Source organism: Falco rusticolus, chromosome 10, assembly GCF_015220075.1.
Source record: "Falco rusticolus isolate bFalRus1 chromosome 10, bFalRus1.pri, whole genome shotgun sequence".
NCBI lineage: Eukaryota > Metazoa > Chordata > Aves > Falconiformes > Falconidae > Falco > Falco rusticolus.
In genome coordinates, this window is record NC_051196.1 from 7,614,455 (window position 1) to 7,758,633 (window position 144,179).

The following is a 144,179-nucleotide window of genomic DNA, read 5'->3' on the forward strand; positions in this document are numbered from 1 at the left end:
TAAATAGCATGGCTGAGCCAAAGCTTCCCACCTACATGTGTATGCCCCTGTGACAACCAAATAGAAGATGAAGAATCCTCGCCACTGCCACAGCCCTGCTTTCCTCTTTCCCATCTCAATAGAAACCCAGTGCTACTCAACACAGCTACTCTCCACCTCATCTAAAGGAGTCTATATTAGAGCCATGCGTCAGGCCAGACCTGACAAGGCACAGTGCTGTGTCCTGCAGAAGTACTTGAGCTAGCCTGCAAGGACTGCCCTGCAGTAGGTGACAGCGTATGGCCAGGGCACTGGGCACCTCTGCATGCCCCGCACCGCCTGTGCAGGCAGACATTGTGATGCTTACAGACCAGTGACACTAGCACTCCCCAGGCGCACACCAGGGTGCCCACACCTGACTTACACAGTGGGAGGTGGTGCCCCGCACGGAACTCCTCCTGGGTGCTGCTGTGCCACTGCAAGGTGCAGAAGCATGCAGCTTTGTGGTGGGTGTAAGTTCTGTACCACATTGCTTTGCATCAGGACAAGGCTTTGGATCCACACGAAGAAATCATAGCAAGAGAGTCCTGGTGTGCTGGTGAGGAATACAACCTGCCCTTGGGGTGGCAGACAGAAGCAAAGAGAGCCCCACAATTCAAACAGAGCCAGTGGTAACCTCAGGAGTCACTGTAAAGGTACTTCAGCTTCTCAAAGGGGGCAAAAGTTGTGCACCTAAGCATGAATCAAAATGACTATCTTGAGAAAAATCTCAAATTACCACTTTTTATTCATTCCAAACATGAATGAAGAGTCAGAAATATGAATTTTCCCTAAGACAGGAATTTTTTGAAAATTCCTCTTTGGAGAACACCATGGGGAGTGTGTCACACACATGAGCACATGGGGATTGTGGCAGAGAGCAGGCGGCAGCCCAGCCCTCACTGTGGCTAGGAAGCCAAGGTGGCTCGTAGCCCACCAGCCAGGTGGCTGAAGGTCGTGGGGAGCTTGGTGAGCCCAAGGATACATGCAGCCCCACAACACGGAGAAGGCAAAGTGCCAGTTGCTCCAGCAGCCTGTGGAGGTCAGCAAGCCTCCAGGCAGCCTTATCAGTGACTCTGGGATCTTGCCAGTGGCTGCCCACAGGGTCAGACCTGGGCAAAGTGGGGTGAGGATGTTTCTGAACCAGGGCTTTTGTTCCCCAGAAATAACCTTTCCTAAACAAACCCCCTCTCTATTGGCAAGCTGCAAGGGCACAGCCCTTCTCTGAGACCCCAGGCCCACAAACACCCTGCTGTAATCATAGTTTTCTGAGCATTCTGCATTATCTTCTGACCTTCCTCTTGTGCTTGAAAGGGGAGCTTTTCAGATGGGCTTGATGAGGGCACAGGAGTGTGCCACACCAGCCACGATGCAGTCAGTATCTCTACACATCCGCTGCCAGGGCACCCAGCAGCATGTGGCTGCTCCTGCCGCACGTGTGCCCTGTCCTGGGCAACCTCAGCGTGGGTCTCTTGTACCGCACTGAATGGTCCAGGTTTCACAGCCTGGCCCTCATCATGCAGCAGTACTTTCTGTCAGTTTAGCAAACTCCAGTAAAAGTAAACATTTCCCAAAATGCGCCATATAAAAATCTAAAATGAAACCTCTACAGCATCACTGCCTGTAGCATCCATATCACTAGATACAGTCCAGACAATTCCTACAATTAATGAACTGGGAAAATTACAGGTAAAAGAAAAATGACTGTGTGAAAAAGACCTTGAAAGGCATGAAACAGACAATGGCTTTTTCTACTTTTTATTTCTTTTTCCCTCCCTTCTCTCACTACAATGTTATGCATAATTGTTTGGTCAGTTTGTTCTTCCCTGAAACTTTTACTGAAATGGATTAGGTAAACCATGCTCTGAAACAGATTGAAAATGGAAAGTATGTAAATATATAGCATATAACTTATAAAATTGTATATATATGTGTGTGGGTGGGTGCTGGAATAAAAAAGCTACTGTTACTTGCTGGTAGAACAACATATCAACAACTGTTGGAGCTGACTTGAAGGTTAAATATTAGGAAGGAATCCAATTTCTCTTGTCTATTCAGCTCAGCGGTGTGTTAGATTGCGGTTGGAGTGTGCTTATGGAGTGTGGGATATGAAGTAGGCTAATCAATCCCTGCTGCTTCATTCTCAGGTTCTTCTTATATCAGGTCCCTGCCCTCAGGCAGCCTTCAGCTTTCCAAAAGCCAATTCCATACAAATAAAAATTGTGACCTGCAGCTAGAGGGTGAAGCTGAGTTTCCCCCTCGTGATTAATCTCTTCTTGGGTGGCTTTCAGAAAAAAAAAAAGGAAAGAAAAAAAAAAAGGGGGGGGGGGGGGAAGGAAAGAGAAAAACCATGCATGTTGCAGCCCTCTGAAAGAGTTTTCCTATTGAATGAGCCCAGTGCTCTGGAGCCAGCTTATCAAATGAAAGAATTCATTTTTTTTAACAGTGCCTTGTGTTGACATTGAGAAAATGAGCTATCAAACACTATGATTAAACTTCAGCTGCCATAATTGTCGTCCGAACAACTGCATGGTGGAACTGAAAAGCATTTTTTTAACCAGCTCTATATGGTTCACCAGTAATACTCAGTTTAAAAGGTTGTTGCTGCTAGCAAGAGAAACAAGGCTTGAAATTAACTTTTTCCAATCCATAGACAAAATTAAACATAGGTATTTGAGTCACACAAACAACAGGTAAATCAGATGTGCTTTAAATTTCATTTTAGTCATTTTATCTGCCAAGAGGTAGCTCCAGGGTATTAAAATATCTGAGCATTTTCTTGTTTCACTGCATTTGAGTGGATGGGTCCTGTCTTTTATTTTGAGAGAGAGAGACAGACAGACAAAAAGAATTGCAAGGAAGGATGGTTTAAATACTCAATTTGATGCAAGTGGGGGTGGAGGGAGGGGAATCTAGAGATTTGTGGAGTATTTTCCCTGCAACTAGAACTAAAGATTTGATATAAACAGGGGACAATCTAAAACACAATTGTCACACTGCATGCAGTTATTGCTCAGTCTCCTTTCTGGCCTGGATTAGTGCATTCATTCATTTGAGGCTTACAGGGATACTAAGTATTTTATATTACTAAGTAATGATATTTATTCTCAGCAACCTTTTTACATACATCCTCAAGAGACTACGGCTCATCAAGGAGGCTGGAGAAGTCCTTCAGGGAGGGTGGTTAGAGGCATGATAGGTGACACCCCCAGTGACCGCAGCCCTCTGGCCAAAAGTAATAGTTCGGGAAATGAGCTGTTGCACAATTAAATCTCTGCTTAAGATTATTTAAAAAAAAATCACGTTACAGGACAGATGACAGTGCAGTGAACATGAATGAAATAATGGTGGGGAATAACGGAGGGCAAGCTTAGGAGCATATAAACAGTTTAAATTGGAATATTTCCCTGCCATTTTCCTGAGCTTCCTGGGCATGAGTCTCTGCCCTCCTTCCTGAAGGAAAGGTGGCCAAGATGGGGTGGGGGAGGCACGTGTGCTGCAGCTGGGTCACAGGGGTGCAAATCAGGATGCAGATGAGCCTGTGCACATTTATCTTGGCTGAGGATCAGGCTTCAGCCTGGAAGGAAGAGCTTTCCCCAGGTAGACCTCAAACCCCTGTAACCAGCAGTGCCTAGCCCTAGCCCCAAGGGTCCATGGCACTGCACTGCCCCATCAAAACACCTCCATTCAGAAGTTCAGATTTCTTTTGTCAGTCCTTCCATCAAATTAACACTGCATTATTTTTTGAACCTAAATGTTTTTTTTCCCTGTTTCCACCCTACTCTACCTACTCAAGCAGGTGTTTTTGCAAAGTCAGTTACATAACCTGATCATCGTTCTGTTTCCTGAACATATGGGAATAACATTTTGACATAACAATAACATTTTCATCATTTTTAGACTCTCTCACACTCTGAGCTTTACTTTACCCCTTTCCAAGAGTAAAGCTGACAATGTCTAGGGCTTGTTCAGGATACTCAGGGGTTTAGGCTGTTGCTTGCAAACAGATTTCATGATCTGAGCTGAGCACCTGGAGAAGCAATGAGGTGCAAGATGTCTTAGGCATGGGTAAGAGTTAGGAGCTGAACTGGAGAAGCAGGGACAGCTTCCAGAAAAACAAGTTTAGCGGCAGATCGGATGCTGTTGAGAAAAATAACACAGGTCTGCAAATCTAGGGAATGGTATCTACTCAATAAAAGAGAATTTGCACATGTAAAACTAATCCAAAGTCACCCAGATCTGTTACTCCCATGACTCACAACCCCTTATTTAGCAATCTAGTTCTAGGATTGTTCCCACCTGCCAGACTGCACACACTAAGTTATTATTGTAGGGTTGCTTATGCATGCTGAGCTGCATTCCCATGTTCACTGCTGTGGGGTCACTCAGACACGCTGGCTGGATCACGACTATTTTCAAGCATCCTGAGCTGCTGGAAATTATTCATTTATCATAAGCAACAGCAAAGATATTTGTGTGAGAAACAAAGACATGAAAAAGGTACTCCAAGCCAAATTTTGGGCCATGCTGCAAAGGCACTGGACAACCTATTATTCATTCATCATAAGCTTTGCAATATGAGGATGGTATAGTTATAATCAATTAAGAAAACAGAGTCTGACATTGCAATACTCTTAGCTTAAGAAAACCAAATAAAATATCACAGCTTGTTCAAAAAGCTTATTCTGAAATCTCAGTATAAATAAGATGTATAAACAGCCATTCTTTCAGGTAGCTTTTGGGTGAATTGTCTGATATATTTGCTGCTGCGCAGAAAGCTAAATTAGCTTTTAAGATGAGTCTTTCATAAAAGGCCTCGGAATTCTCTCTTATTCCTCATCTCCTACATTTGAAATGTTTTCATTTAAAGAATCCAGTCTACTGTTCCTATAATAAACTTAACATTAATCCTAAGATGAGCCTAATAGGATCACCTTTAGAAAAGGATGCAATTTTGATCTTATTCTCAGGAAATCTTATTGAGCACCATTGCAAATGAATTCCAGGCAGTATTGGAGATGTGGGGAAACATTGAGGCGATACACCTGAAAGTTGTTTTGGCTTTAGGTTGTTTTTTTGGCTAGACAAAAAATGTGAAGTTTGGACTAGCTGGGGAGGAGAAAGGGAACTCCTGGCCTCTCTGCACTTGGAAACTGTTCCTGAGGACATCAGCCTGCCAGGCTTTTCTCTAGGTGACAGAAGTGCTGGGCTTTAACTTGTACGCATTGTGCTAAAGCAGCAATAAAACTGTGACAAGCTGACAAAAGCAGGTCAATTCACAGCTCAGGCTGACACCACTTTTTCAGCTCATATTGGTCGATTACCAGTCAAATTTCAGGTACAGGAGAAAGAGTGGAAGAAAAAGGCAGTATTGAGACACATCAAGATATGGCCATCACAGCTCACTTAGGGACCCAGGCAGTTCCACCCCTTCTGCTCTCTTTTTTGGCAGCCCTCACCGCTGCAGGTATGCATGTGACAGCTCGTGGGAGAAGCCCCTGCAGACATCCACAAACCAGACACCTAAGTAACCCCCAAACCAGACATGAGCAGGAGCCTGCAGAGGAGACCCCCGGCAGACGATGTGCGGCTGGGAATACCAGGACCAGCTTCCCAAGATGGGGCTGTGGAGGGCCCGGTGCTCACAGCCTACCCAGGCACTGGTTAGGCTAAGGGTAATTAACATGTTCCCATGTATGTCAGTGCCTGAGGATCTCTCACATGTGGAGTTTCTTTGCTTTCATCCTTCCCCACAATCCCAAAGGAAGGCAACCATTCATATAACATAATATCTCTGCTTTTAAGCTGGCGTGTTCATCCACTGATGCTTCTTTTTTCACCGTGTTCAAACTTCGGTTAAATTAATATTTTACAGTAAAAAACAAAAGCTAATCATATCATTACTGCATGAGAATAGCTGTGACTGACAACCCTTCTAAAAACACAAGCCCATGACTCAGTGCACACAGCACAATTTGTGAAGGGCAAAATGAAAACTGCCTGGAAAATAACTTCAAAGTAGAAGAGAAAAAAATGATACACAGTATAAGCGTTTAAGAGACAAGCAAAAACTTGCTAAACCCCCAAATACCATCTACTTCCCTGCTACAGGTTATTCAAAGGAAAGGAGGACACTGCATCCTCGCATTCAGATTTAACTACATTCCTATCTGTATCTTTACCTTTTTATCCAAATTTGTTTGCCCCACTTTTGCCATGCTGCCTACAGAGAAATTACTTGTATTCAGAGAGTATTTTTTCTTCTTTTGCATTATCAGAATCACCTGCTTGCCACAGCCTTATGAGCCCCCTCTTCTCAGAACTTCAGGGGTGATGGTGTTCAGGACCAGCCTTGGACGTCCGAGTCCTGCCTGGGTATTGCAGGCTTAACATCACAGAACCCCTTTCATAAATACACTTTCTGACTGGGAAACGTCTCACATACTATGGCTGCTGCTATAAAGTAATAACAAGTAAATCCAAGGAGCCTTTTGCCTTTTTAAGGGAAAAATATAACAAAACTCGCCTCAATTAAACAATGACTAAAACGCATAGTAGCTTCCTTCAGACAAGCCCAAAGCAAAGTTCAGAAAAGTAGCTTGCTTCATCCAAGGGACAAGAAATACTTACTCTTTCCCTGACTCATGCCATCAGTTCGATCATCAAACCTCTTTCTTTCACAATGAACAGGGGTTCAGGGATGGTTGTGGGAAATAAACCTTTGTATTAACCTGTTTTCTATACCAGGTATCTGCACTGGCAGCAACAATAGTAAGAGAAAGGATTAACCTGCTTCCCACAAAGCTTTCAGTGGTGCTTATGCTGATGTTTCTACCACAATACCAAGCAAAATTAATCTCATCATTACAAAGAAAAGAGATAATCAGCACTTACATTGTCTTCTATCCCTTTCAGGAAAGCTGAAACAGGTCGAGTCACAGTCCTAGCAGGAGAGCCCAAGATATCTGGGAAGTACCTGAAATAAAATAGATGAAAAGTTCTCAGGAAGGCAGTTCAGGCTCCTTCTGGAGCTCCAGAGGCTGGGCAGAGAGAGAGCAAGCAACAGGTGCATCTGTCAAGAGAAAATATAGTGATGGAGATACTGTGAGCTGGACATACAACTGAATCAGTGATACTTATTTTCTGAGTTCTGGGGATGAATTGCGATCACAAACAGTCCTTTCAATCCTACTTCGCAGGTACAAATGTAAGGTGAATCAGGTTTTATCTCATAGCTGAACAAACAGCTGAAACAGAGGAAAGTACTACAGACTTGGGTCCAAGTGCTGTGACGGTGTATGTAATTGCAGCTGTACTGGTTTTAACAGAATTCCACCTGTTTACATGAGCTGTTGTGTGTAGCTGTGCTTCTCCAAGTGGTTTTCCACGGTCAGGAGCTTATTAGGCATTCATAGTAATTGCAGCTGGTAGCATCGCCAACTCCTAATGCTGCCTGACACTCCCCAGTGATTCCAGTTGCTCTTAATTTCCCTAGATATTACTAATATTCAGGCTGCAATTGGTATCCTGGATATGTACCCCTTTGCTGAAATTGTCACCAAAACCAGATGCCCCTTCAAAGGATGAAATTAGAGAAAAATACACTGCTTTGCCTTTGTTCAATACATATATATCTTTCTTCTTCTTCTTTTTTTTTATTTCAGTATATGTTTTTGTTTGGTTTCTACCACCTACTCGCAGTGTTACACTCTTTCCACTACAGAAATTTCGCAATTTAGCAGAAGGAGAAAAAGAGGGGATGTCCCACTGTTAAGACTGTGGGCCTTGCTGCCCACTGAAGAGGATCATGTATCGATCTGCTCCTTATCAATTCTCCTCACACTGGAAGGAGTCTGGGTCTTATCTTTCCAGTTGGGCTGGGTTCCCTCTCATTTGATCACTGGAGGAAAACCTAAATATGGCCAAGGGGTGGGACAAGAACATCTTGTCCAGGATTGTTGAGGACTGTGCAGTAAGGCACATCTCAACAGCAACAGGGTGTCAGGTTATGGCCCTTAGTAAATTATTCATCACCAATGATTCACTAAGCTGTGTTAATCAACAGACATTACAATATGTCTGTAAAAAGATTCTTGTGACTGGTTAGGTAGGAGCACTCCCCTAGCTTTGCAAAAGTGTTCTACAGTTCCTATATATTTGACTTCATCTTCAAGAGGAGAGGGTAAAAATAGACAGTCTGCTAAAACAGATTTTATTATAAATTATTATTCTATAAAGTAATTGGAGAGATTATTAGAGATGATGATTACTTTGTGATTCTATCTAGAGAAATTATACTCAAGGCCTGCCAGCCTGTTTGATGGGACTGCATTTATTCCCTCTTTTGGGAACCACCCAGTATAGTGTGTGTTTCAAGTCCCGAGGAAGATGGTAGGCAGATATATGCCTCACTAGCCACAAAACAGCCTGAACACCTTTTTATTTTGGACCAGACTTTCATGGTGTAAACTGACATAGCTCCACCGATGCAGAATTTCAGGCAGATTTGAAAAAGTGCCAGTTCCTGTCCCTTTATTCCAGTGGGGCTGTGCTTACATCCACCAAAGCTGTGGTGATTTGCTTTTAAACATGCATGAAGCATTATTTCCCAGAAATAGTTCCCTTTGACTTTGGGCCTTTCAAAATAAAGTATCCAAAACCCTCAAAAGGTAAAAGAAAACAGAAGGCTAGAAGACAAATGACTTAATTCAGTGATATTAGAGATAGACATAGTGATAAAAGGAAACTTCAAAAAGGCTTGAGTGGAATTTAAGATAAATACATTAATTAAGATATAGTTAACACAGTAATCTAAAATTTCCTGGAGACTTAATGAGTTTGGAGCCACTAAAGCTGCACTAAGCACAGGAGACATAATCAGAATCAGAACTGACACACAGCTCAAAACCATTTCAATTATCTCTTTCACTTACATTAGCCAAAAAGACAGTAAACAGTCAATAGGATATAAGAAGCATAGTCAGGCAATATCAATGGGCACCGACAAAGGCCAGGTCATACAGTATACTGAGACGAGAGCTTGACCTTTGGAATTGAAATACAGGCATTTTAAGCTCCAGTGGAATATATCAGAATGGCCTTTTTCAACTGAAATGCATAAAAGGTCAAGGGGAGGTCATAGTTGGCTTTGGGTTCATCAGCACGGAGCATATCCCAGCCCTTTCTTTATTTATTCTCATTTAAAAAAAGGTTTTTCAAACCTCTCTGGCATGGCATAAATATTCATTCTCCAGAGCCAGATTTTCAGTTGGTGTAAAACAGGATAACTGCATTGAAATAAGGAACGTCTGCCAATTTATACCATCTCAGAATCTGGCCATCCTGTTCACATTCTTCTAAGATACAGAAATGGCAATTTTGAAACTTTTTCCTGGAGCAAATGCTTCCAACAATAATGATGCATGTTGAAATTTGAGACTTTGACATTTAAATTGTCTGGGGTTTTCTTTGAAAGGCATGGCAGGAGGTATCCTCCAGAAGAGCCAAGGAGAGAGTAAATACTGCAACAATCCAGTTTACTGTTTCTCTATGTGTTCACCCTTCAATAGCAGTTTTATGTCTTTTTCAATATTCCCACAATTCTTTTTAGACAGGCAAGAACTTTTCTGTTCCCTTATAAATTGCTTTGAAAATGGAGAAAGACGAAAAATAAAAGGGCCACTCACAAAGGACATTGCCACATTAACACAGCGAGGAGAGACCCCGTAGCCTGCAATAGGACTATGCATCCATAACAGGGCACCATTTTGCCTACCACACCTCACCAATTAATTACACAGAAACTAGATGAATATAGGGTGATCATCCAAAGTCAAATGAGAAGCCATCTTAATGAAACAAATATCCACAGTTACTTTATTTGAGGGTCAGTTAGTCTTTCTGAGGGAAAGAATGACATCACGTCCGACACTGTTCAGTGACTCTTTCCAAAGGATCACAAATTGCGTGCCTCACTGCCCAAACCCGGGTATTTCACATCCTACTTAGTGCACTAAGGTAATTTCTAAGATACTGGGAAAGAAAAAGTGCCTCCCTTTTTTAGGATAGAGAATTCATTTGAAAAAACAGAATAATATCAAATTTCTGCTGCCTTGGGTAACTATTTTTATCCTAAAATGGATAATAAAGAGGAGTTTTTATTTCTGTTTATTTTGTTTATGAAGAGTTTCAGATGACAGTATTAAACAATTTTCAGAGACTCTTGGGAAAAACAGCTCACCCCAGGTGGCATCGGTTTTCATGTGGCATTTCTTAGTCTTTATCCAATTTCACTTCTGTCCCTCAGCATGCAGGACAATCCACACAAAACAGTCAATATTTCTCCATATTGAGAGTCAATTCCAAGGAAGAAAATCTAATTTTATTTTTTATTTTATTTGTCTGTAATATGCTTATCCTTAAATGAACATTTTAGACACAGATTCCAAATTATGCATTCATTGGAAAGATTAACTCTGATTAACAAATTCATGCTAAACAACTGTGTTTAATTGGATTTTTTAAAGTAGCTAAATGTGAATGCTTCTCAGTACTTCTATGTGGAAAACAAAACAAAAAGTAATTTTAAAATATTTAATGAGGAACAAACTCTGTGCTGATGACCTATCGTCATTGGTGATGTAGCCTTCTTCCCTACATTCCCCTGCATGTAAAGTTCCCCTAATCTAGTCCTAATAATGGTTAAAGTTATCTGTCTAATCAAACTAATTAGCACTGGTGAACGGAGACATAATCATAATAGAAAGCAAATGCCAGTTTTACAAAACGAAAACGCCATATGTGCAGTAATTAGTGAACCACAGGCACTTTTTATAAATCATATTTATTAGTTCGTAAACAAATCAAATCCTAAATGAAATGAAAGTTACCATTAACAAACACCAATGAATAAACAGATACAATGACTAGCCCTGCTGGGTGCATTGTTCAAGAAGTTGTGTATGGGCACCTCCCTCTTCTGAAAGCTCCTTCAGAGGTGTCCAAGGTGGTTTACAGAGTACTTTGTGTCATCTTCTTTAAGTCACAGCATGGATGTATTAGCTGATCTAGGGAAGCTCCGGTTTGATCGGATGGGCTGTACTTGTCTGGAGACCAGATGGTCATAAATTAGGATATTCAGGTTACATCCATGACGAAAAAAATAGTACTGATAAGTACTCCACCGTGTTCTACAGTAGACCAGGTTTCACCAGAAATTTATTGTAGATTTTGTCACCTCACATAAATAATGATACAGTATGAAATACATTTAATGGCAATCCCCTCCACCCCACTCCAAAAATTGCCAAAACACATGAACCTGTGCTTGGCTTTAAAACCCAAATCACCTTCCTTTTACTGATGGTGGTCAGGTCATTCCTTAAAGGCAATTATAAGAAAAGACAAAAAAGGATTTGTAATGAGAACATTTTTGCAGGTTATAAATTCTCCTAAAACTCAGCTTAAAGGAGTTTCAATTACACACTGATCACTTCTTTCTCACTAAGCAGCTCAGTATGCGGCTGATAAAACCTAGCCAGCAGAGGTACACTTTCAGCTGGCTTCAGGCTGAACATACGTAGAGATATTTTACACCTCAGACACAGAGCTTAAATATATAGTATTGGAGAGACACGCAGCCCAAATATGTAGTATTGGAGGCTCAGATTGAAAAATCTGACTCGATACTCATAGGAAGACTTAGTGAAAATTAAGAAGGTTTGTAATAAATAGCACATATCATTACATATCTGATCACAATTTTCATGGCTTTCCTCTCCTGCAGAAAATACTGGCAGCAGAAAAATGTTGAATAGAGATATTTTTGGAGGTACAAAACCTCCTTCATTCCTCTAGCTGTTAAAATAATCTATAGGCTGAGACCTCTTCTTACATTAAGTGCTCTTGGATTTAACACATCTTGGCTATTTCCAAGCTTGGGGCAGAGACCAGCTTTCCTTTCTATGGTTTTGCTTGAAACACTGCAGAACTTGATCTTCTGGGTGTTCTTGAACCTTTTTGCTCTTGAGAAAATGGAGCCTTTGACTCCTACAGCTTCTGCCGACCAGATCGGACCATGAATTTTCCTAAGTCTGCAGATACTCAGATTTGAGTCTTAGCTTAGTCGCATCCTTCTTTTCGAGTTGATAGTATAATCTGGTGTGCAGCCTGTTTCTAAGCATTGCTTCACATGTACTCTGAGGTCATGGCATGATACGCGCTCAAATCCCCACTTTTCGAGGTGAGAACACAGCGTGAACTTGGGAAGTAGAAGTACAAACTGACTTTTCTGTAAGTGGTAAGTCATACTATTCCCTTTGGTGCTCATTTTGAAAACATTAATTAGAGTGGGTATTTAATATGACTCTCCTGTAGTATGTACGTAAATAGCTCAAACTAATCTTACCCCGCCCCAGCAATTCCAATGTATGCTGTAACAATGTCTGAGACATTAACAGTGAATTAATTATAATTGTGCAGTGGCGCCTGGCCACTTTGCTTTCTGTCTAGTTTATCTTTATTCTAGACTAAAGAAAACAACAATGAAAGAACAAACATGCAGTAAAATCTGTGCAAGAGATAGAAAGCAGAGTATCCCCATTTTGGTTCTCCTTTTGGCTATACCCCCTATCCGGGCGGGAAGCATGCTTTTTACATTAAAAAGTGTAACACCGAGAAAACAGACCCAAAGCTGCAAGCATGCTGTGCATTTAAATTTGATCCCTTTTTTGTTTGTTTATTTTCCTGTACTTCTTTGGATTGGAAAGGAAGCTTAAGAATTGCAGTGCAGAAACAAAGGCCATTTTCATTGTATATTTGGCCTGGTCAAGACTAAGAGGTAATATCAATACTGTGAAAAAGCCTAAGCAGGCACGTGTTTTTCCCAAAACAGCTGAAATGAATCCACACAAATCATCTGAATACCTGTGGATTTTCCAAAACAGAGCATTACCAACCATACATGGTCCAAAATAGCCACTCAATATTCCAAAAAAACCTATGCCATTGCCTTTAAAATTATTATATTTTAAAATAACAATAACACAGCATTCTTCCTTTGTTTTTCATCATCTGAGCTCTTTGGGCACTTTCATTTATTTACACATTCAAGCAAAGGCTTTCAGGAAATCTCTTCTTTCCAAGACCTGGAGCTGTAGAACCCTTCCCCAGTCTCCATCACAGGCTCTGGAATAAAATCACGAAAGGTTGACTACTGCAGAGCGCACTGATGCCTCCCAGCTCGGCTGGATGGCTGCGGTTGGCAGAATTGCCATGGTAGACAGCCCGCAGGGCCTCACAGGTTTTATCAATCTGGGGTGGGATTTTCACACTAGCTGGTAACAGCCAGAGCTAAGGTTAGTCCTAGCTGCATTGGAAGAACATGATTTCAAAACCCTTGCTCTCCCTTAAATAGGTGCGTTGAATCTGTTTGTCATGGAGCACAGGAGGGAGAGAAAGATCTCTGACATGCCAGAGAAAAGGAGGTGTGGGGAACCTTTGTGGAGAAAGTAGAAAAAAAGGGTAAGTCACTTGCACAAACACTCACTGGTTCTAGCCAGTCAAGCCCCTCCCTCCACAGCACTCAAATGTTATCAGCTCTCTATTTTACTGTTTCTGGAGAACAGTTTTAGCCTCTTTTCTGTGCAGAAGGTATAAAAAGCAACCTGAACTCCCACTGGAAGTGCAATTCCAGAAAAAAATTACAGGATACCCACCCAGTACTGCAATGCTAAAGGAGGACCAGCCCTGTTCCCGCTGAAGATTCAAGGGGGATTTGTTAGTGACTAACATGAGCTGGAACAGGGGAGATACCTGACTCTGCAATGACTACCAGAGGCAGTGAAAAAAACCCTGTTGATTTAAATAGCCATTAACTGTTTAACTAACTAAATAGGCTTTATGGCTGCTTCGCATTAAAGCTGGTAGATATGTGATCTGACCCCAGCATTGTAAACAGCAAGACAGAGCTTTAATTTGCTTATTCTTTGAAGACTGGCCTTTTAGTGTTCTAATAAAGCAGTAGTCTAATCTACACAGGATAAACTACAGTACGTTTTAAATAATGATACTGCATGGTTAAACAGCCATTGCTGTAGGAGGACAAAGACCAAAAAGATTAGTTCATACTAAATATTTCTCTTAAGCCATGCTGTTTTCCCCTCCTAATTTGGTTTCCTTACAACAAACTTTGCCTTCACAATTATTCCCTTGATTACTGTAAGAGTGCCAACATAATTTAGTATTTGGGGCTTGTACACAGAGTCTGGCAAAAACCTGACTCAAGCAAGTTTTGCTGCAGATTGGAGATTCGGCTTACTGCACAGAAAGCAGTTTTCTATTTGAAAACTATTAAAGTATATGAAGAGTAATTAAAAGCATCAATTAAGAATGTGAAATACAAATAATTTTATATTAGCCAGAAAACTTATTCTGACATACTAAAATGGATGCTTAAAAGAAACTGCAATGTAGGCTGCCACTTCTTCAGAGCTCTAAAATACTGCCAAGTGATGTCTAAATGTATCATTTGATGTGGTATTTATAGGAAATTAGTTTATTCTTACACTTTATATTAGTGTTATACACTGTCATAATGTTCATCTGTATGAAGATATCCAGAAGTGCCGCTGCTATGCTAACAGTTACACTTAATTCTGCAAACTAACTTGTCTTTCTATGTGTGTGAAAAAGATACAACCTGACATACCCTACACTCCAGTTTTCCCATGCCAAAAAAAAAAAAAGGGCAACAGCGATATCAGTTGCCCCCATGCTTTGACACATTTTTCTGAAATAATTGATTTTCACTGTGAAACAGTAACCATTTAACTGGTATTTCATCTTGAAGTTAATCTGTGAGAATTATGAATATATTTAATGGCTCTATGGCAGGAATTTCCTGTTTTACAAATGGTTGTGTAGCATTTTCCTATGAAGAGTCATTGCAGAGGGCTGGACTCCCTCGTTCTGCACAATTGCATTCAAAGAACACCAGATACACTTTGCACTGGTCTTTGGCAGAATGCAGCAAAGCACACAGTTCCTGCCATCTCACACACAATTGCTCAATAAGGCTATGAATGACGTTTTCATGGAAAATGAGAGTTAGAATAAACTTCAGTCAAACTAACCTTGCTCTTCTTTGCAAGTTGCTGCTATTAGTCTCAAATCTGATGCTCCATGTCAAGATGTTCTCTATTCATCACATTGCTGGCACCAACACACAATTCTGGGGAGGAGGAGGCACAAAAGAAAATTCTGGATCACTTCAGGCCAAAATGAGAATAACTTCTCCTAGCATGTGTGCACACACATATGCAGCATTGAGAGACAGAGCGAGCTGGTGTTGGGAAACGCAGGATACCAGTTGCCTTCTGGCACTCACCCTTTGTTAAGGTTCTGCTCAGCAAAATAAGTACTCTTCTGTTTGTCTTCAAAAACAAAGAATTCTTTATGGAAATGAAGTGGAGCAATTTCTTTTGTACCAAAAGACAAAACGGCAGTAGCCTGAACTATACATCAAAAAAGGAAGGTCACAATACAAAAAACGGACGCACTGAAGGATTGGCCCTGCAACATATGGCATCACATCCATGGAATAGTTCTAAGGATTTATCACCAACCGATATATAAAAGGGACAGTGAAGCTTTCCCTAAAGTTGTTAACAGTTGATCTTTCTCAGGGTAAGCTTTTTTGGTCCTCATGAATTAAGAAATTACTCAAGGAGGAAATATATACAAAGTGATCCCTCATATTGATGTGGCAGAACAAATGCTGGGGACTGCGTATCTCACCTACGAATGTTATATGAATACTTATATCCATGTTATATGGATACTATACAAGGAAAAATAATAAGTACTGTCTTTGCTTTTTAAGATAAAGGTACAATTTTTCAAGAACAAGAAGATGACATATAGCCCTGTCATCTGATCTAGTAACTGCACGATAACACCTTGTCCCAAGAAGACCTTGGGAACAGACTCAGGTTCAAAAGGCTGACTGTTCTTCAGACCCTTTCAGGAAGACACCAACACACACATCCCCTTGCCATGTGTCATGCCCTGCCCTCCACCCACAGTCAGCCATCTCAGAGGCTCAGGCCAAGGCAGGGGCTCTTGCCTGGGAGTGCAACCTCTCAGATGCCAGATAAAACACAATAAGCAGGAACGAGCAGCTGGTATGTACTCATTGGTGACTTGTTGAATCCAAGCAGGGGCATGAAAAGAGGAATTAGGGATAAGAATGGCCTGAGAAAAGTAGTATCTTCAGAACTCCAGTAGAACTGAGGAGTACAGCTGACTTGGAATACTGTATTTTGGGCACCAAGAGATTTGGGGTCTTCACCAAAGAAATATGCCATTGCATCGAGGCAGACCAATAATTTCAGGTAAGTTACAGCAAACACATCCTGAAAAGCCAGTTGGATAAGCCTCAATTCAAAGATACTGTAACATGCTTCTTTATAGCTCACTTTCCCTCTGCACCTACCTGTGCAGGTAGGCACCTACCTATTCCTCATTTTTGATTACATGATCATGCTCACCTTGAAAAGCCTTATTCTCACTTGCTGAGTTTAACCCTTTATGATTCCTGCTGTAGCTATGTAACAAGATAATGTGACATATCTTTCTGGAAGAAAATGGAGCTATAAAAAGGGATGGTTTATCCCTTTGTAAGCTCACAAAGTGAACAATCTAAATTGTGAACCCAAATCCTAACCCACCCCTACTCAAAGTGTGGTAGCAGCAGGTAAAGTCCTCATCTACCTCCCTTGCAAATTACAGTCAATTGTATTAAAATACATTTTAGAAACACATACGCTGGATCACCTGAAGAACAGCAGTCTCAGCTCACTTGTATTTTTAAGCAAGATACGACCGTAAATCTTCCATCCAGAAGAGTAATGTGTTAACCCACTGTGCCACCTAATCCCTAAGAGTCTCATTTTGATTGTACAAAAATAATTTAGGGATCTAACAGTTTAAAACTGTCTTTTCTGGTGCCTAAGTGCTTCATTTTAATAGATATTAGCTGTTAAAGATACTCATTTTAACAAGGACATTTACTGCTTTAACCATTCTATCATAGAGCACAAGTGCATCACTTTGCAGGATAGTACTGTTTAAAAAATAATCTACCTGCTTTAATGCATATTGGAGTGTATTAGTTGATGTTGAATTAGGTCATTTTAACCCTTCAGCTTTTTTCAGGAGCATGAATACATTTCAGACCTTTTTAGTTCTGAATGTTGAATTAGAAGATTTTTCCACACAATTATAATATTCACTTACATCTCCCCTTCCATTTAAATTTCTTTCCATTAATTCCTTTCAATTAATTAAGCCTCACAACATCACCACAAAGAGTTTAAGAGCTACCATTCCCCAATTTGGGGTTGCAGGCATAATCCATTCGAGATGGATGGAAAAACTCCTACTGTTTTGAAGCAGGCCGAAGAACTAGGCTTTTTCATAACACAGAAAAGACTCCCATCAATTTACAAGGGAACTGGGTTGGGAAACAGGTGACTGAATCAAAGCCACATACCGCCACACGGAATCATAAACCTTCTGAGAGATCCCAGATGCACAGATTCCTGTGCATCTGTAACCACAGACCCACCCTTCTTTTGAAACAAAATCATGAGACAGCAGATGATGAAGAAAGTGTCAACGGGCTGTATAAACATGCACTGGAAATCTAAGAAGCTGATTCCTCCTTTGCTGCTGAAGGCAGAAGAATTGCCATGCTAGATCAAACAGCAAATCCAATTAACACAGTATCTCCTCTTTCATAGTGGCCAGCTCTTAGGAAAGAATATAAGAATTACGTTACGCCATCCACTCTTCTCAAAACTAAAAATTTAAACACCTTCCTGAGCCAGATCTCGTATCCAGACCAAGTACCTTTAAACAACCTTGCAGCCTTTTCTGTTTTGTCTCCACTACAGCTTGAAATGGAGGGTTTGGAAAACAAATGAGGGTACGGGGCTCCCTGAGCAAGGTGGAGCCTCGGCCCTACATAGAAGTGAGCACTGTCCATCAGTGACTGGAGGTCAGCCTCTCCCTACATGCTGTAGAGATAATCCATGGGGATTGATGCTGTCTCTCTGGGAGCGACTGGCGCAGGGCATTATGCTTCTGTGCGAGGCTGTGCCTCTCCATTTCCCACTGAATTCTTGCAGGTAGGGGAGTCGCTGCCATCCCCAGTGGCAGAAGTCCAGCCCAGTGAGAGACCTCAAGGAAGCTTGTGGAAGCTGAAAGGTTGTCTTCGCCCAAAAGCCCAATGGTACCCACACACTGAAGCAGGTTGCTGTTGAGCTGCTGACTGGAGGCATCTCACATGACTTCAAAGCAGTGGAGCTCACCACTATTTGCAGACAAGTTGGGCAGCCATTCGCCAATAACGTGTCCAGAGGGGCCTGGATGAAACAAGGAAGAGGCAGCACGCAGGGCTGCATGCGTTCCAGACTTCTGCTTGCATCTCTTTGAGATGAGTGACGAAAACTACTTCAGAGAGGTCCTGAAACCTGGTTATGTCACCAATTTACACAGTGGAATAAATATTTTCTGTTTACTACTCTTTGCTTGATAATTTGTACAATTCTCCTTGCTTTCCCAGCTGCCGCTGAGCAATAAGTAGCTATTTTTAGAGAACTAATCACTGTGACTCCACACTATTTCTTTTGAGTTGTAAAAACTCATTTACCCTTGCTTAATTTTACACAGTGTGTTGTGTATATATTGTCAGAGATCTTATTTTCCAGTGGGCATTACTTTGATCATATTGCCATTGAATTTCTCTGCCATTTTAGTTACCCACTAATGGGAATGTCACACTCATTAGGTAACAGGACATCATCCTTCCACAGCTTCTCGTAGCTTGTACTTGACTCTCTTCCTATATGATCACATTCTGTAGATTTTAATGGCTGCAGTGTTCGAGATTTTACTGCATTGCTTAGGACTCAGGAGAAAGACATCTCTCTGGATGGGGTGTATTCTCTGCAGGTGTAAAGTTTGATAAAGGTGTCCGTGTTTTTTGAATATTGCATGTTATGTCTGAACTACCTTATGAGGAACACAGCATAAATGGTGATTTAAATACAGGTGTCTGAAAACTATCAGATTAATAGCTAAAACCAGTCTTCTATCAGTCTGTCTAGCACATTGAGTTTCTTCAGAGATTGTTATGCTTTTTCAGGGGAGCAAGAGAAAGTAGGCAGGACCACAGAGCACATCAGATATATTATTGCTTAGTAACTAGAGGTTAATAAAGCCATTTTCCAGATACAGAATTAAGAAGAGATTAAAAAGTCATCTTCTTATCCTGAAAATGATGTAACACTGTGTGCAAAATTCAAGGTTTGACACAAGGGTACAATAACACATGAAAAGATAATATGTCAAGACCACCTCAGGAAAGAGTTTCTTGTTATAGGAGCACATGCTTCATTTTATCACTTGCTAAAGCACCTCTTCTTTTCTGAATAGCAACAGATTTAAGTGTCTGATGTAGTCTCCTGAATAAGACGTTCTAATGCCAATTTAGTTCAATTCATTGGGTCTGAGGCTGCTTACCTGAAACAAGATACCGACACATTTGCATGTAATAAATGACAGCTTGAGCGTCTGCAGAGTAAAATGCTGGCCTGCTGATAGGATGCAATTAAGACAAAAAGAACCCGGGGATACTTCTTCCTCCAGCAGACCATGCAAAACTAAACAGGAAATGGGCTCAGATTTCCACCAGAAAGCTGAGTATCGCACCAGCTAACATCCATTAGTATTCACAGGGGTTTAGCAAGCTCAGAGCTCTCTGCAAGGGGTGCTGGGCACCCACGGGTGAAGCTGGATAAAAGAGGTAGTATCCTCCTATGGAGCACAGAAGAGTTGCTCCTAGGAGCCACCATTTCCTTTGTGAACTGGAATTAATTATCCAAATGGGTCACGTAGGACAACAATAAAACCATGAACAAAATAACATGCAAACAAATGGAAAATTAAAAACTAGAAATGTACCATCATAGAGTTCTCTGGGTGTGTTTGTGAATATGTTATGTATGAAGTTCTGAAGACTAGATATAAAATTTGTTAGGTAATTAAAACAGGCTATAATTGAAAGAACTTTATGCTACAAAAAATAGCACATGCTACAAAAATTGCAGGGCCATCACTCTGGGTGTATTAAACTATTGACAAAGTGCCTGAAGCACCAGCTTTTGGATTAATAACTTTGCGTAGGCTTGTTTCAGACACAAGGTGTGACGGCTGGGTTGTTGTCCTAAGGAGCTGATAACAGGCAACACACTTTGAATTTCCCTGTACTTCATCAGGGCAAGACGTGAAAAACAAAGCCATCCTAAGACTGACCTGTCATAGGGTTTCTGAAGTGTTTACTATGGTCAGGCCACACAATTTCCAACCTTATATGAGAAGGAATGTCCAGGTGACAAAAATAACCCTCTCGATAGCCTGTATCATGTCACAAAACAGAAGAGTTAAGCTCAAAGTGAAACTGCCCAACTTCGACTTTTGTTTCCCATCTGGGTTTTTGAGAAAGAAAGAAAATCAAAAGCCTGACAACTGACCACAAGGGATGTCCATATATCTCTGCTGAGGGAATGGCAGGGTTTCAGGGACAGGACATTTCACCCATCTAACCAGCAGACCTAAATCTAAACCTTACTAATAGCAATTTGGGGTCAGTCACTGTGCTGTGGGTTTTTTTGTCCCTTGTCTACCTAAGTAACAAAACATGAACACAATGAGACCTCAAACTGCTGATGTTTTTGGTGATTATGAACAAAAGTAAACCATGTGATTTGCCCTCAAAACTCAACTAATGACTCAGAGTCTCCGCTTCCTTCAACAGGGACTTCTTGCATCCAGGGATGCAACAGCCACTGGAGATACTTGGCTATATGAATGTATCTCGCTCTTGCTAGGACCACTTTCCACCAAAAACATGCTAAACTTTTCTTTTTACAGTTCCCTGGACCAGAACTGTCTTTCACCATAGCCCTTCAGCTCGCAAGCTTTTTGGTGCCAGGATCCTGTAACACTTTCTGTGAGCAAAAGCCAGTGTCAGCCAGGTATGTGTGAATATACAGCACAGATTTTCAAATTCCTTGACAATGGTATCCACAGTGCTATTGCCTTGTGTCCCTCCAGTTATGACACTGAGGTTGCTAATGTGGTCGTTCCTGTAGAACTCATACCCGATTAGCTGGAAGAACAGATGAGCTGCTTCTAAAATTTGCATTACCCATTTCCACCTGTGAGAATAATACCATCAGCTCGTCAATTACTCATGGAGATCCAAGTTTGAACTCCAGATCCAAATCTTTTTACAAGCAGTACGTTTAGCAAATCAGTAGGGCACCCTGCAAAAATGCAAGTAAACTGGAGTTGGAGAAAACATCTGTCTCTGATGTGCACAATTGTGATGCTTTATGTCAGTTTGCATCAGTCAAGCTTGCAGTTTAACTCTGTTTCAGGGGTTTTTTTTACATGCATCAAAAGGTTTGTCATTTTTCTATGATTTAGGTAAAGCTAGGTTAGGTAGTAAAATTCTGTGGGCTGGCAAGCACTGAAGCAAACCTCAGCTTTTAGCTTTATGTTCCCAGCTGCCTGTGTTTCCAGTGGGTAGTGTGTCATATGTCTAAAGAAAATGAATGCTAATGAAATAGAAAGTGGTGAAAAGCTGCTATAATGGTAGAAAGTTACTCAGCTAATAGAACAGGTTCTGATAGAGGCAACTCATATAGCTTTCCCAGAGCTCTGAAAAATAGTTATTTAAATATTTATATGAGCAAAGAGCGGAGAACTGGGGGTGGAAACAGGGGATCCATTTGCAAGTCTGCTGTACAAGGGATCTTCTGGAGGCTACCTAACGCACACTTCCACTGCCTTGTAGGTACAAGGGGAAAACTCCTCCACTATTCCCTAGCTCAGAAAACAGCTTGCTGAAACACACTTCTGTATTATATTAGTGGCCCAGTAATGGATTTTGAACTATGTCTCTTCGACGGAAATCGTTCTTTTCCTCCAGCTGGAAGGCAAAAGTATTATGCCTGCTTCAGCCCAGAACTGTCATCACATAGGAACTGACCCCAGACTTTTCAGAAAATTCATAGATTCCATCAGCTTTTTTATTAAAATGTCACATTCTTCCACTCTTAAACATTTCACTAAATGCAAGAGCCACAGGGGGCAAAATGTTTGCCTCGGCAAAGCCAAGACAGGATTAAAACCCTAGAGCCTGTTCAAATCAACAGAACTGTTTTCATTTCACTAAGGGGATGGCAATGGGGAGGTAAAATTGCAACTATTTTGCCAATGCTTTTCCTAAGGATTTTTTTTAATTGAAAACTTGAAAATCTGACTCATTTTCATAACTGACATACACATGAGCATACGGTTAAGCGAGAGTCAACTTTCCAGTCAACTCTCTAGGTCTCCAGAGGTCTGCCACCTTCAGCCAGTAGTTTTTGGAGGATGATGTTTCATTAGTGGATCAAATCCAGACTTGAACTTGAATCCAGCTGGCACACATGAGGCCCTTCAAGCTGACAAGCTGTTCCTTGGAGCGTTAGCAATTCTTTCTTCTCCTGCACTAGCTTTAAAGCCAAACACTGGCAGTATGATGGACTATTTCATCACGGTATTTCACAATGATGTTATAACACCCACATTTCTGAACAGGAACGCATGGAGCTCCAGGAAATTCTGCATCAAAGCTCAGCCTGAGCAGTTATTGATAAGCATCTTCCCACATGAGTCAGGCCCGCTTGTCCTCTGAGAGCTCAGGAAAACTGCTCTATCCACCCCTGTCTCGCTATGCAGTCTGGCTGAGCCCCCCTCTCCTCCCCTGTGAACACCAGCTCAGACTTTTCTCGGCTCCTTGTGCAGTTTCATTCTGAAGAGCCACTGTAATCTGGTGCCAAAGTTCATGGGCAGATACTGCCCCAGGCTGCTAATAGCTGTAAAGTTTCTTCTCACACCCTTCTCAAGAGCTTATTTATGACTAAGCAAATCTTACTTTCAGGAGAGAGATATGTCATACTTCATTGCTTGTGTAGCTCCCCACCACTACCTTCAGTGAGGAATACAACAGACTAAAAAAACCCCAAACCTCATCCCATTTTTTCTATGTGTTTGGGTTTACAAACCACAAAAATCCTTGCTTTTAAGTACAACATATTATATAAAGAAGTAGGTAATGATGGCCTGTCCTCAAGGTGCAGTACTCCACATGCATCGATTACAAAGAAAGGCTTATTCTAACAAAGTGACCCCTTGCATGCTTGTATTTTTTCTGTCTTAAAATGGTGGCACAGCACTTCCTGCACATCGATAACTAAAATGACAGATTAGAGCTGAGATTCAGTTTCTGGTGATAATTGTCCAGCGCCAACTGCCTTCTAGGTCAGCAGCAGCCTTCACACTCAAAAAACAATTCACACAAATACTGGGTTGCTCACTGGTAGTGAAGAAGCATTTCATGAACTTTGAAAGTAAAGACAGAGCTTCAGGGTTTCAGTCCAGGTCCAAAATTTATGATGTTTTCTGTGCATCACAGTGCAAGGGTGTGTAAGCCAGTCTTAATGGAAAAGCTTTGGTGGCATTCTAGTTAGCTTTGATTTAAAGCTTAATTTAGGTCCTGAAAAGGGTTAGTGCATCTTTACAGCCATCTTGTAATTCTCCAAGAGTCCTGCCATGAAGTTAGCCAAGTCTACATTTCAACACGGCAGGGTCACTTTCAGATCAAAGAGGTACTCAGACAACTACCAAAATCCACTGAGAAAAGGCTTACACCCTGTCCAAAAATCTACCAAAATGGAGACAGGCAATTCACGTTACTATTTAAGCGCATTCAAAGGAGATGTAATGAAAATAATGTGTCGTATATATGTATGTATATATAGTCCCTCACGATATTAAATGAAAACTGAAATTCTAGGTTGAAAGCGGATCTAACTAAATATTTAAAATTGAATATTAGAGCTGAGAGAATAATTGGAAGCAAATAATTCACCCAAAGAATTTAGCTTCTTTTTTGGCCTGTGGAGTGTCTGCATACAGATTGCCATTTCCTCAGATCTGCTCATTACTTTAAATAAGTCTCAATTTTATAGTGTAATTCTTTCCCTGTATAGGTTGATGGTAAGGAGTCTCCAGTGCTTTCCTGACACTTTGTATCTGAAGTTTGTTCTGTGAGTGTAGGCTGTGAGCAGCTACACACCCAACACAATGCTGCTCTGACCCACAGTTTGATATGCATGTCCTGTTTGAAAATTCCAGCATGCCAGCTCAGCACTCGCTTTTTACAAGCACTTGTGTGGGTGAAAGCTGACCGCTAAAGTATCAGGGAAAAAACCAACAAATAAGCAGAAAGTATTGCAGCAAGATGCTCACTTTTAAATATTAACAAATCCTCAGCAATAACACAAAGGGTGGCTTTTCACCTCTCCTCAATATGAGCACATTGAACGATATAGCTCTTAATTAGTTTGAAGTAGAGGATACAATGTTACTAGAATCAATACCAAAACCCCAGGTATTTCTGCAGCTGGGATGGAGCAAGCCCACATACCTGACAGGCCGGGGGGGCAACAGGCCAGGAAACAGCTTTGTAGAAAAAGCAGCTGAGGGCCTGGCAGGCAACATGGTGCACAGGCACGAGCCGCGTCCCTTGCAGCCAAGGTGGCCAGTTGCACACAGGGCTGCATTTACAGCCAGGGCAGCCAGCCGCACGCCGGGCGGCACTTGCAGCGGCATAGCCAGCAGGACAAGGGAGGTGACGACCCCTCCCTCATTCAGTGCTGGTAAGACCGTACCTGGAGTGTAGTATCCAGTTCTTTGTTCCCCTGCACAGAAAATAAAGACACTGACATACTGAAGCAAGTAAAGCAGAAGGGCCACCAATATGATGAGCGAGCTGGGATAATGTAACATGCGGAGCAGCTGAAGCAACTGGGTTTGTTCAGTCCAAAGAAGAGAAAGTGAGAGAGGGATGTCACTCCTGACTACTGCAACCTAGTAAGAAGATGCAAAGAAATGGAGTCAGACTCTTCTTGGAGGTGCACAGGGATGAGACAAGAGGCTATGGACACAAGTCACAACTTGGGAAAATCCTGTTGGATATTAGGAAAAGCTTTTTCACTGTAAGGGTGGAAGATATAGAAGCAGGTTGCACAGACAGTCTGGGGAGTGTCCACCCTTGGAGACAGTGAAAACCCACCAGATATGGCTCTGAGCAGCCTGCTCTCAACAGACATGCTCAGAGTAGGAGGTGGTACTGTATGACCTTTGGAGGTCCCTTCCAATCTATGTGCTTCTATGATTCCCTAATACTTTAATAAATATTTCTCCAGTGCTTGGAGCAACTCCAAAATATTTTTACATCCCTGATCTGTATTTCTGTAAGAATGTAAAGATTTTTATAGTAATTTCTGCCTGTGGAGGGATTCTGAATGTTAAAATCCAGCCCACCAGAGCTAGGTTAGTAGCAAAATGAAGGCAACAAAACCAAAGGTACAAAATTCCTTAACGGTTGGGTTCTCTGTGAGCATATCTCAGCTCAGCACGACTGACTTACGGCCACCCTGATTTACACAAGCAGGGAATTCTTCATTGAATCTTAAGACTGCATAAATGAATGTGTTTCACAGTTAACATAACCTCATATATAGTACAGCTATTCTGAAGACATCCAAAAAGTGCTGTCTTTCTCAGTGTTGTACCATAGTAGGAACCTATGTGCACCTCCTGTGATCTGTGGCTTGCAATATTATTGTGTCTGATGCAGCATTATTAGGTAGTGAAATAAACTTCAGTTTTTAATGACTAAATGTCATGCAAGAGGATGCTGGACTTGAAAGCCAGCAGAAAAGCCGTAGGCTGTTTCAGAATTCAGATTCAAATTATTCAGTTATCTGTACTTCTCTTAGATATCTATAAATATCTACACTCCACGGGGTGCTCATGCAATTTCTGATGGTTTACCAGACTGAAGCCACCTCCTCAACTGTAGGTTAGAGTTGTAACTCCTTGATATCAATGAAAAAGCAAGGGACTTAGTTATGAAGGTCATTTTTCAACTGAACAGTTAACTGGAGGGCACCACAGAATGAGTTTAGCTCTCTTTTGTCTCACAAATTTTGCAATCAAAGAATATAAACAGGAACAAAGCCGTTAAGGAGACCTCTTCTTGCTGAATGCTCTGGAAAAAAATTTAACTAACTTAATAAGGTAAAAAAATTAGAACATTTTCATTAACAGAAAATGTTCTTTTTAATTAGGATTTTGCAAGCTAAGTCTCCTAATGAATGAAGGAATGGAACTTCAAAATGATTTGAATTGCTTAATTTTTTTTCCTCTCTCTGAGAAGAACAAATGTAACTTTTTGCAAAATAAATTCAGCTGGTAATTGGAGACTTTCTAATTAACTGTTTCATGGCTTGAGTTTTCATAGGCCTATAAAAATGAATTGCTATGAGATGGCTGCTCTCCTAACTAATCCTCAAGAGCTGAGCGCTCTAAGAACGCAGCCAGTGCACACTGCACTGAGACACATGCGGTGGGCACAGGTATAGGTGATTCACTCCTACACAAAGTGGGTGCAAAATAGGTCCAGGGGATAGTTGTCCTCTTGTTAAGGAAGCAGTTACAGGGCGCAGATGCTAATGAGTATAGGGACACATTTATCAGAGGAACCAACATAACTAGCACTCCACTAGCACCGCTATGGGTGCTGTGGCAGGAGGTACCCGATGTTGCTCTGGTGTGGCTGCTGTGCCAGCATCGGTGCTGGGCACACATTGTATAAGGTGCTAAGGAGAGGAAAGACAGCTTTTATAGGTATGTGAAGGAAGGCTCCCAGGTGACAAGCTATAGCAGCCAGAGAACCAGCACACACTGACTGTGCCACACAATAAAGCCCTGTCTGAGGCCACATGACCAAGACTAGCATGACAGACCATCAGCAAATGTGAAGCAAATGTACCCAGTTGAACACGTCACATCTGGTAGGACCTGGCCACAACACAGGAATTGTGGAGGTTGTCATCAGCTGGTGCCTGCCGCTACGCACACGGAGCAACTGCAGAAGTCTCTGCACTGGAGCCAAGCTGAACTGATCAGTTCACAGGTGTTGCACAGCACTGCATGAGCCCGTTCTGCGGACACCAGAGACAGGTGTTCAGCACCACCAACTCATAAGGATGAGCTCAGGTGAGTGCAACACCTTCCCCAGTACTTCTAGCCCTCATGATCACAAGCAAGCCTCTCTGTCCGTGATACACCCATACCCAGCAGGCTGCCTTCCGAGGAAACGCATGAGGGAACTGACACTGCTAGAAAACATCATCCCAAAATGCCAACAGAAAAAGCATAAGCTTTGGGTCTTCAGTAAAAAGACAAAAGTAGTCTAAAGCTGGCAGACTTGGTAGATCCCAGTACAACAGGGATGGAATGCTGCTTTTGACCTAAAGCTCTGGCTCCCTTGTTGCAGCAGCTTCAGAGACCTTTTATAGGGGCTACTATGACCACACGACTAACATGCTATGCCAGAACAGGCTATAAAATCAATTGCCAGATGACACTGTTAACCAGAGAAATGCACTTGATCAACAGAGATTGGAAGCTTGAGCCGATGGGCTACGACAGACAGAACACTGTAAAATACAAGACAGGTCAAGGCAAAGTTGCGGGAATAGGTCTGGATATTTGCAGAATTAGTAAAATCTGTTTTTCCTAAAAGAATACATACCAAGCTGTAAGAGAATGAGACACAGTTGATTATAAATGTGTATTATAAATGGGTAGCTGCTTGCTACTGCTCACTGCTCATAGACTGAAGCCCAACTCTAAGCTTTCAGGCTTCTAACTCTTACCGTGTTTTAGTATGCTTTAAAATCTCAGTGGTAGTCCTCCAGCTCACCATTTGCAGAAACCTGGACTCTGGGTTTGAAGGCTAGGGTAGTACCTCCATTAATGCCATCAAAACACAAGTGAAGTCTGTTTAACCTTTTTGTTCTTCCATGAGAAAGGATCAGGTTTGTTTGCAGTGTAGAAGCACACACATGCCCACGTTCAGCAAAGGGGTACAAGTGATAAGGTGGCAGTGACCCTTCACTAAATGAGTCATCCTAGGGACAATACATGAGGGGAGAATAAAACTGTAAAGTATCCTAATAAAATAATGGAAAGCAAAGGTATAGTGAAGGCAAAGGTTATGACATAAGAGAGATCTTGGTCAGGTATCTTAATCTGTTTACACAGCGGGAGGTTTTCAACAAATGCATTGCAAGATTAGAAGCAAATTAGCACATTCTGAAAACAGACATTCAAGTCCTGGAACAAAGCGCAAACACACACATCATTTGTACCAAGTACCCAGCACTAAAAGCAAAACAAGTGTTATTTGATGTCATGGTGGCCACACACTAATACAGAATAACACAGAACAGTTCCAGCTGGAAGGGACCTACAACAACCATCTAGTCCAACTGTCCCTATACAACACAAGTAAGACACGAAATTGTGGGATGGAAAGGCCCATATAAGGTCTGTCTGAAACAGAAAATACAGATGTCTTAAAATGGTGTCAAATTTATCAAATAAACCCAATGTAGTACATATTAAAGAACTTCACAAGATGTTTAACAAATTGGAATTACTTAAGTATATATCATACATACTGGTATTCAGCCAAAGATACATGCACATGCATAACATTTCATTAGACAATTAGAAAAGACATTAAATCTGAACTTTCCAGGAAGGCAGTCAGATCATAGTGTTTGCAGATACAATCTATTTGAGAGTGCAATCACTTAAGTGACTGGAGAAGTAAAAGATTCAGATCTGGAAGACAGTAATGCTGATTGCAGTCCCAGAAAAAACATTCTATTTTCCTGCAGAGAAGAAGACTGGGCAGATCCTCATGCTAGACTTGTATTTAGAAAAAAAAAACCCTGCAGGTATTTTTTCAGACAGTTTTCTTCCTGGATGCCCACTGTTTTACACGATCAGCTTCAGACTAGAGGTGAATGCGATAGTATCACACACAGGGCACTGTGGATGTGATCAAGTTACCCCAGACAGACTTTTTTCTGTTTGTACTGGGAAGGATACATGAGACTCAGCAGAGGTTGGCCCCATTCCTTTTTGCACCGCAAAGATATATATGAGCAGCTCAAACTGTTTTCAGTGGATCTTTACAGCAGCTGAAAATCTGTTCCAGGTACCCTGCAGGCGAGGAGAACCTGCCCCACCCATGCGGGACTCACACAGCTCTGGGGTGCTGGAAAGCCAGCTGCAGGAAACTGCACTGGCCTTAGGCTGTAGGTGCTCCTGGGTGGCAGGGAGTATTTCTGTTTGTTTTCTCTCATTCTGTCCTTTGTTTACTTTTGTGCATAGGCTGATGGCTGGGTGCTTTTCAAAAACACAAACACCTCTCCCCAGAGAGCACACATCCCATAGCACAGTACAGCACGGTGCTGGCTGCAGAACCCTTTTTGTATTCCTTGTGCACTGGGCAGGGATTTTTTCATTTCATGCATCACCCATAACTTGCCGCAGCAATTCCAAAAATCTCTACCACGCTCACATGAATACGAATAATTTAAATTCACATTTTTGCTTTTGGAAATTTATCATCATAGAAGTTGGGCTCATAAAGCAACTGTATTTCTGAAATTTCTCATAGAATAATCAAGTGATGGCACTGCCCAACAAAGCAGCCTAATCGCATTGGTATCGTACAGGGACTTTGAGCTATGACTCCATCTCACAAGAACATCAGCTACTGACAAATCTGTCACTCTACTGCTTTTTTCCTTTGATGCTTCATTATATAGACTAATTTAATAAGCAATTAAAAAACAAAGGGGGTGATGCTCAGAGTATAGGTAGGTATCTTTTCTCTGCCAATGGCCAGTAGCAAATATTTTGGAGGAGCTTACATGAAATGCTGCTGTGGACAGTTATGGAAGAATTGGCTTGGAGTGGTTGCTACTCCTTAGCCCCCAGCAGTGTCTGCTGGGTTTTGGTCAAAGAAAAAGATACTGCATTTCATAAACATAATTGTCAATATAGGTGTTTAATCCTCCCTGACCTCAGAGAAACCATTAGCTTTCAGAAAAATCAAAGCAAATTATAACTTTGCCATAAGCAATGAGTTCCAGAGTTTCTCAATTTTAAATGCATTGACCTTTGAGAACCAAATGTCACACTCATCCCCTCCCACAGGGGCAAGGGCAGCTGACAGCAATGCCCAGGTCACAAGCCACCTCTCACAAAACCCACCTTGAGCCTGCTGCTTCACAAGCCAGTGCTTCCCCAAACCCTGTGTGCACTTGCTAACTCTAGCTGTGTGTGTGTCTTAAGGTTCTGCACCTGCCACTGCCTCTATGATTGCTCCATAGTGCAAGATTTGCACAAGAAGAATTAGGTCTATGTTTTGCACTGTAAAAAAATTTTTTGTAACTGAGATTACTCCCTTTCACAGCATGTGTATCTGTATTTCGTTCAACTGAGTGCTTCCACACCCAGCAATGCTTACAGGAAAAAACTGCAAGCCAGAAAAGAGCAGAAGGGAAGAAATGAACTGCAGTGGTTTTCCTGTTGAGCTCACACCTGGCAGAGGGCCTGCTTGGGATTCCAGAAACTGGGCATGCCAGCTCCTCAAAAGATGCCAAAGAAGTTTGCCCAAACAGTTAAACCAATCTTTTAATTACTCACAGAGTGTTTAAGACAACCATCCTAAATTTGTCATTCAAGCAACAAAGTCTCCACTGGAAAAAAAGATAAGCACTTAAAAGCTTTTCAGGAAGACAGGCAACATTATTTAGCACTTACCCAGCTGAAAACTTAAAACAAGTTTGAACCCTATTATTTCTCTCTTCTTTAGTAGAACAAAAACCTCGTTTTTCCTGTTACCAACCTGCTGATGGAAGTGGTGGGGTATCCTCAGCTACCATTCCGGCTGCCCATGTGGTGTGCCCCAAAAGGGTTTGTCACAAAGCATACTGTAACTCCTGCCAGCCAGGCACCAATGCTGCCTGCTGCCTCAAGGAATTTTATCTAAAAATAGAAGCCACTTAAGAAAAATGACCACTTCTTTAGAAGAACAGTCAGTTCCTCTGTGAATCAATTTAAGCCCGAGCACATCAATGAGATAGAGCTTGACCTAAAGAGCTCCACAGAAATCAAGACCTAAGGTAAAGGTGTGCCAGTAATATGGAAGAAGATAAGGAGACTATGGGCCTGATCCCAAGGCCATTAGGTCAGTGGCAAGCTTTAATGTATGTAAATTGGCTATGGAACAGGCCGTGTTAGAGAAAAGAGCACTCCTTATTATAAAAATAAGCAGCCATTAGAAATGGACTAGAAGTTAAGGAATTTTTTTTGCAGGCAAAACTTCCTTCCTTTTTTTCCATCATCTCAGCAAAGGATTGGGACATTTGGCCCCATAAATGAGCAGGCACCAGGTTGCCACCTCATCCCGAGTGAGTGCCCAGAGGTCAGAAGACTCCAGTTCCTGCACCAGGAGCTGCAGTTCACCGCAGCACATGGGTACAGTTTGCATAAGCTGTCGCCACAGCTAAAACATGGTCAGACTCTATGGTCTGTGTGTGCTTGCTGCACCTTTAGGTGCTACATAGCATAGCTGGGCACCCAGTCAGCAGCAGTGCCCACCTGAATCACTGCATACATCCATTTTGCATGAGTGACTGCAGGAATCCATTTCCCAGCTCACCAGGAAGCGGTGATGGTTCGAACGATGACAGAGGAGCTAGGTGGTGGTAGTGAATGTTAAACCTTCACCCAGTCCACCCTGAGCTGCTCTTTGCCAGTGGGTGACAGGCATTTTTTGACGCAGGCATAATAGTCACTAAGTTGGGGAGTGAATGCAAATGTTTACTCCTTTGTGATGAGACAAAAAACACAACCATAATTCTCACCCTCTCTGGCCCATGCCGAATATTCCTTGCTGAAGCCGTTAAACTGACCAAGTTGTTTCATTGACAAGATATGAAAGAGAAAATATTCTGTAATTGAACACTGTGTGCCCCACCACAAACTGAAATAACACAGTTCTCTCAGAGATAAAATAAAAGATCTAAGAGAGTACTGTTAAAGTAGCTTACTACAGTAAAACTAAAATGAGGAGAGAGGGAACATTCAAGTCACCCTGTTGGCTACAATAGGATTGACTTGGTAGGGAAATGTTTACACGCAGACACATGTGAAGGAAACAGGAGATCACAAAACACTGAGACCTGCAGAACAGCACGGACTTCATGCACAGCTTACAGACACTGCTGTCTAAATGCAGGATTTGATGATGGGACAGAAAAAAACAGTGCACGTAGCTGTATCCAACTAGCCCTGCAGCTTGCAATTCAGGTTCTCTTGTGCGTGCCTTCCCCCGTGCCAGGTGAGGGGCACAATTCCTCTGTGACCACGGCAGGAATCGTGCCTAGCCACGAGATAGCTGCACCATGCTCTCTGGCTCAGGAGCTGCCAGTTTGCTTTGAAGTATTAGAGCAGCATTATATTGATTACTGCTTGATATTTGCAGGTCTACAAAATGTCCAAGGAGACACAGGAAAGTTTAGAGACTTTTAATTTGTTGTACCAAAGCTTTTCTGATGGTCCCAGAAGATTACACATTTATGAAGAAGGTCAGCAACTATAAAAGCTTATTGTTTGCACTCAGCCAAACTTCATGGATTTTTTAAGTATGACAAAAGAGAAAATGAGTTACACAGATTTTCAATAACTTGAACACCAATCTCTGCTGTCCAAAGGGAATTACCCCAGTGTTCTTTCTTTGTCTACCTTGGCCTGGCTTTAAGGGTTTATCCTTGTAAACGACATCAGTAGTTACAGTTAACAGGTCCAAATGAAGCTGTGGGGCTGAGATCCCTCTTGTCCTGATGTGCTAGATGCTCTAGGGAGAAGACTAAAGATAGCAAGAGAAACTTTGTCAAGGTAGACTCACCACAGAAGATAGGAGCAAGTAGTGCACATAGCCCTTCCCTTCGCTTCAATGACAAATCAGAGGTACCAAGAGGATTCTCTCATCAGAGGGCAATGGCACGAAGTGAGATTAAGGTAGCAAGCCATTTTGCTTTTATGTGTTCAGCTAAAGAACAAGGTCAAAGACATAAGGTCTTAAAACTTTTAATTAAGTGACAGTAGAATTATTCACTTGCTCCTGGATTACATTGATGCAATCCAGCATGAAAACTGCTATTTGACATTTTCCTTGATTTCTGCTCCTCTTTGATGGGGGTACACAGTAAATTGTTTTCAGGTACCAACTTGCCGTAGCTACTGACAGGGACACAAGATGCTTCTAAAATCTTCCCCACTCGATTTTACTGAAACAGCAGAAAGGCACTAAAGGAAGAAAAAAGCAGCACTACTGCAATAGCAGCTACTGTGGCTACGGAAAAGTACGTCGCAAATTGGGGGTGAGGGATAAACATAAGGCGAGTACAGATATTTTCTTCAAGAGCCATGCATGAGAAGTCTCATGTCACTGGAAAACAATGGGTTGTAAAAGGACCCTACACAGTCCCTATGCAATAGACATCAGGTAGCACCTTATCTGGCAGTACTGATGCATGCACGAGTACATCAGGTGGCTCTGAAGGATCAGACAGGTCCCTAGGCATGCAGCCCTGGGAGCATCCAGCCTCCGAATGCAAGTGGTGCAGCAGAAGCAGGCCCCACAGCCAGGAAACAGAGCATAAAACGGATGGCCGTGGTAAGAATCAAACTGAAACATGATTTTAAAAAAGAGCAGTGTTTTGGTTTCTGAGCCCTCTACTTTATTTTTATTTGTTTTTATGCTGCTGTAAGTAAAATCAACAACTTTTTTCCCCCAATAAACTGAAATTTTGCAGACCATTAATCCATAATATGGACAAAAGCCTTCGGGTGCATGTGAAACAAAATGAAAAATGGTCAGTCTAGTTCTTCCAGGAAAGCTGATACTTCGCATGAGCAGTAAAGATTTTCCAACAGGCAGCAGTATACATGTATCAGTGCAGACCCACAGTGACTGCATTAGCATGGTAGAGGGTAATGGCTCTGAGTATCATTTATGCACACTTAACTACCATTTAGTTAATGTTTATGCAGCATTTTGAAAATGTAAAGCGCTATAAAGATGCCAAATGTTATGATTATTAATAATCCAAGTGATAAATATGACTCAAAATTCTATACTCTATCCTTGTCCTTCATGTCAAAGGATGTTTGCACATATAATGAGGACTGCAGTTCAGCAGGACACTTACAGTGTATGCGTTACTTACACTTCATGAGTTTTACACATAAGGGAATAAAGGACTAACTGTTTTCTCCCCAAGTTTACTGAGTGTTACAAAAATACAAATGAAGATGGAAGATTACATTAAAATCTTGCTTTTAAAAATACTGGGTCAGAGCTCTGCTGTAACATTTAAAAGCCTATTTAGTAAGCCTCGCAGGTCAACATGTTTTAATAAAATGTGTTTTCTTTTCAATGAAAGTAAAAGAGGGCACAGAAAAGGACTCGAAGCCAGCAATATATGAGTATCTGCTGTCTGCTCTTTCCACTGCATCCACCACTTACAGCAGCCAGCTGTCCCTATGTAGACCATCCAAGCCTTCACAGATCTATACCTCCTCACTCACATCTTCACTTCATCCCTCAGAGGAGGACTACCCACCACAGAGCCCACTGTCACAGAAAAAAATATTCCCTCGATGATGCTCCTATTTCTCTAAACCACTTCTCTTTTATTTGCCACTCCAGCATCACATCAAACAGGCAGATAGCAAGCACCCAACAAGTCACTAAGGCTCCAAGACACAGGTCTACCCTAAGTGTTTGCCATTGCAGTGGATTACACTTACTGCATTAGACCTCACCAGGGAAGATAAACTGTGAGCCAAGGCCTTTGGTGTCTCCTTTTACATTCACCAAGAAACCATCTGATGCTCTCAGAGAAGTGGCTGTTACTTCAAGGAGGTGATCAGCTTGTGAGGAATTGCTAAGTAAAGACAGGGAAATTTTTTTCCATAGGTTCTTCTGAGGTTTGGAGCAGGCTTTGTGATTGCAGTGGTTTCACCAATGAGACTGAATGTGAAGTTACTTCTCTGAGAGAAACATCTGCCATTCCCCTGACTGGAAAACCAAAATGAAAAAAACAGTTTTCTAAAAGAAGATTTTTAAAAATACCTCCACTCACTTCACTAAACTGGATTTTCCAGAGGGTTCAGCTCCCATTTTGGCATTCTGTTGCCACGGTTGGATGCTGAGCTCTTGGACACTTGGTGCAGCCCTTGAGATTGGGGACACAGGTAGAGAACATGTGGCTAAATCCTCCCTTTGAAGGCTTTCTCCAAGACTTAAAAAACTATCTTAGTTTAAAAAAGGAAAATGAGGGGAAAAAATCCCACAGAGACAGCCTGATCCTCTACTTGCTCAGACTGGTATAAATCAAGAATAACCCCGCGGACTTTCTAGGACTTACACAAGTATAAAACTGCTAGAAATGAAAGGTTCGCATTTCCTAACTTCAGCAGTTGGTTTGGTTTTCTTTAAATAGCTTCATTAATAAATACTTTTTTAAAAGGAAAAAAAAAAAAAGGCACTCTTCCTCCCCCCGTACTAATTGCTAGTGCTCAGATTTAATCTTCAGCATTTATTGTGCTTCACCAAATCCCTAATAATCACCCCAGAAGACTCCTTAACATTGTTGTATAATGGGAAACAAGGGCAGGGTATTACTTTTTCATGTACAAAGATGTTTCATCAGGAGGCCAGATTTCTTCTATGCAGCTAAAGTACATAGAGCCTGACACTTTTAATTTCTTCCGTAATTGTGTCACGAGAGGGGTTTATGTCACTGTGCCTCTTTGCTGAATTCCAAGAGGCTCAATGCTATTCCCATGGTCATCACCTCCTGCCTCTACTTTAAAATAATGAAGATTTGGGCTGAAATAAATTTGAAGATATCAAATAAGGACCCCTTGAGTTCCAGGGAAAGAAAATAAAGCAGCTTTTATTAAACTTGTTATGAGACCTTTCATGACCACTATTCTCGCTGTTCTCTTTGCTCAAAGCCTTTAGAGAATGGTCTCACTTTAGCCTAAACTCAGCTCTTTCTCAGCTCTCTAAGCCTCTGTAAAATTGAAGGACATTCACTCCAACACACGTCTTTAATAACTCAGTATGATTTAAACTTTCAATCTGCATTCCTGATTTCTGTAATAATTGAAAGGAATGCATTAGCAGCAGAAAAAAACCCCCACTTTTGCTTCATAAACTTTACCTTCATTGCCTCAGATTTTCAGTAGTTCTCAATATGTAAGTTTAATGGCGTGACCCTAACAAGAAACGATCAGCAAATGAAACGAACCAGTGTGTAGCTGCTCCACACGGCTACAAGTGTCAGCTGTGGCCTGCCTGCCATTAATTTTATTGTAACTCATTTCTTCAGGTTGAGTACAGCACGATTTAATGTTCCCATTCTCCCATTCCTGTTCTGCATGACAAATTGTTTTAATAAACATAAACCGGGTAATAATAAAGTAATAATAAGCCTAGCACTCACCTTATATCACTGCAGTTAAATTCTCCCACAAGCCAACGCTGGTTACAGTGACAATTACAGTCGGGCCAATCCGCAGCCAGGCAAGCACAATGGACAGATTTAATATCGTTTGTAAATATGATTAGTGTGCTGTCATGTTATTGCAGCCTGGTATTTACATTTCTCTCTGGGGTTATTCACTACACCAAATCAACATTAAATAGTGCTCCCTTCTCTTCCCCTTAAATCAAATATACCTTTCTTTGTGCTCCACTCAGAAGTTAATGAAGAAAATGGCATCGATTGTTAATATTCAGGGATCAATCAGTGCTTTACATGCCTCTTTTTTTAAACAGATGTACATCTGTCTGTATACCCCTGGAAGATTTCTTTCAAAATTCATAATCTCCCCCCTTCCTCCTCCCCTTCCACACACACCCTTTAACATCAACACTCGTCTGCTTAGTCTCTTATGAAAAATGTTCAAATAATGAATGGCTGTTGTTTACAGAAGTAATTTCATGCTACATTTCCATTATTGCCTGGATTTGTTTAGCTTCTCAAGCTTCCCCATTTCCCTGCAATGAACTTTTAAGGAAATATAACCAGCTTTCACTGTTTATGCCATTATGTTTATAATAGAAGCCGCTCTCATTTGTGACATATTGCAACACTTCATAACTGTGTGCAAATAAGCATCCTTAAACTTGTTAAGGTCAATTAATCATTGTACAAAAGCTTTTTTAGCTAGGACTTCCACCAGCATAAATCCAGCCACATAGCAGTGTAATGAAAGGGCTCTAGCGTGGACTCAGGTCCTACATGGCACAATTGTGTGCTTCAGATGTTAATAAAACTGCCTGCAGATGACACAGGTCTTTTTCTCCAAAGTTACTTGGTTCCTGTGGTCAGGCAGCACAGGCTGAATACCTGCAGTCCAAGTCAAGGGAGACAGACAAAAATTTGTAATTACTTTAGTGATGAATTCTCACCAACCTAGCAATTTTAAAAGCCACTTTTTCAACAAGGAATGCAAGGAACGAAGCTGGAAGACAGCCTGCTGAATTTGGGCCCACGGCATTTCACTGGACAGGAATCAACACATGAAATACCATGTAACAAGTACCTACATCAAGACATCATGGAGGACACCATCAAAGGAGCGTGCTGTGCTGGCAGAGTTAAGCCATGGCTCTTCAGGTGCATGTATGGTTTGACAGCATGGAGCTGGCCTCTTCCTACTGCTGTGCTAATGGCTCTGGGAGGTAGGGGTCTCTGGGGGGTGAGGCAGTGATGGCACCGACTGCCTGAGAGCTGCCAGGCACAAACAGTGTTGATGGAAAGAGCCCTTATCAATTAGTATCGATCTTCCCCATACAGAGCCATGGCACATGCAAAGACTTACTCTTGCTCTTCACGCAGCTAAGAAAGAGGAAATATTCATGCTGTTTATATTTATGCTTCCATTTTCAACAAACAGGTCCTCATCTCCTGCACTTTGAACTCAATCAAGACCTACATCTGAAATTTAAGATATACCTTAATTAGACTCAATAGATTTTCTGGATGCCCCAGGCTTAGTGATGTCATGGTGCCTGGGTGCCTATAAAATAAGCCTGGTCTGTGTCACTGGACTTTGCCTGACGTGTAAAAACAATGAAAATAAACCACCCCCACCCCACCCTCAATTAAATTGTAATAGCAAAATTCAGTGAAATCTTTAATACGAATAGAAAATTAAAATGTATAGGATACTGCACTTTCTGAGGATGCCCATATGCATCCAAGTACTTCATGCATTCACTAGTATTTTACTTGCACTTACTTTTTCATACAAATTGCAGTATAAAGAGATGCCCCATTTTAGAAATCTAGCCCCTGATCAACACCAAAATGCATGGCAAAGACTGATAATCAGGTACTCATAATCATTAAAGAGCCGACGCATGCTTTGTCATTTACTGTAAGTTAACTTTCCCATACTACGAGTCTGAGTTAGGAGAAGGGGAAAGAAACATGATTTAAAGAAAGCATTAGCAGTCAGTCAGAGAGTGTAGCTATTTTGTGGGGGATGTAGATAATCTGGAGACAAAAGCAGGACATTTTAAAGACCTATCTCTAGTTGTGGCTTTATTGAAAATGATAGATTTAAGAATGTGATTCATATGGTCACCCAGGGAGAATGGATCTGACTTACTGCGACTTGCTGATATTATTTATTTAGAAGAGTCAAATGTCAAGGCAAAATATTTCTGCTAAAATGTGTATTTACTGAATTTTCCTTTCAGAGCTCAGCAAGGTGACAGCTGGAGAGGGGTGTCTGTGCATGTGCGGAAAAAAAAGAGGGGGAAGAACTGGTGTGTTACTAAACACAAGATCACAGTACTCGAAACATCCTACTGAGATCAGAAGAATTGTGAAGCATACCGAGGTGGTACTCTAGCTATTCATTAGCTGCCTGTATCAGCCGGCCCGGAGATTAGAGCTTAATGCAATGGTGAAGTAAGTGTCCATATCACAGTAGCCATGGAGGAATAGCGAGATGTAATGAAACTGAATAGCTAGCCATTGAAAGTTGAAAAATATATTGATTTTTCAGTGCTTGATCACCCAGGAGGCTTTATCAGGTATGAATACTTGGGAACCATCTGCTAACTCTGTAATGGTATTTTAGGATTTGTGACAGACACCAGCAAAAATAAAACTGCATGTTAGAAAATAACACAAAGTGAAGCCTGCTTCTCTGTAATAGATTCCACTGCTCCACATCTGGTTTCCTCATTCCTCTCTTTTAATTGTTTTCAAATTAGCTATAGCTAATGTGTGAATACAAATTAAAATTAGTACACGGATTCAATTTCTTCCCACCTTTCATACCAAAGATAGCTCAGACATTTATAGCCGCATTTATCTCTACATCAGATTGCATGACTTATGTGGTAAAAATTTCTTTCCTCCCAAAAGGAAGCCAGCAGGACCCCGGTTATTGTATTTAGCTATTGAACCTCGTTGTCAACATTTCTTAAAATTCATTTGTGTAAGTCAAAGAACAAAACCAAACAGGAACAAGCTTGGAGGCACAGTATCTACATATTGTCTGATGTAAATAACACTCCTAGACATGACTGGCATTCTCCAAACAACAATCATTGTTATTGAAATGTGCCTCTATTCCCCTTGTTTTAATACTGAGAATGATTATGAAATCTCTTTGGGTACGATAAATCAGCTGAAAGATGTAATAACATGTTTCAGCTGTTGGAATGGATGTTTGATTACAGCTCTGAGGGTTTTTTCCTCATCTTGTTTCTAGCTTAATTCTTAAACCATTCTGTGATTTAACAAAAAATATATTCCACACATCAACAGCAAATACCCATTCTTGTTTACAGAGTGTGCATAGCTGAGCAGGAACTGAGTTGATTTTAACAATGCAGGAAAATATTTTTCTATTACAGTTTTGGTTAAAATAGTAAGTTAAACTGTCATTTGAAATTATATTCAGTGAACACTTAACTTTAGCACCTAAGTAAAAATAGAAAAGATTAAAAAAAAGGGGGGACAGGGAGTGGAAAGAGAAAAGGAGACCTCGGTCAGACCATGCTTTTTCCAGACACACAAAAAAAACTACCTCTCCTCCCCTGCCTCCCTCCGTAATTCTGCAAGTCACTCTTCAAGTAAGTGGTAGTAGAATTAATTTGCCCCAAAATGGTCAAGTGCAAATGGAGGTAAATTATTTCCCTCTGATTTTACACTGGAGCAGCAACACACAAAAGATGAAGGAAGTCTGACCACACCACGCAGCGGCAGAGAGAGCGAGACAGCTGGACAGAGGCTTTTGAAGGATCTGAGAATCTGTGTACAGCAAAAGCAGCACAGCTTCTCCAGCTCACTCTCCCAGAAAAGATTCTGGCAAATAATGCCTTTCCCTTAAGTGTATTTTGTGAGGGAGAAAAAGTGAAGAAAATATAACTACAGGAAACAAAAAGATTAGTACGTGGGTGGTTTCTTTCTCCAGTCAACTTTCCTTCCTATCCCAAGGGACTGCCCCTGTGCTGACGAGTACTACGGTGGCTGCAAGCACATTCCTTGATGTTCTCCCAAAGTTTGCAAGGCCAGAGAGGCAACTACATTCAAGGCCAGGGGTGGGAAAATTCAGAGAAATCTGGGTCTTCCTGAGGTCTTTAGAACTACTCAGTGACGTGCTGCCAACATTTCAACAAGAGGCTCCTAAGAGAATTCCCTCTTTGGCCTGCGATAAACCCAGTGCCCCAACGGTGCATTTGCTTGCCAAGAGGAGGGGCAAGGGATGAGAAAACCATTGAAGCATTTTCCTCTTTAAATGAAACACTTTCTCATCATCGTAATCAAGCAAAGAGGCTATCCTGCTGGGAGAGCAACCCTACACCACCCATTTGGGTAGAACTGCATATAGTCTATATCCCTGCAACAAAGAGAGTACGTGTTTGTATTGAAGAAATCATACTCGGGATAACAAGACATCCACCCGGAAGGAGTATGCAAGGTCCCCACCATTCCTCCCAGGGGTCCAGAAACCGGTAACCTACAAAACGGTCAGAGACAGCTATTAAGGGCAACTCTAAGGTAACGCTCACACAAGCAGAGCTCCCCTGGGCCTGATCTGCAGCGTGCTACAATCGGACACATGCTGACAACCCAGCTCGCACCTAGGCAGCGACAGAGGCAGGTTTCCTATTCCCCTTCCCTCCTTCATTTATTGTTTGCCTGCCTCCACTTTTGAAACAGGCGGGCTTTTAAATTAGGACACAAAAGTCACTCTTCCCTACAGTCACTAGCACAATGAAGAAAATATGTCTAATGTTCCATGGAATTATAGAATACCTTTAAAAAGGTATTCATCAGTTAATTCACCCCCCTCTTTTTGACCTTTATTCAAGGGGAAAACTGCCAACTGCACAAAACCCTGCCAACTCCAAGAAGCTTAATTGTGCAGATTACAGTCTGTTTGTAACACAGATTATTAAAAGTACACTTGGACCCTTCGTGTCCCCACGTTTGATTCAGTAATAGGTTCTGCATTAGATAAAGGAGATTTGTTTTGATCCCCTCCTCGCAGAGTGCCCTATACCTTTTGTATTCCAGACTCCATCATCCGTGACCTCTTTGCATAAGTGACGGAGCCACAATAGGCTGCTCTGTACTGTAATGCCCAGCTCCCCACTTTTGGGGGTGGAAGAAAGGCAGGGGGAGAGTCACTTCATGGTATAATGGTATTCTTAAAAAAAGTTTTAAAAATACACCTCTCAATCTATAAAGAGCACACTTCTCTGAGAGACTCTGGGACCGTGTGGTGCAAAAGCCAAGCATGGCCATTTTTGAAAGCATAACACATCATATTTTTAAAAAAGAAAAAAGTGAAAATTGCCTTTGAATTTCAGAGACTGAGGTGAAACAGAGTCAGAATGGAAAACTTATCCTAGAAATAAATGAAATAATTTCCTTAGGTTCAAATTTTTTTTCTCTCTTTCTGAGGGTACAAATTTAACGAGAAAGTAATCTCCTTATCCCCCACAAATTTTTAGAAAAGTTGAAGTATTTACATTTGCAACCTGTTTACAAAAACACAGAAATCACTTTTATTTTCTAGCTGTCATTAGGTAGCTACAAATCCATCCTCTCTGCCCCAGAACTAAGGCCTGATCCACAGGCAGCCATCACCAATGCAGAGTTTGGGTGGGAAATTTCCGGCTTTTGCTTTGCATCTTTATTCAGCTTCCTGCACCTCAACATTAAAATAAGCAAAAATTGAGGAGTATTTCTTTAAACACTATCCGATACTTATTTTGTGAGGCTATTGCATATACTTCACTGCCCTTATAAAAGAAGGGAACGTGAGCGGACACACCAGAGCTGTGGCCATTTATGTCAGCCAAGGACACAGGGCTGGCTATTAAAAAAGAGAGAGGGAGTCACACCACGCATGGCTTGTACTCCCCAGGGGGACCCTGCCACAGCTCCTCTCCTTGTTTACTGTCTCATGAAGAAAGTAGGAGGTGGCAACAGCTTTCCCTGATGTTAATGTGCTTTTGGTTGCTTGATAAAAATGTTTTCCTTTCATAATCGCTACACAAGAATAAAAGCACAGAATACACTTTTATTTGAACACACACTTGTAGCTGTATGCCAATTCCTTGCTGCTATACTGTTGATGAGCAGTTGTATGTGGAACAAATTGAAGAAAGCCACAAATTAATTTCCTAAATGTGTTTTCTTCTCCAATGGTAAGGAAGCGATGAGTTTTAGATGAGAAAGAACATCTATCTGCAGCTCAATGAACTGAGAACTCAGAAAGAAAACTCCTACAGTCTTCTTAAGTACCTGAGTGACACAAAAGTAGAAGTCTCCTCAAATTTTATGATGAAACTAAATAGAGTCAGCAAATTGAGAGGATGACAAGGATGGAGGAAGACTGAGACACACCAGAAGTACTGTGATAAATGAAATCAACACCTTCTTGTCTTTAACAAAATAGTGCTGGTCCTGTGATACGTACCATAAGCTGTCATACTCCTTTTGTTACACTTCAGCAAAAATTGGCAGCTCACTACATGTCCAGTTCTCAGTATCAGATGCTACCTGTCATATTCAGCGCAGTTGTGCTTCACTTAGTGGAAAATCAAGAGGGCAGCAGAAGTGATTAATTCTCTTTACTACATTGTACTTGAATACCTTTCTGCTATGAGACACAAATGAACTCACATTGGGCACATATTTAGGAAAATTAACTCCTACAAATTTTATTTTCAGCCGCAAAGAATGCTACAGTCTTCTTGAAAGCCCATGAAACTCTGCTCCCATAGAACCAGGATTGCCAATGTTTATAAATTAGCTCCAGTGGAAGAAGCTCACTGCCATGCAGATGGAAGAAGGAATTCTGCAAGGATATCTCATTTCTGGAGCACCGTGAAGCAACTTGACAGGATCGCTCTAATTCTTAGGTTCTACTGCTTACCTGTACATGTAGCTTTGGTGTAGTAAAGTAGGTTTACTGAATGCTCTTAGCATCTGGGTAATTTTACAACAGTGGAGCTGTGTAACCACATACCTTCAGTGTTAAATGCAGATGCCATTGTGCAGAGCAATTCCCACCTTACTTCATTGTTTTAAATTCTAGTAGAACCTCATCTTTCCTCCTTATGGCCAGCAGGTATCGCTTGAGCAGACTGCTTTGCCTATCATGCTACTAATGTCTTCCTTACGGGACTTTCTTGCTTTTAGCCACCCTTGATGATGTGCAGAACATTTAAGGGAGGTCCGTGCCCAGTGGTGCTGGACACAGAGTACTGGCTTCTCCTCACTTCTGGCTGACAAGTTACTTCCAAAGATAGATGTAATGGCTTCAGATGTTTTACTGGGTAGGTAACTGCCATCTCAGAGTTCGTACAACACTGCAATATGCAAAAAGGGGCCACTATGAATATAACTTAAGAGGGCAGGAAGGGTAAGACCCATGAAAGCAAGGATGGGGTACTATTGTCCTTCAAGTTAAGATCCAATCTTGCCTGTTAAACCATCTCTGGAGATCAACAATACACAGGCAACGCTGTTTGGTGCCTGTCCTCTCCTAATGCTGCATTTAGCCCACTGGTAAACAAACTGAATTTAGGCCTTTAAGTGACAGTTATGTAGCGTCCTGACCAGAACGTGACAGAGAAAGGAATGCCCTCAAAGGGAAGAAGTACCCACCATCCCTGCCACTGTTATGGGAACTCTTTCTGGTGAGACAAGTGAACTATCTTACTTGAAAGCACTATGTTTCAAATGGGCACCATCTGAAGATGTTAGAACTTTTAGTCAACGATTTATTTGTGATATTTGTATAGAGAAAGCTCCAAACTTTGCTGCATGTATACACCTCTGAACTCACACTAGTGGTGATGTGATTACCAGCACAATCAGCTACCACAGGGATGGTGAAAAAGATCATAATCATTATACTATGACATCAAAATCAAGAATTTTAAGATAAAGTACCTGAAATTCAAAATCATCAGCTGCAATAGAATATTTTTCCAAGTTTTCCTGTAAGGTATCAGCATCTGGTATGATACTTCAAACAGCATATTTCAAAGTGGAAGAAGTCAATGAATGTTAATCCTTGCTGAAAGCTGAACAGTAATTTTCACTAAGTGATACAGAAGTAGCAAAAAGGGCTCCCAGAAGACAGACTTTCAATGTGCCTCCCTCCATACTTCACATGTAAATAAACTTTTTTTCTTTAAAATGTTCAATAGTGCTAATTTTGATTTGTCAGGAAAATTCTGGTTAGTTGCCAGTCCAGAATTACTCCTTATTTTTAAATAAGATGGTTAAGGATTCAGACATGTGAAACTAGATGATCACATGACTCCTACTTAGTCCGATATAAACAGAAAACTATCAAATATTGAAAAATACATAAGAGCATTAGTTTTCTTTTTTTCCTTTCTTATTTCCTCTGAAATCATTTGGGTCCCAATGCAACAAAACAGGTTCCACATCCTTATCTGTATAAGGCTGGTTTTGCCTTATTGCTATGCAAAGTAGGTGTAAAATGCTAAAAATTAGAATGGTAATATTTTATAAGCACTTTGTAGTGGTATAAATAATGAGAACTCAAACAGAAACAGGTTTTCTCTCCTTCAGAGGTTTTTTGAGGTTCTGTAGTTTTCAAGCCTCATATTTGGATAAAAAGCACTTCCAAAATCTTGAAAGTGTTCATAACTCGAAATCAGAAGACCACTTGGTTTGATCATTTGATCAAATACATTGTTTGGCAACCTAGGGATGTTTCACTTCCACTTGACCACTTAATTTTAAATGCTTTCTAATTTGGTTCTGAACCTAAGATCAGAAGACTTTGTGCTAAAATATGAAAACACATGCCTGACATTTTCAAGAGCCTGAAACCATTTGTCAAAAATTATTCCGCTGCCCCCCCCCCAAAAAAAAAAACCACCCAAAACCAGCTTGGACAAACCACAAGAGCTGGGGAAGTGTGCCAGGTCAGTTATAACAACAAGAGATCATGAAGGGCAATTAAGACCCAGGTTAGATTCCACAAAGCAATTTGGAAATAAACATCCATGTGTTCTGTTTTGGGCCCCTCGCTACAGGACATTGAGGTGCTGAAGTATGTCCAAAGAAGAGCAACAAAGCTGGCGAAGGGTCTAGAGACAAATCTTATGAGGGGCAGCTGAGGAACTGGGGTTGTTTAGCCTAGAGAAAAGGAGGCTGAAGGGAGATCTGTAACTACCTAGAAGGAGGCTGTAGTGAGGTGGGTGTTTGTCTCTCTTTCCCAAGTAACAAGTGATAGGACAAGAGGAAATAGCCTCAGGTTGCACCAGGAGAGATTTAGGTTGGATATTAGGAAACATTTTTTCACCGAAAGGGTTTTCAAGCACTGGCACAGGCTGCCCAGGAAGCAGTTGAGTCACCATTCCTGGAGGTATTTAAAAAACATGTAGCTGTGGTGCTTGGGGACATGGTTTAGTGGTGGACTTGGCAGTGTTAGGTTAATGGTTGGACTTGATCTCAAGGGTCTTTTCCAACCTAAATGATGCTATGACTCTATCCATTTGATGACCTATGGGAAAAAACGCCAAGGCCACATGTTACGCCAGCCTGCCACCCATGCTGCTTTGTTAAATGGCACACAGACTTCCAGCTTTGTGCACTCTTGCTTTTGCCAGCTGTTCTCTAGCTCTGGCTGTGCTAGCTTGGCCCTTCCCCGTGCATCTCCACCAGGGAACTGGGAACTCTCTGCCCTCTCTTGTGTGTTTGTCCCAGCAAAGCTGTACCATGGAGCTACAACCACAGCCCCTGACTACTGGCATGAAAAGTCCTGAGAAGCTGGCTGGGAAGTGCCCATGCATCAGAGGGCTCCACGCAGCACTACGCTCTCTCCAGCACTCCCACAGGAAGGGTATCTGCAGGGGCCTGGGAGAGCCGGAGCTCCACAAACGTACAGCAGGCTGCTGAGAAAGTGCCCTTGAACCTGCCTCTCTGAGACCCCCAAGGCCTGCCACACCAGTGCTGGGCAACAGATAGATACTCCAGGTGCTTTTTACCACTGGCAACTCCCTAAACTAGTGAAAAAGTACCAAGAAGTTTTCTTGTTTTCAGTTTTCAGTAATTCTCCAGTTATACAAGAACACTGTGCAAATCCATTTAGGGAAGTGAGAAAGCCACCACCACAATCAGCTGCTAGACAGTCAGGTAATAACTACGAAGAGAACCAAGGCAATATGATGCAACTTTATCTTCCTCTAAAGAAAAATCAATCCATCCTGGTGATGAATATGTTTAAACTCTGCAGTTAAGACGTAGCATCAAAACAGTAACAATTTCTAAAAAGTACAGGATTTGGAAGCTATACTATATTCCAACTCTTAGTGCTTTCCCTTTTCCGATTATCAGTATCCCCATCATCACAATCCTTAAGTGATTTGCTAACAGAATCAGCGTTCAACTGAATAAAACAGACGGTATTCTGCATAAATACAAACTGTAAGACTACGTAATGAGCCTTTTGCCATACAGGTCAGCTATATTAAATTTATTACAAGATCTCAAAGTTTTTGCAGAACCAAAAAAAAAAAGTTATATGAGAATCAACTCCTTTAGGTAAACAGCCTGTGTAAAACTTGAAGCATTGTGTACAATAAATGTGCATATGCACTTGTACATACTGTGTAATTAGGTTTTCTTTTTACCCTCAACGGGAAATATTCAGGAAAGAAAAAAAAAATATTCAGTGGTATTTTCTACCATTTAAGACCAGTTATAGTTGCATGTTCTTTACTGTAATACAGAAAGAAATTTATACTGGTCCATGAACTCCTACACTGGTATTTCTCTCCCTCTTCTTCCCCTTTTCTTCTATATTAAAATTACATCCAGTTTTTCTCATAAAATGCATTTTGTATTTGATAGAGAAAGTCCATGTCCCCCAAGAACTTAAGTTACAAAATCTGTGAATGAAGACTTAATTATCTGGAGTTCTTTAAGAAAATCCATTACATGGCCCAAAGTACATTAAAAAATTGATGTGAAATTTTTCAGCATCTACCTCTTCTTTCACATTTCCATTGTAATTTCTGGCTGAATATCTGTTGTGAACCATGAAAACTACTTGCCTACTACCTTTTAAGAAACTGGCTTTCTGATTAACAAAGAGCTGTTTCACTAGTCTTGTCCATTACAACCAATGTTGTCTTTACTTATGCATATCATTTCCTATATCTACAATTCAGATGGTTTTGCCCTATGAGACTAACGCAGTTTTAGCCTCAGCAGCCCCTAAGACAGACAGCTGCTATTTCCTATTGTGTCTAAATAAAGTGGACTTAATTTAGATCAAAACATAGAATATATTGTTCTCTTGCAGTATAATTAAAAATCTATTTGTTTAATTAGAAATTTTCTCAAGATGAGGGATATGTATTCTAGAATATATATTTTTTTTTCCCCTCTTTTCCTGGTAGGCATGGCTCTGCAGTCAGCCAGCACAGAGGTACAGCTTTAGCTCAGTCAGGAGAAGTCAGAGATGCAGTACTGGGTGCGATCTTCCTTTGATGGTCCCAACAAGGTTCACTTCCCTTCCTGGTCAGGGCTATACCTCATTCAATAAGGTCAAGTGCTTATGAAAAAGATCTTGCTTCTGAAGATGACAGCACCTAACCTAACAACGGAGAGAAAAATCTAGAGATACAGGTAGTCACTGCCCCGCACTGCAGAGGCCATGGCGGGACAAAAGAACAACCTCTTAACCTACCCCATCTACAGGCACCCAAGGTACTTCTCATTTCGATTAGCCAAGTCCACGCACAGCTGAGAAAGTTGGAGTGTTATTGCTATAATTATTATCTTCCTTTTCTATTTTCCTGCCTTCCTCACCCCTGGGCTCTTTAAAGAAAGACTCCCAGGAGCTTCCATTCAAGTGGACTGAAAACAATGTCAGTGGGAGCTAACTTCTGCAGCACCGGTTGTTGTCACCGATGACCTATTCAACAGCAGCAGCACCAGCCTGGCTTTGTCTTCTGCTCTACTAAACAAACTGATGGCAGACTCAGTCCTGCTGCAGAAATATTGAGAATTAAAGAAAGCACAAAGGGCGCAGGCAGCAGGGTTGAAACATTTAGTGGAAATAGGGGAGCTGGTCAATAAAAGGGGATGGAGACTGGATCAAAAGGGGTTGACTTACAATGGGACATGGGCTAAAAAGGGGTGTGCACTATCCCACAGGTCAAAAATGACAAAACATTGTGCTCCTGAAGCTGTCACCTTCTGCACAGTAGGGGGACATCTGGGAGCAAGAAGAAATGCAGAGCTAGCAACTCAATATATACGTAATGTACAAAGAGAAAAAGAAAAAAACGTAAAGGGTGAAAATCTGTGGTACTTGCAACAAGCTGAGACCGCTGACCTCAACGAACCAAACAAAAGACATTTTTAGAGAAGACATAGGAAAGAAAGAAAAACAAAGTATGATAATGAAGGGTGAGATTTTGGTTAAGGCATTCATCTGGGACTTGGGAGAGCTGGTTCCATTCCAAGACTCTGCCATGTATTTCCTGCGGGACCAGAAGCGAGGCCTTTAATCCCTCTGCAATTCAGTCTTCATCAGTGAATAAATACTCAGGGAGAAGATATGACATGTACTTTGTGTGCGGGGTCCTCTGAGCCCAGCCATACTTCACTTATGTAAAAGCAAAAAAGTTTGTTGAAACAGGCAGATGTGAGAAATTCCTAATTTTGAATTTTTCTATTTTGCAGGCATTTAAATGGATCACATTTATTCTTAAGTAAGTTTTCAAAGCATTAAACTTCCAATCACACCTTTCTATCATTTTCTACCTTTGAAGCACTGAATACAAATATCCAGCTGGTGTCCAGTGAATACAGATACCTGAACGATACCCAGAGATTTTTCTGTGTTTCCTATTTTACCTTTTGCTCTTGTGTCGCATTCCAAAACCCATTCTCTTCTGGAGAAGTTAGAGGAGATGAAAAGAGTGAAATCATATCGACTTTCCAAAATGAGGGGAAATATAAGCTAAAACATCAATGATATTTGAGAAAAGTAATTTCCTTACTTTAAGGGGGTTTGACCTGTTTTCAGCGGAAAGGGAGATTTTTTTTTATCCTTTCTTCTTTCATGTAATTTCATTTAATTTAAATGCATTTCCCTCCTTAACTTTTTTTGCAGAATGAAAGAAGCCCAGAAGAGTAAAACAATGAGAGAAAATAGATTTTTCCTGGATATTAAAAGACCCACACACATTACAGTAACTTTTTTTTTTCCTTGAAAATTTGAACTAAACCCCCATGTCTCCCACCATGCATCATGAGAAAATGCATCCAATTAAATGCTCTTCTATGTGACCATCCTTGATAATAACAACAGGGTCTCCTAGATCTTGTGGACTGACTCCCACACCCATCACTGGGATGACTGCAGCCAGACAGGAACACACCTTGTCTACCTTGAGGTAATAAACCGCTTTCCTCATGTCACAGCAGAAAATAAGGATGGCAGGTTCTTATGCCCAGGCATGTAGCACCGTTACGTGTCCTGGACAGTATGGAAGAGCTGCCTGTACCCTTCAAACCTGTGCAGAGATAGCATGAAGATCACTGCCCCACTGATGAGCTGCTATTTGACAGACAGAGCTGCCTGAGTGTGCCTAGAAAACACCTGACCTGCCTAATCATCAGCTGCTCTTAACTATGGTAGTTCCACAGAAATCAATTCCCAGATCTGTCCTCAGAGTTTAAATGCTGGCCACCTGGCTGATAGTCTCACAAGTAATAAAGTAATTCAAACAGGTCAAGTTACCAACGCAGAAACAGTGAGGGGTTTTTTTGCTTCCTGCCATGGAGAGAAAAAATTCCAGTCTCTGTTCAGAATTGGCCGTCATTATTAAATGCACACATGGATGCGCTTTTTGGCCATGATATAAATGACTTAAAGCTGTGATTCAAATAGGTCTGTAAAGTGGTTCTATGATGTTCCTCTCCCTTCCTTTTTTTTTCCTTTTTTTGAAACTGTCTCTGCTCCACTGTTCTTTGTAGAGATAAGCCCTTGAAAATCACCCTTCTTAAGGTGTAAACTTGGTGACTGTACATTATAGTTAAACATTTGATTTGTTATAGGCTAGAAAAATAGAGAACTTGAAATCTCTTCATGGTGTATTAAAGGTCACACAATTATAATAAAAACTTGCTCCAGCAGCTCCAGTCACCGACAAAATCAGTCTCAAATTTCCAGCGAACAATGAAGTCCCCACAGAGTTTCAGCTTCCCCGGGAAATCAGGGTATCTCAGGCTGTGTTGATTTTAAGGATGTCCTGAATGCCCATCATAAAAAATGTGTTACTCAACACAGTCACAGCTCTTGCAGGGTCCTCTGATTGAAAAATATGCTTTTTATTTTACAGCCATTTGGGGCATAGCATTTTTCTGGTTTCCGAAACTTAAAAAGCAGCCAGCTCTACTCTGTTCGGGTGAGACACTACCAGCTTGAATGTCATTTCATAGTATTCCACACATCAAAATAAAATAATAGTAATACAGAACAAAAATCTACATCTTCACAATACAAACTAATCTTCCGGCTTCCCATCAAGCGAAACATATTGACAACTGACAATAGGCAATTAATAGATTAATGAGCATAGCTCTTATCTGTCTACATTATGAGTTTATCTGGTTGTAACAGGATGAACACAACACGGGCCTGTGCTCACAGGAGTGCTGTCCCAATAGAAATGAGATCACTGCAGCAAGATATGAATGCAGTATTTTGATTACCAGGTATGGCTCAATGGAAAAGACACCCCCACCCCACCCCCCACCCTGCAGACTTTATTCTATACGTTTTTAAATTATTCAAGGGCAAAGAACAGAATATAATTTACTAGAGAGAGAATTAGAGGAAAAGGTTTTACAAAAGTAGGAGAGATTAGGTTTTGATCCAGGGTTAAGATGACTGCCTCTGGCACACAGAATCTGTCAAGATAGGTGATGGAATGTTAAAAAAATCCAAAACACCTTTCCACCTAAAACTGAACCTAAACCCAGTGATGTCTGCAGTGTGAAATAATAAAATTAACTTTAAAAAATCCTTCAATAACCCAAATTCAAAAATCTGACATACAAACTAGTTTTTCAGTGGCTCTAACTCCAAGAAATGGCGCTGCTCTTTCTGACAATGGTAAGCTCATTCATACCATGGATAAATTTGATCTGCAGAAGTACAGAGGTGCACTGGGGAATGCTGTGCTTTGCGTGAAACCAGCAGAAAGGCAGTCTTTCCAAATGACCAAGGTAGGAAGGTGAACAAGGTACGAATTTGGGGAGCCAGAGTATCATTATCTTAATTGTATCCTGATGTTTCTCCCCAGGTCCCTGGTGGTATGCTTGCTAGTAACGTACCTCCCCAGTTCTGTGCTTATACATTCCCTATTTCTACCACAGGAGGAAACCAGCTTTGCTTTTCTTGTGCCCAGAGCCAAGTTCTGCCTTCTTCTCGCATGCATAATCTAAGTTGTCTCAACAGAGCTATTGTACGGGTAAAGTGAATTTGCCCTTGATAGCATTATAAAGTTTCAAAATAAATATTGTGATGTTTTGTGGGTTGGCAAACACAATCTGCAATTTGCTGTGTGGAAATTGTTGTTCTGCTCCAGAATTATGCAGGTTTTCATCATGACTAATGACATGAGGCAAACACAGCATGACAGTTGCATGTTGATCGTTCTATACAATTTTGCTCATAGGTTATTTATTGGGTTTCTTTCAGAGCTCAGTGCAGCTAAAAAAAAACCACCAGTGGAGTAAACTTTGGATTAGGCTCGATGTTATTGCTTTGTAATACACAATAAGAACTCTGTGTGTGTGTGTGTTATTCTGATTTGGACCAAGCCTCCATATAAAAATGGAGCCATGATCCTAACGATGACAGCCTCCTGGGAATGCTGCTGTGGTGGTCCCAGGCACTGCTGTCCCAGCCACTCACTACCAGCCCAGGCAGAGCAAGACCTGCCTCTGCATCCCCACATCAGGGCACAGCGTCAGAGGTGCTGGGGGAGCATTGCATGGGTTGCTCTCTGCCCACTGGTAGTTAATTCCAGCAGTGGAGCAGGGGAATAGCTGCAGGCAGGAGCATTTAAACCACAGAAACAAATACTGCCAGAGGACATCTCAAAGCTTTGTAACACCCTTTACACCTGGCCCTCTGCTGTTTTAAGCAACTGTCATGTTGAAACAGCAGGAAGGGGCTCAAAGGCTACTTCTGCATGTGTCTGTTCAGATGACAAAAGGAGCCATACAAGCCCAGAGAAATACAGTATTATTACATACTGCACTGAAAAGGGAATTCAGTTTGTGTCTCATTTTTAAGAGCTAATATCCTTTTATCTGATCAAATGGTAAACAGCATTGGTAAATCAAGTTTTGATGGCATATGTATTTGCAAACAAAACTTTATATTCAACCTTTTCTAAGATGATCCCACAAATCTGTATTGATATCCTCTGTGGTCACATTCTTTAAAATCCTGGAAAATAGAACAGCCTCCCATGCACTGCTTTAAACCATGTACACGCACTTCTACATTTCCTAATTGAATGGGACCTTCTAGGCATGCAGTGAAAAGCAGCTTTGGAAAATCAGTGTAGAGAGGGACAGAATGTTTTCCAAATGCTGATTTTATTCTGTTCTTGGGTATTCTATTCCACAGAAAATCAGACTAAAACTTCCCCACTGAGAACTGCAATGTGTCATCTAAACACATTCCTCAGTAATGCACTCTTCCTCAGGGATGCCGTGTTCAAGGATGCCTCCCAGAGCACCCTGCTAGACTAAGCTGAAGATCCTGGCCCCCCCAAGGGGAAAGGCACAGGCAGCACGGTGCAAAAACTGAGACGTTACAGTTCTCTTAAATACATTCCTTCCTTGGGCACTGCTAAACATTGTTTTAGCTGGATGCCTCAGGACTAGTCTGGTGTAACAGCCTTGTCACCTTGCTTTGTCACTCCTCTTCCTAGGATTTGGGACACCAATACACTGGAAGGCACAAAACCACCTGTACTATCTCCTGGCAAAACCAAGCCATAAGTGTTTAATGCAGCTTGGTACGTTTGCCGCTTATCTCCACGGTAAAAGTAGAAGAGAAGACGCAGGCATCTGCCTCCAGCACTTCTGGGAAAACTCTTCAGTTTTATGGACTGACATGGGATCTATCTTTTGCAGTTTCTGCGGGGAACTGTTGACAGAACTATCAAGAAACCTCCCCTGCCTGTTTTACTGAGAGATGCATCCCAGATTAGAGGACAGGAAACAAATTTTAGTAGAGCAGTTGCGACTCACTTGTTTCTTTGATACTATGAAATGTACCATACTGAAGAGGTCACCAATGAACTTCAGTGTTTATGGAGAATAACTGTAGCACTGAGGAGAGCAGTCCTTTGGTCACAGGAATTGACATCAGTTCTCTTAAGTAGATGATGCCCGCTTGCTCAATTTTTTATATGGAGAATTAAGAAAAATCCTCCTGAGCCTGCATTTGAATGTGTGGACAAAAACTGCCTCGACAGAGAACAAGGGGAAGAAAAACAATGATCAAGAGTTGACATTGCTGACTGGAGTGAAACTACTAATAGACAACAGCTTCTGTTGACATAATACAGTGCTGCTCCATTGAGGCCAGGGGAAGCAGGAATGTTTTATCTTGGCTAAGAATACCCGGACACAACCGTTTCTCACTTTTATATTATAATGAACACTTCAACATGCTTAAACATTTTCCTGTGAAGAAGTTAATGAAGCCTTGCTTAGATCTGTGGACACATTTACAGCCCTTTATTTAGGACACAGGAAAAAATAAGGTCCTTTATGAAATCAGCTACATGAAGCAACAGGAGCCATTATCCAAAACGGAGAGATCACAAGGCATTTTAAGCAGCAGATTAGTTAAATGGTTACCTTCAAAATTGCTATTGCAATGGTGAAACAGGCAGGTCAAAGATTTCAGACACACCTAAGCATGAGCTGGGGGGAAAATACAAACCCAAAAATGACAGGAGTAGATAAGTGTTGGTTCAGGGATGTTTTAGACCTGATAGCAAATACATTACCCACTGTAGAATCTTTTCTGCACTCAGGAAAAGCAATGGGACATTGTACGTTCTTCGCAAGTAAACAGGATCGCGCCACATGTAGAACCAAATTTGGTATTAATTCCTCCTATCACTGTTGATCTCTGCTGTTCCCCCCGAGTCTGGAAAATGAGCTAGCAATTCAGCTCAAAAGAGCACAATGCCAAATAAGCAAAAGCCAGCTGAAGAGAGCTACACGCACATTCTCCTCTCTCACCACCAAAGTGCGACTCTGCTCTCCCAACCTCTTTGGCCCCCTGTTTCAGTCTGTAAAATGGAAACAATCTTGCAGGACAGAGTGAGACCCTCAGATCATGAGCCCACTCAGCGAACTCTGGAAGAAGGAGCACCCCTTCTGGCCTTCAGCATTTTTAAGTCTGCAGTACCTCCTATATGGCAAGTGCTACCTACATGGGGAACATCTGTTTTATTTCTATGCACAGAAGCTATTTTTGCTTAAAATATTTGTGGAAAAACACCAGTTTCAGATGCATGACTGATGAACCTCAATTAAAATAGGAAAGGTTTTAATACAAAGTTCTTTACACATCTCAGACCTTGTGAAATAACATGAACTTTGAATGTAAAAGAGCCTATAGATGCATTTTTTTACAACAACAGTAATTTAGAGATCAAATACCTTTTCCTGGGAGATCCGCCATACTGATTTCTGAGAATCTAATGACATACACAGGATGTTTAAAAGGTAGAATGTAGAAAATTAATTGTTTCATTAATTAGTTTGGCAAGGCCTTCAATACTAAAGTTACATGTATTTTTACATAGGGTTGGGCAATCAAGCTCAGATTTTTTCAGTATTCATGTTTCGGCACTACTTGTGTTCTGTGTTGTTTCACAAAAAAAAAAAAATAAATAAAAAAAATTAACTGAGATTGGAATTTGCCATTCTGCTGAGATTTCTAAAAATCCTTCCAGAAAACCTTCCATTTAACTTGCCTGGAGTGAGAGAGTTGATGCATAGTTTTCTTGTTCTCAGAGCTCCATCAAAGTCCTACAGTTATGCTGTCCCTGTAATACTGGCATCACATTTCACACTCAGATCATGATGAGCTGAATTTTCAGTAGAACTGATTGAATTTTCAGATGAAACAACTTCTCATTGCAGTACACCAGCTTGTTCAAACAGAATGTTTTAGGCTTTGACAACCTCCCAGCTCAACACAGACAGGCATGTCTTATAAAAACACTTGTGGGGCTCCTAAACCTACATTCTTTGGCAAGGAGGTGATGGACTTCCTAGGTTGCCTGTGACACCTCAGGAGCTGCTTTATTCCATTTTGAACAGAAACAAGAATAAGAAACACTCCTCTTTCTGAAGCCAATGTTTCTGAACCTCCTTTCTATCTCTAATACTGTTTGCATCTCATTCCACATCACAAACATCCCAACAAAGGTCTTCCAGCAACACAGAAATGTTAAATACCACCTTCTCCAGCCTGGGTACTCATAAGAGCAAGAGGGCTACAAGGAGGTGAGGAACAGCACTGAGAGAAGTGTTGCAGCAGCACACTCTACAGAGTCTCCACACAGATTCACCTAGCTGCTGAAGTACCGGACTGGCTTGATGACTTTTTCTATGTAGGACCAGCCCAGCTTTCACTTTGGGTTTTATTGCAGGAAAAAGCTATTCAATGCTAGTCACTTGTGGTTGCCAGTACTTAGCATTACCTAATTTTAACAGGAGTACTCTAGGACACCCAAAAGAAACACATGGAAAAATCCGTATAAATAACTGTAATGCACCAGACTCCCAAAGCAAAGGGCACATCCTCACAGCCTGCCCTGTCTCTCCGCAAATGATGACACAACATGCTGAAGAATCCTCCTGCACTCTAGAGAAATAAAGAGGAACAGGGAATATTTTGGAAGGGAAGTGTGAAATGTAGGAGGGCTGGGGAACTGTCTTCCTTATTTTTACATATTTTCACCTTCTGACATACGTAAGTATACATACACGTACCTTTGTGTGGCATTTCACTCCCTAGTAAATATCAAATACTCATGAAGAGTTTCTGAAATTAGGAGGAACGCTCTCATGGTTTACGTGCTCCCTCTAAGAATACCACATCATTTCAGTCAAGACAGAGGCAGGGTCTGGACAATATTCTAAAACGTAACAAGGTCTACCTCATCAAACGCATCGCTCCTACTGAAAACCAAGTACCCGTTGGCCTCAGTGCTGCCGACCGTACACTGTGTGCAGCCATTAAATAAACCCCCCAGCATTTTACCAAGCTTGGACAATCACACTGGACAACATACCAAGATCAATGCGGGAGATGAGGATAAAGACCAAACAGCTCTGGAGATGTCCTAGAGAAGTCTAGTAAACAACAGCCCTCCACAGAGAAAGGTGATAGAAAAATCAAATCACACTGAAATTTATTGAAGCTTAAAGCTGCTTACAAAAATGCTCAAGGTGAACGATTAATTTCAAACCAGGCCAAATTGAGGAAAAGAACCTTGATGCACACACCAATTTTGTTCCTCAAAGTCAAGAATTGCCTAATCAATAGTAGTGCTAAAAGGAGATGGGCACTCTCAGGGGTACCATTACAATGAATTGCACTGGGTTTTAGCCACCTGGCTCCCAATTGCTTTAATAGATGTCACATGGCTAAAGCCCGGTCTAAAGCTTTAAAACGTCACCCCTTGGTCTTCCTGAGCATCCACTGCTGTTAGGTGGCAAATGTGAAACAGTGGGAGGGACTGTGAGATTTACTCCTGTATTGACCAGCACCAGAACATGCCCAGGAATTTTCACTGCTGTTGCAAGTGTCAGTTACTAGGTGAAGAAAGGCAAAGCAGGAGAGGTAAAAGAGGTGAGAGAAAGTGAAAAAAACTGTACTTAACCCTTCCTCTGTTGACATGTTGATAGCAGGCTGCATCAGGTACTCACATTGCTGGACTAATCCAATCAGCCCTCCTCTGCCATTAGCTAAAAATAAATAAGGACCTTTTAGGTAATGCTCTGACTGCTCCCCCCATTCCAAACTGTGCTCAAAATCTTACTGGAAAACCTTCAAGGGGTTTAAGGTTTTAAATCAAACAAAGAAGCGGACAAAAGGAGAAAAATCCGATCAGAGCAGAAAGGGTTAGCTTACACAGGCACTGATTTTTTTCCATTTTCACCAGCACCGAACTCCACAGGAGCAGTAGCTGGAGAGACAGAAGGAAGCAGGTAAATAGAAGAGGAAGGAAGAGTTTCTTTCATGCTTATATTATGCATAATTTTAGACAAGGAGAGGCGGCATCCTGTCAACAAGATCTGGGCTTGACTTGATTCCTGGGACTGCTAGTGGTCAGCTATGGGATGGTGAGCAATCTGTTCCCTTTCTCTGACAGTTCTACAGCCCCAGAGCCCTCCAAGGATGGGACTGCCCTGCTGTGCCTAGAGAAGAGCAATGGGAGTTGGCCTTGGTAGTAGGCTCCTCACGAGAGGTCACTTTGTGGTGGGGCTCTCACAGAATATATAACTGCCAATTAACAGCAACCACTTTTTAATAGAAAGTGCACAAATACTGTCACGAAGAACAACAAATGTTCTTAAGTGGAAGTGGGTGGGGAAAGGGAACAAAGAAAATAAGTAAACCAAAGAACGTAAAAAACCCAAAGAAACTGAAAAAAAAAAATCCTTGAAGAAAACCTGACCCTGCCAGTTATGAGTGGTGCAAAAAAAACCCCCCAAAAAACCCAACAACAAACCAAACCAAAACAATTTGTGTACTATCTATCTTCCTGCCAGTCATTTAGAATACTGTGCTTCTAAAGCTTAGAAGGGTAATGGTTAGCCCGTGCTTTATAAAAGAAGAAAAGGAATGGAAAAATCTTCCCCAAAATAGCAGAAAACTGTTATGAGCATGCAAAACCTAGGAAGTGGGTTTTTTCTATATATGAGCTTGAATGTATTTCATAATATGACCCCTTTCCATTGAACCCTACATACATTGTATGTGCTTTAGAATAATAATTATTAAAAACAATAGAATGCCCTGAGCCAAAGCGAAACTGTATACTGTAAGAAACAGCATTGAGTTTGCTATTAAAATAAAGGACAGAAGTCTGATAAGGAGACGGTTACTTGCAGGTCTGATCCAGATCCCATTAATTTGATAAGTTTTGAATCCAACTATGAGTGTAGGCCTGGCTCACAAGCCACAGAGCATTTGCGAGTGCTACTGTTACGCTGGCTTTTGCAGTCTCTCTCTTCATAGACGTTAGAGCCAAACCCCATCAGTTCCCCTTAGTTGCGCTGGATTGGCACTTTGGAAATCCTGGTGGACAGGAAAGGTTTAAATCCTCACATCTGAGGAGTAAAAGCAACACAGAGCTCAGCTACTGGCTAAAAGTGCTCAAGAAAAATGAAGGTAGAAGAATTGGCAGGAAAAGGAGAAACAACAAGCAATAATATGGAGGGGGAAATTAAATTGTAAAAAGGTACAGCAGGGAAGGGAGAATAGGAGACAGTATGGGAAACAGTGGGGGGAAATTAAATTAATCAAAAATAAGGAAAACATTTAGGGAAACGTAAACAACGAGAAACAGAGGGGGGCACACAAGAGGCAAGAGGTATATTGGAGGCAACAGAAGGAAAGAGTGAGGCAATGAGAGAGAGAAAGAAAAGCTGGGGGGGAGGTGTGAGAAACTGAAAATGGCAAGACATAGGAGAGAAAATGGAAGAGAGAGGAAAAGGGAGGTAAAGAGAAGGATTTGTACAGGGAGAGGACCAGAAAGAGCAGAACAATCCTACGGAGCCTGCTGTGGTGGGTCGCAGAGGAGTTCACAAGCCCATGCACTCCAACTATTTCTTTTTGATTCTGTGTCATTGTCAGGCTTCAGACTGCAGCTGCAAATTGTTTGTCTGGCAGTTCTGGTAGGTTTGATTCAATAACTCCTATAAGAGGGCAGGCAGGATATCAATGCTGCTTTATTGCCTTTTTCTCTGCCTACAATAGCAATCCTCCAGTTATACAGTATTATAAAGTGCCATCACTGGGGGTTGTATCTCAGCATAGTCACATCTCATCTTCCTTGACTATAATAAGCTGGCAAAGGTAAAAGTCTGAAACTATGTAAGCTTCATGAAATGATTAACATTCAGGCCTAAAGACTGGTGTCAGGGTTGGGCACTGAGCAAACAACAGACCCTCACTTCCCAAGTACCACAGTGAGAGGCAGCTACATCCTACATGATCAGCTGCACCAATATGTACTCAGTAACCTGTGTCAAGTCTTACTCCAGCCACTAGTGGACAAAACATGAACACTCCAGAAAGCTGCAGCCACTGCTCGGGAACAGAAAAAATAACCCATGCAGTCCGGTCACTTGAGTAACTTTTCATGCCTCTCTCCTAATCCTTTGGATGCGAGCTCTTTAAAAATAATCACACAGTGACATTTAATGTTAAGACTGGATTGACTGACGTGGACTTACCATTTTTCCTCCTGGAAGTTGGTTCCTTCAGGCTGCAGGGGTGTGCCTCACCAGGCTGACATAGAGAAACGTCCCCAGCCTTGAGTGTGCATGATCTGTCAATAAGAAGAGGCTTTCAGTTACACAATGCTGTCAAATAGCACCTTTTACAAACACTAAATTCAAGTTAAAAATGTCACAGTAAAACAGGAAAATCACCACAGAGAAAACTGCCTGTGAGGCTTTTTATTGGCGTATCTTTTAAAAAAGAAAAATTCCTGGCACATGGTTCTTGTTAAAGGCACACAGATCAGAACAGAACTTACCATTCAGGTCCAGTCATCAGAAATGTTGGGAGTAGCTGCATAGAGACAGGCCCATTTTGTTTGCTTAAACTTTGTCTCACATATATATACAGTTATATAAAAATCCATTTCATTTTAAAAATCATAGGTTGATGCCTTTAAGGTTGTGTTTAGAAATCATTGTGACTTTACATTGCAGTTTATTCCGTATATTTCCATCCTTCTGAATCACACTGTTCAACCTCCTGCTTATTCTTAATAGATTAATTTGCAATTGCTCCCTCGGCATTTCAGCCTTTCATGATGGAGAGCAATTCCTCTCATTTCACTCATCAAGGCTCTATATAACAATGAAAGTTCCTATAGGTCACCTCTGTTGTGCTTTATTTCCTTAACCCCTTTAGCCTTCCCGCCCAGTGAGCATTCTTAAACCTGGAGCTCTCTGGGCTAAGGCAAAAATAAAATTTCTCCTGCAAGGCAACTGCAGCCAAATCTGTATTGCATCAGGTCTATAGAAAATGTGACTGTAGCCATGTGATTTCAGTTCTCCAACACCTTTACGTTGTCATAATATCCCATTTGTTTTTTTTCCAAGCAGTCACACACACAGAACTGCTGGGATTTTTCTCTAATAACCCCAGGTCTCTTTTTTTCTTTGGTACACTGAATAATATGAACTCTGCTGTGGTTCACTAGCTCTAGACTTACTGTTATAGCCACTAAAAGATCCAAATCCTTCTCAGCTTGGTAAGCGTTGCTTCTTACTGTTTGCTTAATCTTTACGTTTGGCAGAATAATCAATGTCTGCTATTTTACTTGCTATAATCTTTCAGAATAAAATTGATAGGCAAGATTCTGAGCTGCTGTAAGTTGGCATCACTTCACTGGTCCAGTTTCACACATTAAATAGATGCTTCAAAACAAACCTGGAAAGGCAAGCCACCAGTTTGAATTTTCCAGTTGTTACTTATGACCAGTAGCTGTTTCCTAAGTTGTGGTCCTGCCTCATAATTTGCATTTATGTAGAGGAAAGCCCTGACAGCCTGCAGGCAGGCAGGCATGCTCATACACTGTGGAAGAGGTGCAGCTCAGGGTGCAAGTGCAGGGTAGCTGAATGTGTCCAAAAGTAGCCCTACTCTCCCAAGAAATTTGCATTAAAAGAACAAATCAACACATTTTCTTAAAGAACAATTTTACATTGCATCATATTCCAGGATGCCTCTTCTTTGGTGCAATCTGACCATTCCAGGGAAAACAAAATATTTCTGACCAGCAATATAGTACTAAATAAAACATCTGCCATTCATACACACAGTCTTGAAGGCTGAGCATCTTTAGGGGGAGGAGACAACAGTTACTTCGAAGTAATTCAGTGTTGATTGGGTTGGGGATAATTTTCTGGCAACTAAGGATGGGATTGAGACCAAAAAATCATTTCAATAGCTACTACACCTTTCAGTCTCTAGAGACCTAGAATTGATTTGAACTGGTCTACCATTTAAATGGAGAAAAGCTATTATCCCATCACTAATCTCTTGAGCCATTTAGTCCCACTTGAACCAATTTTTTCTTCAACAAGCTATTTTACATATTTCACTTTGGCCACAATCTATATTGGAGAAGCTTATCACATGATTCTTGTAAAAAGATAAGTACCTCTCCCCTTTGCATTTCTGTTTATTCTTGGGTTTGTTGCTAACATGACAGAACTACTAAACATGTTCCACCTCTCCTCTAGGAACCCGGCTTTTCTTGCTACCATTCACAAAATAAGACAACTTCCCGGTAGCTTTTAGAAGATGATCCAGCCTAGAAGCATGTGTTCTAGAGATTTTTTTTCCACATAAATGTAAATTTGTTGCCCTCAAATGTTGTAGCATTCATCAGTATAACGCTGATACCTCCTCAATAGCTCTTGCAGCCCAAAAAAGGTTCAAAGCCAGGATTTGCAGAGTAAGAACTAAAACACAGCATTGCTATGGATCAAATTTGTAAAAACAGTCTTCATCGTTTAGGTGCATTCATGGGCACCAAAAGGTGGACACAGTGCCCACTAGTATAGGAAGAAGCTGTACTTAATAATTAAGAATGTCTTAAAAGTTAGGCCGTTGCTGTCTGACACCGGAATTGCAAAAAAATTAAGAAATCCACATTGGAAAGCCCGTTATGAAAAGTGGGCTGCCAATGAGGCCATCACATCCATGGTAAAGCAAAGCTGAGAGCGTGGAGGTGACAGGGCCACACCAGCCCAGCAGGAGAATTCTTTCTGGTGAGAAAGCAAATGGACATTCATGCCCAAACCTCTTGACTTCTCTCACTGTTTTTCCACTAATTTGTATGCTCACAGGACCCTGTTTTGTCTGCTTCATGCCTTCTCTTCCTTAAACATTTTCCCTGTAGTTTCTCCCACCACTGAATTTACTCAGCCTCCTTCATCACTCCTGGAATTAGAATCCATGCCTTTGAAAAACCTGTGCTTTCTTCATTTCAGGCAGCTAATCCCCCTCCCGCTCACCCCGCAGGTTACACTGCCGAAGCAACACTACTTTGATACTGTTCCTCTGGCAGCAATTAGAATCAAATCAGCACCAGGCTGTTTATAAAAAGGGATGTTGCTATAATGACACTATCAATTCTTCCAAACATTGTAGCTATTTATCAAGTGATTAAAGTAGAGTAACTTACTCCAGTTTTACTAGCCTATTTTCCATCGGAACTTAAAAGGTTTTACTGCCTCAAGTACGGCACTTGGGCTGCTAATAATTTCGATTTTATTACATTATCATATTTTTTAGATTTATTTCTAGGCTTTGCATAAGATTCAAATTCTTACCCAGTTTATAAAATAAGATAAATTTATCTTGGTCAAAAATCACATTAAGATAATTGTCTTGCCCTTTTGGCAGATAATTTTGTTTGTAATATATTGAAAATGCTTAGGTTTTTGTTTTCCTAACCACTCATTCTTGCAAAAGTGGCTATTTTTTTCCTGACATGGGCAACTCTGTCTCCCCCATCACTGTCAAGAGCTGTCATGTCTCCTCCCCTTTTCCCCTCTCCATTAGGGGAAAACGAAACAAAACGTGCCTGCTCTTGGCTTGCCAGCGAACTACCACGGACACCCGTATTCCCGGCAGGCATAACAGGGCTGACTTGTCCACTGGTAGTGCTACACTTCAGTGTTGGGGGCTCACAGGAGTGCTTACGCAGACAGTCCCACACTATGATTAAGGCGTTGGCAATATGCACACGAACAGGCACCACGACAGCCTCTTACCCAACCAGCGTGCTATGGTATGCATGGAGCTTAATTGTGCTCCTCAACAACTCCCTGGCTGCTCCCTGTTAATGAAAATATCCATTGCTGATAGCCGACAGAAAAGATCACTTGTTAAAGAATGAATGAAGAAATCACTGGCTGATTCCTTCACCCTTTGTCCTCTCCATCAGGCCTTGGTATCCCTGAAACTGCTGCAATGCCTCCTCTCCTAAATCCACACTTCTTCCACCTCAGAAAGTAGCAAGCTGCAGATAATACTGTAGCCTGCCAAGGCAATTAATGCAGAGTCAATTTAGTCAGATACTAAGTATTTGCTAAAATTCCCAAATTATTAAAAAGATACTACTTATCAGGTATCAGAAGAAAGTTGCAGCAACTAACCCTAGAGTACCAAATCGCCCCTAGGATCTCTGAGGAAGGTTAATTATCTGAGCTTTATCTTTAAACATCTGGACGTCTGTCTTGAACAGCCTCAGTACCTTGGCCCTAGGATGTCTGAAAAGCAACCTATGATCTCCATCATCAGCACTGTGCTTCACTGAAATTAGATTTTTCAATGTATGGGAAATTCTGTTACTTAAAAAGCACAAAATCACAGCTAGAGAAAAACTGTATGAGATTTTTTGATGAATCCTCTCCCCCACCGCCAACCTCCAAATACTGCTTGTTTAGAGGGGAAAAAAATCAGCTTCAGGAAAGTTAACTTCCAAATTTTATTTAGAATGCATGGGGTTTCCTTTGCGCATATACAGCATTATTAGAAAATAATCATTTATACTGACATATTTTAACTTGATGTCAGTAATTAAAATATGATAGCTCCTCCTACTTTAAAAAAATTTAAAGGCCTGTGCTGCTTAGTACTGATGGAATTAACTCTGTTACACAGTAAAGTAAGTGGAATTATGATGTAGAAAAAGGATAGCAATACCCTGAGTTTTGAATAGGATAAACAAGGATTTTTCAATATTCTAATAGACCAGCATATGAAGCACTCATGACAGAAGTACCAACAGACACTGGGTAATATCCAAAAGGTTTCAAGGTATGATGTTGAAATATTACATCATTTTTTTTAGAGTGAAATTATTCACATTTCTAATGTAGCCCAGGAGCTTACAAAAGCAATTATCTCCCTGTATTTTCCTACACTTCTTGCTCAAGGGACCAGGAACATACAGGATACATCCCAACTTTTTTCTACTTTAATGCAGGCAGAGAAAAAGAAACCATTTAAAATTTGAGAACACCAAAGAAAAGCCCCAAAACAGAGCTAAAACAAATTTTATTTAAAATGTTCAGGCTCCGTTTCAGTTTATGATTAAAGTGAATATCAGTTTACATATTTGTGCTATTTCTGATGAAAATTCTATGGAATATATACAGACAGAAATTCACACATTTCCAGTGAGAAAACATCTACCTTTCTCCTTCACCGTCGCTCAGAACCAGGCGACATTAAACCCTCCCTTTGTGCCACCCAGCCAGCAATGTGGGGACAACACACACATGGCAGAAGCCAAGTACAAGGGAGGCAGCTAAGGCTCCCTGCAGTGAGAATGGGTTCAGTTCTGTGGATTTCAGTACAGCCATAGAGAAACTGCACCAACAATTTGTATAAATCACAATCCAGACGGGTTGGCAACAAAAGTTTGACTGCTTTGCATACTCCGTATCGCCGAACATTTTTTCTCTTGTAATGACACAGTGAAGAAGCTGATGATCATAAATATGGAGTGCATCACCCTGTCCTTTAACTCCCTCCTTATTACTTTTTGCAATATAATACATGCATCTCAAATAAATTAAACATGTGACATATAAAATCAGTTCATGTTTTTGGGGGCTTGTCAAAATCCTAGGAAACCAAAACGTTGAAAATAACTTGTCAAAACGTTCTGGGATGAAGTAGTTAAGCTGTCATCGACAGTTTAAACACTGTTTATTTGAATATGTAAAGCAACTTTTTGAAAAAATGGAAGTACAGAGTCTGTTGATCTGGAGTTCTTTCTCAGATGTCTTAATTCTATTTCCCTGATCTCCTAGCAAAGAAAACTTCACATGAAGTGCGAGGCCATATACACCCACAGTGAAGTAAGTATACTGCTCTACCGACACAACTGATTTGACAAAGTATGGCAATGGTATTACCACGGTACTACAGGATTATTACTCTGCAGTGTCCATTATTTGAAATGGAGTTACTCTGTGCTTACCACAAAACACAAGTAGCATTTTGCAGTAACACAATAAATAACCCATGTCATCTCTGTATCTACACCTTTTGCAGGAACAGATACAGAGCCAATCTAAAAACAAATCTAAAAGTGCTATAATAATGCCGGAACGACATGCCTCTTAAGCTGTTTACAGCTGACAGACTAAGTGAAATGGTTTGACAAGGAAGAACACAGTATGTGTTGACAGCCCTGCTTAGTTCATATTTGAAAGGCAAAATTAAAGTCATACTTTCACAAGGTGCAGAATTCTGTGCACTTGAAGGACATTTTCTTAAGCAAGGCATGGTATTAAGCCTCTGCCATCCGCCTTCTCCTACCTCCCATTTTTACGTGTAGGCCAGCCACTAAGTGGCACACCTCAAAAACCAGTCCTGATGACCTATCTCAGTAATTGCTTGTGAAAACATATCATTTAGGAGAGTATGGAGAAAGCAATAGCAAGAACAGCCATAAACATTCATCCTCAATAATTTAAGGGAGCATGGCAACATATGGGCAGCATTTGGCTTTTCTTACAGCAGGCAGCACCATTAGGAAAGAGCAAATATCAAACAAAGGCTGAGTACAAATCCCCTCTATCCACAGAGACACCTTTCACTTGATTACAGGATACGAGAGAAAAACACACAAACACGGTGAATCCTGAAAAAAAGTAAATAAGAGCTAAGACAGGTCAGAGGAAAGGGCTGGAGACAGGCACTATGAAAAACAGACCAGTTTGGCAGTACTTGCACAGCTCTAAGGCAAAGGGAGCAGGAAGGCTCAAAGGACAAATGGTGGCAAATAGCTGGCCTCTCATTTTCACCTTGTCCTTGCTAATCCTGGGGGCTTGCAGTAACCAGAGGCTGTCAGTAACTCATGTGGCAGTCAGTGTGAAAGTAATCTGGTAGGCTCAAGTCCAGCTACTATTGAAGAGGTTTCTTCACTGCAAAAGTTCCTGCTAATACTTGGCCTCTGTTAGAGGCCATGGGAAGCCATGAACATTCACCTTCCCTCCCATTCTGAGAAACAGTGACTCTGTTATCGTAGGGCAGATGCCCTAAAGAGGGAAAAGCCAATGCTTGCTATTCCTTTTCTGTGGATAAGCCCAGAGGTTCAGCTGCTAGAATGCCAGTCAGTCCAGCTCTTTTAAGGAGCCCTGTAACTGATGAAAATGAGCCCACCGTTGCCAAATGAAGTCATCTCGCTTGAAGAGAACTACCAGGAAAGTGTTCGGAATATTCTGCCCTGGGAGGCGCAGGATGCAGTTACCGCTGCACTTACAGCGGACTGACTCTGCCAGCGCAGCTGACCAGGACCAGGGACCTGTGCTGCCAGTGTTCAAAAGGAGCCTGGCTGCCGGCAGCACCTTCCGTACGGGTGAGTGGAGAGCTGGACCCAGCTGTAACCTTAGTCCAGCCTTAGTACACAGCTGTCCCCAACGATTTTGGATGCAGCTCCATGTCTGGAGCCCGCTGACGGATCACAAACAGGGACTGTTCAAAACTTCTGGTTGAAGCTGTGGTTCAGGAATTGGAACGGTGCTGAGTGGAAGTGTTTTTTCAAACTAATGGAAGTTTTGCCTACATATTTCTTCCCACACATGAAGGTCATCAAATGTTTGTGTGCCAAATGTTAGAATTGATGCTATCCTAATGAACTCTGAAAACATTTTCCTGTCAAAGCAAATAGAACAAGTTGACATCACTGATCCCAGCATCGACCAAAGAGGAAAAACAAACAAACCATCAGTTAAAAAAACAGAGGGGTTTTTTTTGTGCTCTAAGTTCAAGGATGTGAGTCCAGCAGTGCAATGACAAAGGGGAGCACGGTGCAGATGACAAAAGGGTTATGCTCACTGCAAAGGAAGCCAGTCCTGAGGAAAAGAGATTGCCTCAGCATCAAGGTCAGAAATGCCTGGGTGCTACCTCCTCCTGCCATGTGGCACATGAGAAGCCTTGTGTCTGAGCTGTGCTGGGTTATTACCTGTAACGTGTGCCACAGGCTAGGACCTGAGCGGAGAGTAAAACCTACTACTGAACCCTGTCAGAAGCTGCAAACTGATTATGCTCTTAAAAGCAAGCCAGCAGCTCTCAACTTCTCTATCCAGAAACTTTCTCCTTTCCAGTTGGAGCTGCCAATCCTTGTGGCTTCCTCCCCTATCTCCCAGAGGATCTCCCAAACCACCTATCCAAGTATAAACCACGGAGTGGCAAGCCTGCTACGATTGGATGCAAGTACGAAGGAAGTGTATCTTAAAGTTATGCTGCTAAATTGAGTTTGGGGAGATCCAGACTCATTTCTTCCTTCTAACACGATTCCTGTATGTCCCTTGGCAAAGCTGTGAAATCATTCCACAGGGGAAATAACCACATATCCTCCTTTTGCCTCTCCTGCTTGTTCAGAAATTTGGGACAGGGTTCATCTTGCTGTATGCAGTTTCTAGCAAACAAGTGCCCGGTCACAATCTCTAGATAGCTCGGAGGTTCAGCATACATCTAATTAAAGCTAATTTTACTATTCACATGGTACAGAGGAAAAGATAAGAGACTTTCTGCAGAGTTACACAGGGGGTCTGCAAGTCTAGTGAAAGCAGATATGTACCAAGCACCAACGAAGTTCTCAAACTAATGTTTCTCCTCAGCTGCTCTGGCCATTTTGTGAAGAAGATTTTTGACAGAAATTGCTACAGGATGGAGGTCCTGTTGAAAAGTACAGCATTAAATTTGGGAATAATGACAGAGGAACCAGAGCAGAATTAAAAGGATTAAATATACTTTGTTGCTCCCTACATCAAACACATCTCCATTTTATTTACTGTTTTAATTTCCAGTTCTCCCATGCTCACCCTGTGCTATCACCCATGCTTTTTGAACTGAAAGGTATTATCTCAGCTCCCATTTCTCCAAAAGTCGGTTCTAATCTCAGTCACCCTCTAGCCCTGCAGTTTTCCTTCTCCTTGACAAGCCTGACCACTTAAATTTCTATCAGCTCAGGCAATGTTTACCCACACCCCTTTCTGTTCCTATCTCATTTCTTCCCTTTCCAGTTTTTGCGATGCCATCGTACATCTATGCCAGCACACAGAGCATGCAGCAATAGACATATAGATCCTGACTGTGTTCAGGAAAGGGGAAAGGCTGAAGTGAATAACATCCTGCATATGAATGATTCCTTTGCTTGCTATACTACAGTGAGCTGTGCTTTCATACACTGTGATGGATGTGAGTTATGGGTCACTCCTTCAGTTGTGAAAATAAATGTACAACACTTGCCAATTGTTATACTGTATATTACAAAATTCTATCACTTAAGATTTATACACTTAGCAAACCAATCACACAAACAATACAGGTACAGCACAACAGTTCCACTACCAGGCTTTTTCTTGTTAAGACAGACAGATGCAAAATCACCCTTAGCAATAAAGTGGTGCTACATTATCCAGAGCGGGACATTTTATGGACAAAGCGTTTATCATATCCAGAGTTTGCCTTGGGTGCAGTGGACTTAACATGTGTTAAGTAATGCTTAAGTGATTTGCAGAACTGGCCTAATAGCCCAAAACACTCCTAGCTCTATTTGCTTATAAATACATTTCAAGGTCCTGATTGAAGTCTGTAGTGCCCTAAATGGCCTGGGACTCAGTTACTTAAGAGATATCATCTCTTCTTATAAATCTTACATGGTAATTCAGAATGACCAGTTGTTCTTGCTTTCTTTTCCTGGGTGGACAATGCGGTGTCTTTAACAGGAGATGCATGAGCCTGGAACCTGTCCTCATGAGCCTTCACACAGAACAATGCTTCAGGGGACTATTTCAAGGAGAAGTAGGAAGCGGGTCTCTTCAGTGTGACAAACATCAGTTAGTCTCTTCAGCAATCTTTTACATCACGTCAGTGACAGAGGGCCTGGCTGTGACTGGCCATGTGTTCAGGAAAGCTATTCCAGGAACCTTTTTTTCTTCCTCCTTTAACCACAGAACCAATGCAAGAGCTGAAAAGTCACACACTAACACACACCACCTGTCCATAAGGTCTGAGCTGTCATGGCATCCAGGTAATGTCACCAGATGGACTGGTAACCCTTGCTGATCCCAGCTCCACAAGGCTCCCTTCAAGTGTTCACAGTGCCACTGGCACATCTTAGCTAATGAAAGTGGGTCCTGGCCACTTGTATTTTTATTTACAATCATGTTTTCCATTTCAGGTTCATTTTAACTGGCATGAGCTGCTGAAGCACTGGATGCCCTTATCTGCTTTCCTCAAGGGAAACAGATACATAGTGTACATAAGATTGCAGGTTTTTAAGATTAAATGCTATAAACACAGATCAATTTATACGCTTTTTATCCCTTTAAGGAACTCCTGTTCACGGCATTCTGTTCCAAGTTTCCAAAATAACTTCTACTTACATTCACATTTAGAAGCACTTAAAACACAGCAAAGAGGTAACACATTTGTGGATCTAACAGGCAGCAGAGACCTCAGGTCTGCCTCCCAGCTACCCCAAAACCTCAGAAGACAACAGAGGAAACACCCAGTGCAGCTGAGCCCACTCAGGGTAGGGCTGCACAGGCCCCTCCATGGGGTACCAGAGGGGTCCCCAGCAGAGAGGACAGGTGATCTCAGCACAACCGCTTCTCAAAAAAACCCCTGACACTTACGGAAAATTACAAGGAAACCACTTCCTTCATTTCTGTTTCCATGATGCCAGCGAAGACTATCTGGTCACCTTCTTGAAAGGAAGCTTGATTACTTACTTGTCTTTTCAGTAAGGCTGCCCTGATGAAAAGGAACTGAGAGAGACGAATAGCCACCCACAGGTTAACAGCCTCAGTGGGTTGTTTTGCTGTTTGCTTTAGTTCATTGGCTTAAAAGGGTCAGCAACCTTCATCCCAAGGAGCCTGTTAGAGAAGTAGCTTTGAGCAAAACATGTAATTAACCTTTGGAACTCACTGTAGCAGGATATCATTGAAGAAGCACATGAGAGAGATTTTCATTTTTTAAACAGGACTGTATATAAGCAACTAAGGACACAATCAAAGATTATCAGTGTTTTCACTACAGAGAATTCAGTGGTAAGAGCCACTAACCACTTTGCTTCCGGGAATCAAGAACAAACAAAACCAATGACTAATAACAAATTCTTCACTCACCAAATGGTAGGCAAAGCCAGTAAGATCACAGAATCCTAGAATGGTTTAGGTTGGAAGGGACCTTAAAGATCTAGTTCCAACCCCCCTGCCAGGGGCAGGGACACCTTCCACTAGACCAGGTTGCTCAAAGCCCCATCCAACTTGGCCTTGAACACTTCCTAGGATGGGGCATTCACAGCTTCCATGGGCAAGCTGTGCCTGTGTCTCACCACCCTCCCAGTAAAGAAATTCTTTCTATTATCTCAGTCTTCTTGAATTTGATGAGATTTGCATAGGCCCACCTCCCAAGCCTGTCAAGGTCCCTCTGGGGGATGAATCCAGACTGCTTCAAGTCTTCAGAAAGAGCCGCTCACAGAGGCAGGAATAGAAACTACAGTTGGTGAATGGATATTTGACCTGTTCTGTTATGGCAATTTTTGTGTCCAGGCTCTGCTTCAGGCCCACTTACTTGCTAGCTCCCAAGTGGTGGCCCTTCACAGCCTTAGAAAGATCAACCAAAAGCACATAAACCCCACGCTGACCACAAAGGCTTAACAGGCAAGTTGAAAGTAGTATACCTATAGAGAAGATTTCAAATGGAAAGAACCAGGAACCCAACTGAAAACATTTTATTTTACTGTGCAGGAGACTCAAATGGCTTTTGCTAAGAAGAATCCAACTGACAAACCTGTCTAAGAATGACATCCTTTAAGTGACTTCTGTCATATTTAGAAAAAATGTAAAATCCCTGGGTTAGAGGGACAGGGCAGCAGACAGGAGACATGAGATACTTGGAATATGCTGACATTTGGAGTACTTTGAAGCTGTAAGACTCACAACTCTCCTTCAAGACAGAAGGTCTGAAATGTGCAGCACATGCTGAACTATCAGGGTTATGGCAGCAAGAGGGCCTGGTAAAGACCTGTGCAGACAGAATGCCCCAAGTTCTCCCATTTTGCTACCATTACCATCAAAAATAGGCAAGAAAACACATCTTTAGCACTACTGGGTGAACCTACCAGAGGTAGACATTGTGTATAATTATATCTCTAGTGCCATGTAACTAACTGCCTGGCATTCACAGGGCTCTATCCTCAGCAGTGTTAACTCATCCTAGATCCCCTGACATCCATCAATTTATTCCAGTTTTGAACAGGTAAGACTTCAGATTTGATCCGAAGGATCTTCACAAGCTAAAAGAAATAACTGTAGTTTTGGCATTAGCATTTCTCTACACAAAGCCAAAATGTCGTCATGTGTATTGGTGTGGAAAAAAACAAACCCAAACAACTAACAAAAGCCCCTGCAGCCTTGTGAAACACAGAAAGGGAAACTATGCTGTGAGCTTTGACAGTAATAAAAACATAACTGGATTGATTCTAGAAAATTTATTGAACAAAATTTAGTTAGAGTCTTTTTGTTTTGTTTTAACGATTGCACACCGCTTATTTTTTATAAGCTCGATTATGCCGTTAAGGCACATTCCAGCAGAGGGCTGAGGTGAAAAAACCTCTCCAGGGAGGATGCAGCAGAAGAAAAAGCCTCTGGGATGTGCAGGAGTTGAGCTAATCCTTTCTAGGCATGTGTTCGGCATTATCTACCTGCAGCTCTTGCACTTCCCAGTGGAAAAGCAAATCTGTGGGCTCATGGCTAGGAAGTTTCTGCCTCCTTCAAGCACACTGTGCCCAGGTGTGAGAGGGGGTGACCCAAACCCTCCTTCAGGCATAATAGCTGCAGAGTTTTTTGTGAAGAAGTTATTCAACTTGGGGACCTGGTCCCTTCACCACTACTTCATCACCAAAACCTGAGCTTTCTCAGGAAGATCATACACGTCACGTCTCCCAAGGCAGCCAATGCTGCTATGTTTTTAAAAACTCTGTTGCTCAACCTAGAGAATGTTTCATGACTTAAAACACTGAAAATATTCCACTCTGACCTAAGAATTAACTGCTCCTCTCAACAGCCCAACAGACCACGCTGTAACTAACAATGAAGGTCATTAAGCCCTTCAACCCCTCTCCTTCCCCAGCAACAGAAACAGGAACAAGGGCTGGTGTAAGCAAGCTTAATTGGGTAGTGGGATGACTGAGCAATATTAGGCAGCCCTATTACACTAACCTCCTTACCCCACTTCAGCTTAACTCTTTCCTGAAGCAGAGACCAGAGCTCTGACTTTTCAGGAGGCACCACGAAGCACTAAGCCCCAGGGCTACTGTGCCTCAACCTCCTCATAAGCAGGTACTGCTCCTTCCACTTCACTTGCCAAATGAGAGGGCTGTAGAATTCCTTACCAGAACAAGCTTTTAGTGCCTGGAGAGAACACTAGAAATGGCATAAAACATGGTTCATAGTATTTGGGATCCTTGGAACAACTTCAAAGCAAATTCCACCAGGTGCAAAAACTATTCCAGTTCCTCAAATGCAGCTTCTCTCACCTCAGTGCTGGTGCATATTGAAATGTACATGCATGTTTCCAGCAAACAGGTACAAGTCCTTGCTTTAATCCATGAATGCAAAAACATTTCCCTCAGACTTCCTTTGAGAAAGATTTTTGCAGTCCTAAAATGTAGTGTGCACCACCTGGGCTTCCTAGAGTCTACCATCATAGTCCCTGCAGCAACCCATCAGCCCTGGGTCTGTGCAGCAACCACTGCCCCAGCCCTTCTGGGGAGAGGCACTGGCCCTGCTTCCTGAGAGGGGCCACAAGCCTCAGCCTGTTTCTGAAGTGATCCAGGTGTCAGCACAACATCTCCAGAGCAGAGCTGGGCCTCTCGCAGGACAGCACCCCTCAGCTGCTGATGGCTGCCTGACCTCTCCCGTTAGGGCACAGCCCCTTAACATCACTCTCCCCTTTACTCAGCAAGCTGAGGACCACGTGCAGCCTGTGGCGCAGGGGCAGCAGAGGGACAGACCTACTGCCCATATTCCTGGGTTACTCCAGCTGAGCTGCCCTGTGTCCTCCCCTGCCACTTGCCCCTGTACTCGGAAGTTGTGTGTGTTGTGCATTCAGTCCATGTTTCCTTCCTTTTGCCCCCGCCTTCCCTCTGTTTTGGGTCCCAGTCAAACACTGCATTATAAGAAGTGTTTAGAAAGGTAAAAAATGTGAACTCTGGGCAAGTCAGTGGGGAAATTCAAACTGAACTTAAAAACAAAAAATATTCCCCCGCCCCAAGAACCAGAATGAATACACAATGCCTATATTTACTATATCATCAAAATGACTGGGGCAGCTGGCAGTCCCGCACTTACTCTCCAGCCCCTGCTACACTGGCAGCACCCTATATCACATCGCTGTCATGCCGCCCCTGTGAAATGCATGCAGTCTCGCTGCACTGCCACCCAGGAGGGCTCCTCCAAGGTGAGGGATAAAGGAACAGCAGGACTGATACTGTGTCTAATGTGGCACAAGGTTCCCTGAGCACAACGTGCCCCAGCTAATGAACGGCACTGCCCCAAGTGCAAACAAGCCGGGAAAGGTTCTGTTTTCAAAGCAAACGTATTGCACTTCAATGAAGATTTTTTTCCCCCTAAAAAGTTTTAATATACACACTAAATTAAGCTTGAGAAAAGGGGACATTTCATCTTTAATCTATTTACTTCTGAATATTTAACATACAATTCTGGCACCAATCACCAGATTTAACTGGAAAATTACTCACTAATCTGTTTGCTTATTTGGAATAATTGGGTAGGCTGCCAGGGAAGAGGATTTCCTACCCTGTTTAATATCTCAGTTAGTAGTCCAATTTCAGCTTGGCGGCATAATTACTCTGACAGAGCTGTAGCCACAGGGCCTGTGAGTGGGGCTGCTTTTTAAACCGTAAATTATGGAGGATTAGCATTTATGAATTTTAAATCAGGGCTGTGGTAGGAGACACTAAAGCTGCTTAGAGCTTGCAAACCACTGCATTCAATCACCAGTCATTAACACATTCCTTCCCAGGACTTTCTGCAATCACATTTAATAAAAAGATATTTCTAATTTGCTTTAGAATATTGTGGCTCTGTGTCTCCAGCATAACACCAGGGATAAGGAGATCTACTTTCCAGAAAAAAAGCATCACAATTTAATCTGACCCTGATTTACCTCCCACATGAGATGTTAAGGGGCTGTCTCCTCTGCTTGTTTCCTACTGCTTCTTCCACCATACGGAAAACACGTGGTTTGATCCCTACTATACTTAAACAATTACAAAAATTAAAAACTGCTGAAATTCAGAGCTGCAATGTGGCTGATCAGCAGAGATCTGAACTCTGCCATCCCCATAGCTCTGCAGCTTCAGTTTGTGAGCTCTCCACTGTTGTGTTTGCCTGTCAGGCTCACGATGAATCATTACGGGGTAAATCCTTCCTTTGATGTAGGCATGTAACTTCTTTTAAGGCCAATGAGAGTTATGTACATGCACTGAGGGCAGAATATTTTATGCCCTGAAGAAGTCGTCTTAGGAAAAAAAACTCTGCCAAAAATCACACTGCTTTGAACTTCGGAGTTGCTCCACTCGGGAGTCTAAAGAGCTCTGAAGCCATAAGAAACGCATCCAAATGCAAATGCGGAGCCCTTCCTCCTAAACATGCACATCTCTCCCTCTGAGATCCTACAATTCAGCAAGGTATAGAAGTTAGTGCTTCACATGACCGTTTCAAAGACAATTGTAGGAAACCTACAATTTTTTATGCTAAGAGTTTCCATACATTAAATTATATCTAAATATATTAATAAAAATACAGTGATAGAGCCTCCTACCACAAAACAGGACAAAAGACATCAGTGAAAGTTACATGCAGCAAAATAAGTAAAAAAGGTGGCAAGTTTGTCAGAGTAAAACTTGATACAGCACCTATCATTAAAAACTGAAAAAACACTAGCAATTGAATAAGGAGCCTGACTGAACTCCTCCCACTGTATCCCCGTGCAATTATCCTAGAAACTCAGAAGAGCTCTGAGCTCTCAAAGCCACTCTCAGGAATGGACAGGAAGAATTTCCCTGCCATTGCGTAGTGATGGGGATTTGTACTACCTCCTCCTCAGAGTCACTCAGCATTGACCTCTGACATAAGCAGGATATCAACCGATGATGCATTACGCTGCAATCAACAGTGCTATTCACTGAAGCAACCAGCTGATTTAAGATTCCCAAACCTTATTGAAAGTCGCTGGAAATTAGGCACTTTGAAAAGTCAACACTTTTGAAAATACCTTTTAATCTCCTAAATTACTCATGCTTTTGAAAACTTTACTCATGCTAAGTACTTTGGGGGCCTCAGTCAGTGAAAGCTAAACTGAAAGACACTAAGGAAGAACCATTTACACAGAACCCTGCTCAGCTCTTATCTCTCCTCTATCCCCCTAGCAACAATAGACAAAAGGACAGTGGAGCTCTTGGCAACACCAGCCCTGTGCCAAGAATTTGTCTGAGTGGCAGGTCCCCGGACCCTACTAAGGTTACTCAGACAGATGGATCTTCTTCCCTACTGCACCCAGAATAGACTTTCTCTCACTGACCTCCTCCCTCCAAAGGCTGAGGGGTGCCACCACTTCTCCCCAAACTGCGAGAAAGATACAGCCCTTCCTGCCACAGGAGGAACGATCTGATCACTCCTCAAACAGGGTAAACTGTCCATGTCTTAGGTACCAGCTCCATGCATTGCTCCTCCTTCTCCTCCTTCTTGCCTGCACACAGCTGAAAAACATTTCTTAATTGCCCTTTTTGATTGCCCCACAGTATTCTTACTGATGCGAACTGTGCATGCACTCCAATGGTATGCATGCAACTGGGGGATAAATGTTTTAAGAGCTGGGGAGAAGGACCATCTATTCGGCATTCAGAGGCTGAGAGGTGCTTCCAAGTGTTTTTTGTCCCTTTGAGAAGCAGTTAGGGGGCAAGGAATGGACACACACAGGTGACCAGTATGAAATGCTCCCCAGAGTATACATACATAACTCGGTACTGCTCGTCTAGATCGTGAACTGAGACTCGGGCAAGCGGCAAGGCCTTGATGTAGAGCTATGTCTGAGCCTGCTGCATGGCAGGGAAGGGCTCACCTATTCCCTAAGAACTAGAGCAGTGCTCAGCCTCTAACTGTAAGGTTTTTTCTTTGCAGGTAAGAACAGAGTGCAGCAAGCCACCTGCACCTTATCTAAAACACCTCTTCAAACACAGTCACCCATATCTTCTATCAGACTGTGGGAGGAGAAAAAGGCACTACACAAGGACCTGAAAAAAAGCCATTTCAGTAGCTGTGTGTTGCTTGGAAAAGCACCAAACAGCAGGACATTCCCCAAAGGGCTGTTCAAGCTGGCTTTGGGAGCGTTGCTGTGATCTCTGCAGAGACAACATAAGGGCTGGAACAGAGATCAGATTCAAAACCCTGACAATCAAAGTCTGAAATGAAAAAAACTAAACAATTTGGACTGAACTCCCACACAGCATCTCTAAGGAGCTTCAATTCCTTAGCATTTGGGCAAAGAGCTAGGCACTTTCTTAGTCCTCTCTGTACCATGTAATTGCCTCAAAATGTTGGCTGTAACCAGAAGTTACATTTTAGTCCTCATAAATCAAAAGAAAAAGAATATTCTCTACATTTAATGTGTATATTGTAGTATTTCTAAATAGCTCCAAATCCTTACTCGTCCCACAAGGTTTATTTCTGTGGATCTGAAAGTATCTTAAAACTTGTAATAGAAGAAAATACTTCTTCCCCCAAAGCAAATGTGTGTGTCTGTGTGTGCGCATGCGCACCACATATATAAGCAATGGATAGAACTTTGACTTGGAAGTCTCTCTTCAGTAGGCTTAATGTGCTTCCTCTGACTGAGAAATGTATAATGTATACAGCAATCCTGTCTGCCTCCTCCTCAAAGCCACCTGAACAATCTCCTTTCGTTGGCCATGGGGCTTTACAAGCAACTCCTCCGTGCAACCAGGTGGCTCAGCAGCATATGGCCTTGCTTTTCTGTCACTGCAGCCTGAAGCATTTTAGACTTGTATAACTTCACCTCTAAAAGGTTGGTTGCTGGCAAACAAAGTCATCACTATTCTCTCTGACACAGGAGAGAATCCAGTATTGCTCTGGGTCCCTTCCAGCGCTTCACCAAGATCCTTCTCATCTTACACCTTGATTGGGAAAATGGTCTATGAGATGCTATGGACAAGAGACTCCCTGAAATAACTCATTTAAGAGCTGCATTCGATCACAGGTGGTTATACTGAGCATAGCATTGGTAGCAAAACCACAAAAGTACTACAGCATTAGCTGTGAAGGGAAAAATGGAAGGGAAATAATACGGTGATGGCCACTGGCAATTACATGTTCTTCTTCCTGAAGGACAAATAAAAATCTTTGCAGATGCTGCTGCATGAAGACAGGCAGCATGAGCTACACAGAGTTCAGCACCTGACAGGCTCAAAACCTGCACAATCTTACAGTTCTGCAAACTAGCCTTTTGGCATTAGCGAGAAGGGAACGGCGATTTCAGGTTGCCACTCTAAGGGAGGAAGAATCAGTTTAACTCATCCTACCCATCCATAGCAGGCAGCCTTGATGGCTGTGGACGACAGGTTATATCCTTCTGCAGAAAACACTTGCAAGCACAACCTCCTTCAGAGCTTTTTAATGCTACCAACTCTACAGGCCATAGTGCACTGACCTTTCAAGTCCTGCTTCATGATACTGTGAAATCAAGTGTTTCACATTGGTTTTTATCATGCTTTTGGTCTTACGGCACATGGTGAAATTGCTGTCTCAAAATGATGCAGCATGCCAAATACTTCGCCATAACGTTTCATGTTCATGTGTGATTTCCCTTACTTCTATGGAGCCAAGCACTTGACGAATGACAGCTGAGACTATTTTCATTAGTGTTAGGGGGATAGCTAAAGAGTCAAAGCGAGTCATTTCTCATGTATAGCTTGATATACCTATATACTGGAGAGAGCATAATCCCATAAAGCCCAGGTTTAAAAAAAAATCTCTCATTGGAAAACACGAGGGACTCATCACTGAAAAATATACTGGTCAGGACTGTAGATCTGTAGAAATTGTGTAAGACAGGAGATCAATGAGCACACCACCTAATTGCACCCCAGGCAGCAAAAGCCTCAGCACTGTCCTAGAAGCACTGGAGTTGCAGTAGTTTTGCAATGGTTTGTCCATGCCTGTTGCATGAAGGAAGAGGAAGGGCAGAGGCAATGCAAATCCTGGGAGGACAACCAAGCTAGGTCAGAGATATACCATCCAGAAACCACCGCGCAGGGTCAAGTCTCAGATGTGCCTTATTTAAATGTTAAAACTCTTCATGACACATTTGTCTTGCTATATACCTCTCTCTGCTTCCTAGTTTAACTTGAGGAAAAGCTACTGAGGCAGGGAGAAGAGGCACCAGCTCAGAGACTCTCATGCAGAAAGATGCAGTAGTAAAAGTCTTGGAGCGTCATTTTCTATAAAAGCTTAGTGCATACACTTAGTACAATGGACTCTCTATGAAAATAGCAAGTTTTTACCATGTTTAGATGGAAAAGCACTTCAGCTGCAAAAACAGTACCTCCCTCGTGTATCTCCTTGTACATAACAAAGAAAATGTATCCCACAGGCAAGCTGAGAGAACTACAAGGTCTTTTTTCCTTTGTCAGCATCGCCCAGATGGTTCCAAGACAGACAGTCCCAGGCATTGGAAATACACTACTGAAGGAAATGGCCCTATGCATAGGGGAGTGTAATGTAGGTAAATGGGGTCCTCTGGAGGGGTCCCACTCCAGCATCACTCCCTCAGCATCAGAAGAGGGTGAATGCTCTCTCTGCTCTTCCTAAAGCTTCTTCTGTTAGTATGCACAACTCTTGTTTCTACATTGTGAAGCTCCAAAAAGCCTCCCTTAGTCTCCCAGCCTTCAGAACAAATAGTTTTAAGAGTGAGACTCCTGGACTGCAGATTAAAACTGATCACACCAAATGGATCCTGAGTCAGATCCACCACTGGCGTGACTGACTTCAGTGCAGCTAGACACATTTATGCTGTCTGAGGATCTGCTCATCCACAGTTAGTGACATCTCAATTTCCTTTTTAATAAGCAACAGGCCCTGTTATAATGCGATATATGGAAGGAGAGATGTAAAAGCTTATAATGTGAAAATTGATTATCATGTACTTTAGACTATTTCCTGCTGTGCCCTTTGTTTTGGTATGCATGTTTCATTTCATTACTCTGAGCTGTTGCACTGTCTCTGAACTACGCTATGAAATACATGAATTATCTCATTATTTTTGGGGCAAAACCTTCAATCCTTCTTAAAAACCATATTCACTCAAAACCTTCTTTGGGCTTCATTAGGGATTCTGAGTGTGATGCGAGAGGACAGAACTGCAGCTACCTTACAACATACACTACTTAAAATTTTGATTCTTTTTGTGCTTCAACTTAAAAAACAAACAAAAACAAACAAAACAAAAACACAGCTCAGTGTGGGTCTGCCTTTTTTTTTATTTTTTTAATGTTCAAAATAAAATTGCTCTCAGGTTGACTCATATGTCAAAGTGTGAACCCACAAGAACTTTTCAAGGCTTAGTCATAAACTTCCAAAATAAAGAGGAGGAGAGCAGAAACGACAGGTAACTTTACTTACAGCCCTACCAGAAGGTGCCACAGAAATATGGCAATGTCTGCATCCTGAATTAGCCTCTATATCAGATAAAAATGATCTAATACTTTTATTTTCATAAATAAATCTTAATTAAGATAATGTCTTCTCAAAGCATAAAGTAGAGGAAGGTAGAAAAAATCCTCCACAAAAATCTGTGTCACACACTCTCCCACTTTGAATTTAGGATCGAGTTGGGGTCATTTTGTAAAGAAAATAATGTTCCAGGGCCATCACAATTTGTGAAAGTCAGGTTAGAGTAAAAGCAAAATTCCCCACTGTCCTCACAAGATTTCTTGCCCTGTTCTTTTGTGAATACGCTAGAATGGGTGATGGATGGGAAGCTGCCCCTTTCTAGAGTTCTTGCTGTGTTTTGTGATAACTCATTATATTTCTTTCTTTACAAATAGCCCCATTAATGCTCCAGAATTGAACAGAATCATAAAGCTTGAAACATCCCACTCCCATTCCAGCAGAGCCAGAGGTATTGTTTCATGAATTACAGAGCTGCCAAAACCTGATTTACCCAAGCGAAGCCTTCAAAGCCAAGTCACAGATATTTATTTATTTATTTAGGATTGTAAAAGAAAACACTTTTTACTGAGATAAGGATGATATAACCTAGCTACAGCTTTATTTAAATTGAATTATTTGTCTTTTATATTTCCTCAACAATATGGTTGATGGAAATGTTTTAGTCCTTGGGTTTTTTTAGGGCTGAACTAAAAACCTTATTAAACGATTTATAGAAAATTTACAAAACAGAGGAGAGTCAAGCTCTTTCAAAGTCTCTGCGGCCTCAAAACCTTATATATTCTGAGATTAGATGTCACTCTTAGTCAGATGATTCTAAACAAGACTACTATAATCCTCTCTGTTATGGAGATATTTATTTTTGTCTGAAAAACTTCAAAGCAGGCCGTGACAGATAATCAAAATAAAAATTTGCATTCCAATGAGAGTTTCTTTTTAATAAAGAAGAATAATTCTCGCAGTTCTTCTGTAAGGGAGAACTGAGCTCGCTCACTCCGAGTTTTGGAGGTTTGAGGTGTGGGGTTTTATTTTATTTATTTTGCATCTCCCATTCATCATTATTCAGTAGTTTTGTTACTTTTGGGCAGAAATGCATCACCAAATTAAGAAACACACCAACGAAACTCAACCATTTCATTTTTTCCTCAGATTATTCCCTAGAATTAATGGAACAACCAGGGATTACCATCAATACATAGTCCTATAACTGCCTTCCTGGGTGAATACTCCACAGAGACACAATGCTTTTCCTCTGGGAACTGGAGCCAGCTGAGATTGCAAGGACAGCGAATGATGCTTTTCGTAATGCGCAGACTTTTTTGAAAATTTTTCTTTTTTGTATTTGTGGTGGCAATGGGCAGCTCTGTCTGTGGACCAGGACCTCAGCATGGCAACCCCTTCATCACAACAAAATACCTGATGCTGTAAAGCCATGTGCAACATCTCTTTAGGGGCAGCTGAAGACACCCTGCACTTGCAGCCATGCACACACAAACACACACACCTTTACAGGTTTGTATGCATACAGCCAGGGCTGGAGCAGTGATTTTGCCCGGCCTGCCCCATTCCCTCCGAAAAACTGCTTTTGGGAAGAACCGTTCGGTAGCAAATACAGTGCACTCTTGAGTGCCAAGACCATTGCTGACCAGCTCTCTACAGCAGCTGTGCACAGATGAGGGAACATGCTTTTCTATTTCCAAGTAAAGCACCAGCCTGGCCCATGGCCTTGCTGCAGCACAGATCTCTCTGTCCTTTCAGAGTACTATTGTTTCTTTCCCTTCAATAGGATTAACAAAAAATGAAATAAGAACGTACTTAACGCTGTTCATATAACTATACCAGGGCTTCCAGACTCCCAGCTTCTACTAATGACTTAATGCTGAAATGTCAATATCCTTCCCCTTCCTGATGCAAACCCCTACTAATGCCACTTCAGGAGTCGTCCTCTCCTCCCAGGGACACACACAGATAAAAATGTCTGCAAGTCTCACAGGTGGGACTGTTGAGATTTTGTCTGCCTGTTAATCACTTACAGAAATGGAGAATTTGCAGACCCTGAATCATCAGTTTCTTCAGTTACATATTTAAACCACAAGTTAGGAAACTTTCTGTAAGGAACAGCTATGCAGAAATTGAGGACAGCTGCAGGAGGAAGGGTGAAAAGCAGCACAGTAGCTATGGTGGTCTGCAACACTACAACTCTACAACACTTCTGCCAAGAGCTCTGGCAAGGGCCGAATAGAAATACTCATCAACAGAAATAACCTCAGGCTCCCACTTACTGTCACTGTGGCTTTGTATGAGAGGAATCCATTTCATCCCCTGGGAGATGAAAGGCAGTATAGGACAAGGTGCCAAGAAACTAGGTTCTCTCTGGTGGGACTTTCTGGAGAAGCAAGACAGCTGTTTACATCTGTTTGGTACAAGCCAAAGAGGCAACAGCCATTGGAGAATATCGGCTCACCAGCGCTAGATGGCCATGAAATACCTCTATCAGATCAGGTGTTAGCTAGCAACTTTCGACAAGGGTCCGGTGAGCAGTCCTTGCTCTCGATGCCTCACTGTTCCGCGCTGTGCCACTCAGTGGCAGACTTGTGTAGTCCCCGAACGCAAAGCTGATTTTGTACCTTCTTTGTTATGTAAATGAGATACTAAACCACTTCTCAGATCCTCTAAGGCAAAAGGGCGTCTGTAAACTGCAAAATCTCACTTCTGTGCGGCAGGCCAGTCAGCTGGTCCATCCAATCCCTTTCTGATTTGCTGGGATTTATGTTTATGTTTCCTTTCCAGGCAGTACAGCCTGGCCCACTGGCTTTCATTCACTGTTGCACAATTGCTTTGTTAGCACCTATTTTTTTTTTATTAATTGTTTTAATAGTCATTCGTGTTGAAACACATATGAAGGAAGCCTTAAAAAAATCTGCAACTGCACATTACATGGGCTGCTTTGATATTCTGATCTCATGCCACTTAAGTACAGTTCTTGAAAGTGAAGGACAGTGGTGTAAGTCAATCTCAGTTAAATGCTAGCTTTGCTCATTTACCGATGCAATGGGCACACTTGACTGTGTTCACTAAAATCTTGTTTGATACCAATTAAGCCTTAAAAAAAAATCCATTAATACTCTGAATGTTTCTCAAACTCACTTCGCAATTTATTTTAAAAAGACTCAAAGTTGGATGAAACTGCAAAAACCTGCCAAAGATTCAGTGAAAAGGGGCTGATTGGGAACAAATGGTAGTTTTAATAACTATAAACCTCTGTATACCTTTAAAGTGGGCTCTAAATCTGTCTCTATCCTCTTTACACCTTTAACTTTATCCTGCATAAAGCGCTAAGCACAATTTTCTTCTTGGAAATATCCCTTACAATTGAAACTTTCTTAAAGAGCTTCTTAGCAAGAACAGTCAGATTTCAGAATATTAATTCCTTTTCCTTGAGTACACCATCTCCATTTCAGACATTCCATCTGGGGCCTGTTCAGTGTCAGCCTTCATTTTGATGGGAATGTATGGCCAAAATATTTGGAAGGGAACAAAAAGACAGATTATTTCCTCTTCCACCATGCTATCATACTACCTCATTGATCAGTAAGCTTTTATTTCATGCCTTGTTGAAACAATTTTTGAGGCCGTTCACTCCTTTGGTAAGAAGGGTTGCTTTTGGTTTTGTCTTTTACAACAAAACAAAAAGATTGCAGTAACTATACCCATGCCTGCAGCCTGTCTTGGTTTATTTTGTTTTAATTTTGTGGGATTTTGTTTCGAAATTCCCACAGGTCCTAATTCCTGCTGAACAAGAGCATGCTTACATCTCACTTGCAAAAGTACACCACGAGGCTGGCTTGAAAAAAACAGCGCATGCTAAAGCAGAGACAGCACTTTTTGCTGAGGGCTGACAGAGTACACCCTTGGGACAGGAGGACCCTGGTGGCTAACACGAAAGACATCAAGCAGAACAACAACCACTTTTGGGGAGCTGCCCTGACAAAGCTTCAAGTGGCACCAGGGGTACCTATTATGACTGCTCCTCTATTTCTAAGCAAAATGATATCAAACACACAGAAAAGATAGCCAATAATGAGAAACTTGCAGCTGTTCTCGAAGAAAGACTTTTTTTTTATTGTACCCCAATCCAAAATACTTTAAACCAGTTTTATCAATAGCGATAAATCAGTATGATGATATGTCGTCTCTTTAATCTTTTCTAAAACAAAATTTTTTGAACTTTTGAGCATGGCCTTCCCAAATGGGTTAGGTCTTCTAAGACAGCATCAAACCTTCTTTTCCTTGCTTCCCATGTCAGCCCGAATCCCAATAGTTATGAAGCATAAAAAAAAGTTCAAAGTAAAATATAAATTACCATCCCCTTCAAACACAAGTAGAAGTCTTATTAAGTCTCTAGTGCTTGAATCACGTCCCATGTCTGTTCTTTAGACCTTTCTTCCTTTGTGAGGCATAAATGGACACATCTTATTGATTTTCTTTCAACCTGGATCACCTCGATTGCTGTGAATATGGCAGACAAATCCAACTTATTCTCCCGCAGGGAACGAGGAAGAATGCAGACGAGAAGCTGGGGAAAGTCTTCTCACAGTGGGATACCAGGAGTCATTACGCAAAACCCCAAGTCTAACTGCTTGTAATTCCAAGACCTTTTTCTTTTCAGCTCCTTCAAAAAAATTTTTTTCTTTTTTTAATGCTGAGAGCTCTTTCTTAAATTTTTTATGAATATCATTTTGGCTACTGTATCAATTTCTGAGGGTGTTTTTGTTTAAAAAAAGAAGTATCAAATAGGCCAGTGATTGCTGCAAACCCTGATAAATACGTATAGTTAATGATGAGTGACTGTAAACAGACACTAGTCAGAAAGAAAAAGTCAGAATCAGAGAAAGCATTGTTTGAAGCTTGACAAAAAAGCTAGTTAAAACTTTTTCCTTCTAACTTGGCTCCACTTTGTATTTTTTTTTTATCATTTATAGACTTTACTTTTCTAAGGACAATTGTATGAAATGAAAGGAAGTGTAAAAGTAGAAAGATTTTTGTGCCTTACACCAAACCACTTACTGTACATGAAAAAGGGATTTACTGAATCAATTTAGTTGTGTAGGGGTTTTTAAATCAAGTGAATGATTTCACTGAAGTGGAAAAAGGTGGCAAGAATGTGTAGCACCCCAAGCTTTGCTCCTAAAAGCAATAGAAAAGACACAATTGAAATGCAGTGGGACCTCTGTGGATGAATTAGACAGACTGTGTACAGACACTTTGCAGTGACAATCTGCTTCTGAAAGGCATATATTAAGTGCTAACTGCACTGAGGACGTAAATTGAAGACACAATATCCAAGGACTAATTTCAAAGCACTCCTCCTTGTTAAACGACTTGCTGAAAGAGCAGGGTTTAAAAGACTTTGTTTTGTGTTAAAGGATTTGAACTACACCTATCAGCAGACTGCACCAGCAAACTAATGCTAACATAGTAAACCCACCACTGTCTTATTACCATCCCCTGAGCTACACCATCATGTCTGTAGTAAGTTGAATTTCTCCAGTGGTTCTCAACACCCCATGAAAAGTGCTCTGCCCCAGCGTTCAATCTCTACCACATAAAATTAACATCACCTTTTATAGTGTGAAGGTGAAAAGTCTAGGTCATTAGTAGTTTAACTACATAAAACTCCAGAAAATTAGATCAGCAGCAGCAGACTTCTAATGCTTCTTCATGACATGTTTAGACACCAGTAAGAATATTTTCATTTATTTAAAACAAGTTTTGAACAACATAAAATGTGATCTTGGAAGATGCAAAAGGAATTCTAACTTTCTTGACATGCAGGTTTTACATTGGCCTCTAATTATGCTGTTTCACAAAGCAGTTCTTATATCAATACAGATAGAGCTTGGGGGATACCTCAGAATAATTCTTCCCACAAATATCCATACAAGTAAGTCAGAATTCACCCAGCAGGCTAGCACCAAGCCCTGCATCACCTATGTGCTCTCCATGGCTGTGAATACTCAATCTAGTCACTGATTAGAAGGTCCACGGGAATACTGAGGGAAGACAAAATACTGCAAACTGCACGTAAATATTTCAATGGCAGATATCATGCTGCTTATAGCATTGTACTTGGAAAAAAGGAACCAGGGATAGGTATGAAGAATAGGAAAAGTGTAGTTAGTCAGGAAGCCATGTCTTCTGGATGTACAAAAATATCAGAAGGAATAACCTGGGCTATAACTGAGAAATCTCCTCAAGAATCAAAATTGTAGATTATTCCATAAAGAGAGTCAATTGACTGGTGGCTGAGGTTGAAATCACATTCTTTCCAGGAAGATGGCCCCCTTTCTAATAGTGCAGTAGACAGAGCACTATTCAAACATGCTTAGAGACACATTCGTGCTTTCTTTCACCTCAGACTTCTTGTATAACCTTGAACACATCCTTTATCTCTTCAGTACATCAGTTCCCCTAAGTACACATGAATATTGTAGGGCGTTATTCAAATACCGCAGTAGTGGGAATTATACAATAATCTAATATAGTAATTTCAAGATTGGCTGTTCAGAAGAATTTAGGCATAGTTTCCCCTGTTTTAATTTTTAATAGAGGCAGTAAAAGCAATGCATACAACTTGTAAGATCCAGCTACAGCACCTGGTAGAAGAATCCAGATGTTCCCCCTTCCAACAGCATCATTAAACATGAGGCTGATGTGAAATATTTATAATGAAGGTGAATCATAGCCCACAGAGGAGGAATCTAGGGCTGTATCTTCTACTAGCATCAAGCACAAAAATGCAAATACACTGAACAAATACTGCATTAACTTTCAAATCACACGTTCTATGTCTCACAAAGTAAGACACAATTTAGTCCTGATGCAGGTGACAGATGGTAGCAAGAGACCACCAGTTTGGAACAAAGTGTAAAGAACATATTTCAAAGGAAATGCACCCAACAACCCAGGATGTATGAACCCAGGAGTGCAAATGACCTCCTGGTCCAGGAACCCCCCTTCTCTCTTTAATAGTAAAAGGCATCATAGAATCCCTTTCTCAGACTTACCAGTTCCATCTTGAAATTATTTTGGTCATTTGTGCCAGTCATTCTCACTAAGGCTGTTCCAAGGATTAAAAATCTCCCTATTCACAGGCCATTTTTTTCATGCTTAATTCATATCTGTTCATTCCTGTGCCAGCACTGACCTCTAACTTAAATGGCTCTTACCAGCTCCCAGCTTTTGCCCTCAGTATTTTATAAAAAAATACTATCTTCTCCAGGCTTTTGTTCTGCATAGCTAAACATGACAAGGTATATGGTGTCCTTTTTAAGGTTAAGCTCTCTCTACATCTCTTTCAAACCAAATTAATCCTTAAACATGGGAAGTCACAATTCTATTATTGCTCCATGCCTTACAAGATCATTCAATACTTTACTGGCAAGACTTCATCTTACGCATCCTACAGCCATTGCAACAATTTCCACTACCATATCATGTTGACAATTCTTAACCATTTACATCTCTGTCTCTTATTTCCAGCCCATGAGCTTGCAACAGAAATATTATTAGTGCCACGTTGGTAGCAGAGCAAGGCAGAGAATTTACAGATGCTGACTGCGTCCTGCGTACTGCATTTGGCTGACTCACTTCCTAAACCATTCAACAAGCTGAATTACCATCATGTCCACATACTATCCAAGTCTTTAAACTTTTCTTAAAAAACAGTGATCCACAGTTTCCACTGCCCCAGTGAAGCATAACTCTCTCAGAAGCATCTTCATAAGAAAGTAATTAATACTGTTACGGTACATGATCCATAAACCTTCCATAAACTAAAAATAAATTTACTTTCTTAGATTGATCTAAGAATTACACCTGTCTAAGTAGAAATCCATATAAAACACTGCCCCTTTTACCACATTTTTACCATCTATACTTAAAAACCAACACTGTTTTAGAAGATGGACCACTGACTTGCACATTTCTTCCATAAACAGCATAAATCACGTTACCCTGGAAGGAAGAAAATGCATAAAGCCACCCACATACCCACCAGCACATTCATGACAAGGAAACAAATGAAGTCAAATACCCAGTAGGTCCCCTAGAAGTTCTGAGAGATGTTTAAGATAATCTTTGTCCTCAAAAAACGCTTAAGAACTGCAATTAGACTTTACTCTCAGGTCAAAAGTTGTCCTCAATTTTACAAAGTGTCTACAGACAACCATGAGGTTAATGGTAAATACTGCTGCTGTTGAATAAAGTGTAAGTTTGAATAAAATAAGAACTTCAGCTCCCTTTTTTTATGTTAGTTGTAATTTAAGAACTGAAAATGGAACTTGACTGAAAATCTAGCAACTATTAAAAGCATACTCTCAGACGTAGCTGTTACCCAGGAAATTTGACGCACTATCAGCTGCAAAGTAGAAGTGCTGTTTAGCACAGAAGCTGGTAGTGAAGAGACCTAGGAGGTCAAGAAAATTGAATGGATAGAGATCCAGAATCCAGCCTTTCCATTATAACAGAGGTGCACTGTGAGCAGAAATGTTAGCACTGCTCCCCTTTGGCATCTCTTTTAATATCTGTTTCTGGACCTTTTTGCATGTATCTTTTTAGCAGCTATTCATTTGCTTATATTGGTACATCCGATTCTTCTGCTTTCAAATCCAATTCTAGATCTCATCTCACATTTTATCTCAAGTAATATTGGTTATTTTTCATCTCCTGCTTGACCTGAACCATGTTCACAGAAGCTGATGTAAAGATACCAGTCAGCTTCAGTTAGTACTGAACCACACATCAGAAACTCGGCCTTTGATAGGAAACAGGATCACAGAATGGTTGACGCTGGAAGCCCCCTCTAGAGATTGTCTAGTGCATATTACTCAGGGCCGTGTCCAGCTGGTTCGGCAACCTGTGCCAGTGTTTGACCACCATCACAGTAAAAAGTGTTCTTATGTGAAAATGGATTTTCCTGTATTTCTATTTGTACACATAGTTTCCTGTCGTATCATTCGGCACCATTGAAAAGTGTCTGTTTTCTTTTTATCCTCACATCAGGTATTTATACACACTGGTAAGACCCCATGGAGCCTTCTCTTCTCTAGGCTTGGCAGCTCCAGCTCTTCCCCACATAAGTCACTCCGACCCCTGAATTATCCATGTGGCCCTTTGCTATGCAACCTGTTGCATCTGTTGGCTACTAATCACTGTCTGTGCTTGATCTTAAATTTATTATAAAATCATTTGATTTATAATCAAACCTAACATTATATCAGTACCTTGTATAAATGGATCTAAAAGCAACGTGACGGAGCAACAATATGGCTTTTGTCCCCATTCACTTATCCATTAAGCTATCCTAGACTGGCTCAGACTGTGCTAATTTGGAAACTGAAAAAATTTACAAGTTGTCAGCTGGCCCTGTCATTAAAAACTAACAATTACCACCACACATAACCTTAGGATTTCAAGCATTGATCTTGTCTACAGTAACAAACTGCTTATCTGTTTGGCACAAAGTGGTCTTGAATTGCTGATACACACTGAAACAAAACATACTTTGGAGAGAAGTGGTGCATTAAACCAGGTTCCAATTCCTTTCTTCTGGGCACTGATAAAAGTTCTGCTAGGCATTATTAGTTCCTGCACACCTCTGCAATCCCCCACACACTGATGGACAGTCCACAATAGCAAATTACCATTGTTCAGCCTCCAACCCTGCAAAAATCCATTCTAGGAATCTGCTCCCACTCTTCAGGCAATACTTAGCACATCTCTGACATGAGACACCAGCAAGTTCTTACTGCTCCAAATAAGAAACTTGCTGCTCGGTGCAGAGAAGTACTGTCAGAATCCACCTAACCTCACTTGGGGAACCTGGATAAGCTTGTTAATGTAAGAACAGCTCATGCAGGACTTTTTCAGCATAAACAGAGATATGATGTCTTGCTTATGTACTTCTGCAAACCTCAGACTATCATCTCTTAGCTAAATGTCTGTGAAAGTAGATGCTTATGTAGAAGACTGAGAAGAAAGGCAGGTTTTAGTGATTAACTGGGTAACCATGGCATGAACTAAGCATTGCATTCTGTAAAGTTGCTCATGAGAGAGAGCAAATAAGAGCTGGCTGGAAAATACATAAAAAATGGTCTGAATTCTCTGATTTATCACCACAGTACTATTTCACAAAGTGGCACAATTTCAACAAATTTCTGGCTTCCACTTTTTCCCCAGCAGGCAACCAGGCCTTTGGGATGCGGAGCACAGCAGGGATGTATGAAAACCTTGCAGGTGCTATTTGACTATGGATGTTTTTACAGGGTGCCATTGCTGTTCATGTCTGTCAGGAAAGCATTTTGTTCCAAAAGTGCCATTTCCCCATCTTTCCAAAAGGAATCACAGCATGGTTTAAGCCAATTCTTCTACCCAGTTTTGCAGGCTTTATGTTTGGCTTGCTCTCTCCTGAATCAGCATAAAAAAATATTTCTGGTAAATGGAACAACTCTTGCAGAAGTAAGAGTATACTTAGGGACTAGCTGCACTGCAAGTGCAGTTAATGCAATCAATACATCATTCCAAGGCAGAATACAGATGATTGGGATTCTGTACAGGTAAGCACACAGCAAAGGAGGTGAAAAAGGTATAGCTATCCCTTTTTTCTCTGTATCTTTTTTTTTGTTGTTGTTGTTAGTGAAAACTCTAGCATCCTTTCTCTTGATTTTGAGATAGTTTTACTTCCCTACCATCTTGTGTTTAGACCCTCTCCAAACAGGTATGGCTCAAAATCTACTCTTTATCCTATTGCCCATTTCTGAAATACCAATAGCCCATGGCTCTGTACTGCTCAGATAAGAGCACCCTCTAATTACTGGCCCCTTGCCCCAAAGCAAGGCATGATATTTTGTCATGATGTTCAGTAAAGACCAGGCTTTTCACCTATAGAATGCCACAACCAACTTGCACCTACATGTCACAGGTTGTGAAAGGGAGAAAAGGGTATATAGCAGGACTTTGCAGGCAAGGAACTCGCCTCATTTGAAGCCTTCTGTTGCTTTCATCTGGCCTCCTGCTATCCCAAATCCTGATCCCATGATGCAACCAAGCTATTTTACCCGTGAGGACCCCTTCCTGAAGAATTATGTTATCAAAGTATAAGGTAACAAAAGTCCACTTCTGTTCCAGTCAATCTTCAATGAAGTTAAGCAGCTCCCCACCTCAGCTGGAAATGAATGAGGTACTTCAGAGCTCTACAGTTATTTATATGCATATATAGTTATATACAGTCTTCTGCCCATGCATGGTGTTACATCAAAGAGGGCAGTACTGATTAACTTCTGTTTTACTTTGGATGCTACAGAGTGAAAATACTTGACTAGAGTATATGCTTGCATATGGATGGTTGTTGGATCTTAATTCTTCAGGAACAGCAGACTGTATTACCAACCTCTGTATTAATTAGGTGTTCTGTGCATTGATAGCCTAGGAAAGGCAAATAAGCCTTTCAACTTCTTATGTTTCACTAGAGGGTGAAGGCAGCCAGAATATACAGGACAAAGTAGGCAGTTAATTTCAATCTTAATGTCAATTTAATGTCATGTGTTCCTACCTATATCAAAATGAAAAGGTATTCTTAATACAATAAGAACAATGATAACTAGAATTAAAAGTGTAACTACAACAACAAAAAATATTTTTGGGGATTCATTTTACGGCAGTTTGTGCTACTTATTTTTAATACATCAATGAGATCAAATTTCCCCCGTATGCTTTGTTATTTCCCTAGTTCTAAAAATCTTTGTTAATTAGACTGATTAGCTAATCAATATTCATTATATTCCTATCAGGAATAAAAGTCTTATATCCACAGAAGAAAATGAGTTGGAGTGACTTAGATCCTAGTAGATAAAGAAACATCAATGCTCTTTTTATTTGGGTCAAAGTGAGAGGTCCTGCTGCCAGTCTCATGCTCATACTGCTAGGCCATGCATGACTATATCTCCATGGAACAAGTTACATCAGGCAACATAATTTTTCTTTATCCTGCTACATATCTCTTACTGACCACTTACATCTTGGATTTCTAGAACTTCCATCTAATTGCTACATTTAATTACTTTTCTTTTATCTTTTTGCTGACTTATACTTGTTAGTTCCCCAGAATGCAAACCATCTGACCTGTTTGGAAAGTTGAATTGTTATCAGTCCTGATGCTCTAGGAAACAAAAAAAAGATAGAAAAAGAAACAAAAAAAAAGATAGAAAGAAAGAAAAAGTCTACATTAACTCCCTGTTTGGTAAAAGTGATTTCAGGGTTTTTTTCCTAGTTATAAGCAGCCTATAGCTCCAAATCCACTTAACTTCATATTATTTTCTCCTTGCAAAGTAGGAATAGAAATCACTAGACAAAAAAAAAAAAAAGTAAAGTTTTAGACTGTAAAATGTTCCAAAATATGTTCCAAACCTAAACAATATGTTAAAAATAATAATAAAAAAAGCTAACTTACAATAGATGATAAAAATGTTTTCTACAGAATTTGAAAGAATGAACAGTATAAATTATTTGTGTGATAACAGCGGCATTTCCAAATGTAAGGCTTAGATCCCTGTTAAAAAATTCTAAAAATTAAACAAAAGAAGTCATTTTTTAAAAGAGATAGGGCTCAGTGGGATTTATTAATGCACATCGTTCAGAGATATTCTTACTTGTACAATGCAAGCAGTAGGTTAGCACGGACTTCCAAATTATATTTAATTGGACAATTATTCAAAGTGAAAAACCCAACATGGTAAACTAAGGAGGTCTTTAATAAACACCTTGTCTCTTCAAGAAAAAACAGGGAAGTCATTTACTGACCCAAGAGGCACAATTTTGTCTTTGGTAAATTTATTTTAAAGTAATTGCTGACTCCAGGAGTAACAATTTTTTAAAGAGGAATATGGTGCTTTCAGGCAGTGTAATAAATTGATCTGTGCCCTGTATGATGGCCTAATCACATTAGAAAGATGTACATGTAGTTGTCTGAGGCAAATAGAGGATGTACACCACCTGGTCTATGAACCCACTAAGACTCATTTAATGACATATAGCTTTCTCCTCTCTCCAGATCAGGACTGAATTAGAGGGAAAAGACAAATGATAATTTACACCCAGGCTTTATAGCTCTGCCCTCCTGTCCCTACTTTCCAGCCCAACAGAAGTGTTCCCCTACCGCAGTCCTCTGTAGCCTCCAGAAGATTTTCACTCATCTGCCCTCTACCAGCCAGTACTCCAACACCAGGAACGAGTTCCATGTTAATAGTATCACCTTTGAAAAGCCATGGCCTCCTCGTGAAACCTAAATGCTATAAAATCCACTGTGATTAACAGTGAATTAAAAGTACAAATCAATATTTAAAATGTTAATGTTCCTTCACCTCAGCTGCAGAAAAGCTCTACTAGGACTACTCTGTCTTCCATCTGGCAGGACATGCCTTTCAGATACAATGGTCTTTGACACCAAGACTTTAAGGCTTGGTCAAATAAATGGTAAGGGCAGACCTCACTCCTGTGAGTGGTCTGCATGCCACCTTCAATATTGGCACAGAAATAACAGAAAGCCCTGATGAAATAGCACCAGGAATAATCCCTGAACTCCACGAGTGAGTGTAATACTTTGTTGTATGCATCATTTTGCCAGGAAATTTCCAACTCCAGTCTTTTCTCCTTCTCAAGGTCATCCTGGGCAACGCTAAATAATCATGCCTCAGTGAATTGCCCCCTATTTCTGACTAAAAAGCTGGGACTCCTACAGTGCAGATTATGATAAAAGATTTATTTGTAGGGAGTGGAACATGGTGCCTTTAGTGAATGAAGTTAGTAAGTTGTTTCCATTTCAGACGCTTTCATTACAAACACTGATAAATCTTAAGGCTAAGAGAGTATGTAAGAGTAATGAGTTGAAGGACTCCTCAGCTCTTTCGTGATTATCTCTCTCTTTTAGCGCATTACCATGGGACATCTGGCTTCCAAATTTGTGCCTCTCCTCCACAGATCTGAGGACCAGCCTACCAATTATACATTCGCATAGGTTGTAATAAATCAACAGCAGCCAAACTCTGACAAGGTGATGGCTGTTGACAGATAAAAACGATACACATTGTCGTGCTGTTCTCCAAAAACAAACACATGCTTTTATCAGATTTTTTTCTTTTAATCAAAAAATTGCCTCTTTCAACATAGAGTCACCTAATTTCACAGAGGACTTGCACTACACAAGGTTCTCCTATCTAAACCTGAGCTGCATGTAAAGCCAGGTTCTCAAACAGGCCCCGAATCCGCCTCCCACTGCAGTCAAGGAAAAAACTGCCGCTCTGATCCTGGGTCAGCCCAGGCCCAAAGATCATTAACCTTTTACTCTGAGAAGCACATCTGTGCAGAATGAAAGACTGAACCAAAAAAATCCAAGGATATAGAAGACTTGGATTTGTTCATGAGCCAAGCAGAGTCTGGATAATGTTTTCTCTTCAATAAAGGACAGCTACAGTAAGGGTCTACACAGCAGGTAGATCTCTGTGGTGAGTGCTTCCCGGTCCCCATGCCCTGGGTCTCAGGGGAATTGGCTGGCAGTGCTTGATTCTTCTTGCCTAACTCCAGCCCTCCAAAAGTCAGCTGTCTAATCTAAGCTAATATTCTAAAAAGCACCAAGGGTAATTAATCTCAAAAGCAGTACTTAGATAGGCAATGTGAGTTCTGCTCTCAAAGCACCTTGTGCTTTGCAGTAATGACATGGGACCTCAAGTAATTTGCTTCCACAAACAGCTTGAATTCAGTGGGAAGAATCCCACTGCTGTTTGTAAAACAGATCACCCTCTTTGTAAATCTAGAACAAAGTTGCACTGTTCCAACCTGAAAACGTTATCAAGTGCTATCACAAAATGTGATTTAAGTGACAAATATTTTATGATAAGCCTTTTCGAACACTTGCAAACTACATGAAGTATCACGAAGATCTGATCACCCAAAAGATATGTCAGAAGCAAAGGGCTCTACTAATCTTGCTGGAATCTCTGTTAGCAATTCTTATTCGGGGAACAGGGTTTTATCCCAAAGCTTCTTAGCACATGGTGGTAATTCATCCACTCTCTTACCCTCCCTTGAAGAGACCAGGCCTATTTTCACAGCAAATTATGTGAAATACCTTAATCACCAGGGAAGTCAAAGACCAAGAGACCATCAAATTCTACCAGTCCCCTCGTTAATGAGAAGAATGCAGCATAATATAGCTCACCAAAAGTGTATTAATTCCTTCAGAATATCTTGCACACCATGGAAAATGGCATCCCTCAGATGCCTCTAAAGAGCTTTGAATCAAATATAGTCTTTTCTAGTGAACTGACTGGACAGAAAGGTAGCATGTTACCCTCCAGCTCAGTTTTATTCTTTGACGATGTCATCTACTAGAAAGAGCTCATCAGACTTATGTTTTGAACGTTTTCTTATTGATTTCATCTCCTTCTTTTATCTTTCTACCTTCCTTTTCCACTCCATTTGCACTAGTTAGCATGCTGCTTTGACCCTAGAACTGGCAAGCCCCACAGCAATAAAACAGGGATATGCAAACTCAACAGGTTTGGCATGTTTCCTTTCTGGTAAGGGAATACAATTGCTTGACATACATACCTCCTATTCTCATCCATAAAGTTGAAGAAACCATTAATTGGGGATAACCTGGACAGAAAATTAGTCTGAGTTATGATAAAGGAAGAAATTATTCACTGTGAGGGCAGCCAGGCGCCGGCACAGGCTGCCCAGAGCAGCTGTGGATGCCCCATCCCTGGCGGTGTCCCAGGCCAGGCTGGATGGGGCTGGGGGCAACCTGGGCTGGTGGGAGGGGTCCCTGCCATGAACTAGGTGATCTTTAAGGTCCCTTCCAACCCAAACCATGCTATGATACTATGACAAGTGCCATTCACCTTTATTTGATCAATTTACCGAATCAGGCACTGAAACTCCAAAGCATGTCCTTTGTCACAACTTCTTTGTTTTCTCTCATTTAAAGTTCAGCACTATAGAATTTACAGCTGTTGTAAGATCTGTAGCTGTTGTGTAAACCAGTGTGTCCAACTTCTTAATAGTCAGTCTTTTTTAAAAACTATACAACCTATTACTACAGGTATGAGTTTTGTTTAGAAATGACACTGTAAGTAAATACTCCTATAATTAATATGATTCCAGGAACTTACTTGTTGCAGATTTTTAGCTACAAAAACATACGCAGTAGTGTGAATATAAGAATAACAATCTGAGATTTTCAAACAAGTCTAAGGAAATTATTCATCCAACTCACACTGTACTTCAATAAGAATTAGGAAAGTAATTCCCTCAGGTATTATCAAATTTTAAAAAATTTAAACTGAAAAAACAGATTGCAGCTGCATTCAGCTAGATGGGGTATAAGAGGTCCCTGCAGACAACTGTACTATCAGTAAGTACTCAGGCTGCCTTCACTAATTTTGGTACAGAATTTAGTACTCCTGATGTGAAAACTAGAGCAGAATATGAGACAAAACTGAATGGCTCATTTAGCTACTACTGGTAAATTGGGGGACCTCAGAAGGGAAAATTCAGCTTCAAAACTCTTAAATGGATATTAAAACTCATGATCATTATTCACTCCACAAAAAGAGACACTAGAAAATAAAAAGTGCTGGAATATTATGGATTCCTTAAATTAAGCTAAAACTGTTTATGGCACTAGAATGCAGAAATGAATGGCTTCTCCTGGGAAGCTGGGTTTAGGTTCCAGTAGTATCAGCAAACTCATACAACCACTTTTGTAACATTCAAAATTGGCTCACTGTTTGCCACTACCATCAGGGAAATAATCTTTGGGTAAGATATTCAAGGAACGTGCTCCTCTAATGGCTAAGTGTTTTTCTCATTTGGGTCCACATTTACTCACAGCCACTGCTATTACTAGTTATTTTTCTGCTGCCTTGATTTTAAGTCACTAAAATCTTTATGGGTTTTATATTGCTAAGCTAAGCAAACCAGATGCCATTATTTCCTCCACTAAGAAATCTTTTCCATTCTCCTGATCAAAATCAGGTTCCTCTTTGCATCTCTACTTTATGTTTTAAACACAGATTCCCAGAATTATACATCTGGGACTTGTACTCACACTTTTTTATCATCAACAGAAATATCTAATCTGAAACATCTTAAAATCACATTTGCCTTTTACATGGCCACTTCACAAGGGTGTGTCCTGTGAAATACCCATGCATTTCTTTTTCCTGTGGCATTGCCAATTAATGAGCCTATAGAAAAGATTTTATCATTTGACCTCATGTACTTCATACAAATTTAACCTCATTTCCAGTTCTCCAGTCCTGAAGATGGTCCAGTTCTTCCATGTGCAAATGGTACTTCTCAAAAACGTGGCCTCCGAAGATTTTATTTTTCACACACACAGACCTTTTGTTTCACACACAGACATTTTGAGCCTGCCAAACGTATCCCAATGCCCAGGCAAACCTCCTTAACTCTCACTCTAGACAGAACAGTTACTCCCACAAGAACCTGTATGAGTTGAAAAGAAGATTCAATACCACTCACCAGAATAAGGTCTGATCACAGATTATATCTTCTCCTCTGCCTCTTTGGTAGCTCACCTAAGAGCATTCAATTTCCTACAGCACAACTGAAGAGGTATAAGAACATTCGCACGATGCATCTCACCCTCATGTGATAGAACCTGGCTATTACCAGCCATGGATTGTTCACTTGGCTGTACTCAGATGTGGCAATAAAAACTCGTGAATACACATGGATGTTAACAGCACACAGGCACCATTATGAGTGGGGTGTGAACCCCACCATCCTGACTGTCTTTCTGCTGAAGGAAATACATTCCCCACTGGCCACTACTTTTCTTGTGCTCCTTGTGAGTTTATTGGTGCTCCTCATTTTTGTCCTAGACCACTCTTTGTAAAATACTTTTAGAGTATTCAGGATGTAAGATCCTATGTAACAGCCACATATGTATTAGCAATTAATTAACATTAACAGAATGGATGACACTACACCAAGCATCTATGACAGTCACTGTAAGCTCTTTGCCAATATCTTTAAATATTCCTCCTATGGCTTCTCTAAAAAAAGCCCCACAAACTTCTCCAAAAAAATCCTGAAAAAAAACCCCTTTTTTTTATATAAACACAAATATATAAACACACTCAGCAATATTTCCAGCCCATGGACTAAAAGAAATATCACCTCATGGATCGTAACAGCTATAACCAGTAAATGTCAAGAAACCAAGCATAGGGTAAAACGTTTACAACTGCCTAAGGAATCCACAAGTCTCACCTACAGAATCATTTAAACACTATAGCCATATATCTGTGGTGCTCGGCAGAGCTCTAGCAACAAGAGGGTACACTTGTTTGGAGCGCATCTGGATATCCACACGCAGCAGATGTATGCTACTGTAAATACCTTCAATTCAGGATCACATATGTGGACATGGACCTGCGACCAAGAAAACTGCTGCTTGATTCTAGACAAGTAAACAGGATTAGAACAAACCTGCAGGATCTCAGATGTTGAGCTTCTCGCTAGAAAAAATATGACAAACAGTGGCTACATTTTGAGGCAGTTCACAAAATGGTATTTAAAAAATGAATAGAAAAACACAGAGGAAAGGAAAAATAGATGGGATCTGAGAGGAGATAAAACAAATTTATGACACCAGTTATGAGAAAAAGTCAGTATTACCAGGGCTGGTAAGGGAAGAAAGAAGGAAAAAGCAAGAATCTGAAGGATTTGGGAGGGATTGAAGAACTGGAAGAAATGAGATGAGAAAGCTAAAACTGGAAATGGGTGGAGCTGACAAAACCTAAAAGATCAAAGAAGACTATGGATCTAGATTTTCATCATGTGCTCAGGAGTCCAGAGATTCACAAGACTGAGGAGATTTTATTACAGGTTTAGGACAGTGATGAATTGCTTGAGCTGGAATATAACAGTTCAGGAAGATTCTAAAGAAGCTAAAGCAACAGAACAGGCTTGGGAGAAAAAAAATAGGGAAAATACAGATGAGTGTGTCATTAAGGCTACTCATGTGGCTCTTCCAAGAACTTGATCAGCTCCTTGCTCTGTCACAGATCCCTTGCATGACCTTCTTTGGCAATTAACCTCACCTCTTCATCACATCCATTTTCCAATTGCAAAATGAAAGCAACGTCTTCCTGTCTCTTTCTTCTCTTAAGGGCACAAGCTTGTCGGAGCAAGATTCTGTCCCTAATTATGTGTGTGTACAGCTCCCAAGACAATGGGGTGCTCATCTCAGAAACAAGCAATAAAGTAACTTGCCAAACCAAAGAAATGTTGTGGTAAAAAATATTACCTTAGGGACAGTAGCTATTTAGATGGCATGCTATATATGACTGAGTCAGCGGCATAATGATGGTTGTCGAAAGTAGCAACACATTCTCTGTCAAGCACAACCTGTTAAAAAGTCGTGTACAAGAGGGGAAAGTCAATGAGATGAGTCATGCCTTGCCTTGCCTTCTATGTTATCAAAGGTTATGTTACACACAGTATGAAGGACAGTAGGAATTCCTTCGATCTACAGTCAAATGGAACAACTCTGGCTCCTGCTGTGAGCTCTGAGGTCTCCTCCGTAGGTGTCACTCTCGCTGCTGATGGCCATAGATAATAACAAGTTAGGGTACAGACTAACCGGGAAATGATACCACCTGCTACCCAACATAAATTACCAACCCCTCTGGGTCTAATTACTCTTGTCAACATGTCACATGGCTATTATATTCACTGTTATGCAGAAATGCAGAGCAGCAGCAGATTCTGCAGAAAGAATGAGTTTCGTGGCATTTCTATGTATTCACTGGAAGGAAGAAAAAAAAAATAATTTGTTCCTGAGACAGAAAAGAAATGGGAAAAATTCTGCATCACAGCGAAATCAGTCCCTCTGTTAACAGTCTTAGCAACTGCACAACTGGTCAGAAAACACAGTGAAAACAGTGAAATGAAGGGCATCCTCCAGCAGGTTTCTTCCCAGCTCCCCCAAAGCACACTTTTTTTTTTTTTTTTTTGCAAAAGATCAGGGGCTCCGAAGTTGGAATTCCCAAGTGACAGTAACATGCACATTATTACTTGACACTGTATCATTACATGAAAAGCCAGCAGACTTGTGCTCAGTCTGCAGCTGAAGTGACTTTCACAGCAGTTTTAGACACCTGTTTGTGAAACAAGCAGCTGTATCAGAAAGAGCTGAAGCATGAAAGTTCAGTGTTATTGCTGAAACAGCTCAGGTGTCTCTGAACTACCCCATGTTGTCTCTAGACTAACGCTACACTTCTTGAGCAAGATTGCATGCTATGCTGTCAGCAATTCAGTCACTGCCATTCTATTGTAAGCACTTTAAAACAGAGTCTGACCCTTAAGACGCTCAGAAAGACTCAAACAGCGAAGAAACTGAGCAAGCCTTTTCACATGCTTCTGCTTAACTGGCTATGGCTGAGCAAACTGACCACTTGGTTACAATACCCTTCTGGGCACAGTGACTGAGAAACTATCAGATTTTCTCCAAGTCCTAACACACTGCGTAAGGCTGACAACTGTTCATTCCAATAAGAAGAGTCTGATTTCTTCGGTTGCTCTTGAGTAGAGGCTGCAGAACCATCAGGCCATTTACCCAACCGACCTGTATCAGCAGCTATGACAGGCTGTGATTTTACGTGAACACATTTATGAACAATTGAGAAAGTTTGCCTCAATTTAAGTTTTAATTCATATTATTTCTGTGCAGAACAACATATAAGGCCTAGAAATCACACGCAAATCAGAAAAAGGCTATTTACTGAAGGATATGACCAGCACAATATGCCAGCACCTGCCAAGGGTCTTTCTTGATGATTGCTTATGATTATAATGGTAAATTATTTGCTTGTGTAAAATAATAATTAGAAAAAGTAAAGGTCATTCATCCAGATATAAACCTGGCTGCAAAAAATCATCAGCGTACAGAGTTAACAGGCATATTCGTTGCATTATAAACAGCAGGCCAGGATAATATTATATAGTTTGCAATCTGTATTTGTTCTATGTGAGTCATAGCTTTGCATAATTTTATCACATTCCTGCCAGGCAAAAGCAAACATTAAAAGAAATATTAGAAGCGAGCCAGTGAAATATCCTAGAAGAAAAAAGCCCTGCAACAACCACCATTGTAATGACCAATGAGCATTATTTTATCTATGTGATTTGGTAGCTTGTGTGTATTTTTTTGCAGTATCACTTTAAAGTAATTTCTAATATATGATTAGTTTATTTTGATCTGCCTAATATCATTACATTGTACTAAAGCATCAATACAACTGCTTGGACTTTTTATATATGACATGATTGATTAGGTGCAGATAAGAAAGAAAATATTACTTCAAGAGACCTGACCTTCACTGAATCATCTGAGATGAAGAGAATTTAAATGCTGTGTTACTTGCACTCAGCACCAGAAAATGTTACAGAAAAAAAAACTAGAAAAAAACACTTACTGAAAATTTCTGCTATGATTAAGAACATTTTCCAGTAAGATTCTTCCTCTCCATTTCCCCAGTTGGAAACATTCCTCATCCCCAAGCTCTGCTGCAAGAGCAAATAGTGTGACAAAGGCTATGCAACACTTCACCAGACCTTCAGAGAAGTATCTCCCACAACTCTACATCTCTCCTACAATATGTGATAGCTCCTTTCTGGAACTTCAGGACTTGCAGCTCTTGGGAGAGATCTTTCCTCTATCCCCTAGGCTGGTAGTGAGCATTCAGTCCAGGCAGAGCAAACTGCCCCAGCCTCTGGCACCTGCTCCTGGTTGGTGCAGGCTCCACTCTGGTCTCCCCGCAATCTCTGATGCAATGACCACACAGACCAGTTGTGGAGCAGGAGTGACCTCAGCCCTTCTTACTACACAACACAGGCAGTGCATAAGAAACTGCTGTGACTTGGGACCAAGTCTTTGAATCTGGGATGATGAACTGTTGGCTTAAATCGATATTTCTTCTCTAGATGCCCATACCACACCTTGTGTGCTATGGTTCCCCCGGGAAGTCCTTCCTCACACACTACCAGTCCCTCTCATGCCCCCCCCCCCCCACTCCCTGAGCGCTCTGTACAGTAACCTGACTGATCCCCGCTGCTTCCTGGCACTCTGCCCCTTGCTGCCCGTCCAGCCCCTGCCAGCTGGGGTACCCTGGCTGGCACCCTTGGTGCCCAGCCCCTGCACTGCCCCAGCTGTCAGGGAGCTTCATGGTCGAAGGAAACCCCCAACAAGGCCCCACCACAGCCAAGCATTGTTATTTCTTCCCTGCCATACACTCTATAAGGTTCATCTCCCCTGTCTCATTGCCCAAAGGACAGTATGAGAGAAGAAATTGAGAGACACTATCATGTGGTTTACTCAGCTCTGCAGGTTTCTCTTGCCACTAGCTGTCTCCCACATACTGAAAAATCCCAAACTCCCACTCAAGCCTCTATAATATCCACGAGAGAGAAATTGGGCAAAAAGATGGGAGCAAGGAGCTTAAGACATATTTCCTCACACCCACTCCTTTGCTCTAAATATACAGGAATTTAAGCTTGTCCCTCATAAAAAAAAAAAAAAAAGAAAAAAAAAATCCTACAAAACGGCCCCTCAACTCTCCCTCAATTTAATCTCTATTTTCCTTTTAAAAGAAAAAAAAGGGTGGGGTGGAAAAAACTATATAGAACCATTTGGCAAAAGTAGTTTGCTACTGTAAAGAATTTTTCTCTGAACTATTTATCTTAAAGCATGTCAGAGCAGGCATCAAAAGCAGCCATGGCATCGGCAGAGTGCACACTGTGCACACTGTCACTTACTGTGATTGAAAGGACAGTATGTTTTCAAACAACTATACTTGTGTGAAATGTCATCAGATCTGACTGCTTAATCCAGATTAAAAGAAAAAAAAAGAAAAAAAAAAGAAAAGAGGGCTGTTCCATTCAGAGGTGAGACTACACTGATGACATTGTCCAAGAGTAATTTGATTGAGACAGTGGATCATCACAACAGCCAGGAGTGACTAGATTAGTGACAGGGTGCATCTCAGAGTCATCACCATATTGAACGTACAGTATGCAATGCAGCCACCAAGCACGGATGGAAACCAAGGAGAGATGGTTTCGAAATTGCATCTAGCAACAAGCAAGGTTTGCCAGGAGAATTTGTACTTTGCAGATTGCTTTCCCTTTCCCAATGGATGCTACAAAAATTTGAGATTAAGCACTGCACAGGAGCCCAAATCAAAAAGGAGATGGAATCTACAAAGTGGCTTTAAAAATTGCTCATCCTTCAGGAGAATCCTACTAAATTCCAGTAAAAAAAGCAAACTCAAAAGCAAAAAGCATGAAGTTGTGGAAGCTGTTGTTTAGGAAAATTAAAGTGATACAGGAAAAAAAAATGAATATACACAGCAAGGAATAATTTAGGGTTAGCAGAGGGGTGAACTAGAATATTAGATGACCTATTTTTCTGTTTACAATTTAAATCTAAGGCTCTTACTACTTTTACTAATTAGGGCCAAACTACTGATCACTGCACAAAGTCACTTAAAACCAGCATCAGACTCCTAGTAACACCATGAAAACAGCATTCTGCCTATGTGTGATAAGAAGTCATTTAAATTTGCTCATTTACGAAAGTTCATCTGTTTGGGACCTAACCAGGAAATGTAAGGCATCTTGATAATTCATCACGTTAAGGAGAGTGTGACTCCAGCAGACTTTGTTCTATTCCGCTGCATGTTATCTCCCTGCACATTCCCAGGGCTACACTGTAAAAGATTGCAAGGTGACAGAATATGTTCATACAGCCTCTAAGTGCTACTTCGCAAGGATGCATTGTAGTATGTTACCCTGAGGCAGTAAAGTGTTTAATGATGTTGCTGCATGTCATTAGTTAGTATTCTCTAAGTGGATCTTACAGGAAAGTATTCTAAATTATATATTGAGAAGTTAATACTAGTGAAGAGAAAACATTAAGAGATAGAGATTGCTTTCACAGGTGTCTGTACAGGTGGGTACAGTTTAAAAGTTGGCCAGAACTCCTCATGCCTGGAATCAAGCCTGTAATCCCTAAAATGATCTAGCCCTGCCTCTGCCCAATCCAGATCAGCAAGACTGGAAGAGTACCTTGTCTGCTGGTGTTTGCCTTCTGCTCTTACCTGTAGCCATATACAAATGGACAAAAGAAAGATTTTTTTTTTTTTTTTTAACCTTCTGCTTTCCACAGCTTCATATAAGCAAGATATCACACATCATAACTATTCAGTTAAGTAACATTTTTATTAAGTATCCATTAACTTACATCAATGCCATGTTCTCTAATGGTCACAGTAATTTCCTTGCTTCCAGCTATTATCTGTCATACACTTCCCTGCATGCACGCATGTGTGTGTGTCAGAGAGAAAGAGATGGAGGGAAACAGAGAGGAGGAAGAAGGCTGGAAAGTGGGGGTCACTGAATAAAAGTGGAAATGGAGCTGCAGAATTATAGGCACAGCTCACAGTGACACCTAGAGTCAATCCTGCCTAATACTTCCCCATTGTAAATCCTTTCTCTGGCTCTCTATCCCTCCCTCCCCTGTTCTCTAAAAACTTTGTTCATAGCTGCAAATGATGTTTCCATGCTCCAGTTCTACCTCTGGTTTAATTTGGGGGGTGTGTGTGTGTGTGAAACAACCAAAACACAGAAAACCAAAGACACCCCATTTCAGCAAAAATGTCACAGCTGTTTCCAATAAGGCTAGAAAAATCTCTCCAGATTTTTCTCAGAATCTGGAGCACAACCACTTTCTAAAACAAAACGGAACATTTTTAAGTTTTGGAGAAGAAACACGGAAATTTAGCATAGAGTTAACCCTGAAGCAGACAGACATTTATTAATTTCCTCATAAAAATTCCTCTGAATTTAGCCGTATGTGAAGATTTTTAAAAGTGCCACCTGCATGTGCTAAGCAGGAGTCCTTCAGAATTCAGTTGCTCAAGCATGAAGGCCTCCATGTGCTCCGTGTGAGCACAGAGGCACCCAAAGGCCTGAGCTCTGAATGACGCAGCGCAGGTGCAGTGCACCTCCCCGAGCCCAGAGGACACCCCACGTCCTCACCTCTGCCCTTCTTACTGCTACTGGTGATTCCTATTGGAGATACCTACAAAAGTGGCTTATAAGCAGAATCAAGATTATTTGTGCGTAGATGTACATGATGCCAAATCCTTGCATGGCAGCAAGAAGCCCAGAAATAAAGCTGTTGGGAATATTCTTGATTGTGACTGATAAAAAAATGGAAATAGTGATGTTCAAGTTATTATTCAGAAAAAGAATACAATCAAATATAAATATGAGTGACAGCAAGTAATTTGATCAACTCTCCTGACCACTGAGACATTATTCAGGCCTTAGTGTCTCAGAAAGGCAGTGTCTTTTGTCCCTTTGACTTTGAATGTCTGATTAAGTGAAAGAAATTCATCTAATTAAGATATCCATAGGATCATATTCAGCTTTTTGTGATTTATTGCAGAATTTGAAAGTTAACTTTGTTTTACTATGACTTTTATATATTAAAATTCAGGACCATCTGCACAGACTTTATCCATGCATATTTCAAACTCTGGAAGAGCTCAAGTTTGAATTAGTGCTGATGTGTGGACATTGTTCATCATTAACACACTGTACGTGTGCCCAGAAGAAAGGTCAAGGGATCCTGAAATATAAAAAACTCCCAATTGACACCTGCTACAGAATAATGATATTGTGCCAAGCCAGGTTTAAATACCTGTTTGTGAAATGGGTAGCTAGTAAAAAAAGCAGGGGGGGGGGGGGGCCGGAGGGGATGACAGGGTAACTGTCCATCCCATGGTTGGTTACAATTCTGAAAGCTCTACCAAGTAGCACAGTTACAACTTGAAAATGACCAAGTATTTGGTACAAACTCGAAAAATAAATACATGAAGGAATATCCAGCATTCATTACTGTGTAACACCTCAAATTTTGCAGGAATAGTCTGAACAAGGAGTAAAGGAAAAGGGACTATAAATCTGAGTAGAAAATAAGAATTCTACAAATCAACATGTTTTTCCTATAAATGAGTGATACTTAAAACCTCAAATTTTTATTTGAATTAAATCTTGAAAAGTTTGCATGCTAAGCTTATTTTTCTAAGAACCTCTTATGATGTGCCTTGCCTCAGCCCCATAACCTGCAAGTTGGACTTTCTAGACCCATTTGGCTTTAATTATATGCTATTCCACTTAATTCAATCAAATAGTATTTAAGGCCTTACTAGCTGCTGTTAGGAAGAGAAGCTCATGCTAACAGACATCGTTCAGCACAAACCTGTCTTTTTAAATAAAATTTATAAAAGGTCTTGCTCCTTGAATATCATACATAAGAACAGGTCACATCCTGCTCAGCAGTTCAAGATCTCCAAAAGAGTTCTGTACCTCTGCTTCCTCCAGGCTGTACATACAACTGCCCTTCACTTCTTTATAGGCATACTCTACTCTTGTTCCTTTCTGCATCTCGGGCACTGGCACATACAGTTGCAAACACCATATGCCTCAGCTCCTGCATTTGCAGTCTGCTTCAGAGAATGCAGTCAAAGCACCAGAGGCCAGCTCCACTTATCCAGTCTGTCTTGGCTGGCCAATTCCTCTGGCACATACTCCAAAAAATGTAGGCTACTGCTTTTAGTATGAGCACCGATTAACAGTCTTAAGTATTTATATATTCTAGCATAACCATTCTTTTCTGATTATCTAGCTAAGACTTCGCTTTTTTTTTTTTCTTTTTTTAAAAAAAGGAAGCAAATGGTTCCTATGTGAATGCAAGCAATTTTACAAGCAAGCATTTTACATAAGAACAGTTTTACCAATAACCCGCCCAAATCAATTCTGTGATGGAAACACACAGTTTAAAAATTCCTGCACCTTACCTGCCCAGCCCAGTTGAAAGGTATTGAACTATCAATCTCTGATCACATAAACAAGTGACGATATCCTTATTACTTGCCCATGACATTGAGGTCCCCAAAGAACGTTGCTATCAGTTGTGACACAGCCCCAAACACTGCGAGTTTGGTTCAGGGAAAGAAAAAAAAAAATAAAAATTAACAGAGTTTGGGGATCAAGATTCAAATTATATCATCATTATACACATTTCCCACAGCAATACAGCATCTCCCTTTCTGTGAGCTGCACACTATGTGTGTTGACACAAATACTGCATGAACTGAAGACAGGCCAACAACACCCTTCAAAATGGGATGTTTGGTGAAAGAGCAGTACACAGCCAACCACTGCAAAGTTTCACAGTTTTCATTCTCCTGCCAATTCACTGTTTACAAATCACACACACCTAACTCTGGTACCGTGGCCCCAGACAGCACAGACTCTATTACAATGTAATCTATTACAGACTCTAATACAATGTAACTGGCAAAATTCTCCCACTGCACTCCCTCTCAGCAGACAGGACCAATAAAGGCAGCAGGAAGGTGAGGCAGAGTTCAGTGTTCCTCCAAACCTCAGCGTGACTCGATGAGCACTTGTCCTCAGCCACACTAACTGCACTTTGCCCAGGGATCTATGAACAAGATATACCCCAAAGATGCTTCTGTTTTAAAAGATGTGCCTTAAAGCAAGCTGTCTGAAGTAATTAAGTAGTAAACCTCACAGCAGCAATGAACCTTAATTTTCCATTCCGATTCATACCAACTTTATTTTTGGTCTTCTTTCAAACACTTATTTTCCATCTCTAAATATGTCACTCAACAATCTCAACATAACGAAAAAAATTCAGAGGACATAGGCCATAACTGTAGCCTTCGGAGGTGTGTGTTACAAGGAACTTAACCAGTCCTTTTGGACTGGACACAAAAAAGGCAATGTCGAGCGTCACACAGATCCTGCTACTGGAGCTTGAAATATCTGCATGTTTACCATGTTGTATTCCATGATGAAGTCCTACCAGACACTCTAAGGCCATTCACAGGGGCTGAAGGAGGATCTGAGTACTTGGGCTGATATTAAAGACTACAACAAGGTACAAATTAGCATGTTATTTTCATTTCTTGCATTATAGCCCCTAGTAGGCACACAAGTAGGGCTCCAAAAATGTCCCACTTCCATATAAACTTCATGTTTGCAAGTTTTGAACACTTGAGGTTAACATTTCTAGCCAGGGAAGCTCATTGAAACATCCGTCCCATTCCTGTGCAACAGTGAAATGTCAGGAAAAGTGGAGCATCAAACATTATCCTCCAATCTCTGACCCTGCTATAAAGGGCTGGAGTTCAACTGGACATCCTTTGATTTTTGACCAATTAAACTGCAAACCTGCAGGGATTCAAAATGTGTGCAACTGCCAGATGTGGGATCTAGGGAGAGCATGCTGTTCAGGTGAACATTCTGACCACAGGTTTACTTCTTTCCCTTTGAAGTAGGCTGTCATCCATTTGGATAGAAAATGAAGTGTGAAATACAGAGGCTTTACAACATGTAATGACTGCGACAATTTAGTTAAAGCTGATTTTCAGAAGCCAAGAGCTGAGTTTCAAATTAAACTGCTTATCAGTGGCCACCATGACAGAATGCATATTTAGGAAATTATTTATTCCAACGTGATATAATTAATTGTAATATGTTCTTTAAGTTCTGCATGGTATTCTAGGCACTGGACAAATAACATATGAAGTTAGAACTCAAGCCATATGGAAGCCTATTCATGCATGTTGTTCTGGGTGTTCATTTAGCAGGTTCCCAATGAGAAAAAAAACTAGATTTGATCAAATATTTTGAATTGCCTAAATTTTGGTAAGAAAATAATTTATTGCTCTTTAACTAGTTTTGAGAATGGCAAACTTCTTTTTTTTTAAGTCTGTTTCCTTTCAAAATAAAACTATATTATTGTCATGTCTGACCAGTTCTGCTCCTTGGTTGCAGTATATTATGTTGGCTTTTTGACATCCTTGCTGAACCTCCATGTTTTTGATAAAGAAATAATGAATTGCATGCATGTGTATCTTCACATACAATTTAATACTGCCCTCTGATATCTTCCCAGAGAGATAGAACTTGCAAGAATTTATGTGAAAAGGAAAAAGTCTTTAGCTTCACTTATCACTCGCTGAAGCTGAAACACAGGGCTGAAAAGACCCAATTCCACATGAGATACCCACCAGGTAACTGGTCATCTAAGTTGCAAAAAGAGACCAGAATTTCTGTAATAATTGTGCCACAGCTGGCAGTGCCAGCCTGAGATGTACCTGTTCTCCTATCTCAGTACAGTAGTGAGAAGCTGAAAGGACTGGAATCCTTCAGCACAAGGAAGGTCTTCAAGCTTCATTCGACTGAATGAAGCTGACCCGTAAGTCTGCTGCAGTTCATGATGGGAGGGGTAACTGCTTCCCCAACTCAGCTACAGTGTCCATGTTCATCCACAATTACAGTTAATCTTGAGAATGATGAGACATAACCTGAAGCTTTTTGGCAACAAACCCTTGATCCGAGTAAAGGCTGAGAGCCCCATTGCAGCAACTGGACAGCTGCTGTGCAGCAACAGCATGCCTGTCCACCACATTGATCTACATTTCCCAAAGGATCCCACAGGACTTCGCTCATGGGAGAGAACTGTAAAAAACATTTCTATTACAGCCAGGCCAATGTAGGAAACTTCGTGGCAGAAAGGAAGACTACTCTGTTCAACTGAAATTGCTGATTACAAGTCACCCGTGTGACTTGTATTACGTATTACGAGGACACCTAAGCTCAGTGTCTAAAAAGTAGTTACATAAATATAAAACTTTAGTATGGTGAAGAAGTTTCTTTCTCTCTCACCACCCATCTAAAAGATTAATCAGATCAATCATGGCACATTTCTTTACAGAATTCTATGACTTAAGTGCTACAGACATTAGCAACACTTCAATCTCCTGTCTCTGATCCTGAAAACATCATCTGTTAGGTTTTTGGCAATGCTAGAAGGAAAACCAAGCTGCTTAAAAAAAACGCAGGGAACATTTCAGGAGATACCAGTGTCCATTTTTCATGTGCTCTCCCTACCTCTCTGCAAAAATTTACGTGAGTCAAAATTATGGAAAACTGGTGTGGTTGGTGGCACTTTGTAAAACCTTATTCACCACTAAAAAGCAAGCAGGGAAAGAAGGCTGCTAAGCACTATACTGATAAACTTATCTCCTGCTTTCAGTAAAGATATATGAAGATGCTACATGTTAAAACACTACTGTACTACCATGGAATATGCATGTGGAATTAAACAGGAGAAGAAAAGCCCACAATTTTATGAAAAAGCGCAAAGACAATGGCCTCACCCTACTTTGAGTGCTAGTGGTTCTGGGGGTAAAAAAAAAAAAAAAAAAAGCTCTTGAAATACAGATTATTTCTCATTTGCATTTGCCATTAATGGATATTTCCTACAAGGTCCAATTAAGAAAAATATTTCTTTTCTACAAGGCAAATTTATCAAAAATTCAAATAAACTCTTTGATGCATTTTCTGCATAAACTGATCATGAATAAACATAATCCTGTTGCTCTAAGAACAGATGTCATCCTGTAGCTCCCTGCCCCCGACAGCTCTGCTCTCCAATCACAAAGGAGAAGGAAATTGTTTGGCCGAGTTTACAGAATGAACCATAAATCATATGCATCTTTGCCAAAGCAAACTCATGTTTCTTTTATGAAACAATTGCTCCTAAAAGAACTTATATTCATTTTTTATATATGCATTTTTTATAAAATACATAAGGAAAGTAGAACATACTGTTCTGTTTCTCCTTTAGAAATGCTTGGTATTTTTCCATTCTGGTTGAGAAAGCAAACATTTGCATTTTCACGTGGCTTTCCGAAGCTAGTTGCATGGACCTAGCTGCAGTATTTTGAGGGATTCAGAGAACATTAAAATTGCTTTGGAATATTTGAGTCACCATTATTCACAAAAGTGAATTCACATAAAGTGAAACTAGGAAACAATAGGGACTTTTGTTGAAGTCAGATGCTGTAAATATGAATGAAGGAAGACTTGTGCATCTTCATAGATAGGGAAGATTTCAAAGCCAGATTCTTTCTCAGGAGTTTTTTTTTAAAAAGAAGAAAAAAAAATAAACAACCAAAAAAAAAAAGCTAAATACTATAAAGAAAATAAACAGAGCCTAGGTGTTCCAGAAGTACATGTGCAGCAATGCCATTCTGACAAGTTGAGGCACCTCTCTCTCTTCCCAGAGAGTATTCCAGCTTTCAGAGAAAAATCTGACCTGAAAGGATTGTCATGAGCCAGAGCTGCCCACAGAAAGGTGTGGGGAACACAGCTGGGCACAGGCAGCTCTGCTGAGCATTGGGGGGGGAAGGGGGAACTGCGGCATGAAGAAGGCTCCACGCTTGTCTGCATTGCTCCATCATATCTCCCACTTACCCAGCTCCTCAGGCTGCTCAGTGAGCTGCAACACTCGAGAAAACCGTGCTGTCCTCGGGCTCTGAGTAGAGGAAAAGAGCACGTATCTGCAAAAGAGGTGTATCATCACTGCTGTATGTGACAGTCAGTCACTTCAGTGCAGCTTTCTAACCTTCTAGAAGAGCACAAGTGCTCAGCCATGCTCTGGCTACACTACTCACATCTAGAACATGTCATTCAGACTGTCTTGGTTCACAGAAGAGTGAGTGCCTAGCTAAAACCATGGCTTTTGAGTGTGATCAGCCATCAAGGGGCCATGAGAGTACTCTTCTAGGGTACATGGAAGGGTCCAGGTCTCTAATACTGCTTTATTTCCTTTGGGGATGCCTTCTTTGATACAACTTCTCTGCTTTTATTCTTAAAGGACTTCTTGTCATCCTGTCTGGTCTGATTCTGGAGTGGACACTGAGATGTAATAAGCACAAGACGCTGCTCTTTCACATCCACTACTCTCACGGTAAAAAACAGAGCCTTCTGTAGCAAAGTCAGAGCTGATCTTCATTTTCCATTCTCCACTTTCTGCCCCACACAGTTTTGAAGACTAAGGCTTTTCCCCAGCTATAAGGTGTTTAAAGTTCTTCCTCACATCCCGTCTCTTTTCAAACACTTGCTTTGCTTCCCCAATCTGCACCTTACCTCTGTTCTCTAATCGATTTCTTTATCTTCCTACCTCATCATGCTTATCACTCTTTCTTCCTCTTCTTTGCCTTTCATTTTTATATGACCAACAAATCCCAATCCAGAATAAGAACCTCAGTGTGCTCAGTACTGTGCCATCACCATGAAAGAGCCCTCTCTGTTGTGAGCAGTACGATGCTTTTCCTTGGTTTCCTTATCCTTCATATCCTATGCTGCAACACATCGTGACAGCTATCTACCACCTCCCACTCATTAGGATTAAAATCTCTTCTACAGCAAGAACACATTTCAGTTCCAATGGGTATTAAAACCAAGTGCCTTGTTGCAGGCTGTGTCCTTTCTGCAAAGCAACAAAATTTATGACAATGACAACACAAGAGCCTAATGCCAGATACCTTGAGATCACTCTACTGTGCCTTGTACTTGTTTAACACACCCCAAATGAAAGGCACTATTTATTACACATTTTTGCTTAATTGATGTTTTCAGATGAGACAATGGACACTGGAAACAACAACTTTTGGCTGGAAAAAGTCATATTATTTTCTGATAACACAGCATATAATGCATGTCATTCAGAGGATGAACAATTTCTTCCATTCAGAGTTTTCATCTGCTTGCTTGTCGTACAAAGTATATGCATTACCCGATTAAATAACTCATAGACCCATAAATCGTTAACCATGTGTACAGTACATAATTCAGTGATCTGTGAACTGTGTTACAATACACTATTTCAAAGCTTTTCTCAAGTTAAAAAAAAACCCAAACCAAACAGAACAAAAAAAACCCCAAAAAAACAAACAACAACACACCAAAACCACCAAAAAACCTGCAAAGCTTTGTTCACCAAACACTGTGCCAGTGACCTTTCTCTCTAGTTTCCATGGCATTTTTGTTCAGTTAACTGCTCAAAACATTTTAATGCTATATTCAACCCCTACAAAGTCAAACCGACGCATGACAATCCATCAAAATCAGCCTGATAACAGAAAGCACATTCCAATTCCAGAATTATTGTTGTCTGATTCTAAATGACAGGGTATGAAACAAAAAGAGCAGAGAGCTTGATTTTCCAAAGAAAAATTAAGCCCAAAGAATGATAAGAGAAAAATCCTTTAGAGAAATGATATGAAATTTAACACGATGAGAACATACGCAACAAGACAATTGTCACATATACAAACTTCAGTCAAATAAAAAGGTTTCTAAATGTGTGTATAACTGAGGACTCCCTAAACCAGAAATTATTAAATTGTTTTCTGACAATTAAAGCAAGGATGTCTTTATTCCATTAGGTCTAGATGCAAACTCTTTCCCCAGGGTCCATCTCAAATCTAAGGATTAAGTATGTAGTAATGAAATGTTTCAATTATCTACATTCATAACACCTCTTACTAATTAAAATTTATAATTCAGAAGAAAAACAAATCAAATTGTAAGACAGCCTGCTTCATGTAAAAACCTTGGTTACCATTGTTAGTCAGCAGAGGAGTTAGTAAAAAAGGCAACCTAAAAATAGGTACTGACGAATTAAAAAGAAGAAATCCTCCAAGTTCTTTGAAATGAGTGAAATAGAAGTATTGCTTAGAACTATTTAGGAATGTCACTGTCATAGCATTTTGCCAACTCATGTAGGTAGACACGTTGACAACACACTTCACCCACCCCACCCCCTCTCTCTCCACCCACCCCCCATCCACCCCCTTTCCCCTGCAAGGACCAGACTGTCATTTTGGTAAGCCAGCTTGTGGAGCGGACAATGCCATCCCAGCCAAGCATTCTGCAGTTCTCACCAGGCTCTTAGGAAGCTTTCTGCCTCCTAGAATCACAAATCTCCCAATCTGATTCCCTATCTCCTGGTAACAGTGGAGAATGAAAGATCACACTCACACAGGAAGATATGGTTCCAAAGTACCAAACATGCATCCACGGAAAGGTCTAAAAATCTTGGCAGTGATTTAAAGAAAATGTTTAAAAGAAGATGTAAACACAGCAAGCAATTGTGATTTCATCATTTGTGCCTTGATGGGTAAATGTTTCAAGATTAAACATGTCTAAAGGTGCTTGATTCTGAACAATTGCACTGCAGTCCTCATGAGGACTTGACACATATGCAAATGTTCTCCAGTTTAAGTTACTTTGGAAATAGTACAAGAACCTATTTTCTGATTTCTGAACTTTCTTTGTGATTCAAGCTGGAAAAGGAGTTGCAGGGGATGCGAGCTTGAGATGCACTATTTTCCAAACCATTTCCCTGTATCATTAGGAAAAAATATTTGGTTCCATCCACCCTCAGTGACCAAACCACTAACTTAGCCACTCATTTGTCACTTTAGACATGTCAACTCCCTGCCACCCAGACACATTCCTTCCTACTTGCCTTTTCCTTTACCCTACAGCAACGTTCAAGCAGCTCCCCTTCAGCACCATGGAAATTTAAAACAACTCTTTATGTTTGTCTGACCTCTGTCTTATAGCACAACCTGTGGCATTTTCTCTCTGCCAACAGAAGCAGTATTAAAGTCCCTCTGCTTGGCTGTCCTCCTCCTTCCTCTCCTCCTCCACATCTCTCTTCAGGATCTTATTCTGCCACAAAAGCTGTAAGGAATTATCCGGTTGTTACTGGATAGACATACTGGGAGATGGGGAACGGTGGGACTCATACCTAGCCATAGATATGAACTAAGGTATCATTCTCATGTTGTTTAGCCAGAGGGCCTTACCCTGACAGACACACATGCAGAGCAACATAACAAATGCTGCTCATGCAGGAACACCTTTCACCTTTTGATGCACCTAAGTGACAACAGAGTAAGCAAACAACAATATGCAAAAGAAACTCTTGCACTAAATTCAGCAACAGCAGCTTTTTAGATTAAAGCACTGTCTTTGTACACAGATAACAGTGCCCAGCAGTTCTGACGTACAATCAAACAATAATATAACTGACGAAGTCAATCAGAATTTGGAAAAGACACGTGCCAGTGCTCCTCCATGAGGGCCTGTTTTAATGTCTAGACCCCAATGCACTCATGCATTGCAGTGAATTTCCTACAGGCAATGCTCTTCTGCCTGCTGAGACAGACATCAGCTCATTTCTGAAAAGGGCTAAACCAGCAGTCCTTCTGGCAACAGAATTAGCTAATGCCCAAGGTGGGCTCTGGCACCCTCAGAGCTATTGTTCAGTATTGAAATGCTACTGTGCTTCTACCCATAGGAAAATCTGTCCAGTGCAAAAACATTTGCACATTTTGACTACAGAAGGCAGCATCTGAATCCAGGGCGTATTCTATAAAGGAAAATAAAGGAGAATTGACATGAAATACTCAATTCTCACATTTGTTCCTAAGGCTAAACAATAACTTTTGTTTTCAAAAATCTCTACTCTCTCCTTACTTTGGAGTTGTAGCACTTGTCCAAAGTAATAAAGGAAAACACACCATGATAAGTCTGTAGGCTGCTCCAATACACAGATCTTATTCCACTGCATATTTTTCAGGCTTAATACTTTTCTAAAATGATATAAATTAAAGGCTCTCTCTTTCAATTAAAATTAGAAACCAGTCAACCAATATCATACATACACACATATATATTTAAATCATTATGGAAAATTATCACAGTACCTGGATGCATTTTACACAACGTACCTCTAATCTAAATCACCACAAAAACTGCTCCATGCTCCTCCTAGCTATTGAAACAGCTATAGAAGTACCCTGAAAAGGGTAGCCAGGATACCGATTGCCAAGTGAAATTCCTGTGCCTGCCGTTAGTGGAAGCCTTGAACAAAGAGGTGCATTTAACACTGCTTCCTAAACTTTGCCAGATTCAGGCTCAGACAGATTTCTGGCAGGAGCGAGATCCCGAGCCAGGAGCCTGTCGCTGAGAATGACCTGCCCCCTCGTTCCCACGAGCTCCTCCCTTGAGACAGATGCAAGGGACGTGAAAACCCAGTCATTAACGGGGAACAGAGCGTGGGCTCAGAGCAACCCTCATGCTCAGGGTGAACAACAACCAGGCTCATTGCACTGAACAACAACCTTCATGGAAAATCCTACAGGATTTAAAGAGTGACACCACAAATTGGGTTCCACACAATACAACAGGCTTCTAAAAAATGTCTTCCAAGATCTGCATAATTTAATAAAAAAGGATGACCTTTCTCTAGGAATTTTTTATCCTGTCCTGTGGAGCTCTAGCAGACACACAATTCTGGTTCACGTTTTTAGGAAGATTTCAAAACCTTATACAAAAGCTATCATTTTTTTTTTTCAACTGTATGTGACTTTGCCAGGGAAATCAAGTTTCATTTTATGTAGTCAAAAGAAAAAAAAAATGCCATTGGCAAAAGAATGTTGCCTGTTCTCTGAGAGGGTAAGTTAGAGCTGATCCTTAACATAGGTGGCCCCCAGAGCTGGTGCGGTACCTGCTGGAACTCTGATGGGCCATATGTGACATTGTACAATTGCAGCTTTAGCTTACAAGTATCGAACTTTCAACATAAATTAAAACACATAAATTAAAGCACAGCATGCTTTCCATCTCTTATCAACTCCTTAGTACTATATACCAATGCACTTCTAGCTTTGAATCTGTATGTTTTGCTCCACATGAATAAGTTTCTGAGCACTCATTACATTGAAAACCATAAAAATCCGATTTTATCCTGACGCCTGAACAAACATTTGAATTCCTGAAATTTCAGCCACAGATTCAAATAAAATCATCGCAAAGCAAAAAGAAATCGTAAAACAGAAGGAAAAAACACAGTTGCGGCTCATTCCATAGACAGTACGTATCCTGTAACAGATGACACGCTGCAAATACATTGTACACATCTTGTGTAGAGCTATTTCATCTTTGCATGCACTTGAAAAGAAATGGATGATGAAATCCTAAATTATACTGCATGAGTGGGGTTCAAATATTAGTTACACTGATATTTCAGAACTTGTAGCCAATGAAACTTATACCACCATTAAAACACAGAACTGCATTCTGGTGGGCATTTTCCAATGATAAATGTTTTAAAAGATCGTTAAGAAAAAAAAAAGTATATTTAAATTTTTAATAAATATGCAAAATGTTTAGCTACAACACTGCTAGTTCCAATTTCTGAATAAAATTGCAAAATGTATGTATTATACCTCAGGCCTTCAATGCCAATGATTATAAGATATATAATTTCTGATAACATATTTTGCAGTGAGGGTTTTTTTTCTTCTTTTAACCAAAAAAAAAAATCTAAATGGATACAGGGAGAAAAAAAAATGCTACAGTATTTCGCAAACTTCTCAAAATAGAAATGTCTCTTCTGTAAACAAAACCAGAACTGACATGTAATACAACAGATTCATATAAAAAGATATTCCTACCTGGCGTTTTGACTCTATTTATAGAGAAACAAAATCAAAGAAATTTGAGTTAAATCTTCTAATCCATAGGACCGACATGAATACTACATGATGCAACTATAATTTTACTAGAGGGTAAGTAATGATACTCTAGCATGTCTATGATCGTCCTAATAGATGACTGCGGTGCATTATGAATGTGAAGTGTCTGTGGTGTGCTGTGACTACAGATTGACTATTATCTGTTGTGATTCTGATGCGACTGCAAAGGTACTGCAAAGCTCTGAGTCTTTGATGTGACTTTATTGCCGTAGCTGTGGCATTGCTACGATGTCACATGCAGTCTTCTGCATTATTTTGGCATTTATATATACATGTACAGTGTGAAGGCACAGTTTCAGACTTTAAGCGATCCTGGTGAATTTTAGAGGTTTGGTAACCATATAAAACCATTACACCCTTTTTATTCTGTAAATATTTTATGAAGGATTTTCAAAGAATGTAAGAAATTAATATGCCTAAAAAGGCTGGGGTTTGTCATCCAGACTTTCACAAATATTTAAATGTGCAAAAATGCTAACACATGGGGTTATCTTTTAAAATATAAAAAAGGTCTTCCATTTAGCAGCAGTGCAAGCTGTGGTTAGTAAAATATATTTACCCTCCAATTTAGTGCGTGTTCTCTGAGAATGCAGGTATCACAGTCACATTTGCAGGGACTAGTACTTCTAAAGGGGGTTAGATCATCTGAAAAGTATGATGCATATTAAAACACAGTATTTTAAAAAACATGATAATGTTTAGTTTAGCTCAGTTCTAACATTTGGAGGGGAGGAAGGGAGGGAGCTGAGCAAAACTTAAAGCATCTAATAATGTTACTAACAAAACAGAGGCTCCGTTCTTCTGCACAACCATATCAATTTTTATATTAAAATCTATTCTTGTGGCTTCTTCTGCAAGATTTTCAAGTTATGTAAAGTTTTCAATTTTTAATGGCAAAAGCCCATGAAACTAGAGGTCAGAAGTGACTTTACTGAATATAAACATCTGTGGGATTAATCTTCAGGAAATAATTATTTGCTTTCACAAAAACGGAAGACAGATACTTTTAAAAAGAAACAAGATTTTTCCAATGAAAAATTTCCAACTGGCATAGGAGAAAACATGACAAGATAAGCTAAACTAATGGGTTTGCAACATCTAGATAAAGAATTTTCTACACAAATTTATCCTGTAGGATCTGTGATTCTCAATTTTAGTGCAGCACAAGAAACAACGTGGTAATTGTCAACTTGGGAAGATTCAGTACATAACATATAAACACTCGGAGGTCACTTTTACAGCTAATGTAAACTAGCACAAATGTAAAATCACAGTGTTCTGAATTCAGTGCGCACATAAAACAGGAAATAAAATAACTTATGCCAATGTACAATGCCTGAAATCTGTTCCTTAAACTTCACATGTATTCCATAAAATACAGATTACATCAAATTTAAAAAAAAAATTATATTGTAGTTTATACCTTAGAAGCGACGCAAAGGAAGCATTGGCAGGCTGGGATCGCTGTCACAGTTGGACTCCACTAAAGGCAGGACTGAAGGACACCAGCACCATGAAATGCCAAACCTGAGCTGACTGCCATCTGTCCAGTTCTCAGCTCTTTGCATGTGCTTCATCCCAAACAGCCCCTAACCCAAAGTATGCCATGCTCTCTCTCAATACTGCACTAAGAAACTATTTTTTAAAAATTCTTCCATGCCAGATAGGTCTTGGCTGCTACAATGCAGTTCTACCAAAAAAAATATAACCCAAAAACCAAAACACCAAACCAACAAACCAAACAAAAATAAACCATCACAACAAATCTCGTTTCACAAGAATTAACCATGAAAACCATTCTGCCTAATTTTGCAGTGAAATCCCAGTTCAAAGAGCAGTAAACACCTCCACTCAAAAGTACGGACCCATGAAAACGTTGCCTGGATATATACAAAGCCTCTGCTTATAGCTGTATATTATAATCAGATATTTGAAAACCAGTGTTCTGAGAAGGAGTAGTAAGTAGTCTGGTAGCAAAATGGGAAAGTTAAGAAATATGCAGAACTTGGCAAACATAGCACATGCTCCCCTAGAAGCACACAGAAAATCTCCTATTTACTGCAGTGAGATACAATATTTTTAGGGTGTTAGAAAGAAAACTTGAAGAATTCTCGTTAAAGAGACCCACTGCCAATTCTTCATTGGTTGCCTTTTTCGTTTTTCTGAAAATACACATTTTTTAAACCCTAAGGTGAAATGTTTAACTTCAAGTCCTTTGCCTCCAAAAAAAAAAAAAAGTCTTGATCTCAGTTCCTCCTGTTGGCATTATCCTACTGCACAGACACAATTAAACACTCATTGCAGACAGGACCAGGGTACCTTAGGTTCCCACATGCAACCTCCCCAGCAGGTTGCAGTCACCCATCCCATGCACATGCTCACCTGTTGTTGCCATCTAACACAAGAGTTTGCCAGTGGATGGCCTTGTCCAGAACAGCCAGCATAGCAGACTGGTGAGAAGGGAGTTTGCCTTGCTGGTGGGTACCCCAGAGGTGAGGACCCTACCCCAAACCACTTGAGGGAGAGACTTCCTGACTCTAAAGCAAACTCCCAAGCCGGTGGGTTTTTGGCTGCACTAGCACAGGGGTCTGCTTGAAAGACAGGAAGCATACGTTAGGAGAGTTTGGTTTTGTCACAACACAAGAAAAGACCCAAATTCCTGGAAAATTTCCTGCAGGCTTGGAAAAGTTTTCCCCCAGAAGCCACAGAACTGTACAACTAAATACAAAATTGCAGCTCACTATACAGAAAGCGTGCACCACCCCTTCTTTTGATTTTATTGCTCCACATCAAAGACAATATTTTGGGCATATCTATTTTACATATTTACATTCCTGAAATAAAATATCTGCTTAACACGCTATTCAAACTCTAGGGGACAAATTCTACTTTAACAGATACCTACACCACTGTGGAGAAGTTAGTGGTTAGAAATGTTGGAAAAATGGGACACACTTCCCAGGATTATTTTTCTGAGCTGGTTCTCTTGTTTTCTCACTCTCTCAGATGCTTTCCTCCCCACCACCCCTTATATAAGTCTGTGCCCCAATTTAAAATTCCATTTGCTGCATTCATTGAGAAAGTTGTTACCTTTGACAAATGATATTACCTAGCTTTGCTTAGAGATTAAGTGGTCTTCCCAAAAGCCTGGTCACTAGCCGTTCTTTCCAAGCTCATCTGGATTTTAGATGTAGCATGCAGAAGTTTGGTTGGATTCATAGTAAGTGATTCTGCTGTACTTACAGTTCTGTGCCTATGACTTTGTATAATGGTACCTTACCTTACCTGGGATAACAATTCTACTAAATGTGTTTCATTTTTTATCAAACCTGGGCTTTTTTAATATGAGATATAAAACTTTGATATTCCTATTACATCCCGCGAGGGAAAAGAAACACCATTTGCTATAATCAGGGGAAATGTTTTATTGCCTAAGACATGCATTTATCTCCCTCACAAACAGGAGTCATAAAAAGAACATACAACTGGTTAAATGTTACTTGATGTACCTTCGGTCCCAATTGGTTTGATTTAGGTCCTGCAGTGTCTTGTGGAATTAAATCTAGGCATGAACACAGGTTAATGCTTTTTCTTTCCTTTTAGCAGAACCCTATCAGTCTGGCCCACACCCCAAGAGCTTTGCAGACTAACCTGCAAGCAGCACTGTGGGTCTCTCCTTTACTTCTCCTTCCCAATGCTCCACCAATTCACAGCTGACTAATTAATTATAAAGCTCTGTTCTTACAGCTCTTATATAAATCTCTGTCCTTGTTGCCATCCTGCAGATCTATTCAGTGATCACACTCTTACTTAAATCATATAAGAAAGACCGGTCCATCCCTTTCATCTGAAAGGCTGTTAAGGAGGCACAAATTCTAAAGCTTTTTGTAATGAACTGCTCTTTCTTGAAGACAGTTTACCATCAAGCAACCTTCCAGGTCTCATGAAGGGCTACACTGCACAAACCGAGATGACAGTTGTCAGAAGGGAAGGCCAGTCCTTTCCTGAATAGAAAGAAGAATAGACTTGTCTTTTCACTTCTGTCCTTTCTCCATTGTACTTCCAAGGCACAACTGGAGCTCCTACAGCAACAGGTATTTTTCTTTGCTAAGATTCATTGTTGGACGCTCACTGGTATTCTGAGTTCCTAATTCTAAACCCACTTCTCTCTTTTATAAATGTGCACATTATTTGTATCTAAAGGGCCTTCTTTGTAAAGGCTGCAGTTTTCAGAAACTTGATTCCACTTTCTTCCAGGGCCTTCTGTCTTCCTCTCCTCCTCCTCTCTGCCACAAGCTTCTCTTAAAGAAATCTCTCATGTGTGCTGCTATTCAAAAATAAAATCAGGTAATTGATCTTTTCTGTCCCAGCTTCCATCTCATTCTCCATTTCCCTGTATTCTATCACATGTTTCATTGTGTTATATGGTTATCTGAACAGCCGCTGTTTAACTGCATATATTGAAAATACCAGAACAAATAAATATATTCAACACTATGTTTCATCATGATATTTGACAGGAAACATAAGAAATTTGTGAAAGTGAATATTTCCAAGCTTTTCAAGTCTAATTTACTTGGACTTCCACACAGAAAAAGATAGACTGAAATTTGAATGACATATTTTCTAAAAAGCTCCAAATGTAAAACAAAAACAAAAACAAAGGTTCTTCTACAGTAGCCACTGTGGATCAGACAGGAATTGTAGGGTTTCCAGTCCCCGTTTTTAATTCTTTCCTCTGTACCAGAGACTGCTTTTTAGAGATTTAAACATAGGTATCGATGCTTGTCCCTTTGAAGCTAAGGGTTCATTGTCTCCTTTAGCTAAAATACATGCTGTCCATAGGTTTTCATGCTCAAGTTCTATGCCTCAAACTCTGCTACAGCTCATCTAATATCCAGGTTTGAACAATGCAAGTCCTAGTTCATGGAAAGCTGTTCCAGTAAGAGTGATTGATGGACAACGTAAGACAATTTTTGTCTTGATCTCAGAATTCAAGAAAGCAAGTTTGCATGCAAGTATTGCTTAGAATATACAATGTAAGAAATTGATTTTGTCTTAGCTGACAAAAAAAAAAAGATTTTTGTATCACTGTTTTTTGAACAATTTTCCCAAGACAGTCTGCTTCTTTGTTTTTGGAGAATTTTTTTTGAGGGAGATCTTTACCTGAATTTTTTGAGGGTAGTGAACAACAGAGTACCAACCTCTACTCAGATGCAGCTAAGTGTTCTGGATTTCTAGTTGCGCACCCATTCAACAGATTTATGAATTCCCTAATGCACTTTTGTCACTGCTGTATCCTCAGGCCTGTGACGTTTTGGGTGCAAGGAAATTCCAATTCTGCAAAAATTCACACAGTAACAGTTGACATTTTCAGTGATATGTGATCAGGTTTAACTATGACTTCAGGTTGAAATTCAATAAATAATCACACTTCATTACTTTCTTCTCCCTTCCTTGATGTGAGGCTTTTTTTGTTTGTTTATTTGGGTCTGGTTGTTTGTTTGTTGGTTGGTTGGGTTTTTTTTGTTATAGATCTGTATTTGAAGTTTAACTGAAGAATATCAAGATGCATCTTTGGCTATCGGGACCTAAGCATATCCAACATCAGTTCTATAATAGCTACTAAAGGCTGGTGCACAATTTTTTGATCAGGTTTATACTTATCCAATTCCAAAGAGAATACATGAAGGAAATCATAATGCAGCAAAAAGAGATAAGTCAGCCAGTCTGAAGACACAGTTTAGAAAAATAATTTTATTCTTTTTTAATTTCTAACTATCACTTATTTCTCTTGAGCCATGTAAGAAGACATTTGCCTGTAGAAAGTGCTGGAGGATGCCCTCTACAAAGCACTTTTTGCCAGTTGCCCTCTCAGGATTTTGTAAAATCTAACCTCTATTCATCTGTCACCATTTCGCCAAGGTTTCTATTACAAGGGAGTACTGAGAACATTCAAGTCACCTACTAAGGTTCTGACACTTAATCAGCATTTAACATTTCATGTGAACAACATTATTTGCACAAACATACCAAGAGTTTAAAGCAGTGGAAAAGTTGAAAAGATACCAAGTTATTTCCTACCTCTGCCTTTGAAAATTCTATTTCTGGTAAGGACACTTGAAAAAAAATAGCTGCAGCTTCTATCCCCTGCCCTCCCAATTAGGAGAGTGAACAAGATTTCACGGCTCTGTAGCATGCTGTCTGGGCTTCCTATGCACTAGATCCATTAGTTGTTTGCTGGGGGAAATAAAATTAGAAGTGTTTTATTATCATTTCCAAATTACTGTGTAACAAATGCTTCAATAATCCTTACAGCACAAAAAAGTCTGTTTTGCCCAACAAGCAACTGACAGCTTTCTAATGCAGTTACATTAAAGTGCTTTCCTGAGTGTGTGAGGCACTTTTTAACTAGCTCCTTAGGGCATTGTTAGATATCATTGCTTACAGCCACTGCGAGCCACTGCGCTGTAATAGCGCTCCCCACTTCCTCCTGATCAGTCAAATACAAGAGGTGACTTTAAACACAAGAAAAAGTCTCAACCAGGCAAGATAACAGATATAAGACTGTCTCTTTATATACAACAGGAGCCCAGAATGAAAGCACAGTCTTCTGGTGAAAGGTGGTTCTTGGGGCACTAGAAGGAAATAAAGAACAACTTCTACGTGTGCTTTTACTTAGGTTATGAATTTACAGGTGCTTGCAGTCATTTTAGAATAGGAAAATATTAGTTTGTTTCTTATTTTCTGCTTTAAGCATACAGGAGGCTACTAAATGAGTAAACTTGAAGTAAATCTCAAAGTCATCTTCACTAAAGGAGTAAATCCATTTAATCTAAACATGAAAAAATAGGAATTAGAGGCAACAGAATGCATATTTTTGAAGTAGAGATTACTAAAAATACTTTATATTAGGTATTTAAGAAGCTAACTGTCATGAATTTTACAGCTCTTCCAAGTCAGAATTCATGGAGATCAGATTCAGAAGGTATTAAGTTACCTTCTACAGTCAAAGGCACACAAACAGTTCTTGTTGAATAAATCCTTGATAGCTATCAAAAACTGCATCCAAAGTTCAGATGCTTCTTTGCAACAAGTCATCTTCTCAGCACTGTCAGCTTCTATTGCCCAGCCATACTGGGAGGCTGCTAATACAGCAAATGTGAAACCTCAGCCAGTGTCAGACCGTCTTCAGGACAGATGAGAGACCTATGCAGCTTTCCAGACCCAGATAAGACCAATTAACCAAAACCATTCCAAACTCACATGACTACCAATGAAACATTTCAGTAAAGGAGTGTGGGGGTAAGGCACCCTATTCCTTTTGAACAGACCCTTAAGTTTCCCATCCTGCACGTTCCCTCCTGCCAGGGAGGGGATCAGCTGGAATACCCTGGGAAGCCTCTCAGTAAGTGCTGTTTGATACCCAAGTTGGAAGGCTACCTTCTACCACAGTGACACAAGGGATTGACGATGTTGATCCTATTCTGCCTGCTGGATTTTGTTTTGTTGTTGGTTTTTTTTTTAATTCTTCAAAGTCACAGGAATTGACCTACATTAAGACAAAATTACAAAGATGAATATATGAACTCTTCCCTGACACTCAACTCTCATAAAAATACGGGACAAGAGGAGATATTGCAGATACTAACCAGAGCTAGAAGAACATGTGGTAGCAGAAAAGCAAAATATCAGGCAGTTTTGGAGAGTAAGACTGATATGATTACAATGTGATTGAGTTCTCCACAATGGAGATAGATGACCATTTACTTTCTTCATTTATCTACCCACATCTGCACTTTACATTTCAAGAAGCTGAAACTCTTGCATCATCCCATTTATCTAAGGGACCAAAGGCAGCACACAACCCACATGGAAAAAAAAAAAAAGTGGCCCTGGGATATATGTTGAGCAGTTTTTCAGTAAATCTTATTTATTTCCTCCAAGTCCTCAATATCTAAAGGTTTTATGTATTCATTATCAGCAACATGTCGAGTAATGTGATAGCTTGACAAGGTTCTTTTGAAGCAGCTTAGTGGGACATACAGTACTTGTGCTGCCTGATAAGAACACGTTCAGAAAGGTCATATACTCTGTTGTATTCCCTATCTCTCTGGGCAGCAGTAGTTTGTGTTTTCCTGAAAACTAAAGTTCGAAAATATGCCTTATAAAAGTGAGTGAGGAGCAGTTTGGCTGCATTAGCACAATGATGATCAGCTGCTATTAATGCTCATGTTACTTTCCCAGAATGGGATATTAAAATAAAAAACCTTGCCAAAAAGTTAATCATGTTGACGAGGCACAATTATGAAATGAGTAGCTGGTTAGCTCAGTGTAACTGTTAGACCTGGGATACAATGGTAATATCCCACTGACGGGCTCCTGGAACAGCACAACAGTCCCCACCTTGCTCCCCACCACATCAACCGCTAAGTGGTGCAGAAAGTCATATCAGATTTAGAACAACATAGACCAAAACATGCACACCAACTGTGCCTGGCTTGCATTTATACAAGTTGCAAGAAGTAACTCCATTTTGAAAGTCTTCTGATGTTGGAGACGTACAGAGCTTGTTCTGTGCCACTTATTGCAGACCAAGGACAGAAATAAATAAAAGGGCGTGGTCAGATTTCACAGAGATCCAGAGATCATTTACTGCCTGAACAGATATTGCCTGGGGACACCTCCGGAGAAAGAAGCTGAGCAGCAATGCTCAAGCCCTTGTATGCCTCAACAACTGGAGATTTATAAAAACGCATTCTGGAGCCTTATTTCTCACAACTTCTTCTTAGCTGCAGTTTCTGTGACTCCAAGGCGAGCTTGACCAGACCAAAGAAATTCTTGCTTTTGGGGTAAATGAACACAGATGACAGCCTGGCTACTTCCGTTATAACACCACCAGTTACAAATAAGCTGCTTTGCATTTATGACTCTACTTTTGGCACATATTGTCTATATGACATTATCAGGGATATGGGGACACATTCAGTTTGCTGTGTAACTTAAAGCACATGTGCTTAGTCACAAAATCTTTATATATAGGCCAACTATAAGTATGAAAAAGAACTATGAAAGGCAATTTCTCTAAGCACTAGTTTCTAGCGGTTGAAAGTCATCTCTATTTTTGAACATGTTATGCTGCTTATTTTGTTGAACAAATTGAGCTGATCACGTCATCTTTATTGTTATTTTCCTCAGTTACTTGTTTTACCTTGTGCATGCAGAGCTCTTGCAAGTGAGTTTTGCACACAAAAAAATACAAATGTCATTATTGGATGTTATTAGATACAATGTTACCTTCCGATTAACTTCACTAAAAACACTGGCCTGATCCTAAAGCTGGATTACAGTTGGATGCCACAAGCAAAATAGTGAAATGAATAACAGGAGGAAGGAAAAAAACAAACACTATTAGACAAATTTTAATTCTTTAATTCTTTAGAATCATCATTTACATAAACACCTGCTCATACTTAAATCTTTTGAAAGGCAATCATTTCAAATCCTGGTAGATACGGCAATTCAGTTTGTTAAGGGTCAAATACACTTGTTTTTTTCCCCTCACTCAGAATGCTGTTGGGATCAGAATCAGCAGATTAAAGACTCTCTGTCAGCTGTTCTGCCCAAGGGAGGCTTTTCCTTGTGATGAGATCAGGGGCTGCACTTGAAGAAATGAGAGAAGTGGAGGCACGAACACCTGTAACAATAATTTCTCTAATTCTGACTGAAAAATCCACCTGACCATCAGTTCTTGGTGTATTTTTATTAAGTCTCCATTGATAACAGAAGGCTAATTGCTCTTTCTATTGAAAATTCCTTTAAGTAGAACTAAAGTTTAATTCTTGGATGCAGTCAGCAAACGGCAGTAGATTCAAGATGGAGAGTGAAACACTGCCCTTAATTTGTGAGGTCAAGCCCTCTATGGCCACAACTACAAGACAGTTAATCAGAGGTATCATCTCATGTAACGTGGCAGCTTCTGCTTGCAATCAAGAGCTGCTTTCACACCAAGGTACAACTCCACATGACCTGTAACTGAAGACAGAGTGCTGCTGCGCACAGCAGGGAGTGAGGGAGCAGGTAGGAGAATTGTCCCATATTTTATTGGCAAATAATGATTTTATCACATCAGAGGACAAATTTTAGCTCAAGGTGAAGTTGATAACATGCTTCTTCTGAAGATGAAAGGAAATGAATCTGACTTTGACTTTGTGCCTGGCCCTCTTTACAGCATCTCACTAGGATGCTTGGGACTTTAAGAGTATATCAATTCTGACTTAGCCCAAAATCTTGTGCTAGGGCTCACCATTGATCTTAACACTAAAACTATCTGGCTTTTCAGCAACTTCACGTGTCGTCCTGTTGTGATAGTTACCTACTGCCTTTAAAAAAAAAAAGGCAAAAAAAAAGTTTAATAATAGACAACTGAAATCCTCATAACACAGGTCTTATAAGCATAGAGACAGTTCTTACTCAATTAACAACAGTCTCTGTATGCTCCATTGTTCATACTGGGCAAAAGAAAAAAAACCAGGACAGGCTACCCTTCCACAGATTGCAGAATCCTTGCACAAAACAAAAGACACATCTTAACCCTTAGCATCTGAGCAGCTACGCTACAGGACACAGTTGCTTAGTTCATCCTGCATTCTCTCTTGCTTAGCAAGAATTGGACTCACTTGAAACATTTCCTAATAAAAAAAAAGGAGGGGTCAGAGATCGATGCCCAAATTTATACTGATAAGATGTTGATTTTGGATTGAAAATGTTAATAAAACATATCAAAGGCAATTTTAATCACAAGGAAGTCTTATTATATGAAGAGATTTTCACAGGGAGTGTCTTTGACCTGTTTGTTCACAGTTAAGACTGGTGATTGAAGTCTCACTGCAGGGATTTCCAGGATTTGAAAGCTTTGGGATTCCCCTCTGGCCACCTTTGATTCTTACTAGATTCCCTACGTCATGCAAAAACATCACAGAGGGAGATTTCCAACCTCCAGGCCTGACCACAGCTTTACTGTGAAGCTGCTCTGCTGTGTTGCACACTTAGAAAAAGCAGCCTGGAGCAGAGGACACAACTGGCAGGCAGCCCCCACCACGAACAAAGCCTCTAAGAGCCAGTTACCAAGCACCTATGCCTCTTCCCTGCCAAAGCTTCTTTATGACTTCTGCTTGCACTGGGAGATGCTTTCTGTCAGCTCATGCTTCTGCTGTGCTGCAGAAAGCTCCCAGAGAAGTGTTACCTTTTCATCTCCAGGCACAGTAACTTATAGCAGCCTTTGCTTCATACAGTGCTCTTCCCCAGAGCACTTCTCATTCAAAGCAATAATCTTTAATGTCCCTCCTGGAGCACAGGTCCTCCATAATGAGAGAATGGTGAGGAGATGAGGGAGGGATACTTGTCCTGAGCACTGCCCAGTTTGGATGCACTTTTGAGATGCAACAGCAGTTACACTGAAAGCTAGACTGGAAAGGAGATTCCGTGAAGGGAAAGGTAAATGACTGTAATGTTAAATCTGTCACACACTGTAATTTCTTGAAGCAGAAATGTGTACCTGGCTCCATTTCCCAAAACATTGTCAGAAAATCCAGTATTTGGTTATCCTAGAAGTTTGCCCTCCCTCTTACCCTCCCCCATAATATTTTAAACATAAAGCAGGCTCCATCTATGTGGAAGGATCTTTTTGAATATGTACAGCTCAAGAAAAATATAAGTACATGGAAATGGATTAAATTTCTTTTCAAGAAATTTTACAATGTAAATCACCTGCAAGATCCTGAAGATATTTTGTTGCAACTAAATCTAAATTTGAGAGAGTATCAAATTTAACTGAGTTCTTGAGCAGAGTCATCCGCAGGTATAGACCAGCCCTGCTTCACATTCCCAGCATCTGCATTGACACTTGACATTAAGGGACAGAAACCCTAAAGCACAGTTGGCCATCTTCTTGGGAGTTACGCCTCCTTCTCTGGGAAAGCAACTATCATAATATGGTTTGTGTAGCAAGCAAGCATACCCACCATGATAGGATTGCTACACCATTCAAAATAAAAACTATGTTAGGAGGCTCCAGAAATAACATTATTCTACTTAAGGTTAGGAATAATTTAACCTTCTAGAAATGAGTTCAGATATGCAATTCTTAAAACAGCAGAGTGGGAAGAAATCAGGTACTTAGGTCATGCGTGCACTGTAAAACACGCTGCAGGTGAAACCTGTTTCCTGACTTCCAGCACGAGAAACACAAAAGTCCTGAGACAGAGCTAGGCTGGGAGGAGAGTGCCTGTGCACAAAGGTTTGAGTTGTAAAGAAAACCACACCCAGTCATTCTTGGTGAGAAGCTCATACAGATGGGGTGCAAGCAGGGAGCCTTTAATGTGTGCTTCCATGTGTATTTGAGGTTTTGTAGGGTGCATCTTGAAGAATACAAAACATGAAGTTTCCTGAACATGTGAATTAAGAACATCAGGGAGTAGAAGAAATATCGATTCAACACAGTATGCTGTTCAGTACAGAAAAGTACAGGAGATAATCATCACGGGTAGCTGCTTTCAAACATACATGAAACCCCAGGGTAGGACTTTCAGCAGCTATTAGCAAAGCTTGCAGTACTCAAACAACTGTCTCATTTTAAAATGGCTTTACAATATTTAATTATGACAAATGTAGAAAGGGCTGAACACCTTCATCTCGACCAAGTGCAACGCAGGTCCCGCAAGACACTGTTTGATAGAATCAGGACAATCCTCAGTTTATAAAAACAGTAGAAGAGCTACCAGGTTTTTTGTTTGTTTTTAAATGAGCAAGGGCTGTTTGGTTTGTAGTAAGGAGAAAAGGTTTCCTTTGTTACTTGTTTCTAAAGCAAGAGCTAAATTAGAGACAAGTGTCTTAACCAGAATTTAAAAAAATTAGTCCAGCTCAACCTTATTTGACCTATGTTACAAATCAATTTGTTCATTCCCTCCAGAAGCTCTGAGGAGATCATTTTGGATTACTAGCTTCGAGTTTGTCAGATTTCTCATAGCTTGTGACTATCAGGACATTTCACATTATGTTTCTTTGAAAGGAAAAGTGAAATGAAAGAGTGATGAAGAAAGGGGAGGAGTTGATGATGGGCTGAGTAGAGGAAACAAGGCAAACTATTTGATTTTTCTCTTTAAACTATTTTTCAGCAGGATCAGAACAATGTTTTTTAGTTTTTTAACTTTTTTCATTATTCAGAAACAAAACTGGTTGGGAATCATACACAGAAAACTTCATTTTAAAATGGTTTGTAAGAAGTTATAAGCATGTGAAAATAGAATCTTGGCAGAGTAGCCAGAAAACCTCAACCACAGTAATTATTATCCAGAAAAGCCACAATACCAGACTGAATTCCATGCACTCCATATAAACCATGCAAAAATCTGGAACTCTCTGAAAGAATAATCACCATTTACATGAAAGTTTAAAAAAAATGTTCTCCCTCCTCTCAGTAGTCAGAACTTAGCATAAAGCTAGGATTTCTAAATTGGTTTTTAAAACCTCAGAGAAAGAAAAGATGAGAACACACTGATGTAGTCATGTGACTCTCCAAGATCCACACCAACAGGAAATCATAGTCTGTTTTCAAGAAGAATCCTATAAGGATTTTTAACAATTACTGAACAGGCTCTGAGTGCCAAATCTACATTTAAAAATCGAACTAGATATGCCAAAAAGCTGTGACAAAAATTCCAGGCCTCCATATCTCCTCACTTATAGATCAATAACAGCATTCATGAATCCAGCCCTGTGCGATGGCAAGGATTTGAGCATTCTACATTATTACTGTACCGTAGTTCATTTAACGCTGCAACTATAGTTCATTTAATGCTGTGCTGGCTTCTCTTGCATTTTCCTCATATAAAAGTTAAGTATCCACTACAAAAATGAATCATCTAAACTCCAGGTAAAAGCTATCACAGTATGAAAGTAGAGATCATGCTGTGAAAATGATATCAAACGTTATATAAAAAGAGCTATCCTATTGAAAGTGTTTGTGGTTTGTAGTTTACCTCCTGTTAGCGGCTCGCTCTGTATTGATTTCAAAAACCTGTTCAGAAAGCTAAACTCGGACTTTTTGTAAAAGTATTTGAAGAGTGCAGCCTGTTAACATCTTTTCATAAGTGAAAAAACCAATATATATTAAACACATGTACAAACAAACTACATTAGAAGAACATTAAGGCTGCAAAGCAAAGCACTCAGAAGTTTCAAGATGCCATAATTAAGATCCTCTGCACAATGTTAATTCAGCCCCCACTCTGTACATGTCCATGATGATACACTGTTTGACTGCACGAAGACCTACTCCCCAGATGATCCCAACATCGTTCATCCCAAACCAATACTTTGAATTTGTCCTGAGCAGTGAAGGAGGCTGCCTGCATACACAATCTGCATTCACTCATTGCAGGGACCAGGAAATGAGAAAGAAATAAGGCAAGAGACTAAGCTAGGGAATGAACGGTCACAGGGTTCACCGTCCTGAGTTCTGCCCTTGCAGATTACAGCTAGCCTTCACCACTGGTTCCTACAAAATCTCAGGCAAGTCATTTGCACTCACCTTCTCATAGCACTCATTATTTGCAGTATCTTCACTCTCTATATCCTGAGAAAGAAGACCCAAGAAAGAAGGTTCTGCACCCATCAGCTGCAAAGTGGAGTCAGTGGGCAGCCTGGTTTGAATACACAGCATGATTTACACTGTGGAGAGCCAGGAAAACATCAGGCCCCTGCTATCTAGGACTCAACCACCCTGCATTCCATTTTTCCACATGCAGGAGTAGGAGAGCCTTACCACTCACGTCACAGCAAGTGCATTTCAAAAAATGTTATTGTTTGCAGAACAGGCAGCAATGAAAACCCAAGGAAATTAGTAATTCTGTGTTCAGTCTTGGTCTTGAGCAGTATACAGTAAGGCAAGCCTGGGACTACCTGTGCCACAGTGAGATTAAAACAACTTAAACCTGTACTCATTCAGCAAACACCTTCTACTTAATGCACAGAATGATGCAGGGGTCCATGGGAAAAAGCAGTGTGTGACCATGTAATTAGAGACAGTATCAAAATGTATACACACAAGGGGGCCCAATTAAGGTTTCATGGACAGCGTTATTCTTTTATTCTTTTTTTTCTTTTTTTTTTTTTAGTGCTTGGTTTTATTGCAACATTCATGGTTTTGCACCCTTTTATCTATAATTTCATAGGTTGTTAAAAAAAATACAGAAGGGGAGAGAAGAAGAAAGCCTGAAAAAAATTCTATTGTATGGAATGGCACTGATACTGAAATACAGGGCTGGCACTTCATGGTCCATCGCAGAGGCTTTGGCCACGCAAGTGGTAAGAGCAATGGTAGCCTGCACACAGAGCAGACTGAAGCAACGGCTGAGAGGCACACAGGTTTGCCAAGGACCTGCTGCAGCACAGGAACACAGGGCTCCATGTATCTTGGCTTCTCCTCCCAGGTCTAGAGATTAGTGACCTTTGGTCGCCATCTACTACTCTGCATTGCAAATACTTTTCTGTCATGCTCCTACCCACTCCCCATCCTTGCCTTATGCCAATATTTTTGCAAATGCACCCCTAAACTCCTCCTGTCCAAGTTTCCCATCCCAGCCTTCTATCTAGCACTGTACTGCATGGCTTGTTCAGATTCACCCTAGTAGTATTCACTCCTCTTCTTATTCCTGTTTGTTACCTCCAGTCTCTCTTTTATGCATCACCCTCAGGTTCTCAATCCTACCTCTTTCTTTCTGTCTCTTATCCCAACCCATATCCACAGTCTTCCAGTTTTCCTGTCCCCTCTGACGTTAATGGCATCACTTCTCATCCTTACTTCCACATGAGCTCTTTCTTGCCCATTTTCAGGTCCTAGTCCTAGCCAAGTCCTTTTACAACTCCTCAGCTCTGTAGTTAAGTAGGTTTTCCTCCTCCTCAGTCTGAGCAACAGTAAAAACTTCAAAACCCTAAGAGCACCTCCTCGCTTTCAGCCTTGCTGGCCCGCACTGCACCCAGAGCAGGGAGCTGGCTTCCTTGCCTCAGCATTCCCACCTGCACATTGCACTGCTGCAGGCAGGCATATGCTTGAACTTCCAGTGCTCAATGCCACAGTAGCCTAAAAAAAACTATGAAAAGTAAACCCCGACAAAATTTTGCTCAACACCTGCAATATTACGCTTGGTGTGCGTTGTACAGACAATAATTTCAGGAAATTCAGCTACTACCAAGTCTCTACCGATCAAGTGAAAAAACAGATTTTTCAGTCTTTTCCCTACTGTATTTTCACTGGAACAGCAAAAGGTAGTGATCCTGTGAAATTTTTAGATTGAGGTTGAAGAACAGTGTGATGGAGCTTAGCAAACACATACAAGAACACACAAAATGTACTTTGCCTTCTTTTTTCTGGGAAGAACAGGAACTTTTTTAAAAATTTCAAACAGACAAAAGTGGGCTGGTGCAGACATCCAGAATAGAAAATTTCAGCACAGACAGTGCTGAAATAAGAAACTCTAAGCAAGATTTTAAAATAGGTCACTTATGACAACATTAACTGCTATGCCATTAGCTTCTTTTATTGTACATATAAACAGGGTTTAAAAAGAACTTCTATGTGCATTTATAGACTTATATAAGGGGGGGAAGGGGGAAAATACCTAAGCTAGGTACCAAGAACTTCTATTTGACATGACTTAGACCTGGCCTGAGATCCATGTGGTTCCTTACATCAATTCAATATGCAAGCAATGCTCAATACACCAACTTAAAGGAAGCCCAAGCACCACCTTTGGCTTGCACTGTGAAAAACATTATTGGGCTTCTAAGTGGTAAAGAGCACTGGACATGGATACTTGGGAAATCACATCATAAATATGAATGAAGTTATTAAAAATGGAAGGAACCAAGAAAACCAGTTACTTCTGTAGATACAAAGACCCAGTATATGCAAGCGTTAACTCTGCAGCCAGATAGATCGCTGGTATTTAGGCAATGTACATGCTCCAGAGACCCCAACGTGGCCCCACTTCTGAGTATAAAAATGACAGCCACTGTAGTGACAGACAAATGCATATTGCAAGTATGAGCTATTTGGTCTCTGAGCAAAGCCACAGCAGCAGCAGCTGCCTGGGCCATGAGAAGCTGGGGGACCTCAACTAACACTAATTCACAAGATCATTTGGGCCAGTACTGATGGTGAAAGTACTGTGCTAAATCAAGACACCACTTGCACAGCTGCTGTATATGCTATAGTCATAGGACAGCAAAATTAACGGTGTTGATTTGTATGAGGAGCTAAACCAAATGAAGCAGTGGAGCAGTGGATCTTCCACGTGGAAAAGACCTTATGCCTTCAGAAAGGCAGCTAAGCACACTGATATGGTCTTCGCCAAATAAGAAAGACAAAAAGCTACAGCTAAACACTGGAAATTTTCTGTAGATCAAATGCATGCCCCAGAAACAGGCTCCCCTTCACCCCACAATCTGCCTACAAAAATTGTATGTACCTTTTCCCAGTGCATCTGTTCCTTCTACCTCTCTACTACCTAGCAAGGTCCCATAGCTAGCCAGGGAAGCTACCTCCAGCGAGCCCTCTGCTCCTCTGAGACACTATGATCCAGACAGCCACTAGCATAGTTACACAGCTAGACCTGGGAGCCAATACTCCTCCTTACCTTGCTGCTTCATCACACTACAAGAGAGCCAAGTGCTTAAATACAAAGGCAAAGGACATTCATTTTCATTACAGTAACTTAGAGAGCCTCCATAATGCCCTAATATTTTATATATTACACAGCCAGTATTCTGAATGTTTCCCGTATTAGAAAGACAGACATATGCAGCTATGCTTAGAGCATAAGCACAGTATACATGCAAATGCCAAATGCACACCCACAACACTAAATCTATTCTCCAAAACAGCCACTTCTCAAGGAAAGCCATTAGGGGTTTGCCTGCTTGGAGAAATTAGATATCACATCCTTGAAAGACCAGTATTTACTTATGTCCACGTCTATGTACCTGAAAATCACTTCTTTGCTCCTTCCACATGTTGGAAACACCAATACTCCTCAGCTGCTTCAATTATTTTGATTTTTAGCTTTGAAGTAGTAGTGCAGACTTTTATATGAAGATGAACAAATTGGCATCTCACCTTACTGAAGCCAGAAACTCTCTGCTCCTCTGAAGAATTTGTCCCCCAAAGTATTCTTCAACCATGATTAATATCTCTAAAAATCAGTTTCCCCAGTAAATGCAGTATACAGGGAGAAAAATTCATCCCCAGAAGCCAGAAATCAAATGAAGCACAATAAGGATTCAAACGGCAGAAAGCCTGCAGAAGGAGGCCGGACTGAATCCAAGCAGAAAGAGTGTTGTCCAGGAAGGTGGAAAGCTGCATGCTGAGCTGCTATGATTCAGTGCTCCATATGACCTACAAATTTGCAAAGGAAGCTAGAACTACACAAGAACTCGATACAGATACATTCATAGACATAACGTTTGATAAGAGGATAACTCAGTTCAGCAGAGGATCAGCAGGGATTTTTTTTCTGCTGTGCAGTTAGTGCACTTCTCAGTCTTTGACACTGCTGCAGCATTGAGCGGTGCCGAGCATCTGCAGAAGACAGAGGGCTGAGGAAAAGAGCAATGTGCACAATAGCACCAGGTAACACAGACGCTAAAGGAAATGGTGTTTTACCTGGTTAGCCACTAAGTGGAGCTACTAAGTAAGAAAGGTAAAGGAAACTTGTTTTGATTCTTAAGTCACCTTTGATGTTATCGGAAACACTAAATCCCCACTCAAGAAGTTTGAAGCATCAAAGTAGTAGCTCCAGCTGTCCTGGTCACACACTTCTATACTGGATTACCTGCAGCACATTGCTGTACTTAATAAATGGATGAATAATTTTATCTTCAGTGGAATAATTTTATTCCAGTTGATTCCCAGTCCTGCTTCCAGTAATTGAGTTGTGTTGCGCCCTGCTGTGTCTACCTATAAGTGCATGACCCATGACTATCACTGTTATGAGAACTTCACTACAGCTGAAGCTCTTGAGAAGTCTCTGGAAAGCAGTTGGGGTTGCTCACTGAAAGGTCAGGAGCTGAAGTGTTAACGCAAAAAGTGGGACTGCTCAGCTACTGAGGTGTTGAAAATGCCAAAATGCTTTCTGACCAGAACAAGTAACTCTGCTACATCTAGGGAATAGGATGAGTTTTTTCCTGGCTGCCTCTGTGAAATTGTCAAATGGAGCTTCAGAGGAATCCATTTTGTTCATCTGTCTTCCAGGCTGATAAGAGATGGAAGACAGCGGGTATCAATGTATTACATACAGTGATACCACAGAGTTTTCTCTCTGTTGCTCCCAATGTGGAAAACAGTCATCTAAGCCTAGTGTCAAGGGGAGAGCTCTACAGTGGCTGAAGCTCAGCCCTGGTAATGCCAGGGTGAAACAACCTGGAAGCTGTACCCAAATCCAGCTGCTGAGAGTGGGCCCTCAAGGTTCCTCTAGAAGCAGCATGGAAATTCCTACACCTTGCTCCCTACACAGTCAGTGGATTGAAATAATTTACTTCATGCATGGTGTTTATTTGTGCTCATGATATATTCAAGCAGAAGGGGTTTTTTGCTACATCCTCTACACGGGGCTGCATTTTAGGGCAAGATATTGAAAACTCCACTTTTGTAGAAAGTATTGTCTATCAAGTGCTATTTCTTAGACTCAGAATGCTTCAGTAGATAGATCTATGATGTACTGTAGTGGTTCCACACTATCATAATATACTTGATTCTTTTGCCTAAACACTGAAGAACTGGGGAACTTGGAGCTGTTCCCTCCACTCCCTGCAGCCACACAGCCATCACTAAAATACTAGTTGCATCTCTCTTACCACAACCATGAGGTGTGTGGGTAGAGCATTTAAGGGAAATTGCATTTATCTTGTGGAGGGGATGACATACTCTGGAGGAGGCTCCATTTCATGTATAATGAGGACATTTAGACGCATCTCGGATACATTGAAGGGAAGGAGTAACAAACAAGGAGTCACATGCGGGCCTAGTTCAAAGCACAATGAAATCAGCTAGCACTGCAAACTCATTGCACAATTAAGACAACATCAGGAATTGTGGTCATTACCTGTTCTCAGGGATGAATTGAAGGAATGTCTCCTCCTACCACAGTCAGTAGAAAGATGTAAGAACCAAGCCTGAATCAAAGTTAAGGATCAAATTAAGGTGCACTGTTTCATTAGAAACTCAGCTCTTTTTGTACAGTTCTAAACAGAGTATTTAGGAATGTGAATCTAGCTATTTATCATGGGATCTTTGATTACTAATGCAATAAACTAGCTTAATACTTTGTGATTTCCATACATACTACCCCATGGCAAGGCATTCAAGTTGCGACTCCGCTTAGCCAAAAAACATCTGCAGTGCACGTGAATTGAGAGAAATACAAAATACATGCCCTCTCCTTATTCCCACTTAAGGCGGGAACATGAGGAGAGTTCATTAAATACTTTGCTGAACATATTCCCCAGTTTTGGGATTGGACTTGGCTACAATGAACAAAGGAGTATGTTTTCCTGTAATTATGCAGTGCTCCAATAATGCCACGTCATTTATAAAAGCCCTAACTGGAATTACTAGATAGCTCATTGAAACTATTGTCTCTTCAAAGCTATTGTAGCACAGTCTTCCACTGATTGATTGCACGGAGCGAGACTTTTGACTTTTAAGATCTTTCCCGAACATTCCCCTACAGTACTGCCATCAGTTCCATGAGATGCTAGCAATTTGGTTCATGAAAGATGGTGAAGTTAAAAGCTTCTTTCATCAAGACAGTTCTGTTAAAATTAAGTCGTGTGGTTCCCAAACATTAAAAAAAATAGATATTTCTCAATAGAGCTTTGTAATCTTTTCAAATACTAGAAGGTCACTTATGTTTTCAAGGCCGTTTAGCAAGGTCAGGTTGTAATGAGCTGCAACTACTTTATTTGTGATTTGTGGCTCTGAGGGATTAATTGTCCCCACTCTGTCTCATCCACAATCTAAGGCCGAATTGTCAAAATGATCCATGGCTTTCGTCCCCAGGCCCATGGTTTCATTATTAAGGTGCGTTCTAATCGATAGTAGCATTTTTAACATTTTGCCCCTTACGTTTTATCAATCCTTATTATCTAATGACCAATACTGAACTGGCACAAGGTTTTTCAGAAACACACTGACAGATTACAACAGGCAGTCACATGCATTTGTAATTAGACTTCATTACCATTATAAGTGCTGAATGAAAGCAGAATAGAAAGGCAGAAGGAATGCACCCAGTTCACAAAGCTCTTCCCATTTCTTAGAGGCCCTGCATAAGTCTGTGTCAATTTAAAAAAAAAAAATAAAGACCTCAACAACAAACAACAACAAAAATTTGGGATCTTTTTCAGGTTAATATGTTCAGTTTATTCCAGTCCACTGGCCTAAGTGGTATCAAAGGTTTGAGAACTAGCCAGCCATTTAGAAATTATGAAGTTTTGTTTCGACAAAGAAAATACCCACTGCAAAACAAAGCACATCTGTTACATTCAGTGTTCTTAAATTTGATTATTTTAATTAATTTGATTTTTGTCACAGTTTAATCTGTTCTCATGTTGGTGAGGTAAATACAAACTAATTTTCTTTTTCCCCTCTGCTGGAAACTGGAACTATGACAGATAATACTGTGACTCCTTATCTAAAATCACTACTAGTTTAGAAAGAGCTGAGGGGACAGATCCTCAGATGGCGTAAGCTGGCCTAGTTCCACTGAAGTCAATGGAAATACACTAATTTACATGTGCTGAACATCTGGCCCAATAGTGGTCATTAGCAGAATATTGCCCAAGAGTAACATTTTCCAGGCTACAGAAGAGCTGAAACAGTTATTTTAAATTCCATAGCATTCATTCTCCCTCCTTTTCTGCAAGAAGGGAGTCCTGGGCAGTCTAATGAAATGGCATGCCCTGGCCTTCTGGCTTTCTTGTTCAGGGAATGCGGCCACCTTTCCAACCTGACCTTGTCAAAGCAAGCAGCTTCCATGTCTGGACAGCATGTTAAACTGCAAGGCTACACACAAGAGTTTCACTAGGAACAAAACATGACACTTGGCATTTCACTAACAAATCCAGAGCGTGCATTTAGAACTGCAGCTAAATATGGTAACATTAAAGGAAAAAAAAAATTAGGTCCAAACTGAATTTTCAAACCCAAATCTGCATGAAGTACTAGTTTGCCAGTTCTGAAAATATGAAATTATTGCTGGCTTATAATAAGCCTAGATTATTATTTACCAAGCCTTCAAATGTGATATTTTTGTGAGGGTCTGGTCTGTATGCTTTCAATCCTTATGATTCTTTTAGAGCCCATTATTGTATTTCCCTTTTCCAAGGAACTTCTACAGATGGTTAAAAAAAAAATCTCCTAGACAAACTTACCCTGCACACACCCAAAACAGGGAATGGCTGGCACGACTCCTTGATCTCAGCAGAGACTTAACCATGAATTCTAACACTGGTATCTTAAATGCCAGCGCAATCAGTTCATTGCTATTAACGCAAGTAAGAAAGAAATATTATCAAGACTTGAATGACATAGCTTGACTGGCATCTCATTTCCTACCACAGATCAGTACTACCTAAAAAAACATCACCAACACTATTTTTCAGCTATCCTAACACATTAGTGGATAAAGAATTAGTTCAGAGAGACTGTTTCCAAGGCCCAGCAGCATTTCCTTTAAGATGATGGACCACAAAGACATCAGCTAAAGCAAAAGGAGACATTTCTGCTTGTGGCAATTCCAACTTTAAAAGGATAATGCAATTTTATTAAGTTTTGCTTTTAAAAATCTATCTTGTTTGTACTTTATGTGGCTATGGGCTCATTTTCTCCAGTCCAAGGTGAAATGTTATTTATACATAATAGTACACATGACTCCATGAATACATACTTAAACCTTTTGAAACTGGCAGTGAGGTCCTAACAAAATGTTTCTGTGCTAAAGGACTGATAGTTTGGGCTTATGCTGACTTATGTCTGACGAAAATCATTCCAGTAAGAACCTAACTTCTTACCCTTTGATACTGCCAGACAAGAAAAAGAGACTGAGCGTTTTCCTGGAGAACACAGCAATTCTTCTGAGAATAATGGTTAGAAGCAGGCAAAGTCCAACCAACTGGAAATATTCTTAACACTCATGTAACATAAGCAAACTCTTCTGCTTTGCAGAAAAGGCCATAGACACATTTCACTGCTAAGATTCTCCTGACCCCAGCACCCTAGTTACTAGTCAAAGTGTTTAGCACCAGGGATTCCCAAATGACACTGACATGTTTCACAACTCACACTGTGCCTATGGATGAGGGAATTGATCCTCCCTTATTACAAACAGCAAAGGTGGTTAAGAGCTCTAGCCAGCACAAGATTGTATTTGTCAGGTAGACAGCAGTTAGAGGTCATTAAATGCCTAAAACACCTACTTTTAAAGGATTTACTGCTCTTCCCAGCCAAAAACTTGTTTCTGTTCCATATCACCAGTGTTCTCCCATTTCCATTTCTCTCATTATAGGCAATTATATTACATTTCAGCTATTGAGTTCTTCATTTAACATTGTGGCAATGTACAGCAAAGTTCTGCAGTACCTGGAGCAGCAAACTTACATAGAAATTAGGAAATTATGTTCAAGAAAAATGTTGCAATAAATCAACTTTGCATTGAAAGTTTTCCGCATAATATGTCGAGGATGGGGTTTTTTTCAAAGCTCACTTGGAAATACACTTTAGACACATGTTAATGAAAGACAAATCTGGTAAGATAGGGAGAAAAAAATAAAGCAAAAACAAGGTAAGTGGTGTCTGAAGCAAAACAAAACATGTTTGGTAAGTTAATAATACTAGAAACTCACTTTACACTGCATTCCCTTTATGAGGCACAAAAGGGAATACTATACAGAGAACGTCAATCCATTGCAGCTGGCAATGTGAGTTTTGAAGAGCATTTTGGGTAAAGATAACAAAGTGTACTGACAAAGATGTCTGTCTTTCAAAGAGGTTATTTGCTAAGCACAGAGAGCATGATATATGGCAGTTAGTACCCGTGCAATAAGGTGACTTGTATTAGTCCTTATAAATTCACCTCTGCTAGGCTTTGTACCCACATGGATGTGTTGCGCCTTTCACTTCCAAGATTTCCTTACTACTTAATAACAAAGCAGGGCAAGTGAGAACAAAGTAAACTTTTCACCTGAAGTAAAGCACTAATGAAAATGTACTCAGAGAAAACTATGAGACTTAGAAGGAGGACAGACATCATTTAAATACTGCCTTCACTAGAATGACTAATGTAAGTAGGTGTATGTCCTTCCATTTTACTTCTTGTCTTGTCTCTTCAAGAATACTTCCATTGTGTTTGCTCACATCACTGTCTGTTACTAACGACAGAATTTGAATTCAACAAGAACAAGGTAATTAGGACAGCAGCCATGCCATATCCAATTCTTCCAGGCTAACCTTGTCAAGTCTGAGCACTCAATTTCTACACCCAGAATACTTTTACTTCTAAATATAAGTCACTACTCTGTCATAACTGATAGAGGTAAATCCACTTAAACAAGGAACAAATTTTAAAAGCCATTTATGGGAAAATAAACACAGTCACTAAATCAACACAGAAGAATTAGAAAAAAAATCCTTCAACAGAACATTGGGACAACACCAGAAAAAGACCAAACTTTCTAGTGAATCCAGCAGTGATGAGTATTTTCTCAAAATGATCAGTATTCTAAATCTTGGAGGGTCCAAGAACAACAAAGGTACCAACAACAAAGGAATACCTGCCTAGAGATGTCACAGCCTTCTTAACAGGCTAATGATGTCGTCATTCCTGTGAGGGCAAAAATTGCCATGTACTCCCATGAAGTGAGCTTCTAAAAGAGTTACTCAAACTATCGTTTCCAACAGCCTGAGAAATTTCACTGGATGTCAGGCCCAGAAACACCCATGCAACTATATATTACTTACAAAGCATAACAGCACTGTGATTATTCTGGAACCGAATTCAGGGAGATATTCAGTAAAACTCAGTATACAGAGCTTTTTTGATCATGGCAGTCCCGGAAGAAGGCCATCAAGACTGCCACTGTGTTGAAGTTCAGAGTAACTAGAAAAGCTCCACTGTATGTTTCCATATAAACATTTACCAAGTAATTAAGTTACACTACAAATGAACCAAGTCAAAAATAGATACATATATGAAATTACTTGCCAGCCATCCTAATCCAGGGAAGATAATCCCTGATTTTTAGTTTAGGTAAACTGCTTTTCTCTACTCTTGAAAGAATTGCCCCACTCCCCCAGTTTTCAGTTGCATTAAAAGTAATGTTTCTATTTCAGCAGTCTTACCTGCCTCCAGATTGCAACTAGTAATGACCACATAAGTACAGGGAAGTCTGCCCTTTCACAAGATTAATATACTCAGTTTTATTCAGTTTTGTTCATCTTCCTGATGAAGGATTTTCCTCATTAATTAAGAAGACTTTGCATGATAAGAAATAGATTCAGTAACAGAAATTAGAGAGCCAGACTGTATTTCAGCTGTTTTTCCACGTGGTCAAAAGATGCCTTATAACAGCA

The 144,179-nt window shown here is 40.7% G+C and overlaps 1 long non-coding RNA gene across 1 annotated transcript; it reads right to left on the bottom strand.

Annotated features, from left to right (window-relative positions):
* Positions 1–6,912: 6,912 nt before the first annotated feature.
* LOC119154245 lies at positions 6,913–116,794 on the bottom strand. Its single transcript, XR_005106397.1, has 4 exons — positions 116,687–116,794; positions 60,264–60,358; positions 57,683–57,767; positions 6,913–6,994 (listed from the first exon to the last, which is right to left on the bottom strand). It is a non-coding gene; the product is annotated as an uncharacterized LOC119154245 (long non-coding RNA).
* Between the last annotated feature and the right edge of the window lie 27,385 nt (positions 116,795–144,179).